Genomic DNA, 104246 nt, shown 5'->3' with positions numbered 1-104246 from the left:
GGAGTCAAAAAGTCATGAGAAACATGAGAAGAAGGGATCACAAAGTCAAGTGATAAACAGAGGGTAAAGAGGAAATGGTGTGAAGTGATGGGGGTGGACAGGGTGGTGGGGGGTCAGGAAGAGCACAAGAAGGAAGGAGCAAGGAAACAATGCAGGATCGAGACAATGGGGTGCAAGGAAGAAATGAAAAGATGGTCATCACCTCTCATTTATGGGGGCAATCCTGGTTTACAGTTGAACGCTTGAATTCACCCAAGTTCCTTGTAAATAATGTGCTGTTGATACAACGTTTCTGATAAAGCCATCTTAAAGGGACAGGTTATGAATTAATAATGACATAATTTTCATTATTACCTTTCATTTGTTTCGTAGCATGCAAAATATGACTGCACAGTCTGGAAATTGTAATCATGCATGAGAAATATTTTCTTCCTCCTTTGTGTCTAAACACTGAAACATCTTGCCTGAACCAGAAACGTTTTCTGTTCACAAGTGGGTGTATAAAAATAAAAAAACCACCACACAAGATTTGGGGTTCACACACACTCGCTCTGTTTAAATACACATCTCTTCAGCCAAGCATTCACATAATGAATCTCAGTCCCACCCTTGTTAGATCAGATAAAAGTCACAAACATATTTTGAATTAAATGTTATGAACAGCAGTTATGCTAATTATTTTCCATTTGTCTTTCTGTTCCTACCCTGGGATCCCATCTCGAGGTATCTACACCAGCTCCAGTGTGGATCCAGCCTCATAGAAAGACTTCAGATGACCCAAAACTAGGGTGACCTGTGACCATATTTTAGTTTTCAAAAAAGAGGACAGTGGGGGCAGGATGCAGACCAGATGTGGTCCAGAAGTGTGGATGACGCTCAACCACACTCATGCATTTGTACGATGGTGTGAATGCACTCTGTGCATGCATGCATGCTTCTGCTCTTCCTGTAGCAGATGTTCTCACATTGTGTCACATTATTCCACATACCCATGACATTTAAGTCGGCTACCCAAAGTGATCAAAACACAGGCTCATACTGTGAAAACAGTAGTCCTCAGGTGTGAGCTAGCGAGAAACCTGATTCTGCTCAAAACACTCTTAGAGGACAACAGGAAACTCATCATGCTCCGATCACATTAAGATGAACAGAAACAGCAGAACACATGACATTATGGAAACAATGTGGTTTCATCACTTGCTATATTCTTGTGATAATATGGTTTGTTTTGTTTTTTTAAGCTATAACTTTTCAAATCATTATAGTTGATAATATTGCTTTGGTTGTTGTTGTTTTTTCTTTCTCTGAATGATTTCTGGTTGGATGAGGGTTGATAAAGAATCTCAGAAGCCCCTGCATGAGGTCAGAAGAAAATGTAATGTAAGGTTATTGATTTGTCACCTACGTAAGGCAACATCTGGTTTTATATCAGAGGCAGATCACGTGACAGAAAGGAAACTCGTCTGTTATTGTGGTTAATTTATACCTATTGAGAGTCCAGGGAATTCCGTGGGCTGTCTTTTGCTTTCTGATAATACTTCCTCTCAAATTCCCCTGTAATGCGAAAATAAAACGCCACACTTACCAGAGCACACCCCGCCCCGTTCCAAACACGGGCAAAAGGAACAGTGCGGAGATCTACGTCATCGGCGTGGGCATCCAATGAGGATTTGTCGTTTAGAATAACGTAACGTTACCCTGAAAGGTGTGACGCGGACTCTGCGTCATTAACCATCGTTAAAATGGGCAGAAACGGAAAATACGACAAAATCCCGTATTCCGGCCCGATTTAACCTATCACAGCGGAGGGATCATTAAGACAGACACTCAGGGAAATAATCTTTTAAGGTTTCGACCACAAGTTTGGGCATCTTTACGAACTGTTTGACAATACAGAGCAACACTGTCGGTCGCTGGATCATTTTTTTTTTGACGTAACGTTAACTGTGAAGTATTCAAACTTTCACAGCCCAGATTTAAATAATTACAGGAAGCAGATAACGTAAACTTCACTTCAGCGATCAGAAAACCTGGTGTGATCGATTGACCAAACCAAGCTTTTAAATCCACTTCGGGGATGGGGCTGCTATTCGCCAAACTGATGACTGTGTTCGGAGACAGAGGTAAGCTTTTTAAGCGAATTTACAAAAATATGTTTTGTTTTTTTATTATTCTCCTTATTTTGCAAGCTACGTATTTTATCAACGTTTAATATGATATAAAATGGGCTTGTTAGAATAACTGTATGGTTTTACTTGTTTCAACATTAACCGAGTAACGTTAACATTGTCCTACTGAGAAACTTGACATGTAACGTTAAGTTACTCTAATATGGCTTTTACAATACGACTTCTTAATAGTTTACGTGTTTTCAAACTCTGGATGGCCATTGGGAACTCTGATTTAATATTTCAGTTTAACAATTATAAAACAGTCGACACTTTAAGCCCTGGATTACGATTACGAAACTGTGTTGGTGTCAAAGGTATTCAGAAGCGATTTGAATAACGCGAGCTGTTTATAACAGCCTTTAACCAATCACGAACGGCCTCAGCTCGATATAATTAAATATTCATTAGCTCTGTTTGTTTTCTGAAACTTTCACGCGTTGGTTAAACTATCAAAAATCGCACTTCTGTTTGTACTGCATGTTTCAAAATAATTAAGATTTGACATTCACTTAAAACATCCACAGATGGATATACACAGTTCAAAATAGATTAATAAGTGTTAATATTGATCCAGGTTTTAAATGTGAAAGGCCCATTTAAGTGGCAATAATAACAAGTCTTTGACAAATACATGTTTGTGCAAGTCTGTGTTAGGATGTTCTGTTCTGTCTGTACGCATGTCAGATAAGATTGTACAAGCCAGTGAGGTTCAAAGATCGTAGGAGTTTTGCTTACTTATAGTTATTCTGCACCAATTTACCCAACTTTTCTGAACTTTGTTAAACCTGAACAGAGGTAGATCACTGAATGCCGTATTCTTAGAAATGCATTACAGGGATGTCTATCAGGTTGATGTTATCAGATGACATTGTCATACAGAACAGGTTAAACAAAGTCAAATTAAAACATGTTTGTGTATGTGTACTGTGTTCATGTTTTTCTATCCTGGTGGGGACTTAAAAGCTTAATGCACACTAACTCAAACAAGCTTATAAAGCATACAGAATAAGGGGTTTTTGCCTGTGAGGTGTAGGTTTAGGTGTAGGGTTGGTGTAGGGCAAGATAAAATACAGTTTGTACAGTATAAAAACCATTACGCCTATGGAGAGTCCCCAAAAGGAACAGTAAACCAGATGTTTGTGTGTGTCCACTGACATTCTGCTTTTTCTCTTTTTAGAACACAAAGTAATTATTGTTGGTTTGGACAATGCCGGGAAGACCACCATCCTCTACCAGTTGTACGTGTTTATCTGTTTGTTGTTACATGTTACGTGTTTCCTCTCAGCTTTTGAACCTTGTGTACATTATTCTTTCCAGTTTAACAAAAGAAGCGGTGCAGACTTCTCCCACAATTGGCAGCAATGTAGAGGAAATTGCAGTAAAGAAAACACGCTTTCTCGTCTGGGACATTGGTGGTCAGGAGAGTCTCAGAGCTACCTGGAACTCGTATTTCTGTAATACAGAGGTGTGTGTCATTAACCTGCATGCCTTGCTAGTGTGACAACTGTAATGATGTCTTTCCCCACTGCTTAAAGTCAGATACAATATATTATTGTCAATGTTATAGACTTATAAAATGCATATTTTGCCTCTCTAATTGTAACAGATTGTCGTCCTGGTTGTTGATAGCACTGATCGAGAACGCCTGACTGTAACTAAAGAGGAACTTCATCACATGCTTGCACATGAGGTTAGTTTGCATTCAGCTGCTTCATGACACAGTTGTTATGAATATTTCATGATTGGTATTTCATGCTCTTTGCATGTCTAGTATCGTGGTCTGAGTTTAATAAAAATCTTCATTTGGTTTGCTTTTTCCATTTTATTTTATATCAGTTAAAAAAACTATATATATATTTTTTTTCTTTTTACTAGTTTTAGTTAACAATTATATAACCCTGGTTTAAAAAGCTATTTTTTCCATGTGAAACCATAACCTATTTGATAGGAAAAATAATAAAAAATAAGGCATGTTTCCAACTAAATTTACACACTTTTATTTTATTAAAATTTTTCATTTATATTCACCAATATAACAAGAAACAGCAATGTTAAGCTACATATATTTGATTGAAAATATTTTAACGTTATTAACATTTAATCTAGGGACATTTTAAATGAGCAAACAAATGATTGAATCAGGCTTTTAGGGTCAGGTTAGACCAGCCCAAGTGAGTCTAGCCCTAGTCTTAACTGTTTTGAACATTATTCTTTATTGTCGAAAGTTAAATTTCATTCCTTCTCCTTCTCGTGTGTCCACACAGGATCTGCAGAACGCATCCGTGCTGGTTTTGGCGAATAAGCAGGACATGAAGAACAGCATGTCTGCTGCAGAGATCTCTCAGAGTCTGACTCTCGGCTCGCTCAGCGATCACTCCTGGCATGTCCAGGCCTGCTGCGCACTCACTGGAGAAGGGTATGTGTGTTTTCTAGGCCGTGTATGTTTATCTGTGTGTTTTGCACGTTTAAGATGTTTTCAAGTCCTGATCTGAGTGAAAGCCTATTTATTTAGTGTGTAACCACTTCTTTCTCTTCCCCTACAGTTTACCAGCCAGTCTAGATTGGATGCGCTCCCGTGTTGTGGCGAATTAGTCCAGCAACAGAGCTTCTCAAACCTCTGAAACTGCTGAAAGAGAGATAAGGCCCACTTAAGACTTTGATCCAGCTATCAGTGCCTCTGAGTAATCTTCAAATCCTGAGTCCTGGAGGAATGCACTTCATCCACTTACTCTGGATACCAGAACAAGCCTGGAGACTCTTTCTGTGTGTGTGTGTGTGTGTATAAACATTTGTGTGTGTACATGATGTGACTCCGTTCTAGAGGTCCATGTGTTTACATTACAGACCTCTGAAATGATCTGACCTGATCATGATGTGTCAGTGCCACTGTATTGACCTCTGGATGTGCTGACAGCTCCACTTCTCATGTGGAGTTGTTGTCTACAGTCATCCATCTGAAAGGGGTGGGGTGATGGTTCACATACCCGTACTGATTCACTATGAGCCGCTAAGCTATTGAACAAGCATTACTTGAAGTATTTAAAGGGAATTGATTTGTGTATGTTGTACAGATGTGTGCATGCAAAATGGAACATGTTCGAGTATTTTTTTTATTTTATTTTTTTAAGTTAACTGGATGTTCATAGTATGCTTTCTTATATAATTTTGTACAAAAACGTTTTGTACAAATAAAAAAGCTACTAAAACACACCTTTGTCTTTGATAAATATATTTAGCTGTATATGTATAACTGTTGAGTAGGTAAAATAAAGGTGCAGACCAAGCGAAATAAAGACAAGAAAGATCAAGCAGAAGCTTACTACAGCTCAATTTGCATTTATCTTTCAGATGATAATCTGTCCCCTCTTTTTGTAGATCCATATGCTAATGCATTTGTTCTTAATGATTACTTTAAGACTTAAAGCTAACAAAAGACCTGAATATGTATTTATAAGGCATGTTGAGCGCATTTTGATTTGCTAATGCATTAAGGAAGATGTAACTGTCAGTGGACAATCTGTCACCAATGTTTTATTTTAATATAGGTTTCTAAATAACTTGTTTTTTACTCCTTACAAAGGTGAGATCTAATCCGCACCCTTTTATGGGTGATGTGCTAAACTCAAATCTTTATAAGAGCTCACATAGATTTTCTAGGTTTTAGAATGGTGCAAAAGTCAAAATACATTTTCTTATGTATTAGTATACATTAGTCTAAGAAAATAAGTATAATAATTATATTCTATTTGGATCAGAACAATATTTTCATGCCTAGAAATGTAGATTCTAATATTACTGTAGCTAAAAATTTAACTCTTCATGGCTACCTCTGCTACAGTGAGGAAATCAATAGTAAAATGGTGGAGTGAAAAATTCAATACAATAACATATAACTTTGAATGAGTTTTATCAGTGCAGCTTGAAGAAATACCTTGGAGTATTCGTGTAGCAATCCATTGTTCAGAATATCAGATCTGCAGGCTCAGGATCATCTACTGATATTTAATGGTGCCATGCTTTTAATAAACTCCTTTATTGGGATGAGCTAATGTGAACATGACTACATGAGTAGCTAGCACATCTTGTCAAGGACCAAAAAAAATAATAATATCAGGATATACTTGTTCCTTACAGATATGCGAGTGACACACCTTGCTAAATATCAACGTGGACAATTTCTATTGGGAAGCGCAAATAAATTAATTATATAATTTGTTTTATTTTTATTCAAATGATAATTTCTAAAGTCACAATTTAGCAAAAGTAAAATTGAAAAAATAAGAGAAAATGTCAATTATTCATTTATGAAGTGGGGACCATGCAGGCCTGTCAATCACGCGTTTCCAATGTAGTTTACAGTTGTAGGAATTTGGATGGTGCTAGAACGAGTTAATCACACTAAGCATGAGGAAACCAACTTCCATTAAAACATTCTTTTGTGATTACATTTTACAAGATTGATACCGTGAAAGCTGGACTATATAAACAGATATATAAACAGATATTTACAGTACCTTGACTTCAGTCCGGATCCCCGAGGAGTCGACGTATTGATGGTTAATAGATTTAACAGAAAATCTCAGAACGTGATGATGACTCCAACTTTTTAGGTTGTTAATATATAAAACATCATATCAAACGTATGGGAAGCCAATATATACTTGAGCCAGTTGGCAACCCTGCCTAAACCAATATAGTTGACAAAACCAATATATGTCAACCCAGGGCCGGCCCGCGGCATAGGCGGTATAGGCAAATGCTAAGGGCGCCACTCATCCATAGGGGCGCCAGAATGAGTGAACGAGTGAATTTTTTTTATAATAGGCTACTATTTAAAAACCATTAATTCGAAATACTACCAAATAAAGCAAAAAAAAAAAAAAAAGTCCGGCTCTTCAATCTTCCCCCGCCCATCGAGAGCTTGAAGTGCGTCAGAAACAGAGCGCGCGCACGATCAGTTGTTGGTAATTTGTTGTGTAGCGTGCCCGACGCCGCATCCAATGTAGACAGCACTGCTTTTGTTAACACACAGCTCGTAGAAACGGGCCTGGCAGCTCGCGCCAGTTCTAGACACGGTGAAAGTTTCCTGATTGTGTCTGAAGGCCGAATTTACATGACACATTATAAATGAGCATAGTCTGCGATAGATACAGTGCCAAAAAGAAGAGAAGAGGATAAAGACAGAGGTAAAAAGATGTAGTAAAAGAACAATTTATTGCATAGGAGTAAGATACTATAATTTCATGGCAGTTATTTTTACCTTAAACTTAATGTTAGCAGTTGTTCTGAGTTCTGAGTCCCCAGACTGTGATTTTGTACAATCATGTCAGTTTTAAGACGCATTTTTTATTATCACTTTTTTATTAATGTTTTACTCTACAGTTGTGCAGTTTTGGGGGGATACAGTACAGGCCAAAAGTTTCTTCTGCTCATCAAGCCTGCATTTATTTGATCAAAAATACAGAAAAAATGTAATATTGTGATATATTATTACAATTTAAAATAATTTGTTTTTAATTTATTATACTTTAAATGATCATTTATTTCTGTGATGCAAAGCTGAATTTTCAGCATCATTACTCAATTCTTCAGTGTCACATGTGACATGCGGTCTATCACATGATCCTTTAGAAATCATTCTAATATGTTGATTTATTATGAGTGTTGGAAACAGTTCTGCTGTAATGTGTGTGTGTGTGTGTGTGTGTGTGTGTGTGTGTGTGTGTGTGTATATATATGTATATATATATATATATATATATGCTAAATCATGAACACAATGACAGGGTGAAATGGGCTGTGATGCATGGGGCGCCAGGTAAAATCTTGCCTAGGGCAGCAAATTGGTCAGGGCCGGCACTGTGTCAACCAATACTTTTGTCATTTATGCATTATTTCCTTAAATGGCTTCCCATAAACAAGGTTTTGGAACCGGTTTTATTTTTGGAACAATGTTTTCGTATGTCACCTACATTCTATGTTTGTCACACGCGTGTCTCTTAGCATCCAGGCGCGTGTTTCTACGTGAGTGTGTGTGATCAGATCAATTTGGTGGTGTGTGGTCCTCGTCCAGTTTTTACAAAGTCGACAAGTGTGTAGTGCATGTTTTCTGATCTTTTATTATCTATTTTGAAGTCGATTTTAAGTCGTGCACTGTATTCCAGCATTTAAGTTTATAAACAAAAACCTCTAGATATATAGATTATTACTGAGCTGTAGTCTGTACTGTCCTCAATAACGAACATAGCCAAATGACTGCAATATTCCGATTACTGTGGTATGGCCACACCTATAGCTCATGCTAAAGAAAAAAAAAACCGTGAGTTAAAGAGAGATTAGTGACCATGTTACAAAATGTCTATTTGTGTTCACACACCTTCCATTAGATGCCTGATGATTAATTCTCTGATGTGTTTCACCTTTGTTTGGGGCGACATCTAGTGGCAAAGTACACAACTACATGCAGTCCACTTCAAATACAGTAGACATTTTGATTTCATGAGACTTTCATCATTTTAAGTTGGGCGTCAATCTTAATAACTGTATGTAGCTCAGTGAGTTTTCTCAGTTATCCTGTTTACAAAGCAGTTGATCCCGGGTTCGATCAGGTGCAACCCTTCATATACTTTCATTGTAATCTTACTGTTGTACTTGTTGGCCTAGACAAGCAACAGTTAAGAGTTTCAAAAATCTTTACGTAAATTCTAAGAGAGAGAGGGAAATAGATAAACAGCTTCATATAGCCACGAATTAACTACAGATCTGTTTGTATCCTAATCAAGTCCTGTCTTTGTTATTGCAAGGTGAAATTCGTGGCAGGTTTCACATGTCTGGCCTATGCTATCACCAAACTTTATTGGAAAACCCACTACTAGAGGGTTCTATTCATTTTTACATGGTCTGGAAAAAACAGGGGGCACCCGGATTTGAACCGGGGACCTCTTGATCTGCAGTCAAATGCTCTACCACTGAGCTATACCCCCACCTGCTAATTGAAGTTACAGGTGATGTTTTCTCAGTTTATTTGCTCAAGTGCGTTGTGTATATAATGGGCGTGTCAACAAGTGTGAGAGTTTGTTTTGTACAATAATGGCCAAAGTTTCGGCAATGACATAAATGTTGTGTGTTGCAAAGTTCGTTGCTTAAGCTGTTGTGGTATTCATTCACAATGTTTTTAGATTATTGTGTAGAGGGATCAGATGCATCGTAAATAATTGCTAAAAGCTTCATTGGCCAAATAATTTACTTTTAAAAATCAATGTTTTTTGATCATGACACAAAATGAGTAGATAAAATTAATTTTCTTATCATATCAGCAGCGCATGTGAAAGTGTGAATGAGTACTAGTCATGTTAGTCACTATCATACTAATTAGATTGTAAGAGCAGAATGATTGCTATAAAAGGAGGGAAGAAACACTTGTTAGCAATGGTTACCTCCAAATAAACACGTGCAGGTGCAGCCATCATTGCTTTGCATCAAAATGGCCTCACATGCAAGGAAATTGCTACAAAGAATATTGCACCTTAAAGATGCATTTACCGGATCATCAAGATCTTCAAGGAGAGAGGTTCAACTGCAGTGAGGTCTTCAGAATGTCCCAGAGTGTCCAGCAAGCACCAGTACCATCTCGTCCTGAGGAGTCAGCTACAGAATCATGTCTCCAGTGGTGCAGAGCTTGCTCAAGAACGGCAGCAGGTTTGTGTGAGAGCATCTGCACACAGCGTGAGCACAAGACTTTTGGACAACGGACTGATGTCAAGAAAGACCGCAAAAAAGCCACTTCTCTCTAAGAAAAACATCAAGGATCGACTGAAATTCTGCAAATAGTTCAAAGATTGGACAGCAGAAGACTGGTGCAAATTTATTTCCTCTGAAACTCCCTTCTGACTGCTCCCTTCTGACTGTTTGGGACATCTGGAAAATCGTTTGTTGGGAGAAGAAAAGGTGAATGCTGCCATGAGTTCTGTGGCATGCCAACAGTGAAGCGTCCTGAGATCATCCATGTGTGGGGTTGTTCTTCAACTAAGGGAGTGGGCTCTCTCATAATTCTGCCCAAAACAGAATGGTATAAATGGAATGGAATAAAGAATGGTATCAAAACGTCCCCCCAGAGTGACTTCTTCCAACGATCCATGAGCAGTTTGGAGATCCATGCGTTTTCCAGCATGATGGAACACCATGTCCAACGTGAGAGTGATAAAGAAGTGGCTTGAAGATCAATACATTGAAGTCGTTTCCGTGGCCAGGCAACTCGCCGGATCTCAATCCCACAGAGAACCTGTGGTCAGTCCTCAAATGGAGAGTGGACAAGCAGAAGCCCACAAATTGTGATTAACTCTGAGGAGTAAAAATGCAAGAATGGATCTCCATCAGTCAGGATTTGGCCCACAAGCTAATATCCAGCATGCCAGAGCGAACTGCAGAGATTATGAAGAACCATGGTCAACACTGTAAATGTATATATTTTTTTTGCCAATAAAAGCCTTTAAAATGTATGATATGCTCATCATTGTTTTTCAGTATACCATAGAAACGTGGAAAAATAATCGACAAATATAAAAGCAGCAAGCTTGAAAAAACACAAAATTTGTCACTGCCAAAACATTTGGCCATCACTGTATGTTCTGAGCCTATAGCGGTGTGCTCTCCCCCCACATGTGTTGAGGCCATAAATTAATAGAAAATCTGATATACAACGATATTATGCAATATCATTTCCATATGTAAATTCAGTCTATTTGTGACAGTAATTTATTTTTTATTTTTTAAGTAGAGGGTCTGGGGCTAGTGGTCATACATTATCCTCCAGAATATATCAGCATTGGTCACTAAATCTTTGCAAAAATAATTAATAAATTCACAAAAACTACCAAAAACAAAATTCCACCAATATTGCCTAAGACAAATGTAAATGTAAGGCATGTTTTTTTTAATAACCTTTATAAATTTAGAACATTTAAATCTTATGGCAACTTGTCCATATAAAATTGTGACATTTATGAAACACACCCATGTCCAGAAATAAATATCTGTACACAGTTAATATCTACCTTCATTACACAGTTGACATTTTTATCAATGAATCTATGTCAGCATGGTGTTATTGAGTTCACGTGTTTAGCCAACAGCTTTAACAAAAATATAGTGCAATTTAAATTTTAGTTTGGAGACAACACAAGTTTGTCTAATAGACAATAAACATATTGTGACAACTTCCCTGTGTGACAGCTAGCCCCAGCCTCCCCTACAACAGGATTATACGAATGAAAATATGTATGTGTTATAGTGAAGCTAATTAGCTTTGCAGACATCTGAGCAATACGTTTACTAAACATTGAGCTATACAATTTACTGAATCTTGATTATGACAACAACAAAACAGATGTCAATAGGATGAGATGAAACGCTCATGTGGGCCTATTTTCGCTGAAATATATGTAGTTGCACATTTAGCCACCATGTGTCGCTCGAACAAAGGGCTACAAAACTGAAAACGTTTCGCTGAAGTATTTTTGGCGCATCCGATTCGAAACTCAATGGTGTTTCGTTGCTTTGGATAGAATGTGAACGGCTTGTGTGAAAACTGATTTACATAAACAGCAGCAAAGACGCCACTAGGTTAAAAGTGCTCAGTCGTTTTAGTATCACTCAAAGTTTGAATATGCTGAATGCACCTCATTTTAAAACTCTGTTATTAGTGTTTATTCTAAAAGGTGATATTTTGAATGAATAGGCGTTGTGAGGGCAGGTACACTCCCAATATGTCTATCTGTAACTCTCGGTTGATGATTTTGGGTTTAAAGCAAACTGAAGATAAACGCAATTTAAGATCATCTATAGTCATTAAACTCATGAGCAAGAGGCTTCAAATGATAAAGAATTCGAGAACTATTCGAGAGTGAAAGAAAGTCTTCCGCCCGAGGGCCCTTGCTTACCTCAGCACGGGGGCGCGCAGCAGGATACAGCGGCAGTGCCGTGAGCGCGCCTTCCGTGTCTGATTCGTTCGCTGACAGCCAGCGGCTCGAGCTGGTCTTATTAACGGCTAGTGATCCACACTTCAAGCGTTATCAACCCTATTGTGCTCTGCGGATCGTTTCCTCATCTCATTCCGAAGCCGTACAATTCCTCCGAGATGAATCCACTGTGTAGCAGATGTGACCGAGTGGTGTATCCCACGGAAAAAGTGAATTGCCTTGACAAGGTAAGGCTAAGCGAAACTTAGCATACGCTAGCACACCTTACACCTATGACTGAGAGAACGGGGTAACGTTATATATGGCTCTGGCTGTGTATAATATAGATTTTTTTTTAATGTGTGTTTCAAAGAGACCATTTCCGATGTGGTGATTAACGCTATCAGGAATGTGGGCATAGCGGAAACGTGTCAGCGAACGACCTAGTAATGGAAAACCTTTGATTGTGCTAACTTCACTTCACGCTACAAGTTGTCTACCGTTTGTTCAGTTTTCTCAGTGTGAATATCGTGTGATATCGACAGAAATTTGCGGCGGAGTCGTTATTTTTCAAACCAACGGCTGCTCGGTCGCGAGGAGGAGGAGGTTTGTTTATGACGTGTCAGTCTGTCCTGAGGGCGACATGGACGGACCGTAGGGGACGGACCCGAGAATACCCCAAAACAGCCCAAGTCGTGTCCAAAAGCTAACATTTCTTGGCGCGAATATTGCACCCTTTACAGTAACCGGTTTGGCTATGCACGATCTCGTTTTTGTTATCCGGCCAGGTTTGCAGATGTGCAACTTCGCGGGTGTATAACGTTAAGGCCTATATATATATATATATATATATATATACATGCGATTTAAGGGAAAATGTTGCATGCATTGCAGGGCCTTGCATTTACTCGATGTGCACATCTATACAACATGTTTACCAATTGGTCAGAGGAAGTGTTTGGTGCTCGACACGCTTGTGAAATGTTTTATATTCAGACCCAACCCCCTCTTAACCCATATCCTTATCGCTCTCGTTTTGAGTGTGGCGAAATCTTGAGTTTTTGAATTGCTTTAGATGCTCCAAAGGGTGGGGTCGTCGTCTTTTATTTTCATGCAGCGCAAGTATTTGAGAAACTGGGGCGCCTGTAATGGACGTTAAAAGCGCATTAATCGATTGGCCTTGAACGAGGCAGCTTGAGGAATGACTATACAGACCTAAAGTGCGTGCATGAGACGTGCAGTTTATGTGCAAGTAAACGTGTGGGGCGTTTGGTGGCACACCTCCCACAAATGTTGTCAAAAACAGCACTGACCCCACACACATACACAAGTTGGTTCCCATTCATTGCCTGAAGGAAAGGCCTCGCATAAGTTGCTTCTTACTGTTGTTTTGTTGAGGCATGTCGACGCTTTCCTCGGCTTGAAGAGAGGCCAGCTCTCGCTTGTCATTGTGCTTCAGCATCAACTGTCACTCTGGAGAACACCTCTGAAGAACCGCACCCAGGAAAGGTGGTCTAGTACTTATGTGGCAAAAAGAATATTTACTCTTTCTTATATTGTTCAAAAAGCATTGGAATTATGTATTTATTTTTTTGGCGTGACACACAGAAAGAGAAGTTTAGTAAAATGTTCAGACAGCCCTTTTCCAGACAATAGCAGTGGATAGTGACTGTCAAGCTTGACAAACTGTTAGATTGATTTCTGAAAGATCATGTGACCCTGAAGACTGGAGTAATGGTCAGCTCTACCATCACAGGAATAAATTACATGTTAAAATATATTAAACTAGAAAACAGTTATTTTAAATTGTAATAACATTTCACAGTATTATTGATTTACAATGTTTTTGAATAAATGCAGCCTTAGTGAGCGTAAGATAGATGAGATCATTTCATAATGCTTTATATTTATCCATTAGTAAAATACTGTGCACTAAACTATTGTAAGCTATTTTTAATATATAGTCTATAATAATGATTCCATTGTAAGGCACAAGGACTCTTTTGTACCTCTCTACAGATCCTCCCTCGTGTGTTTCTTCTTTTCTGTTTTTTTTTTTTTAATATTATCCCTATTTCTTCTTTTCTAAACCCTTAGCAACAGACTAAATACCTTAAAAGCATTGCGAGGTAAGTGTGTGGGTTTTTTTGTTTTAGGTATATTTTTGGTTCTGAACGGAATCTCTGCTCAAGTGTTTGCTAGCAGCTTCCTCTCCCTGGTAGTGCAGAACAGATGCATGATTTTGTTGCTCACATGCACATGTAATCAGCTACTACATTCCAGCTGACTGGTAAGAAAGTGTTGGATTTAGAAAAACAAAAATACCATCTAAATTATACGCATTGCAGTTAGCACGCTTGACGGGCTGCATAGATGGAATGTAGGGTAGCGGGTCAGGTCAGTCCCCCCAGTCCGTTTTCTGTGTGTGTGTGTGTGTGTGTGTGTGTGTGTGGTCTCTTATCACTGAAACACTCCCATGGTCAACATTAACTAAGGAAGCTGGTAATCAAAGTCTGCCATAAATTACAGCTAAATACTTTAGTATATAGCTATTATTTCTCGTCATTTGTTTTTTGATTATGGACAATTCTTTCTGTTTTTTCCTTATGTTGCTAGATGCTGGGAAAATGGTGATGTAACTCATTTAGTAACCACTTGACAACCAGTGTGAACCAGATGGGTGTATATAAAATGTCTGTGCCAGAAAGTCTTTAAAATTTATGCATTCACACAGAAAACAAAAACATGTCTTTACTTCAAATGGATGTGACCTCAAGTTGGGTTTCTTTTGTGTCACACGTGGTGCTGGTTCCTCTACTTCTTTCCAAATGCTTTCAAAGAACAAGCACTCCATTGTTTTTTGCATTTAATCCTCAGAGTGAATTGCATAGATGGTGTAACGACCATAGTGACTGAATTGGTAACACTAATGCCGCGTTTCCACAGAAATTACCCAGAACAATTGTACCAGGAACTTTTTTCCCCAGTAACTATTTCCCCCCGGGGACCTGTTGCTTACTGCGTTTCCACCGCGGTCTAAAGTACCAAGAAGATTAGGCAAATAGTCTGGTGACGTGGGTCCGCGTGCGTTTCTCAATACAAATAATGCAAATTTCAGACTTGCATCCTCGGTAGTTGGACTTCGCAAGTTCGACTCGGGAGTGTGAACTCCCTCCGATGGGACGGTGCAAATCCGGTGATTCTGCAAACAGCAGCATACTTGATATTCCTCACTGTAAATTTACAATAAGATGAAATATGATATCAATTGCCTGTTTTTATATTCATTTTAACATATAGATAAATTCAGTAAAGACCAAAAATTACCTGTAAGATTTATCCAAAAAGAAATTTATATTGTCTCTGAAATATTTTTAAATAGGCGCTATCTTTATAAATAAACTGCAGACTTTTAAACAACTTCATTCTCCCCTGAAATAGTTTTAAAACTACATTTCATGACATAATATCAGTAATGTTTTTACAATTATCCAAATAAATGGTGGTTGAAATCACAATGCTGCGTGAACTCAACCAGTCAGCATGTTTAGCGCCCAAGTCCCGCCCCCGAAAGCAGGGACTTTCTGAGAGGCAATTTTTTTACCCGGAACTTTATTTAGATCTTGGTTCCCGCGGTGGAAACACACCGAGTACCAGCCCAAAGTCCCTAGTTCCTGGGTAACGTTCCAGCAGTGGAAACATGGCTTATGGGATCTGAAGGAATTCTTGTCATTTGTCATCCGAATTTATCTAGCTTTCTTTCCCAATCCATTGCAGACAGTTTCCCCATTTCTTTTGCATACACCTCCCAATACAAGCCCATTTTAAAGCTTTAATCCTTCATTCCTCTGTCTCTCTCTCTTTCAGTACTGGCATAAAGGATGCTTTAGCTGTGAAGTCTGTAAGATGACTCTAAACATGAAGAACTACAAAGGCTTTGAGAAGAGACCATACTGTAATGCGTAAGTATCTCTGCTCTCTGTGAGTTTTGTGCATATCATATGTCTGCTTTCATTGTGTCAGCTTTTTTTTTTTTGCTACATATTCCCAAAGTTACCACGCAACAAATTAATTTTATTATGGTTCACTGTTACTGATCTGTCTATAGGGTTAGTTCACCCAAAAATGAAAATTCTCTCATTAATTACTCAACCTCATGTCATTCCATAAGACCTCGGTTCATTGTTGGAACACAAATTAAGATATTTTTGATGCATTCTGACTAGTGGTCGACCAATATATTGCCAGGGCTGAAATATCGGCCGATATTTTTTCAAATATCGGCAGACTTTTATTTTGAGTGCACTGAGAAAGGCAGTCACATTCTCTCTCTTGTTCGCTGTCATCGCTAACAGTTCTGTCTAATATGGATAGAAGTCTGTCTAATAGAACAGTTAAACAAAGGAATTAATATATACAAAAACTATTGTAGTGATTGCTTTTATATTTTAAGTAATAGAAAGGCAAACATTATAACATTTTCTTGTTTGCCATCAGCATTAAGCAAATAGGCATTTATATCATTTAAACAAATCTTTGAATGACTAATGAACATTTAATTTCACAAAATTTGCAAACTTAATCAAATCCAGCTGTGAGATCTTGTGAAGTGTGCATTTTTATCTGTGTGATGGTCGATCCGTGTGAATTGCATGCTTTAAACTTCGTGATTTCAAATTGTGCTGCGCTTTATGCATTTGCCCACCGTCATATTCATGTCATTTTCACTGTGTGTTGTGTGTAAAATGAGTGTTACCCTGGCTTTATTTGAAAAATCTAGCATACTTTTTGATAAATGCCTTTATTCAACACTTTGTCTCCTTCATGTCACCCTAGCGCCATTTTGGAGATTATCCACGGAACAGTTTGCGTTCAGTGGCAGTAGCAAACCGTCAGTGCCATTTGCAGCCATATTTTAGTAAACCAAGATATTTAACAAGAATAAACATATACAGAGATCTTGGTATATTAAGAATTAATTGAAGAGTGAAAATTGGGTTAAATATTAAAGTGGAACCAGATACAATGCAAGGTTTCTAAAACAATGTCTGTTTGACAACTGGCTGACAGTCTCCAGTAGCTTGCTTGGCCTAAATGAAGATAGCGGAAAAAGAGTGGCTCAGAAGAAAAGGAAGTTAGTACATTTTGAAGATACAAAATCAGACACATGACTCTTTTAAATGGCGTGCACTGATGAATCTTTCAAAATAGACCGATGCATTAAGGAAGGAAACAGACAAGGCTTAAGCCAAGTCCTAGACTAAAATGCATGTCTGGGCTTTTTTACCTGAAAGAAATTTCTCTTAAAATATGTGCCATTGTTTTGTCTCCAGATGCACACAAGCAATGTTATTTTCTAAGGCACATTTATAAAAGATACTTAAATGTCCTAATTGAACTATGGCCTAATCCTGGCTTAACCCTAGCCCTGTCTGTGAAACCAGACCATAACGATGTATTTAATTGTTTCTGATTGTCATTTGTCTCAGTAAGTGTTAGTTGATCATGGAAAGGTCACATCCGCGGACACAGTAGTTGACTTGTGCATTCATTAGTGGAGGGAAATTCCTATTTTCACAACAATGACCCATACATGCATACAGAAATGAGTTCACTTCTCTGGAATGAACTTCTGATCACTAAACGTCTTGTGAGTCGGATACCTCAGTTATAGCATTCCTGTTTTTAGAAGGTTACTATTCATACTTCAAGTTGCAGTGGTAATGCAGACCACCGGGCCTAGCATGCTGCTTTGACATGTCTAGAGTACATCCAGGAAGTCATGAAGACCAGCTGACATACAAAATATGCAAACGCTTCCCTTCTGTGAGAACTGATGTATCTGAAGGTCCTTGTTTCTCATTCTCACATACTTCTGTAATTCACCAGGGGTTTAGTCTTTATTTAGCAAATTATTTATTTCTGTCGTTCTGTGTAGATTTGCTTCTTTCTACTGTTTACTCAGTCCTTATTACAAGGATAATCTAGACTGATAGTATTGGCTTAAAATGGTAATTAGCAGATCTCATCACTCAATACATTTTTCACGGCTGGTGCAGTCAGGTCAGGAGTTTATATTTGTACTTTCCTGGACAGTTTATTTTTTCCTCCATCATTGGGCCCATCACAAGAAGTGTAAAAGTATTGTTTTGTTGTTGTCACAGTGTCTAAAAACTTGACAGTGGGCAAACTGACAGTCCTAATATTTTCACATACACTTTATTTAATTAGGATGTTATGCAGTTATCACTAATACTTCATTTGAGTGGCTATTAAATAAAAGTTACAGAGCTGAATTGTAACCCTATCTAATTCGACCGGTGTTAGCTAGCTAGATAGCTTTACATTGATCATTTTTAATCAGCAGAAATTGCAGCAGTAGTGTTTAACGCGTCACGCCAAACCAAAATTTCTAGTTATTTACAACATGAAACATGATCAATAAATGTAAAGACAACGCAGCACTGGCCCAACAAGGCAAGTGACCGTTCCATCTACTGGACCATCAGCCCATCAGTGTTGTTATTTTTTGTTATATTAAATAAAACTGAAATAAAACTAAATATTTGATGAAAAAAAGATGTCCTTGAAAACTAGAAATGTTGTCCCAGCAACTAACTGCAATAAAATAATGTTAAGTTGAAGTACTAAAATTGACTTCGTGCTGGGTCAGTCTGTATTTATTTACATTGGTTTACAAAGTGTGTGTTGTATTATGTGGTGGTTGTCAGCAGCAACACTGCGTCTGTGTATTATACAGAGGTTTACGAAGCACTTAGGTTACCTTTGGTAACCAGGAACAGACTAGGTTTTGATGGGCTCAGTTGTTAATATGATTCATCTCCATTCTGAATCAGCCCTGTTAAATGCTTGTGGCATGCTGTATGTTGTTATATGGTTACACGATTAACAAACTATAGTTAAATGATTAAGACTGTGTATTTAAAAATTATTACGACTTTTTTGCCAAATATATCAGTTAATGTTGTAATAGTAATGTGTATTCTGTGTTCTACAGTTCTGTTATTTCTGGCTCTCTAATTGTGTGTTGCGTCGGATGATTGTGGTTGGGTTTGTCACTGTCATGCTAATTTTGTGTTGCGTTGGTCTGTGAAACAAGAACAAATAAACTGCCTTGTTTACACCAGGCTTAAATTACACTCTTGTCTATCCCCATACAAATCAGCTATAAGCAAATTCAGCCATTAGCCTTCACGGTCACTAATTTATGATCTTTGTCTTTAGCAGCATCACAGTTAAAGCATCCCAGTAGCCTTGAAGTCATTGACTAAACTTGACCATTATAGTTTCTATATTATTATTCAGTTTCTATTAAAGGTTTTGCTTAACATTTAGAGACCAGCAATAATCATAATAATAAAAAATACTGAAGATGTTCACAAAAATGCTGATATTCACTAAAATGGTTCTGTGTGTGTATTTCAGACACTATCCGAAGACGTCATTCACCAGTGTTGCAGACACTCCGGAGAACCTGCGCCTGAAACAGCAAAGCAAGATGCAGAGCCAGGTATAACCCGCCAGCATTCGCATACTCTCTCATCACTCTAATCATGTTTCTGTGCATGAGTCAGTGCACTCCTAAGCGTGAAATAATACTAAAAGTATGCATAAATCAAGTTATGATCATCTCCCAGGCCAGAATTCCACCTGCCCCCCCCCAAAGAGGGCTTTCACACTGAGCATGTTTGATGTGGTCCGAGTCTAAGTGCGATTGTTCCTGTCGCACCTTGCAGTGCCCTGCAGCGTTGGTCTAGTTTCATACTAACCACTTGATTCTTTCAAACCTTGGTGCATTTGCATTCATCTTACGTCATCACAAACATAGAACACATAAAAAACAGAACGTATAGGCACATATAGAAAACAGAAATCCAAATCCACAAACCCCTTGAGAACTATTATATATATTAGATAAACTATTATCTAAGCAACCATTATAATCAAAACATCATGACATTTTATTCAATTTTCTCCATTTTTACAAATGTTGTTGTATTGACTGCATTAGTAAAGATATACCATTATTGCTATCTCTCTATTACTGTCAGGAAAAACGAACAAGCTAATAATTTAATTTATGGGAAATCAAGTTTATCAGTAGATATCAACCAACTTTTGTTCCCAAAGTAGCTTTTACTGTGCAACAGCTTCATTGAGACTAATTTGGAAAAGAAAGGAGGTGACTTGTGACCAAGTATAGTGATCCATACTCCGAATCAGTGCTCTGGATTTTGGATTTCACCCATCCAAGTGCAAACACAGCAGTGAATTAATGAAACACACACAAACACACACACACCGTGAACACATCTGAAGCAGTGGGTAGCCAATGCTGCAGCGCCCGGGGAGCAGCTGGGGGTTCGGTGCCTTGCTCAAGGGTCTCACCTCAGTCATGAAAGAGAGTGCTGGACATTCACTCCCCCCCCCACCTACAATTCCTGCTGGACCTGAGACTCGAACCCGCAACCTTTGGTTACAAGCCCAACTCTATACCATTATGCCATGACTGCCCTTTTTACATGTTTGCAACCCTTGTTTGTAACATTACTCATTTTATTGTATGATTGTTTTCTTTGTATATATTATTTACTATTAATTTACTGCTAGCTAATTACAAATTCAAAATAAAATGGTTCATAATATTAAGTTTGATCTTCTGAGGTTCAAAATTAAAACCATTTCAATGGTATGCACCTGCTTTAACTGACCATTCATTGTTTGAAGGACTACTTACCCTGTGGAATGTGGAAAATGCCAAATGTTGTTTTTAGGATTATCCATTAACTAAGCTACATATATGCTGATGTAATTTAAAGGAGGGTAGTATTCTTGTGAACCTGTTACACGCGAAATGAACCGTTACAATAACTTGGATATTTGCTGCTAATGTCTGTGTGTTTTTGTTGCAGGTGCTCTACAAGGAGGAATTTGAGAAGAACAAAGGAAAGGGCTTCAGCGCTGTGGCCGACACACCGGAGCAGCAGAGAATCAAGAAAACACAAGACCAAATCAGCAATGTAGGTCCAATACCGGTGTATTTCTCTCTTTTCACATATTACTCACTTTTCTGTGCTTCATATCTTTTTTTTTTTCTTTTTTCTTTTTGGCTGTTAAATTTGCTTTTTGTCTTGTGCTTCCCAACCTCTATCTTTTACTCTCCAACAAACAGAAACATACACCGTTTATCTATCTTAATGTCATATATTTTTTATGAATTAATTGTCAACAAGAAGTAATAATTATTTGACCTTGATGGAGCATTTAGTCCCATCCTTCCTCTTCTTCTTTCACACCACACCTTTTTGCTGAAGTGTCTTTTCTGGTTGCCTGGTTACATTTGTCACCTAACTTCCTTTTTGCAATGTCATTTCCTGTGGGTTTGAAAGCAAGATACCAATCCATTTTCTGGCTAAGGAGACACCTTGGGGATGGTGCAGGAATTACTATGAATTGTCACCCTGGCTCAGAATGAATTTTAATTAAATTAAAACCTCTTGCTGAAACCACCACTTTACAAAATGAAGGACTGTTTTCTGAGTAGTTTAATTATGAGATAGGACTGCATCAGTATTTCTCATGCACTCTGTTTTTTTTGTTCCTCACCACAATTTCCTATAGTTAATTTAGTCTGAAGTGCTTACACACAGAGCCCACTGCTGTGGAAGCCATTCACTCAGTTTGAGGGTGTGTCTGTAAAATGGACAGCAGTGTGGTTGTCTTCATTGTGCTCTATGATTGATTCAGTGAAGTCATCATACACTACTGTTCAAAGGTTTGTGTCAGAATTTAAAGACTGGAGTATTGACTGCTGAAAATTCAGCTTTGCATCACAGGAATAATTTACATTTTAGAATATATTAAAATAGAAAACTGGTATTTTAATTTGGAATACATTTTGGACATTTTTTTTACTGTATTATTAATCAAATAAATGCAGCTTTGTTGAGCATAAGATTGAAAAACGTAAATTCTTACAGACTCTAAACTTGCACAGTCACCTTTGGGGGGAAAAAAATTCTACATTTATGCTACATTTATTTGTGCTTGTAATTGTCCTATAATCAGGGCTCAACAGTCAATTTTTTTTCTGATGGCCAGATTGGAAACTTTTGTCCTACCAACATTATAACTAGCTTTGCTACATTACAAATTATAATCCATTAAGAAAATGTAAAATATTTAAAAATATTTTTTTTACATTATAAAAATGTATAATTTAATGTCAAAAAAATACAATTAAAATATTCAACTTTTTCTTTACAACAAATACTTTGCAGCTGTTATCTTCATGCTTCATATGCACAAATTTTTGTTGGAAATTGATGTCATATGTTTATCATTTTCAACCTGTCTAACAGCTCCAAGACATCTGCTTTTTATAACAAATATTTCTCACAATTTTGACTGTCATCCAGCTAAATAATCACCCACTTTGGTGACACATTTCACAGAATTCACAACATTAAGTACATCACAGAAAACTAAATGTTAATGTTTGCATGTATATTCATGCATGTCTGTTCTGACGCACTGTCTGTGTGTTTTAGATTAAGTACCATGAGGAATTTGAGAAGACCCGAATGGGAGGGGAAGGCCCGCCTCAGCACCCACACTCACCTCAACAAAACACAACTCCAGGTACAACTCCCTACTTGTCTGTGCTTCTGGATGATCATCATTAAAATCTCAATTTCCCATAAAATAAACCCATTTTTCATTTTTCAGCATATCAACCCCCGGCAGCATCTCAGAACTATCGCTCTGAGCCTGCGCCTGCCCCTGTGCGTCAGGCCGCTGCCGCCCCTCCTCCCAGCTCTGGGGTAATGAACTCTCTTACACGCACTGTCCTTTACACTCCTTCTTTTCAAGTCCTTACTGTCCTCTGTTTGCGTAGCAGAAGCGCTACAGAGCGGTGTATGACTACACCGCAGCTGATGAGGACGAGGTGTCGTTCATGGATGGCGACATGATTCTGGATGTGCAGCAGATCGATGAGGGGTGGATGTACGGAAGAGTGGAGCGCACCGGCCAGCAGGGGATGCTGCCGGCTAACTATGTAGAGGCCATGTGAACATAAGTCAGGAAAGGGTGGAAATGAAAAAGTGGGGGTTGCGGCGGAGAGATGCAGATGATTAGCCGAGTGCCATCTCACCTTTCAAGATCTCATCTTTTTCCTCTTCTCTTTTCCTGCACTAACTGTCCTGTCAGAGGTCAGCCTCTATGACCCGCTCATGATCCAAAACAAACATAGTTCAGTACGTAATCATACACCGCAACAGCGCATACACGCACTCGCTTAAATAGTGAATGATTTACGACTTTCGCCCATGTCTTTCTCTCTGTCTTTTGCTTTTGCTGTTTGTCTTATTAGTAATTGTTTCTTCAGTCCTGGAAAGGTGCTGTCACAAGTGGCACTTAAGTCTTAACAAGACTCGCACACACCGACCTTCAAAATATATTTGGTGCCTGCTTTAGAGTACTTGGCAGACATCTCAACACACTTATCTTCTCAGTTGCTATGACAATTTGTGAAACAACCTGGTCCAAACTTATATATATATATATATATATATATATATATATATATATATAATTCATTTTTTCATATCTTGTTTGCAGCTTGTAATTGTAATGTATTCAGTACAGTTTCACATCTCATTGGATGTGGGTCAATGGGTAACGATGCTTAATCATGAGAATTCTGGTCATTCCAATTATCATTCCATGCGTCTGACCATTTGCATCATGTGTGGAAACTGAAATCTAGAAAAGGCTCCTCTTTTTCAACTGGACATTCCTAAAACTGTATGAAAAGGACGGAGTCTTTTGATACTTACAGTAAATATTCACTTCACATTCCTCTAGCCCTTTACAGAATTAATTAGTATATATGAGTGTAATTTTGTTCTGCTGCTCTTGCTTTTAAAAATGCGAGGACATAGTGATGTATTTTGTTCTTCATAAAGGGAAAAAAAGGAATGATATAGTCACTCAGCAAGCGAGGAGCAGAACAGCATTGTAGATTAGTGAGAGAAGAGAGGAGTCCAAGCACAATTCTATGGACCATTTTAGCTTTGGATTTTAATCATTCCATTTTGGTTCTGGAACAATCCATGTGCATTGTATCCAACTGTATCTCAGAGCTGTTCTGTAAGACGTTGTTTTTGTTTGTTTTTTCCTCATCATTGCTTATTCTCATTGCCTTGCTGGTATTGTATGAGACAGAATTTTAATGTCAATTTATCAATATCAGTGAAATAAAAAATTCTATTTGTATACCAAGGCAAGCGGGTTTGTCAAGCGGATGGAATTGTTAGCAGTGGTATTAGAATGTATTAGAGCCTAGCATGTATTTCTCTCTAACTGGAAACCATGTTACTGTGCAAAGACTCTAAACAGATTCTACTGATCATTGTTCTGTCAAATGCCAAAATATAGATGCAGAGAATGATCAAAGTGTTTTGCTTTCTCAAGGTACTATTTCCACTATTGCTACTTCAAAGGTTGATATCTGGATTACTCACTTGATTTTTACTCTTCTGTGAAACTCATTCTGCAGAATTCAGAAATCAGTCTAAAAAGCTGATTTGGTGCTCAAGGTATATTTCTTATTATCATGTCTAAGCAGTTGTGCTGCTTAATATTATAACGTTTTAAATGTCTTTACTGACGCTTTTGATTGATTTAATGGAGAAAATTTTTTTATTTCTTTTTATTCCAATGCATAAATCTAACAAGATCGAGCTCAAGTAGATTGTTCTTCTTTTACACATTTTGGTGGAAAATCTATGACAGTATGAGTATGTAGTATGACGTCTAACTATTAGTAATGGTCATTTATTGAACGACGAATCATCCAAAAATAAACAGGAAGGTCGTTGAAAAGGAACTCAAATGTGGAAAATAGGGGGGAAATATGACTCTCATGTCTAAAAATCTTGTACGTGTTGTGTAAACTCAATGCTTGCCCTCATGCAAGTCTAAACATGCATTTGAAGTCAAAACTCCTGAGAATCAAATCAAAATCATGTCCCTCTCAACTTTCAAACGTAACGCAATTGTCTGCGGAGCTAATTTAATCTTCTTGCCCTGATAAGCGCTCAAATTCTAAAGCTCCCATATAAAACATGACTGTTTTTATTATTATGTCTTCATTTAAACGTATTGCACAGCCTGGTTTGCTCATAATAAGCCAATTTTGCACCCTACAAAAGAGGATGCACTTTAAGAATCCAGTTATTGCTCGCTGAATCTTTCTAGAAGGAGGAGAGTAGTGCGCCAGTCCAGTCCAGCGGACACAGTCGTTATCTCTGCTACAGGGTGACCGAGCATCTTTTGGACCCGCTGCTCTGCCAACATCATGCTGGACGTCCTGATGTTGATGTTTTTCGCCATCATCGGTCTTATGTTCCTGTCCTACATCATCTACATGCTGTGATCACGGCAGCATCGATGGACCGTCGTGAGAGCGGATGCGTGATTGATTCACGTCCTCGGGAGGGGTTTGAGCGGAAAGGTTGGCGATGGATTTTTAGCTAATTGTATTTTTTCGAGGAAAAAAATAGCATTCGTTGTGCAGTTAATTCTACCTATCCTTGATGATTACGGAATTTCAGATCGTTTTTATATAGTACGGTTTTGATTATGGTTAAATAATAATAATAATAATTAAGCCTGTTATTTCAAAATGTAGCTTGATGCAGGCCTGATATATAACCCAATATATTAAGTTTAGAATATAACTAGGCCTCTTTCTGCGTGACTACAGATGAAAGTGCACGCGATCTCGTTCTTGTGCTCATATCTGCACTGTCTGTTGTTACACCTTACAGGATGAAACTGTTTGTGGGATCATGAGAGGAGGAGCACTGGAGGAGGACGCAGGACACACTTACAAGATCCACCTACACCACACTTGATTTTCTTCCCTTTTATTCAGAAGACACTATGATTCAAATATATATTTTTCTTAAATGTACAGGCCCTGGCTGATGCAGTACCACAGAACCATAAGATCTAATGGCTGTCTGGCTATTACTATTTTTATTTTCTATTCTTCTGTGCAGAATTTCAGCAGATACCTACTTACAAACCCCCAGTATAATTGACACTGTAATCAAATGCATGTAGTTTTTGTCATAAATGACTGATTTAAAAAAAATAAAGAGCATTTGTGAAGATGAAACTGCCTTTTGTGTAGAATCATTCATGTGTCATGAATGTATTTTAAACAGATGGTCAAACAGTTATTATTTTTACATTATGACTAATTGTAACATTATGATATGTATTCATATATTGCATATATAAATAAGATGCCAATAAGCTTTCTTTCAGCATGGATAGGGGGTATAGCTCAGTGGTAGAGCATTTGACTGCAGATCAAGAGGTCCCCGGTTCAAATCCGGGTGCCCCCTACAGTTGTTTTGAGGAAATAAAAATGCGCTATTTAATTGCATGTTCAAATATGCATCACTATTAAACAAGCCGCCCGCGCTCTTAACGTAACCGGACGAGACTGACAAACGAAAATTCAATTCAATTCAAGTTTATTTTTGAAAATGAAGACACATTACACTGCGATCAAGTGATTTGGTCGGTTTTGAGCGGTGCTGGACACAGATAAACCAATAGGGAGCAGTACCGGACACCAGATGAGAGACTGCCACGTGGACAACGAAAAGAAATATGAAGAATTACAGCGACATCCAATGGCAGCTATTGCATTAACCCTCCGTGATCATTCACACCCATCCGGGTCATCCTAAAAAACTCCTCAGTCACATACTGGAATAGTACAGGCTATTCATCTAGGTTTATTATAAATGCTATTGTAATGATGTGTGTTTAAGCTTATTCATAGTTCTTTTCATGTCAAGTTACATGTTGATGTTACAATTAACATTATATTATATTACACTCAGATAAATTCAGCTATTTATATCATTTAAACATTATATATTTTAATATTTAAGAAACTGGTGTGTTATTGTTTATAGATATAATAATGTATTACGGACAGAAAACAGTTCCTGAAAACATTTAGCATCTGTCTGGTCTGGTGTGTATATAAATATATAAAGTATACACTGAATTTGCACTCTTTTGTTAATCAGTAGAAGAAAAGAATGTGTTTTCCTTTCCATGATTCACTTACTATTCACTCTCCTTTATCTGTTTCATAGTAACTAGCCCTGTGTAAAATCAAGGCAGTATAATCTCAGGTGACTGTCATCAGCATCCAAAATGCAGAGGAAGGAATAAGCTACATGGAGTGCAACTTTCACTATTTAGGTTCACATCAAACATCACACAACTAAAAAGGAAGTTCACACACACATTACAGAACAATTAACAGGTTTCAATATTACAGTAGTCTGTGCCCAAGAGTGAGTAATATAAAGTTACTTCCCCTCTGGACTCTCCAGCTCCAAGCCTAGGAGTCATGAGACTAAGCACATGACAATGTACAAATGCACGGTTAAAATAACGGTCTTTCAAAATTTTATTGGTATTTCAGTGCTTCAGATAACCTTTGTTTTTACAATTTTATAAATGAAGGTCTACAAATAGCTGTATTAAATGCACTGAGAAAACTGGTAAAAAAAAAAAAAAAAAACTCACAACCTTATTTTATAAAATGGATAATGCCATAAAAGATTTAAAAGCATTCATATAATATGTGGCCACCATCTGGTGGTTATAAAAGAATGAAACAAGTTCTACCAGATGAACAACTGGTAAGTCTTTATTCCTTTGATTCACAGATCGTAGAGGAAGCCTGCAATGGAACATACCAAAAACGCCTAAAAATAGGGATGTCCTTCGAGTGACAAAACCACCCAATGCTCACTCAAATCTAATAATGCATTTAATTATACTAACACGTCTAAAATGATCTCCGCGACCCCGTGACAGTCCGTCATTACAAAATCTTAGAAAGAAATATGTTGCGTATTCATAAGTCATCCCTGAAGAAGCGGAAATGGGCCCTGCAACTCACGATTCGTCATGTGACACTCTCCGTTTCGCCATTTTCTTCCTCTCTGCCGGCGATCAAGCTCCTGTCGGATTCGTGACCATCTCTTGCGCTCCGATCCAGAGCTTCTCTAGAGCCCGAGCCTCCCCAGACTGAAGCCTTCCTCCCTCTCCGTCTGTAGTTGTAGGTGTCTGAACGCGCGAGGAGAATGTCCGCCCAGAGCCCCCAGTACGCTCCCTTCTTCGCAGTGATGGGTGCCTCGGCAGCAATGGTGTTCAGTGGTAAGAGACGCCTCATTTCAACCTAAAACTGAGTCCCCATCACTTTGAATGCTTCACTGAATGCATAGTCTGAGTAAAGCGACGCGAGAGGCTGTGAACGGCGTGGTGTCGCGGAACCGTGCACGTTAACGTTACCTGTAGTAAGAGAAGAGATGCGAGGGTTTCCATCACGGCGCGTGCCGTCTCAATTCAGCTAGTGTCTATAAATTATGTATTTAGTTTCTTTAAATCCTTCATTGTCACTGCTCACTGAACCCTACGTGGTAAACTTAAGACGTGTGTCACCCTTTTTAATGTTTGCGTGTGGACGTCGTTTATTTAATGTCTTCGAAGCATATGGCTGAAAAAACGACCAATTGTATTATTATTATTATTATTATTGTTATTCTCCATTTTACATTCTCATATCCTCCATATATATTGGTCTAGATTGTAACCGTAGCGTCGTCTGACTGATTAAGTGTCACTGATTTTTTTTCTTTTCTTTTTCACATCGACACGAAATGCATTACTTAACACAAACAGGTTTGCGCTTATGTAATGCTACAGCCTCTTTTTAAAAGACACGCTTATCTCAGAGCCACACTTATTGTCTGTACTCAAACGAGAGCCATTACTCTTAGCATTTATCACATTTTGAAGTGCCATGTAGCTACAAACGGAAGACACTCGCGTCTGTAATGTTAGTCATGTGACAGAGCGAAAGACATGACCACTGCCTCAATGCTTTGCTGACCTTGTCTTTTATAGTAATTAAAGCAACACACCACAGGTGAATATGGTACAGCAAATTTTCTCAAATTGTTAAGTTTAAATATTTAAATTATCCATTATCTATTAAAGGGACAGTTCACTCCAAAATTAAAGTCCTGTCATCGTTTACTCCTCCTCAAAGTGTTCCTGATCTGTCTGAGTTTTTCTTATGTTGAAAACAAAAGAATAAACTTTGAAGAATACTGTATCCAAAAATCGACTTCCATAATAGGTAAAAAAAAAAAAAATACAATAAAAAAGTCACTGGTTTGATTGGCTGGATGTGAATACATTTCCAGAACAAAAATATGAATATTGGATAGAGACAGATTCAAAATTATTAAAGGTTTTTACAGAAGGGATTGTGAAAGTCCCTTTATATATATATATACATATATATAAACACTGACAACAGTCTGGAAAATAAAATTAGGAAATTATCTATATAAATCATGCGAACAACCTATGAACACACCCTTCTGTAAAAACCGTCAGAATATAGATGGGAATAAAACTAGTGTATGGTGTGAGTTTTGGTGTATGTTAGTGCTACTGAAGTGGGGATTTCTGTCTCAGTGCAGGAGCGAAAAAACTCATCTTAAAGCTGAAATTTAAAGATACAAAATGTAATAAAATAAGCACGTGCATGTGTACTTTGGATGTTTTCTTGGCACTAGTCTGAAATAAAACAAGTTATAGAAGCTAAATTGCTCATAATTGACCAGTGCATGAAAAAAAACGATGGTTTTGGCTATACTGTCTCAGCTTAAAATGGTTACAGAGTATTCCTGGAACAGTTGGTTTGTATTTGGAGGGTTGATATTTAAGACCTGTGTGTTAGAATGATGTTCATTAGTTGGGTATTTGCTTAAACCTACAACGTGAGCCCTGTCCTGTATTCATTAAACTCTAACCCATCATAAGTGCTTGTTTTCACTCTCTTGGTCTCTTTGCACATGTTAATTGTCATTTTCTCTCTGTTTAGCATTGGGCGCTGCGTATGGGACGGCCAAGAGTGGCACAGGCATTGCTGCCATGTCTGTGATGCGGCCGGAGCTGATCATGAAGTCCATCATTCCCGTGGTCATGGCGGGTATCATCGCCATCTACGGCCTGGTGGTGGCTGTACTTATTGCCAACAACATGTCTGCCGATATCACGCTCTTCAAGTGAGTCACGCTCTTCCCTTGTGTCTTGTCTGCTTAGGATTTTCCTACAAGTCACTCTCAGCTTCCTCAGAAATAAAAAATAGCACACACTTTATTGTTGGCTGAGTAATGTTATTCAAACAACTGTCTTTAATATCTGTTTGATATAAGAATAATTGGAAAAATCTTAATGACTCAACATTTTCACCTAGTCAGTAAAGCTACGCAATATCACGTTCATTATCGAAGATGAATCGCTTTCGATAATGAATGCGATATTGCGTAGCTTGTCAGTGATTTACGGCTCTGTCTATTAAATGCAGCTCCATTTGAAAGCAGGTGATGGCGATTTTAGCAGTAATCACGGAACCGGATTTACTGACTAGGTGCGCATCGTTAGATATATCACCCAGCTCTACATGGCCCACGACGGGACACCTTATCTCGAAAAACCATGTGAACCAGTGCAAGCAGAGTCCGTCTACCTTGGGTTGTTAATGTGTGGGGCACGAGAGCAGGTCAGGGGAGGTGTGCAGAGTAGGAAAATAATAATTTATTATGGATTACTAATTTGAATCAGTACATTATAACGAAAACAACAACTTAAAAATGAAAAGAAGCAGGTTTTTACTAATACCTAATTTTAAACCGGTAAACTCCTGAAAAGTCCAAGGTTCCAGGAAGCGAATTCGGTCAGTAAGTTCAAAACGGCGCTAATGCAGAGAAAATGTGAACGCAGGGTTCGTACAAGGTGCTTAAAGTACTTGACTTTTTTTAATTTAAGTCCTGGAAAACCCTTGAAAACTGGCATATTTTTGAGAAGGGCAGATTATCTGAAATAAGTGTTATTTCTTTTCCTCGATAAAACAATATTTTTATGCAAAATTAACGATGCAGCACGTCTGATATAAATACAGAACTGCTTCGCCTGGCTTTTAGCAGCGCATGAAATCTTGCGATATTACTTCTTGAGATGAAAAGCGGTCTCAAGATATTAGTAAGTTGTGATATGAGTACCAGCAACATGTCAGAAGCAATGACTTTCACTTTCATGTAGGCCTATTTTATCAGGGTTGTTCAACAAAACAATGTAATTACTTTGTTTTGATACTTTGTTTGAACCAATTATTATAGTCTCATAATAATATAGTGTGTGTGTGTGTGTGTATATATATATATATATATATATATATATATATATATACACACACACGCATACATACATACATACATACATACACTAAACACACACACACACACTAAAGCCTGTTTTCCTCTAAGGTCTATTTGTATTACAAAAAAATATCAGATTACCAATAAATTAGATAAGATTATCTAGTAAGTAGATTACTTGATTACCAAAATAATTAGTTACAGCCCTAGATTAGTTAAAATATTTCAAAATACAACTGCATTGTTTTGGTTTGTGTGATTTAAAAAAACATCTTAAAATGTCTCATTCTATTGAACCAAGTATCTGTATATCTCTTGAGCTTAGTGTATCATCACACACACTAGTGTTGATAAGTGGTGATAAGGCTCATCATTTCCCAAGTGTATTCTGATTCAGCTTTCATTCTTCAGGTCAATCATATTCATGAAAAAAAAAAAGTTTGAATAAGGAAAGCGAAAATTTTGCCATAATATCCTTAAAAATGTTGAAGTTGCCACAGTCATTGCATGGTTTTGTGCTGCACTTTATTTGTTCACCTTCTTTTGTGTGAGGGAGTGACAGAACATGAAGTTTTTAACCTGTGAACTTTTGTTTTATTAGAATTTGAACGATAATAACAATATTGTTTGATAAGTGAGATCTAATAATAATAATAATAATAACATTGTTTGATAAGTGAGATCTCAGATTTTAGTCCTTGAAAACCAAAAAAAGTAGTCCTTAAAGTCCTTGAAAGTCCTGGAATTTCATTTCTGTATGAACCCTGTGGACGATATGGGCAAAATTTATATCACTATATATTTATTAATTTCTGTCGATACAATATAATTCCGATATCGATATGAACACTGTTTAAAAAAGCCTTGAATGTCCACAACAGATGTCTGTGCATACAAACTTATGAAAAATGAATTTGCCAGGTCAGTGACACCTCATATAAAACAAAAAACGAACAAATGTTCACCTTTTGTTTTCAGCCTTCACACAAACAATAAATGTGAAATCACTGTCAAATAATCAACTCAGACTCACCTTATTAATATCTTAAACCTCAAACTATAGGCTAACATACATTACCAGTCCATATTTTTTGAACAGTGTATTTTGATGTTTTTAAAGGTTTCTCTTTTGCTCACCAAGCCTGCATTTGTGTGATCCAAAATACAGCAAAAACAGTAACATTTTGAAATATTTTTACTATTTAAAATAACTGTTTTCTATTTGAAAATATTTTAAAATGTAATTTATTCCTGTGATTTCAAAGCTATATTTTTAGCATCATTACTCCAGTCACATGATCCTTCAGAAATCATTCTAATATTCTGATTTGCTGTTCAAAAATCATTTAATATTATGTTGAAAACAGTGTCGAATTTGTTCAGGTTTCTTTGATGAATAGAAAGTTCAGAAGAACAGCATTTATCTGAGATGGAAATCTTTTGGAACATTATAAATGTCTTTATCATCACTTTTGATCAATTTAAAGCATCCTTGCTAAAAGTATTAATTTCTAAAAGTTGTTTAAAAATAATACTGACTGCAAGCTTTTGAATGGAATGTTACAAAAGCTTTTTATTTCAGATAAATGCTGATCTTTGGATCTTTCTATACATCAAAGAATCCTGAAAAAATTCAGCAAATCGGCATATTAAAATGATGTCTGGATCATGTGACACTGAAGACTGGAGTTATGATGCTGAAAATTCAGCTTTGATCACAGGAATAAATTACATTTTAATATATATTTAAATAGCAAGCTGTTATTTAAAATATAAACTAATATTTCAAAATTACTGTATTCTTAAAAAAACTCTTGCTGTTTAAAAACTTTTGACTGGTAGTGTAGGCTGATTATTCTAATAGATCGAAGCAAATCTGCTTTAGCCAGTATAAAGAGAATGAAAAGTGCTCTAAGTTGTTGCAGAAAAAAAAAAGAGCATCAACAAAAACATGTTGCTGGAGACAGGCTTATTATTGAAAATGCTAACTGACTCTCCGCCAGCAGGAGGCGCTATGAGAGCGGCAGAAACACTGGTTATGTATATCCAAATATCGGAAATGTTTTAAAAATCATATCACCTTTATTAAAAAATATATATATTGTGATACATATTTATATTGAATTATTGTCCAGCCCTAGCGAAGAGAATAGTGACTTATGTCCAGACGTCAGTAAATTATTGTTTTTAGTGCGTATTTGGCTTAAAAGCAGAGTGTTTTATACTGGATGCTGGCTGAAAGTGTTGTAGATTATGCGGTGGTCAGTGGCTTAGCGATTCTGAATGGGTTCAAATAGTTAAATACTTAGTTGTTTACTGACAAGCTGTGCCAAACCATGATCATATTTTGCGCATGTTTTCCGCAGCTTGTTAGTGAACAACAGCTCTGTGTAGTTAATGCTGCTCCATGTGAAATCACACACGTGTAGAGACTTAACGCTGATTACAGAACCGGCTTTACTGACAAGATGCGCATTAAATATCGCATGCGATTTTTATCGTGCAGCCCTAATGTACTTGTTTATATATTTTATTAGATAGTAATGAAAAACTGTCTACGTTATGTTGTCTTCATAATGTAAAATGTTGTTCTGTGTCTCTCTCTGTGTTTAGGAGTTTCTTGCACCTGGGTGCCGGGCTGAGCGTGGGTCTGAGTGGTCTCGCAGCGGGCTTCGCCATTGGTATCGTGGGAGATGCAGGAGTGAGGGGCACAGCCCAGCAGCCTCGCCTGTTCGTGGGGATGATCCTTATCCTCATTTTCGCTGAGGTTCTGGGGCTCTACGGGCTAATTGTCGCTCTTATCCTGTCCACCAAGGGTTAATCACTCTTATCATCTCTTACACATGAACAACCATCAACCACACACACACACACACAAGCACCAACGCAAACATCCTCCAAATGATACACATTGAGTAACTTCACCACCCGAAACGATGAGAGGGGAATTTTTGCGTGCATGCGTGTATCGTGAGTGTGCTGTTTGCAGGTGAACGTGTGATTGAACTTCCTCTCTGTGTGTAGTAGCCTGGTGTGCGTTCCCCTGTAAATGCGCTGTGTAGCTGTTGCTCTCGTCCTGTGTGTGTGTGTGTGTGTTTAAATAGATGCCCTCTTTTTCCTTTGCTACTCTTGTCCTCTTTTTATTTTGTCAATTTTACTCTCCTTCGAAGAACAAATCAACCATCGTTTTGTTTTGTTACTTTTGGGACCATTCAAATTGAAACTCAGTTGAGGGCCTAAATGTAAAAAAAAGATAGATTACTTACTTTTTTTTTTCTGTTTTTGCTGATTATTTATGAAGATTGTTCATTAAACTGTTAAATGGATCGAAGTCTTTATTAAAATTTATGATTATCTAAGTACATTACATGAGTGTGTGTGTATCAGAAATATATACATATATATCTGTATAGGTAGGTGAATTGCACTGTGGGAAATTTGTGGAGTTACTTTGGGTATGTAATCATTGATTACCATTCAAACCGTTGTCTTAATCAAGGTATTGATGTGCAAGTTTACTAAGTGTGTGTGAAACGAATCGATGCACGTGTGTGTCTGTGAGCGAGTCTGTGTTTTAACTCCTAACGTGACGTTCTTCTGACGTGTTGCGTTTTACCTGTAGTTGATACTGTTTCTGGTTCCATTCATGGCTCAACACCAGCGCAGCTTGTCCGGTTTCCGAATAAAACTTCCTCACCCTAATTTTAGTTTCCATTTTATTCAAACACACACGTGATGTGATGGAAACACACTGCAGATGTTCTAAGTACAGGCCAATCATTGGACTGTAACATATCCTGTCTTTCAACTTAATCTTCACAAATTGCAGCCTCTTATGAATTCGAAATATAAGAATTCATCCATCACTGGTGAACAAATTACATCTGAAGATGGTCTTATTAAAATATATTGAGAAACTGCAACTATACATTTAATAATCATGAGAGTCGAATAGACAGATGGATTAATCCACAGGTTGCCATCTGGTTGTCTGAATCACTGCACTGCAGCCTCAACCAAACTTGATCACGCTCTGCCTCCCTGTTCTTATACAGTCTTTGGTCGTCACGCTTCCGGAGGAAAGGAGGAGCTGCACTGCTTCATTGTGCAGACCTCTTACCGCACATCGGTGACTGTACTAGTTTTATTACACATCAGCAATAGGGAAAGACAATTTTTTAAATCTAATTCTTTTTACAAATGAGGACATTTGATTATAGCAGCAAAATGTCATAGCCTACTGTGATTAGGAGTAAATGTCGAAGCCTGTCAAGAAAGTTTTACAATTATATTTTGCTTAAATTACTTCTATAAGGTATTTTATTCTATAAAGTCTAAGGTCTGAGAAACAAAATGTGATTTTTGCTTGATATATGTGTATGTATATACATACACACACACTATAAGGTATATTTTAGAATAATTTTTGCACATTGACATTTTGATGACAATTAAGCACAAAAAAGTAGTTCTGGCCACAGAATTTTTATTTTACATTTTTACATTACATTCCTTTTCATTTATAAAATTCCATTATTTGTTTTGTCCATACAGATATAAATTGTTTTATTTTTTTATTACAGCAATGAACGTGTACTTTCCTTTTGAGAAAATGGTCATATACATATAATAATGAGAAAAAGACTAAGTTTGATGGCCCAAAAATAGATTTAATATTCTTACACAGAGAAAACAACTGAATAAATTCTTATTTCTTTCGTTTGACTGTCAGCTGAACCTGGACAGACATCAACGAAATACCTAATCAAGATTTATGAGCAAGATTAGGGTCCAACTTTTATAAGCATGAACAAAACTGATAGACTTGAAAATAACCTTGTTCTGAAACGTGTAGCAAGATATTCTGAAATAGTCTGTTAAATTGTTCGGTTGAAGATTACTATACCTGAACATTAAGAATACAGCAAAAAGCTGTAAATTTGTCTAACTGAAACAGACAAGTCTTAATTAATCCAGTTCATTAATAATGACAAATGAACATCTGCCTCAAGTGTCCTGTCTCTGCACTTGTCTGGATGGGGAAGCGTGAGCGTGGAGGCGTTTAGCCTTCAGTCTTGGAACGCGTTTGACATTTAAATGACAGCCGTTTAGACCTGTAGTTACGCGAGCTAGTATATAAACCCCGCCTATTTAGAATTTCTGACCAATGGCGTTTGGGCTGAGGAGGCGGGACATCTTTAAGCATTGTTTACGTCTGTCGTGAAAGTAGGTCACAGGACAGTGTGACAGTTAGCTGGTGGACGAAATCCGCTTGCTTTTACAGATACATACATTGCAGTGTCATACTAACATCTTTAGGTTTACGAGATTCTAACGATCGTAGTGGTATCCCTAAAAGACAGGTAAGTTTGCTTGTGCTTATGCTAGTGAATGCAGCAGGCAGGATGTACTGTTAGCGCATGCTAAATCCGCGATCCTCCGTTAGCGCCAAGATCATGTAACGTTACGTCTTATATGGCGAAGCCTGTTGCACTTTCTTAAAATTATTATTATACGGGCTGGGATAATATTTAAATCCAAATAATATTCGGTAGCATTAGCATGGTTGCAGGCGATCTGTTCTCGTTTAAGCGAATACGCCTTCGATTCTACAGACTTGCAAGGTGCCTGGCTCTCTTGCTGACCAGTTTCTGCGAGGCCTAGCAATGAGAACATGTTTTGTTATTTTTTATTTAATTAATTAAATAAAATAAATTATTAAATGACTGAATGCATATGTAACTGGCAGTTAAACTGAGCGTGTTGCCAGCTAACTTAGTGTTTACATCTCGCGCGAGAAATGCTGCAGTGGAAGTTTAGCTTCACGAGCGCACCTCACGCGCAACGGGATTACAATAAAACGCGCGTGAAATAATCCGTTTGTCATTTTAGAAATTACTTGAAGCTTTAGTGGGGAACACGTGGTAGGGACACAAAAAGTTTCTGGCTTCTGACAAACTAATAATTTGGTACTTTATATGTATAACACACAGTTCCTTGAACGTCATTTTTTATGGTTATTTATTACTGGAAGATCTCTGAAGTAACAGAGTTATCATATGTCTGTCTGTTTATCATATTTCTTTTTATGCTGCTTTGAAACAATGTGTATTGTGGAATGAGCAGTACAAATAAATCTGACTTGACTGTGTGTTTCCAGTATAACTGTCTGTTGTCACTCTGTTCATGCTTTATAACAAGCCTCTGTTCTTTCTGTGATTGACAGGTGCGGAGGCTCCTGGTTGGCATGTCAAGGCGGAGCAGAAACAGCAGGGCATGGAGGTACGTGTGGAGTGGAATCCGACGGGATGCAGACGCAAGAGCGTTGGTGCTTGCCTCTGAGAATGACGAGTGGGGTTTTGATCGTCAACAGGTGCGTGTGGATGATACAGAAAGGCCTTTAGATGAGGCATAAATCCAAATATGAAAATTTGTTGTAAATTTCAGTAACTCCTCACTGCAGAACACAAGATCTGGGGGCATGGTTGGATCTTGTGTTCTGCAGTGAGGACCATCTCGAAAATTTACTCACCCTCATGCCATCCAAAATGTGGATGATTTAGTTCTTTTCAACAGAACAGATTTGGAGAAACTTAGCATTACATCACTTGCTCTCCACTGGGTGCTCTGCAGTGAATGGGTGCCGTCAGAATGAGAGTCCAAACAGCTGATAAAAACTTCACAAATAATCCACACAAAAAACCCCAGACTACTTATTCTAAGATTTTAGCAGAGGTGTTTGTGTTGCACATCATAGAAGACAATGTTAGCATCCGCTAATTTTAACTGTTGGAGAAAAAAATTGGTTAATTTTAAGCTTTTTTGCTCCATTTTCATCTTCCGGATTTAGAATCTACATTGTGTTGACGTCACGATTTTTGACGTGGCAATGGACTATAGTACATTGATGACGCACCGGTGTCTATTCAATTATTCATGAGATTGCGTGTTTATCCTATGAGAAGACGCTTCACTTAATTATTCACAACAGCATGTGTTGATTTGCTATAAAAGACTCATCAGACTGTGAAATGACATCGCACACATTAACAGAGAAACATTCATGGATTGCAGAAGAGTGTTTGTTTTTTTCTTTGTAATAAGAGTTGGGCACAAACGCGATTCATTCACTTGGTGAGTGTAACCGTTTTTATAGCTCTGTGACACAACCTGTCAGAAGGCTTATATAAATACCACAGAATAATATATATGTCTCATTTGTGAGTCGCTTTGAATAAAAGCGTCTGCTAAATGACTGAATGTGTAATATGTTTTCAATGCAGAGTGCAAATGGCTGTGCATTTATTTGTTCTTTTAGCTCGATGGGAGCGAAATGAAACTTTCTGAACGCAAAGCTTTGTGTGATGTCTGTCTCCCCTCTTTCTTCTCCCTCCCCCGGTCCGCTGCACACCACACCCACTTTTTTAGCATTTTTTAAAACCGTGGTGGGAACTAACCTGTGCTGAAATGGGGGGTTTCATGACCCTTTAATGTCTTGTGAAGTGAAAAGCTGCATGTTTATCAGAGTGAATCAGAATCAGAATGTTTATAAGAAGCAAATCCATTATTAAGAAGTTATCATTTTAAACTATTTCCTCTTGCCACAAATTTCCATAATAATGGTTCCTCCAGGGGAAATATTCATCCCCCATTGTCTTCTCACATCAAAATCCACTAGCACATTTGTTTAGAACTGCTTTGGACTGTTTTCTCTTGTAAACAGTATTTGATCTGTGCATATTTACTTACTGATACAGTTAAGATGACTTTTTTACTGGAGAAAGTATTATTACAGTATTATGAATAGAGTACTCATATTTGAGCAAGAAGCAAGAGTTTGAAGTGAAAAATGTCTTGATGATTTTGTTTCTTATAAACATGAAGTCATCTCATCCATCACATGAATAACTGTGATGTTTTTATCAGCTGATTAGACTCTCATTCTGTCAGCACCCGTTTCATTCCAGAGGAGCAAGTGATGTAATGCTGAATTTCTCCAAATCTGTTCGGGTAAAGAAACTAATTTGTCTACATCTTAGACGCCTGCGGGCAAGTAAGGTCTCTGCAGATTTAAATTTTTAGACAAACTATTCCTTAATTTTTTTTGTGTGACAAGGACTTTTGTCTGAAGTGCTGAACATCATATGTAAGAGTTGTTTCTAGTCAAAAAAGCATAAATGCCAGACAAAAAAGACTGAAACTGTGTCAGATCTGAATTTGCACGCATATGTCTTGCAGTACAGTGACTCTGATTCTGAAGCCGAGTATCCAGCCATCGTTCCGGCGGTTCCGAGCGCGGTGCCTGTAACCGGAGAGTCATACTGCAGCTGTGATTCACAGATGGAGCTCAGCTGTACCCCACGGCTCCGGGGTTACACACACATGCGAGACTGCCACTGTGGAGAAGATGACCAAGGTGCTGCCACATGCAACATTAATACATTTGTTTTACCTTGATCATGCTTATTGTGACTAAATGTATTCTCTTATTGGCTGTTAACTTGTTTGTCAGATTTTGACTGGGTGTGGGATGAGGGCAGCCGGTCGTCTGCTACGCTGCTGAGCAGTGAGAACAGGAAAGTGAGCTTCCACTCGGAGTATAGCTGTGGAACGGCAGCCATTCGCGGCTCCAAAGAACTCTCAGAGGGACAGCACTTCTGGGAGATTAAAATGACTTCCCCTGTCTACGGCACAGACATGGTGAGGAACAAAAGTGCAGATGAGTGTCTTTATGCATGTTTTGTGTGGTAGTGATAATCAGTATGGTTTTTGTGAATAGGGGGCAGCCTGCATATGTTGGACATTTTATCTGAAAAGGCCTGATGTTAAACTTAAAGCTGATTCAGCAGACTGAAGCATAACTGTCAGCATACAGCTAGAAAGAATGAAACTTGCTGAATCAGTTGAGTTTTCCAAGATGTGAACCACATTGCAATGAGAGTAGTTTTGCATACTTCTTGAAAATGTACACAGCAGTTCAAAAGCAGCATTGATAATGACAACAAATGTTTCTTGAGCAGCAAAGCAGCATATTAGAATGATTTCTGAAGGATCATGTGACACTGAAGACTGTGGGCTTGTTTAAACCTTACGGTTGGATTCTCTGTGTGTGTGTGTTCATGTAGATGGTTGGTATTGGCACATCAGACGTGAATCTGGACAAATATAGACACACGTTCTGCAGCCTGCTGGGAAAAGATGAAGACAGCTGGGGTTTATCATATACAGGTAAAACAGGTTCGGTGCACAGTGTTCACAAACACCTATACTTTACATGAAAGCATGATGCATAAGGTCTCTTTTGTAATATAATGTCTGTTTGTGTTTTCTCAGGTCTGTTACATCATAACGGTGATAAAGTGAGCTTTTCGTCACGTTTTGGACAGGGTTCCATTATTGGTGTTCACTTGGACACTTGGCACGGCACCCTCACCTTCTACAAAAACCGCAAGTGCATCGGTAAGATGACAAACTCCTTTCAGCTGCGATCTTATCAGTCTTGTCTTTTAAATATCCTACACATTTTAAAGCGTCAGTTTCTTTCTAGGAAGTGAACGATGACATATGGACAGTTACATTCTTCTAAAAGAAATGTTTTGAAGAAATATGTCAACAGAAAATTGTCAAAGCTGTTTTCAGTAACTAGACAAACATGTTTTTAACATTACATTTTAGTTATTATTAACAGTAACAAACTGTGTTGTTGTTATTGTATTATTTTTTTTATTGTTGAACATTTTTGTTTGTGTGTGTGTACATAAAAGTTTAATTATTGTTAGAATTATATTTAGGATAGTTACATTGAAAGTCTCTTCACATCTTAATAGCAATCTAAGTTAAGTGCTCTAAATGTATTTATATGTGTATCATCTTTATGATAATGATTCATTACTCTATTGCAGACTGAGTGAGAATGGAAGGTGTTGTTATTGTACAGTAGTATTGTGTTTTTTTACTGTAATATTTTCTCACTGGTAAATGAGACCTGAGGTAATCTGACAGCTTTGTATCAACACTCGACCGACGCTGTCTTTCGCCGTGTCGCTGGGTAGCCTCTGGTCTGTCTGTGGTTAGCTCTGGTTAGCAGTTTTATCGCTGTTCAAACACTCATTTGATAACATTTGACCTGTATGTTGTGTGTGTGGCAGGTGTAGCAGCTACAGAGATGAAGAATAAGCGCGTTTTTCCGATGGCGTGTTCCACTGCTGCCAAAAGCAGCATGAAAGTGATTCGCTCGGTCTCCGCTGCCACCTCTCTACAGTACCTGTGTTGCTCACGCCTCCGCAGGCTGCTCCCGTCTGGAGTCGATGCCCTGCGGGTCCTGCCCCTGCCGCCCGGCCTCAGACACCTTCTTCACTCCAAACTGGGATGGGTGTTAAGCTTGGATCATACGCACATGCACTCGAACACACACATCCCACCAGGACCCTCCTCGGGCAGTGACTCTGAGGGCTGCTCCTCAGACCCCGAGGCCTGCCAGCGGAAACGTTGCCGCTGGACCTGAGGCTGCGAGTGCACATCCATTATGCATCATTATGCACACATCAGAAAATGACTCCGCAAATAAAAAAAGAACCAACATATATAAACACTGGATGTGTGCTGTCAATCACAACGGTGGATGACAGGGCTTGCTGCAAGTTCAAGGTCAGTCAAGCCGGTTTTACTAGTTGCATCACTGGTAAATCTTCATCTTTCAAGGCTCTAAAGGTAGTTTGCTCCATCAGGTGACATTTGGATATATATTGCAGTATTCAATCATAATCAGTTTTTATTATGTTGTGAACTCCGAGTGGAAAGAAGCCCCTCAGCTCTTCAGAAACAAGATGTGAACCTCATGAACCTGTTCTGACGTGGGGAACAATAACATGGCGTCATCTGAAACGCAGGCAAACACTTCACAAAAAACAAAACAAAAACACCTTGAGTGAACTGTAAATGTCTCCATTACTGCAGTGACTTGGGGGCAAAAACAGTTACCTGATCTCCTTCGAAGTCTTGCATATTTCATGTCTTTCTCCATTACAGGCCAGTCAAACATCTCAGCACTTCAGAGTGTCAAGGTCTGTTCCCTCTTGATGTTTAAACAATCATTATCATGTTTTTACTCGGACTAACCAATAGACAGTAAGTAACAACAGTGACGTCATGATGAATGTCTGCATAAATGTGTTTTAAATACCATTATGTTGAAATGGTGAGGAAAATGCCTGTGTATTTTGACAGTTTTTGTCTCTAGGTATTACTTTGGACCCTAGTTCTTACTCAAAGTGTGTTTATGTGTGTCTGAACAGTATTTCCATAGAAATCCTGTTTCTCTGGAAATACCTCAAAGCAGTTGTCGAACTGACTGATGCTAACTGAAGTGGAGGTTGATTCAGTTTTCAGTCTGTGCAACATCTCTACATGAGGTTCATATTGAATTCAGATTTATATGGTTTTTATGGCAGATTTTGTATTTCGTTGTTTTAAAAAAAAAATTGTTATGCATAAAGCACTTTTTTGCGCTTATTGTATGTATGTAGAAATATATACAGGTCCCTATACTGTGTTCTAAGCGAAATTGTATGTCATGAGCGCTCTCTCTTTCTCTCATTCATTCTCTTCCTTCTCTCTTCCTTCTCTCGCTTCTACACCATACATTAAGCATGGCCTTTTATATGAGTCAAGAAAAAAATTATATATGCATAAAAAAAGGGGCTGAATATCTTTTTGTTTGTTTGTTCTTTTTTGAGATCTTAATAAAGGTTTCCAAAAATCAATCATATAGTTGCTCTTATTACACAAAACTAAAACTACACTTTGCATCATATTGCATCTTTTGGAGAATGAATTTCTAATTAATTTTGTACAGAATATTTCTGACAAAATATTGCATGATGAAGATGCTACAGTAAAGATGATTTATGTTGGTCTGACTAACAAATAAGAAAGTTCATGTTATTAATTATATGTATGTATATGTAATATAACAGACTGCTAGACTGAGGTTAAATGCTCGCTATAAGCATAACAGGAAATGAATACGCACTCGCGGTTCGCACTGACCAATTTCCCTGTTGAAAAGTTTAGGGTCAGTAGCATCATGAACAGCACTGTGGCTGCAGTGGAGTCATTCATTTGACTTGACCTCCTCCTGTACATGCATTACAAGTTTAGGGTAAGTAAGGTATTTTTTTTGGGAAGTTAAGCGAGAATGCACTAAAAAGTGACAAAGACATTTATAATGTTACAAAAGAGTTCGATTTCAAATAAATGCTATTCTATTGAACTTTATTAATCAAAGAATCATGAAAAAAAATTATCACAGATACTACAAAAATATTAGGTTGCACAGCTGTTTTTAATAATAATTAGAAGAAATGTATCTTGAGCACCTAATCAGCATATTAGAATGATTTCTTAAGAATCATGTGACACTGAAGACTGGAGTAATGATGCTGAAAATTCAGCTCTACCATCATAGGAATACATTAAAGTAAACTGTCATTTAAAATTGTACTGATGTTTTACAATATTACTGTTTTAATGTATTTTTGATTAAATAAACGCAGCTTTGGAGAGACCACAAACTTTACCGACCATACACTTGAACAGTTGAAAACATGAACAGTAATGAATGAGAGACAACATTACATATTTTGAGTAAATGCATATTTTGAGCAAATAAAGACAACATTACATATTTTGAGTAAATGCATATTTTGAGCAAATAAATACAGCAAGCTGACTGTGACACATTGTTTGGATTGGGGAAGTTGTGGCCTAGTGGTTAGAGAGTTTGACTCCTAACCCTAGGGTTGTGGGTTTGAATCTCGGGCCGACAATACAATGACTGAGGTGCCCTTGAGCAAGGCACCGAACCCCCAACTGTCCCCCGGGCATCACAGCATACATGGCTGCCCACTGCTCCGGGTGTGTGTTCACGGTTTGTGTGTGTTCGCTGCTGTGTGTGTGCACTTTGGATGGGTTAAATGCAGAACACGAATTCTGAGTATGGGTCACCACACTGAATGTCATGTCACTTTATTAAAGAGCAACCCGAAGAGCATGAGGTGGATAAGGTGATGTACCATGACTGGCGACTGCCCAAACATGAAGAAGAGGTCTTCAGATGCTATGAACGTGTCCCTGAGCCTCCTGTGCGTTATGTGAGATACCAGTCTCTCCTGCGAGCGATTATCCTCGTCCAGCAAGCCAAGCAGCTGGGTGTGGATGCCAGCACTATCCTAGAGCCCACTCTTCCATTGAAACGGGATGCCCTGCTCAATCATGAGTACCTCAGGAGTCAGGATGAGAAGATGTTACTGGAGGGTACACCTGTCTGATGCTCGGGTCCAGGTCTTGGTGAGGAGATCTGAGTTGCAGTGATCTTGATGAACCATTGAAAACATGCTTCTTTTGTTCCTAATTTGATAAGCACTGCTTGATGGTCAAAGAGTTTGTGTGGAAATGCAAAATATAGCCTTAAGTTTTCTTCTATCTTGCTGGGATCATGTGACTAATGACAGTGGGGGAAAAATAACCCTCTGTGTAAAGACTCTCTTTTTGTCGTCAAGTTTAATACCTATATTCTACATCACATATACATTTGCATTATGTGAGCTAAATATGAGGTTGTATGCAGGGGCGTGTCTAGAGCATTTTCATTGGGGGGGCCATGCTGGGGCACTGCCTCCAAATGGGGTGGCCGCCAGTGACCAAAAAAAAAAACAAAAAAAAAAATAAGCTAAATTCTACAGTATATTATGTAAATCCTATTGATTTTTTTTTTTTTTTACTTGAATAAAGTTACTTGTAAACAAATGCAGTAATAAAGCACATTTTTAATTTAGTTTTGTGTCATCCCTGTATATATCCATTATGTTAAATTTGAGAATAAATAAATTCTTTATTTTTTTCTTTGAAATAAACTCCCTATATCTTTACTTCTTTTCATGGCTTGGCACTTCTCTCTTCCCTGCCTTCAAAGGAAACACTTATGTGTGTCTGTTATTCTCAATCTCAAAAAAAAAAAAAAAAAAATTAAAATTGTGAATGAAATGCACAGAATGCATCCATGTCATTTCATGTGTAAATGACTAAGTTAGGCCTGACAATTTAACTGACTATCTAACTGACTTACTCTCATGCATTAATAAGTAACGTGTCACCAGACAATTATTATTATGGAACATTCTGTGCATATTTTCATTTGGTGCAATCTTGCTATGTGGTCACTGTCACAAATTAAACTGATACAAAATATGAAAATCACCATGACTGTTTATTTATTGATAGCGTCCAGCGTATTTTACTTTTATTGTGTTTTATTAAACGTTGACTGAACATTCGATTGAAATCAACCACGACCAACGCGAGCAGAGCCTGACAGGGTAAAAACATTGATCCGAGAAAACCATACAAACATATTAAACCATACATAAAGGTTAACTACCAGCTCTTTTTTGTCTTGTGATGTGTTTGATGTGTTATGTGATGTGTTACCAGTTTGGTGTCTTATGATGTGTCGTTCTTCAACGAACGAATCTTTAATGTGACTAGGGAAGAACGAGTCGTCTCTATTACGGCGACATCACTTTGATTGTTTTTTTTTTTTTTTTTTTTTTACAGTGGATTCTAATCTTTAAAAATGACCTTGTTGTATGATTTATGTCTTTTGAGTTCACCCTTCAGATTAGACTATAGAACTGTAGTGTTACTTGTTTAGGATTCAAAATGTTTTTGCTTTTAATTTATGTCATTATGTCCTTTTTGAGCAAGCATCTTATACATATATTAGACCAATATGTCAAGTCTGCCTAGGAAAAGCAATTATTATACCAGCAAACTCAAAATTGGATAAAAAAAATTAAACTAGGCTATAAACACTTGGATTATTATATTATTATATAGCCTAGTGTTTATTTACTGATAGACAGTCAAAAAGACAAATTAATCAATATTTTATTTAAAATAAGGTTTTATTTATAAAATAATAACACACCACAGATCCTCAAGAAACAGTAACAGAAAGGTCAGAAATAGCGCATGGATCTGTCACGTGATTAAGAAATGATTTGAACCCGAAGACTTGTCTGACAAGAGGTGAGTTAATCACAGACTGAAGACCCAGGTAAATAATTAATTAATCTTTTCTGTATCTTTATAGCATTTTAGTTTTGTATTGTTTGTAGTGTGATCAACGTTTGCGTAAGTACTAGATATGTTGGGGAAGTAACACGTAACATTTTAATTACATTTAGCTAAAATGAACGAAATGACTCGAAAAAGGATTCGTTCATTTTGCTGAACGCGACTCAAAGCCCGAGTCGGTATAATGATCCGAGCTTCCCATCACTAGTGTCTCGACTTCCCACACTGGATAAAGTAAAAGTCCAAGTCCGCGACGAGCCTTGCTTCTCTGACGACGCTGCACTTCTTTGAATCGCGAACTTCAGTAGAGTCTATAAAACGATTGGCCATAAAATGAACCGATCACAAGACATTTTATAGGGGGGGTGGGGGGGGCACTTGGGGTGGCCAATCGAATTTCAGAGGGGGCCGGTGGCATATGTCTATGGGTGGCCCCCTGGCCACCACGTAGACCCGCCCCTGGTTGTATGCATTATTTGCAGATATAGAATAAAAATGGGTTAACCGAATTTGGTCTAAATCTGAATATGAATTGTCCCACAATTATCTATAATAATATCAAAATAATTTGTCATGAAAATTACATGAAAATCACAATTGAGAAAACCTGTTTTGTTTGTTTTTTTATTTTATTTACCACGTATACGTTACTTGCAAACTGCCCAGGGATCCCATCTATATTAAACTTTACAATATAAGTTTCCAACTTTTTATTTTTCTATACTACAGTTTATGTTGTCCTTTGGTCATTTTTTTTTCCTTGTGTGTATTGATCTGTTTTTATACAGTCTATGGTATTGATGCTGAGACACCACGCACGCGCATGTCACCTAGCGACACTCGTTAGCGCGCGCACGCGACTCCTCCCTCTCTCTTCCGAAAACTCCTGCGCCTTTGACTGCTAAGATGATCATACTTTGCTTAACGATATTTGCGAACATTTTCAAGACTGGTAACTGTAAGTAGTGCCAATTAGGGGAATTTTAGCCGTTTATCTGCTGATTGCCGTTTCAAGTGAAGGAACGACTCGGGCAGTCCTCATGTCTGCGTCTCATTTTACTTAATCTCGTGAGTTATTGTTTGCTAGCCAGACTATCCAGTTGTAACGTATAAGTGGCGCTGCGTACGTACACCCAAGCTGCTGTGTTTTAGGCGAGACTGTACTGTGTTTCCGAGTTTAAACATACTACAGCAACATGCATTGTAAGTCACAGCAACATGCATTTGTAATGCAAACATTTCCCTTTAACACATGCGGCCCATTCACGTCATTCATCTGCCTAAGAAGGATAACTTTACCACCGTGTAGGTGTCTTGGGTCCAGTCTGCTCTGCTAGCGAATAACATTTGTGATTATTCCCAAACTCGAACATTCATAACCTGTGATTAGTAAAAAGGTAATAAAACGCGTTTTCTGTAGGTTCTCAGCCTGGTCCTATTAATAGTGCAGTTTGCGTTCCTGTGATTGGTTCTGGAGTATTGGCCTGCGCAGTGCTCGCCCGTGATTGGTCAGTCGGAGTGCTGAATTCGTACGTGATTGGTCAGTCGGAGTGCTGAACCCGCGAGACTGCTGCGCGAATAATGGGTTCTAACGCCGCCTTCACACTGGCAGTTGAAATCAGCTCCGTAATACGCAATACGCCCCCAGTGGACGTCGTACACAACGGTGAAAAGTGTCGGAAGCCTCGGAACCGAGTAGAACAAAAATGGCGGAAAGGTTGGAAAGGCTGACAGCGCGACACCCTGAAATACTCCCTGAAATCCTCACCGTTGTTCAGACGCAGCTCACCCGCCAGGCGGTGAAACTCCCCGTACTGATACCTCTCTGCCAGGTAGTATTTTACCCACATGGATCTCTTTTTTTTTTGCTTGCTTCTCCAGTATAGGAGAGCAACAGCAAGAGCATTGACAAGTCTACGATTAGCCATAATATAATTTTTCTGGCTATATGTGAATGAGCGGGAAAATGGCCACAACATTGAATTGTACAATATTTAAATATTTAATTATTTAATTGTATTAACTGCATAAATTACGTTATAAAATCATTAAAATGAAAAAATGACATGACAACTTGTCGGTATAAAATCATTATTTATTTTATTAAAAGTTAAGAATTCAGGTTTGTTTATCAGTACCATAGCAACGCCAACTTCCGCTGGAATTGTCGGATAGGAACCGTCCGTAGCCTTTCGCAAGAGTTCAATTTTTTGAACGCATCCGGATGGCCAACGGACACGATTTTTTTCGCACCGCACTCGTTCGCACCTGGTTCGGACCCATTCGCATGCGGTCTGCGAATCTCCATAGAAAATGAATGACTTCCGGTCGTTTCGCTGCCGTATCGGAGCTGATTTCAACTGCCAGTGTGAAGGCGGCGTAAAAGGTCGTTGTCTGACACAGAAGAGCTCGCGGATTTGGCGGCAAAACCCCGAAAACACGACAGGATTACTGAATCAGGTATGGGGTATGCAGCAGAACACCTGCTCAAGCCATTTCAGTGTGCGCTATATTACAGGGACCACAAAAACAACGAGTCGCGCTAGTATTATATCGAGTGCTTATACATTGGTTTTATAAAATAATAATTATATTTAACACTATGTAAATAGAAATGATGCGTTTGATTTGGGAAATGAATGCGTTCTGAGTGCGTCGGTTCTTTTTGTGACAGCTAGCTGGCGAGCACTAAGAGGTTTATTGCTTTGTTATTAATAGTGCATATGCGGCTTTCAAAATGGGTTGCTGTTTTCGAATGAGTGGATTTATTTAAAAAAAAAAAAAAAACACTGTGTCAATGTTAAGCTTTTATATACCGTATTATAATATATCAGTAATGATATGTTTCGTTTTGTAAATGTGTACAGTACAATTATCCCAAACAATACAGTACAAATATATATATATATATATATATATATAGAGAGAGAGAGAGAGAGAGAGAGAGAGAGATGAAGTATTAATTTCAGTTTAAATTGTTGTTTATATAGATCTTGGAGTCTATATATTATCCATTAAATTTAAAGGCAATATGCAAGATTTTTTTATTTTTTAATATTAAAATATCACAAAATCACTATAACAGTATTATATATTTTGCTGACTAGTGTACTTACATTGTCCCAAATGTTTCGAAGAATGTTTAAATCCAGAGAAATAAGCAATTTTAACTAGTGATCTTACCTGATGCTGATAGTAGCCAGTATTAACACTTTACGTGATCTGGCTCTTGATTTTATAATTATTATTATTATTTCTTTACCTGGAAGCAAATATATCAAACATGTGCTACAGCGAAAACATACATATTGTGCCTTTAAATGGCATGACTGACCAATCAGAATCAGAAAGTGTGTAATAAATTAGAATACCACGCATTCTAGATTCGACTAATCAAATCTGTTTTTATGTAAGACGTGTAATAAATTTGAATAGCACACATAATAACTTCTACCAGTCACATCTGTTTTGATTTCTGTGTAATGAACTTCAGTACACAAACAAGCAATAGCTTTGAGAGTCCAGAGGAACGAGTTTAACTTCAGATGTTTATTGCAGGATGGACTGGCACAAACGAGCGCACATTCATCGCAGTGAAGCCAGATGGAGTTCAGCGCAGACTGGTGGGTGAGATCATCCTCCGCTTTGAGCGCAAGGGTTTCAAACTGGTCGGCATGAAGCTCCTGCAGGTGAGAGCACCACTGGAGCATCTTTCACATAATATTTACCTGGAGAATATATCATCTGTATTACTATGCCTGTAGGCATCAGAGGAGCAGCTCAGACAGCACTATAGGGACCTGAGGGAGAAGCCGTTCTACGGTGGCTTGGTCAAATACATGAGCTCTGGACCCATTGTTGCAATGGCAAGGAACACAGTGCCTCCATATTGATCCCAAATATGAGTTCTTTAATTATGCCTCATCTAAAGACTTACGTGTGTCTGTCTATTTGCATGTTTTTAATTAGGTCTGGCAAGGGCTGGATGTGGTAAAAACTTGCAGAAAGATGCTTGGAGAGACAAACCCAGCAGACTCTCTCCCTGGCACTATCAAAGGAGACTATTGCATTGAAGTGGGCAGGTTAGTTTGTGTTTTAAACATTGTTTATATAGATAGATGGACAGTTAAAATAGTTTTTGAAGTTAAAAATGAAACAAACAAAAAAGACTAAAGAAAGACTGACTTTTTACTGAAGAAAATACTTAAGACTTTCTACTTGAAAAATGCATGTAAAATTCAATGTTACTTTCTTTGTGAAATTTGTTAATTATTAGCACTAGAAAAAAGTTTCAAAGTAAACAGTTTTCCCATATTTTTCATTTGAATAGAAGGGAAGTCGTGGCCTAATGGTTAGAGAGTCGGACTCCCAATCGAAAGGTTGTGAGTTCGAGTCCCGGGCCGGCAGGAATTGTGGGTGGGGGGAGTGCATGTACAGTTCTCTCTCCACCTCAATACCATGACTTAGGTGCCCTTGAGCAAGGCATCGAACCCCCAACTGCTCCCCGGGCGCCGCAGCATAAAAGGCTGCCCACTGCTCCGGGTGTGTGCTCACAGTGTGTGTGTGTTCACTGCTCTGTGTGTGTGCACTTCGGATGGGTTAAATGCAGAGCACAAATTCTGAGTATGGGTCACCATACTTGGCTGAATGTCACTTCACTTTCACTCACTTCACTTTTTTTGACTCGTCTGTGTTGCATGAATTCATCTATGGTCGTATTAACATGAATGCTTGTTAAATGTGTTTTTCTTGTTGCCAGGAATGTGATTCACGGCAGTGATTCAGTTGAAAGTGCTCAGAGAGAGATCTCAATGTGGTTCGAGCATCATGAGTTGTTCTGCTGGGAAGAATGCAATGAGCACTGGATCTATGCTTGAAACCCATCATGTAACACTCACACACTTATCATAACATACAGCTTCATCTGCTCCTCTCAAGAGAAAACTCTGCTCAAGCCATAAATTGACAAAAAAAAAAAAAAACAGGAAAAGCTAGCTTGTGTTCTCAAGGTAACCTGCCTTTGTCCCTGATATCCAGTTATTGGTCATGCTATATTGAATGTTTTGGTTTTCTTACTGCTTTCTTTGCAAATGTTTAATCTTCACAGATATTCACTGCATTACTAATCTTTGGTTGGTTGGTAAATCATGCATTACTCTAAGATATTTTACTCAAGGTATTTACATCCAATCGAAAGATGTTGTTTACATTTTTACCTCCAGCTTTTGATATGGATATGCTTCTTGCCATCTTGATGCACTCTGTAAAAAAAAATACTTGTATTAATCATGTCTCAAAAGGAAAGCAATAATGAATGACAAAGGGACAAAGGGTTCTGAATAACTGACCTGAATATCCCAGTAATACTTTGTCTTACTCTAGTGCTTGGAAATCATTTCACCAAAGGGCGCCTTACTTTACAAATAAATTATTCCTTTGTTCATTGACTATTATAGAAATTTGGGTTTGCTAAGTTTTTGAATTGTTAGCAAAAAGTATGTCTCATGCTTAAGTCTGAATTTATTTGGTCAAATATTTAGTAAAAATAGTAACATTGTGAAATATTACAATTGAAAGTCTTTTCTATTTTAATATATTATAAAAAAGTTAATAGTTTGTTATTATTTAGAATTATGTGTAATTGATTTGCTGCTCAAGAAACATTTCTTATGTTGAAAACTTTTTTTGCTGCTTAATGTTTTGTGAGAAAACCGGATTATTTGATAATTATAAAGTTCAAAAGAACAGCATTTATTTGAAATATAAATCTTTTATAACAAATGTCTTTCACTTTAGCTCATTATTGATCAATGCATCCTTGAATAACGTTATTATTTTCCTTCAAGAACAAAAAAATATATATTGGTAGTGTATTTTCCATTAAATATTTTGTGCAAATGTGTATAAAGTATTGCTCTGCCTAATAATTGAAGGAAAATACCATTAAGTTATGATAGCGTTTCAACAAACGATGGCACTGAAGACAGAAGTATTCAGCACATAAACATCTTTATTTCTTAATACTTAACCACACAGAGAACACAGAGTGATGATTTACACACAAGGCGTCTGGGACGACCATCTCTTCCAAACCTCGTCCAATCAAAGGCTTCAGTTTAGCTGTTCACCTCATTCTTAATCCCAGAGGGAAGTTAGCAGTGCTAGTCAGCACACATCTCACTGAGCTTGAAAAATGATAGCTGCAAATGTTTGAAGTGATTTTTAGCTTGGTTCAATATTCTTTTACATATTCACTTTATAACGAGCTGAAATGCCATTGGGACATGTTTGGGTTGTGCCAGATAGCCAACAAATCCTGACCACTTATTTGTTTTTCCTAAAGTATTCACTCTATACTATTTCTCTCTGCAGTCCCTGGTGCTTTCCAGTATTTACATATTGAGGTCTTGTTTGTATTTTCCCCTCTTGTATTTCATTACACATCTAGCTGGTTCTTCCAAAATTAATCCTCTCATCTCTGAAGTCTCTTGAGTTCAGGATGAGTTCCTGTCATTCAGTGAGCTGCGTGCTGACAGACTGTAAAAACAAAGGTCGGGGTATTTGGCAAAAACTGGGTAGTTCTGTCAGGAACGTAGTTTGGTACTGATTTAAGCTGTTTATATTTCATTTAAAATTGCCATTCAGTCATAGGATGCAGCAAGTTCTTGAACTTCGTGTGTTTTTGTTGGGAAGGGAATGTTACAAGGTGGATGGAAGGATCGTACAGGTCGTTATAATAGAGGGTAGGAAAATACAGGCTAATGGGGTGAATATAAGACTTTCAAGGGGTAGTTACAAGGCTTGTGAGAGTGACATAGCTTAGGTACAGAATTCGGGGCATAGTTACAGAAAGGATTCATTAATCATCTATGGGGGCGGAATTATAGTGCGGAAAGGGGGGCAGGCAGGAGCTGTCTGTTCATATCACTCCGGACCATAAGACACCTGCCAAACAATGATATGACTCCTCTCTGCTTTAGACAACGCTGGCTTCATCTGAGGAGTTTCACCATTTGCTTCCTCTGTCTCGTCTTCGCCATCACCTGAGAAAAGAGAATGAGTAAATGCCATTAATAGTTATATGACCAAACAAACATGTTAATGTAGTGTATTAATTGTTTCTCACCGATACGGAAGTCGATATAACCCTCTCCTCCACTTAGTACTAGCACGTTCTGAAGGCTCTGTGCTTCTGTGTCCGTCGGGGCTGAGGAGCCCTGAGACTCTGATGGACTGTCCAACACGCTACCGTTCAGGCTGGCCAACACATCGCCTGAAAACAACATGAGATGCATGCATGTCCATAGTTATATAAAAATATCCTTATATAAATATATTTTAATAAATATGTCTAAAAATACATGTAAAATTTATATATATACAATTATATATTTAAAATTGACACTAACCTGGCACTGACACAAAGAATTTGACAGCATCTCTGTGTCCATGGAAACAGAGTTGAGCCTGTGCCATAGAGCAGTATGGTATGAAGCTACTCTTCTCAGAGTTACTGTCATCTGCATAAACGTGGATCACGCCCCCCGATGATGTGGGTGACACCTTATTGGCTGCAAGAGAACACAAAGCACCAATCAGAAAGTTTAACGACCAATGCAGAAACTCACAAGGACTGCCAGTGCTTAAATAAATAAAACTGCTGCAGAGAAGAACAGTGTAATAAAGAGATCAAAGCATGCAAAAAATAGCCGCAGATATTCAAAAAGACAAAAAGCATGGGGAAAAAATTAAGCATAGTTAACATAATGAAGGTAGAGGAAATTCATTCGTAATTAAAACAAGCTGAAACCATTGAAAAAAATAATCTATTGAACGATGGAGTGAATGAAATAAGACGTGGGTTTTTTTTTTGTTTGTTGAAAAATATATTTTTTTCTGATAAATATGTATATGTAGATTTATATGACTCTTCAAAAAAATGAACAGAATAATGGGGATAGTAGGACAGAGGTAATTCATCCATGACCAAACATGCTAAAACCACTTAAAAAACAAGTTTATCAAACAAAGAAATATAAATTAAAGAATCCCATTGAGTACCGAAAATAAGTGTGATGTGACATGATAAGAATGACAGTTCTAACTCTCCACACTTACCCCTCAGTCCGAGGAGTTGTCCTCGATGAAGCACTACGGCTACAGGAAAAGGAAGTGGGACGGGAAACAAGGCAGGACAAGAGAGCAACATTCATGAGACGAAGAGAAAGAGGGTAATGGTACAGTAAGGGAAAAAAGAAGAGGAGAAAGAAGCTGACAAGAGGAGGCACAGGGTTTATTGGATAATTAAGGGATTACGGAAGTTGACTTAATGGTTAATGATCTGGGATAATGACATTAAAGTTCCAGGGTGGTGGCTACCCAATGAACTCGAAAGATGGTGAGATTTAAGCCTCTTAACTAGTTTAACCAGCAAGACATCCTTGGTCAGCCAGCTTCAGAATGAGCAAGAGCAAGAACAAGCTGATTGACCACCAAAAGTATCACTAACCAGCTTAAACCAGTGACAGAGAAATATTTTGGTTGATCAGTGAAGGGTAAGGGAAATGGTTCAGATGATCAAGGACCTTGTTAACAATAAAGTGTATATGCATACAAATACCCCTTAGACTTACTTTCAGTCAGAGGGATTGAGATGATGACACCATTTCCAGTCCCCACCCACAATCGGTTTCCTCCAATCAGCAGCGCAGTTATCCTGACAAAAGAAAAGCCCAACTTTCCTGTACCTGTCAATCACAGACAACATAGAACAATGTAAAACATTTATATTGCGACTTCTGATCTTTGATAAATTTAAGGCAAAATTAATATCTTTCAATAAATGGAATAAAGGACCAATAAATATAAACAACATATTTAAATGTAAAAAATCTTATTTTATGACACTGACATTTTTTTTTTACATTTTATGTTAAATTGCTTTTATAAATATGGTAAAATAAAACAAAATATTAAATAAAATCAAAGTAAAAAACTGCATGAAGAGGAAATCTCAATTCTAAACTAATCTCTACACAGAACTCTATAAATCAGAAGTGTTGAAGTCACAGCAACAAAGTGAGAAGTGTTACCCAGCATTTTGCTGACATAAGGCTCGATATCCACATCTTGCAGATGCTGATGTGTGAGTGCGTGGTACAAGCGGAGCGTAGAATCCAACCGGATTGAAACCCAGACACCATCACCAATCCATGCCAGCTGTCTCACCTGGCTCTCCTTGCGTGGATGAGCGTCAAATGATTTCTATATGAAAGAGAGAGAAAGATAAAAAAAATGTCCCAAGTCCAAGATTATGATGAAGACATAACATTCACTATCTGAGACTCACTTCAATCTGCATGCTCTTGGGCTGGATCACGTGGATCTTGTTCTTGTTACCACACCAGACTTTGTCATGAACCACAGCCATGCATCGGATGGAGTGGTGGGGTCTTCCCAGATCCATAAGATGATAGTTCGATAGATCCCATTGTCCATCTGTGTTTATATTTCACATTTGTTATTGTAATATGCATGCATGAAAAATATTTACAAAATTGTTTTAACAAATAACTGTTTTCCATTTTATCACAACAAGTTTAACATTAGAAAAATGAAGCAAACCTTCAGCTCTGTGAAAGATTGCAAGAGTTCCATCAGCTAACGCAACCAAAACTCTCCCCTTCACATGTCTGAAACACAATGAGACAAAGTAAGAAATATTAGTATTTTTTCATAGAGTTGGTGTTATTCTTTTTATATACACTACTATTCAAAGGTTTATTCCCCAAGGATGCATCGAATTGGTCAAATGTAACAGTAAAGACTTTTATATTGTTACAAAACATTTGTCAAAAACGCTTTTGAACTTTCTATTTATTAAAGTATCCTGACAAAATATCATGGTTTACACAAAAAAATATTAAGCAGTAAAACTGTTCCCTTTCAGTTGGTCACTCTAGACGTCACGTCATGGACCAACGAATTGGGCCTCACTTTGAGCAACCAATCTACTTCGAGTGTAAACTAAACTCTTGGAAGCTTCTGGTGTTGGCAGCATGGCGATTCAGCGGTGGTTGAGTGGGTTGCACACTCCGCCCCCCTGTTGTGCTGCAAGCAGCCATTTACCCTGTGCGCCTCAGCACTAAAAGAGAATTTCCCTGAATGAGCAATTTTCTCTAAAAGAATTTCACAGGAGCATCTTTGTAAAGATGACAAACCATCTTTTTAAAGATGCCATTTCACACTGTGTGTTTCTGGATGCAGTCATTACCTGGCGCTGGATGATGGTCACGATCGCTGCCTCAAGTGTCTGTGCAATAAACACGCTGAGGTGGCATTTGTGGATGACTCATGGAACATGATTTTCATGCGTGAAAATCACCATCTCGGAGCTGTGGACCAGCCTTCGCTACCTCCAGTGGGGAGGAGTTCCGTTGCTTGTGCCGTGATCTACTTCCGGCAGTAGCACAGGTGAGTTGAGGGTCACAGTGGTGGCAAACCCCTCAGGAAACCAACCCTCAGGGGACCACCAATCCTCTAGCACCTTCGATCTAGTTGAACAGCCAATGGAATGTGCTGGTTCCTCAAACTAATGCTCCTTGCTACAGCCCCTCTCTGGCAGATTCCTCTGAGGAAGGATCTATTGACTCAGAGATGGGGCACCCTGTGCCACCCACGTCCAGACCTCTGGAAACTTCATGTCTGGTGCCTGGAGGTAGTGGAAACCATCACTTCGATGAGAGCACTCTCTACGAGACACGTTTAAGCCTTGAAGTGGAACCTGTTTGTTGAGTGGTGGTCTTTTCGTCGTGAAGACTCCTGAAGATGCCCGATCAGAGTTGTGCTTTCCTTTTTGCAGTAAGGGCTGGAGCGAAGGCTGTCTCCCTCCACCCTGAGTCTATGTCGCTGCGATCACTGCAAAGCCTTTCCACTCATTCGAGCTGAAGTTTCTTTCAATGAAAACTCTGTTCTTGCTTGCACTGGCCTCCATCAAGAGGGTAGGGGACCTGCACACATTCTTTGTAAAATATTTGTGCCTAGAGTTTTGGCTGGATGACTGCCAAGAAATCTGGTGGCCCAGGCCCGGCTATGTGCCCAAGGTTCTCACTACTCCCTTCAGAGATCAGGTGGTGAACCTGCAAGTGCTGCCCTTGTAGGAGGCAGACCCAGCCCTATCTTTGTTCTGTCCCATCCGAGCATAGACCGGATACAAAGTTTAGGACCTCAGACCAGCTCTTTGTCTGTTACGGAGGCCAGGAGAAGGGGAAGGCCATCTCTAAGCAGAGGACAGCCCACTGGATTGTGGAAGCCATCACCCTGGCTTATCAAGCAGAGGATGTGACCTGCCCGCTCAAGTTGAGTGCTCACTTTACTAGGACTGTTGCATCCTCCTGGGCCCTGGCTCGTGGCACCTCGCTGACAGATATTTGTAGAACTGCAGGCTGGGCAACCCCCAACATGTTCACTAGATTCTATAGCCCTTGTGTGGAGCCAGTATCCTCCTTTGATCTCACCTGAAATTGGTAGTAGCACTGAGAGGCCCCGGTTAGTGTCGGCTTGCTAAAACTACTCCAGAGTGTCCATACTTTAGACCCTGTCGAACTGCTCCATCTCTTTTGGCAGCCAGTTGGCTGGGTTCCATATGTGAGATCTATGTGGATCCCATATCTGTAAAGACCACAGTATAGCCTCAGAGCCTGTGTATCCCTGGCAGACTTCTGCCATTTCCAAGAGGGTTATAATCCCCTCCAATTGTCAATATGCACCTAAATGGATATTCTTATGCGTATTTGGTCCCGAGACCTCTTTCTGGAAAGATGGGACCTCCACAGCATCCCTGTTCCAAGTGGAACAGGTACGTTTTCCTAGTGTTATCCAATTCACACTGAGTGGGTAGTGCTACGACAACGGTGAGTGGTTTTCTTTTTGCGAGCTCGGGCCTACACCAAAAAGCGGTGTGGGTGGCTCAGGGCACTGGAAGGGGCAACATCTATGGCGCTTTAGTAGAGGATCCCAATTTGTTGGTCACCGACATGATGTCGATACTGATTGACTGAAACGGAACATCTTGGTTACATATGTGTTTCTTGAGCAGCAAACTGATGATTCTGAAAGATCATGTGACACTGAAGACTGGAGTAATGATGCTGGAAATTCAGCTTTGCCAACACAGAAGTACATTTTCAAACGTATTAAAAACAATTATTTAAAAAAAATACAATAATAGCTGTTTTTTACAGCGCAAATAAAAACAATATCGCTAATGAATTCAGCCTTGGTGAGCGTAAGAGACCTCTTTCAAAAACATTAAAAACAGTCCCCAAACTTTTGAATAGTACTGTACATACTTCAGTAGGATTCTACTTACACCAAACTCAGTACAGAGTCTTTGAGTTTGATTGAATGGAGGCATTTCTTCCAGTTGGCCACTGCAGAGTGGACATAAAGCCTGTGGAGAGAGTTTACAGAGACTTTACAGAGTATTTTACATGGTGCATTTAATATTTGAGATGGAATTTTGACTTAAGAATGTGAAAATGCAACTGAAGATGTGATGCCAACCAGCCATTTTGGGCTCCTAGCCACATGGTCGGGGCAGCACTTGTTCCTGCCTGGTCGTCTCCTGCCTCTTCTGAGTCTGTGGGGGCTGAAGTCACTTGCTCCTTCGGCACACCTGCTTCACTGATGGCACAACGTGCAGAGCAGACCATTTAAATTCAACACATATACCTAAATAATTTCTTAACGTATTCAGCAAATAGTAAACCGCCCTTTTGCAGTGAGAAAAACAGGACTGGTTTAAAAAAACTGTATAATATTTGTGAATAAACATTTATGAAAGCATTTGTCAAGTCAAGTCACCTTTATTTATATAGCGCTTTTAACAATATAGATTTTAACAAAGCAACTGAACAGCATAAAAAATTTGGTAGGCACTTTCATCTAAAGGTTTTGTGGATTAGTAGGCTAAAGGTGAGGTACCTGTGTGTGTTGTCAGTAAAGACATGCTCGGTGAAAGTACCGAGTGTGCTGTCCACATTCTCACTAGGCCCTGCCTCCTCAGACACCTCAATGGCTTCTGTCGCTTCCTCCGCAGACTGTGACACTGCTAAGCTTCTGCACAATGGAGCTGTAGGAGCTAAACACAAAGCATATAATGAACACTATGTAGTCTCAAAGATTCCTAACATACCTTTTCAGTCAGTTTGCTCACCGTGGCTTCGGTCCTGCACAGGTGTGTCAGTGCGAGAGGAGCAGTTGCTGCGTACTACGCTGCAGTTAGTGGCACAGCCCACGATGGTGATTCCCGCCAGCATGCCCTCCACTCCACCCTTCTCCCCTGAAGGCCCATCTCCAGCCTGCTGCTCCAGAAATATATCACCTGCTGGGTAATCACTCTCACTGGCCGCTACACACACACACACACATGAAAAATACAAGTGACAGTTAACACATCTTCTACAGTTCTATAATTGAGAATGTAGTTATTTGTATACAGCACTACACAGACCTGGTACACTGGAGATACAGAGCACATGGGCATTACACACATTAAACTGGTCGACCAGTGAGCAGGGCTGGTTTGCATCGATAATCACCACTTTACTGGCTGAATGAGTGCTTGTCAGAATCCACACACGGCTGCTCATCGAGTCAGTCTCATACAGTTCTTTAGGCTAAAAGAGGGAGAAATATCAAGACTCACTTCCAGCATTCATTAACTTAAAAAAAGAAAGGGATGCAGCGGCAGTAATACCTTCTGATCTAGTGACTAGTGAATTTAAAGAATAATCATATTAAATGATTTAAGTTGTAATAAAAATGACTAAAATGTTATTATAAGCATAACAAATTGGGTCAAAAGTTTACCTAAAAAAATAAGCAAAACATTTGAAAACATCTTAGTATAAGACGTATATGTGGTTTGTCTCCCTTCTGCTTCAATCAATGTCACAAATTTGCTTATTTGAATTTCTTTACATTCTTCACTTTTACATTCTGCTTTTTCCAGGTTTAAATTTAATTGCAATTAAAATGTTTGATGTGGTCTCAGACTTTCTTATGCTAACCAAGGCTGCATTTATTTCATAATAAAAAAAAACAAAAATAAAAAAACAGTAAAATTGTGAAATATTATTACACTTTTGTGTAAAATTTGTTATCTATTCTAATATATTTTAAAATATAATTTCTTACTGTGAAGGCAGAGCTGAATTTTTTAGCAGTAGCTATTTATTATTAAATTTATTATTATTATCAGTGTTAAAATGTTGCTGTTTGTGTACATTTTTTCAAGATTCCTCAATTAATAGAAAGGTCAAAATAAAATATATGTAACTTTATAAATCTTTTTACTGTCACTTTTGTTCAACTGAATGCATCCTTGAGTGAAAAGTTTTTTTTGTTTTTTTTTTTGTTTTTTTTTTTACATTTCTTCCAAAAGTGTTGGTTTATTTTCTTGTAATTTCATGTGTTTTATTCTTGTTTTTTTAAAAGGCCCTTCACCTTCTTTTTCTCTGGTGAGCTCTCGCTCTTGCTGTCTCCACCTTGGTCTTCAGCAGTCAAAGGATCTGAGCCATTGGACGGCTTCACAGCTGCAGTCTCCTGATTGGGTGTCTTCCAGCCAGTGAGATCCACACCAGCAGCACACCACAGCTGAAGAACAAGAGTCTGAGTTCATAACTTCAAACTCTCAAAACAAACAGTCTGCAAGCCTGCGTGTATCTTTTACCTTTCTTTTGGGATCTTTCTCCACCAGAGGGCGGCAGTAAACTGGCACAGGGACGTATTTCATGCGATTATCCTCTTTCTCGTTGGCCTGTGAGGACACAGGAAGACAGTGATGTTCACAAGGCCTTTGTAAATCAGATCACTGCCACACACTACAAGCTGTAAATGCCAAACTCAGAGCTCCCATCATGCCCTGGTTAAGATTGTCTTGATCCAGGGCACACAGAGAAAGGGGAAACCAAGAACAGTAGTTCAAAGTCTGTTAGAGGGTTACAAGGCAGACGCATGCGCAATGACAGTCAGTCTACTGTATAGTCAGCAAATGCCATTGAGAGACAGAGAGAGCAGCAAATCATGATTCAAGTGTTTCTAAGATGGAGGAAAGTTTGATTGGGACGAGCATATCATGTTACATAAGACTGACAGAATAGACTTTCTCACCATCTGAATTAATTTACTTTCATCTAAGACTGTGTTCTCTTTATAGAATTAAATATTGGAATCTGATTATAATAAAACAAGCTTTCGTTTAAAATGAAAAAGATTCTTAAAATGATTTAAAATGTGCTTTAAAGTATGTATTTTTATACACATTTAAAAGAGTACTTAAGTGTCCTAAGAAACAGTCCTGAGAGTGTTCTCTCTTTATTAAGTACACCTAAATGACCTTTTATTTTCTGAATATTATGTATTCTGTAAGTAGTTTCCTTTTTTACAAATATATATACTTTTTCCCAAGGGACCACACTATTTAAATCAAATTGCATTAATGATTTCATAAATATAAAACATGTTGAACAAAAAGAAATCTATGTATTAAACTTATTTCATATTACATTAAATCATAACATGATATATTTGAGCTTTTTAAATTGTAGTTACGTAGTTAACATATAGTTCGTTAATTTTGTAACATAATTTAATGTCACATTATTAAAAAGCTAAATGAAAGTGAAATTTAGCAGAAAGGTGGCCTTTTCACACAACATATTAATATTATAATTTAGTCTTATTTAGTCAAAATCCAAAGGTACTCTTACAAAACAGTACTTTGGTGATAGCAATGTACAACAGTGGTATCAGATGGTAATACTATGGTATTTACTACTCCAATATACTATTGCATATCAAATGTTGAATGATTTTCACGGACCACTGTATTTGAATTACTTTTAAATTGATACATGGTACTACATTTACATTTAAGGTTGTCTTGCAATAACGCTGACTAATAAATTATGATGATTGGCACAGTTATATCAGTAAAGTTTGTATGTTACTGTAAAATCAGCAAAATGTCTAAAATGCAGAAAATACTACGGTATAAATACCAGAGGTTTCATTTCTAAAGATATATTCAACTTAGCAAAGACATAATTTTCTGCTGCGTCTACGCAGTGATTTGCTGACTGAGACTGAGTCAGGTTAGGGCTGGGAGTTAAAGGGACAGGGTGGGAGAGGTGCATGCTGGTCCTCTGCCGCTCAGACTTGCCTGCGTCCTCTTCGCTGTGGGATCTTGAGCACTGTCCGCCTGCGAGACGTTCTGTGGAAGATCACAGTTAGAGCCACGGCGACACTGTCACCACGGCAAGCCTGACAATCACACTGTCACCATGCAAACCTAGCACTGTTGCCACTCCAGAAACCGGCACAACGTGAACTAGTTAAGTAGTCCCATGAAACAACAACAACAAAAAAACTACTTCCAGACTAATAAGTGCCATTATTAAGACAATGGCAATCAGCACACAGTCATAGCTTGCTGCTGTGTCACACACGAGCGAGAGTTCAGATGGATGATGTGGCACCGAACATTTTAAACCATTTATAATAGTTAAAAGAGGTGCCAAGTTATTAACAGGACAAAAAGCTAAATGCATTGTATTCTTCTTCACATTTTACTGTCTGCAGCTTTACAGCAAAATGAGCAAAGACAGTAAGCATGTCTGTCTCTCTTATGTAGTATTGGGAAGCTTAAATTATTTTAGCAAAACAGTTTATTTGCACGGTTCATGTAAACAAACAATTCACTGATAAAATTAACAAATCACAGTGCAAACGCAAATGCAACAATGAATTATTTTTTTTATACACATTGTTAGGGTATTTATTAATATTTGTTTTACTTTCAGTTTTTTTTTCTTTTAATTTTAGCTTAAATGTAAAAAAAAGTCATATTTACCATTATTTTTTGTTTAATCTTTTATTTTTTTTAAATTCATTTTAGTGTTTCATCTTATTTATTTAAACATTGTATTTCAGTTAGTTGCCAAGGTTACATTTCTTTTGTAATAATTTATAAATGTTTATACTGTGTGTGTGTGTGTATATATATATATATATATATATATATATAATGTAATATATGAAATATATATAAAAATAAAACACCTACAATTTATTTAAATTAAAAACAATTTTAATAGTTTTTTATTTACCATTTTTTTAAACAATTCTAGCATTTTATTATCAAATATTCAAGTAAAATTCTATTCTTCATCACAATAGTTTTTTTTTTTTTTTTTTTTTTACTTTTTCTTGAATTATAAATTCCAGATAAATTCACTTTAATGATTTCACCATAATATACAGTATTTGTTTTGAATGAAAGCTCTAAATGCTGAATTAAAGTCATCTGATACATTTTTCATACCCATTTTTTTTCCCCCACTAAATTACTCTTGCACATCTTCAACAAACCATTAATCACCTCACATAAACTCAGACGCCCATTCCCTATCTTGGGAGGAGCTAAACTAGAAAATGCCCCTTTTGGTGCATTTGGCTCCATATTTTTTTCTCTTCTATTTGACTTCCTGACAAAACAGAGGCACTTCAGTCTCCAGGTGGAGATAAATTTAATAGAGATCAAGGGTCAAGGTTCAACATAGGGGCAGATACCTGTTTCAGTCGGGACGGGACACTCCAGCCACAGGTCTGCATGGGGCCGTCCTTCCGGCGCATGTGCTCGCGCACCTGCCGGTACTGCTCTCGACGCTGCTCTCTGCGTGTACAGAGCGCAGAATCGCTAAGGAGAGACGCAACACCATTACTGGGCAGTCTACAGGGCGAAAAGAAAGAGAGAGAGCGAGCAGTCAGCGAAAGAGCGAGAGAACCAGCCAGCCGAGGCCAAAAACAAATGCCAGACACACTGCGGGATGTGATACATTTCATTTATATTTCTGTATTTGACATTTGGCAAATATTATGTTATTTAATGCTAATGGAGTGCGAGGGAAGCAGACTTAAAAAAAAAAAATTGATATGTATATGTTGATATTATCTAATGGTTTGAAATGTAAATGTGTAAAAATGCTATGATGAATTAAGCAATGAATGAATAAAAAAATGAATTTTTTTCATTATTTATAAGTGATTAGATAATAATGAACTAATAATTTCAAAACATTCATCGACAGTGTAAACTAATATATTAACTAGTAACTTAACCATTTACTAAGGATCTGTTTGATTATTTCATGATGCTACTTTTTAAGATGACTTATGACAGATTTGTAAATCGTTAGCATATTACTTAATCATTTGTGAATGTTTAATCAGGTTTTGTAAATGATTAGATAATCATCATCTAATCACTTGTACATGATTTATAACTTTATCCACAAAATAAATTATTATAAAATATTAACATACCACTTATTAATTTATGAACACATAATTATGTGTTGTAAATGATTAGTTCATCAATAACAAAACATTTATAAATGCCTTAAAACTGAACGTTATTATAAATTGTTACCAAAACCGTTTATGAATACTAAAATAATTTTTTAATGGTTTTATCCCAAACAAATAATACACAGTTATATGCATGTTCCCTGAGAACTAGACCTCACAACCTAAATTAAGTATTAAATAAATGCTAAAAAATGTAAAAAATGCAGGTTTTCTTAATGTTAATGTTAGAATTAGTCCGTAGTTTTTATTATTAGTTTTATTTTAAGCTTTAAAAGTCTATGCTATTTCCTTGGATAACTTAAGTAAAGGTCTGAGTGAGTCAAATGCAGCATTAGCACACAGCATTTAGCAGGAGTCAGCTTGCCTGAGCAGAAGAAAGAGAGAGAGCAGACACGGGGGACAGAGGAAGAGGGAGGACAAACAGACAGGTACAGTGTGTGGATGAGGATGTGAGGACAGATGGGACAAAGAATCGGTCAAGAATGCATGTTTCTTCTCACTCTTCAGGCATGAACTCCAGTGTGCCGCTGGAGGTGGAGATCTGGCACATGGTTTGGGAGCGTCTCTGGTTGTAGCCAGCAGGAGAGGGAGACTTGTAGTGAATGTTGACACTGGTGTACGGCCGTTTCACTGGAGGAGGGCTCGCAGATGAACTAAAAAGACGGGCAAAGCTGGAGAAAGACACAGCAAAGTGAGCAGGTAAAGGAACAGATCAAATGTAAATGATTAAATTAGTAATAAAACTACTGCTGTGTGAAATCATTCCCCTTTCTTAAATACTGAGTTAAAGGGATCATTAGATGCCCATTTTCCACAAGTTTATATTATTCTTTTGGGTCTTATTAAAAAGTCTGTAAGATAGTTTGGATAAAATTTCTCAATGGTAGTGTAAAAAACACCCTTTTTACCCTGTCAAAAACAGCTCTTTTCAGAGCAAGCAGTTTTGTAGTATTTTCTTTTAAATGTTAATGAGCTCTGCTGACCCCGCCCCTCTCTTCCAGCTACTCTCTGAGGGACTGTTTACTTTAGCCACATTCATCGTGAAACTTGCTTTTTAGCACATTATTAGGAAAAGCGATTTGCAAAGATTCAATTGAAAAAAAAACACTTTTTCTGTTGGTGAAGCTGGATCACGAATGAGTTGCGTGAAAATAAACATATTTAGGTAGATCGGGGATGCATTCCCTTGAGAAACAAACACAATCCACTGTGTCTTCAGCGGCTCAGATGTTGGGAGTAAATGACGACTGCTATGTTAATAATAATTGTAAGTCTACATCTGCTCTGGTGGTGAAACTAATGGACTGATTACAGCTCACTAAGATAAGACACCAGTCCAGTCTGTACTGAAGCACCACTGTCAATCAAACTATCGTGGGAGGGGCCTGTCTGTGTGATATCACAAAGACCAGCTTCTGAGATCGGCTCAATTTGACAAAGGGGAAAACATTTAACAAGAAAAAAAAAAACACTGGGTGGATTTTCATCATTACAGGATGGTTGTGTGCACACACTGCCAACACACGTCAGTTCAAACAACTTGTAAAAGTGCATGTAGCATCTGATGACCCCTTTAAGAGTTAAAAACAAAATGTCTAAATCTGCTGTAATACTCACAACTGCCAGATTATGGACTTCTTTTTCTCTGGTAGAGCAGGACTCTCTCGAGATGCCCTATGGAAGTGAAATAGACAAAGTGGAAATTAAGTTTTTACATGAAACTGTAAACATACTAAAGTAAAAATATGTTTATTAGTTAACCGTACATTACCTAAATATATAGCATTGAAAATGTTTTATCTTTTAACATTGCATTATATAATTTTACTGTAAAAAGTATAAATAAACATAACTTACTGCTACAATTCATGTAGTACTCAACAAGAAAATACTTGTACTTTGAAAGTAAATTACTGTTAAAAAGTTAATTTTTAAAAAATAAAAAACAGGGCCACCTTATAATTTAAAATGGTAAACAGTAAAAGTACATTCCCAGAAGTCCCTTTATGATACAAACAGTCACTAGTGATTACAGATAGTGATTATTCTTAATAATAGTGGGGGGGGGTTTTCTGTAAGATTTTTAAAATAAGTATCTTATGCTCACCAAAGCTGCATTAAGCTGCAAAGCTGTATTTATAGTAATATTGTGGAATATTATTACAGTAGAAAATAACTTATTGCCATGATGTCAAAGCTGTATTTTCATCGTCATTACTCCAGTCTTGAGTGTCACATGATCCGTCAGAAATCACTCTAATATGCTGACTTGGCATTCGGGAAACATTATTATCAGTTGTGCTGTGAATGTTATCATTTATGTACATGTACATGAGTGTTTTGTAACATTTTATGTTACATTACATTGCATGAGTGCATTTGTCCTCCCCTATCGACCAGGTTTTATGAGTAGTATATTGATGAAGTAAGTGTCTGAATCAGAGTTGATGTGAGATTTGATGTATATGGCTGCCTCTTGCTCACCTGATCATCTCGGTCCAGCGCACAGCCTCCTGAAGCTCCATCAGTCTCTCCTTGTACTGGTTGCGCTCCATCAGCACACGGGCCATCTCTACACGTGTGAAGCGTCGTCTCTGCGTCATGGCCACATCGTCCTGCAGTGGAGATGAGTACTGCACCACAGAGCCACACAGAACAGAGCAGCACCACAAAACACGGCAGCAGTGAAGCAGATGTTAGTGCATCAGGCCTTCAGCATTTCACAGCATTAAATATACAGTTACTAAAACATTGTGAGAAGGTTAAACTGGTTAGGTTCACTGCGCATAGCATTTTAATTAAAAACTGTTAGAGCATAACAAAGCAAGGCCTTTTATTGGTAATAAAAATTTCTCATATCCAACCACTGACTGTGTTTACAACTTGATTTAATGTTAAAATCTTACTTTAAAGGGACAGTTTACCCCAAAATGAAAATTACCACATTATTTACTCTCATTTACCCTCAAGCCATCCTAGGTGTATATGACCATAATATCCATATTAAAAGTTTTTATAAAGGTAATAAATGATTTTAATATTATTAATACTATGAGAAAAATCATTATTTGGTTACTTAATTGAGATTTTAGAGCTTTGTTCCAAAACCTAGTGAGCATGATTTTTTCATCACAGTGCATTCTGGGATTTCCTTCTCCGTGGAGGATACTGGATACCCCATGCTGCCACTGTACTGAGCTAACACAAGGTGTTTTGGGAGAAAACTACTTAAGTAACTACCTGTTCACATCAGTGAGGCAGCTCACTACTTTCTGGAGCAGAGAAATGAGTGTTTGGAATGAGACTAAAGTGTTTGACTTACATCCTCTCCGCCCTCGTCTTTAGAGTCCTGAGATACTCCTAAAGCTTCAGCTCTCAACCTTTAATCAAAGGGAGACATTCAGACTTTAATTAGATTGGAGGCACAGAGATTCTTAAAAAAACCATGAGCCATTTTCGGACATACAGAATGCATTCTTGCATTCCACTGTGCTGCTTCTTTTATTGTCTGTGTCAGTGGTCTCAAACTCAATTCCTGGAGGGCCACAGCTCTGCACAGTTTTGCTCTAACCCTAATCAAACACACCTGATCCAGCTAATCAAGGTCTTTGGGACTACTAGAAACTAGAAAAGCAGGTTTGAGTTGGAGCTGGTCAGAACTAAACTCTGCAGAGCTGTGGCCCTCCAGGAATTGAGTTGGACACCACTAGTCTGTGTCATTGGTTCCCTACCTGGGGGGTCTCGACTCGCAACCCCCACTAGGAATCGCTAAATACTGGGGGTCGAGAGTTAAAGATAATGGGTCACCAAGCTCACTCTAGTTTGAGGGTTACAAAGAGAGATCAAACAGTAAATTTTAACTGGCTGATGGAAAATAATTCAGATTCTAAGGTATCTAGAATTATTAAGAGAGCAGATAAAATACATATAATCATACATTAAAAAGGTCTTTCAAAAAGAGTAGAGGTTTGACCTCGGTCAAATTTGCCCATTGGCCTCTGACCATAATGGCCTCCTAACAATCCCCATATCTACTAAATGGCTTCATTACTCTGTCTCCTCTCCAGAAATAAACTGGTGTGGGGAGGGTGTTCTGTCATAAAAATTTGAAGCTTGGGAGCACAGAGTTAAGTTTGGTCTCATTTTTAAAGAAGACCCATGGCAGATTATTGTTGAAGTAAAAATAATTTAAAAAGTGAAACCACAATAAGGTTTCAGTTTTAAATGTAAATGCAATTTTTTATATAAAATATATATTTTATGAAACATGTTGAACTCTATACCTGCTAGAATATCAAAGCCATAAATCTAAACAAGTTGTGTTCCAAATTTGAGGTTGATATTGCAACAAAGAAAAATTTTTAATGACATACACACAAACCACACTCTGTGACATCCATACCAACACACCCACACAACTATAGCTGCATTATTTATCCAATTGGCACTATAATATGCAGAAGCAAAAAAAAAAAACAGGAATAAAGCGAGTATTTGCTTTATAAGTCATTCTTGAAAAAAATGGTACAAAAAAAGAAAAGTAAAAAATGTCATTTTACACCTTGCCAAAAGAATGAAAGGCTATTGACACAATTGCATTATTTATTTTATAGTTAAATTACACTGCGATTAAAACATTTTTTTTTTTGCAGTTTTAATGCGTTTCAATGCGGACATTTTTGTCCTTGAGGTCCTGAGAGGAAAACAAAAATTGCACATAGTGCAAACCAGATTTATTAAAGGAAATGGAAGTGAAATAGTAAAATTTCAATAAAATAACACACCTGTGCCAAAATTAATGCAGTTGGCAATAACATAGGCAAAATTATCAATAAATAAATAAAAAATTAATATTTTTCCAAAGGTTAAAAGGTTAAAATCTTTCAATGTTGTGACAGAAGAAATCAGTGGAAACAAACAGGCAAATGATACAGACCTCTTTAGCTCCTCCTCCAGTTCTTTCACTCTCTGGTCCACTTTGCTCTTGGACTGTTTCACTGTTTCCAGCTCTTCCCGGAGAACTTCCTGTTCACTTGACAGCTCATCTAATTTAGCAATCAGGTCATTCTTCACAATGTTTAGGGCATTCCTACAGATAGCAAATGATTCCATTATAACTTGTAGACGCATACATACATGGACAAATACACACACATTCTGTCTTTCTATCCCGCTTACTTGGTCTCCAGTAGTATTTTGTTCTCTGTAAGCAGATTTTCCACCTCTTTCCCCATACCTGTGGGATAAACAGTGTTAGCAAGAGTAAAGATCACCATGAACACTTTCCGATTATCAGATAAACAGACTAAGGGACGGCTGATTCAAAACTACATCACGATTGTTTGAAATTACATCACAATCACAATTACATTACATTTAGCTACTATTTTAAAATAATTCAGTCAGATCTCCTCTTTATTGTGACATTAAACAATAACCTTTAAGGGTTTTATATACAAGACATCTAAAGGGGTATAATCACAGTCTAACTTGATAAGTGGAGTAGAAAACATCCAAACTGAACTGATAATATGATTCATATGAGCCGCAAAGCCATGCATTGGAAAGCACATCACTGAGCAGCTGAAGTTAACAGGATTAGAAGAGCAGAAGCACAGGACAACATCTCACCAAAGCATAGCCACAAACAAGAAAAGCATCACAATGTCCTACTGAAATTAACATGAGGGAGAAAATGAGGCTATGAGCCTTACCAAAGAAATCATCCTGGACTGAAAAAGAGAGCCAAGGAGGGAACAGAAGGAAAGTGGCGAGGAAGGAGGAGGCAGCCAAATGACAGAAGAAGTAAAAGTATGAATGTGAAGACAGAAGAGAAGATCCAAAGATAATGATACAAGTAAAAAATTTAAAAAAGATACAATAAAATAAAAATAAGATTAAGGGAAGAGAGAAAAACAAATGGACAAGTTCATGTTAGATATTCATAATCACACACATACAAATGCGCACGCACACGCACACACACATAGTTTTTACTGCTTATAATGTTTGTGGAAATTATGGTACACTTTTTTCCGGATTCTTTGATGAATAGAAGGTTCAAAAGAGCAGCTTTTATTTAAAATACACATTTTGTAACAATATAAATGTATTCACTGTAACTGTTGATCAATTAAAAGCCCTTGAAAAAAATGAATCATTTTTTTTACAAAAAAATTTAACTCTTTCTGACCCCAGACTTTTGAAAAGTGGTTTATTTTCAAGTCTATTGATGTGTGTGTTTTTTTTTTTTTATGTGATTCTGAGTTACAGTTTAATGTGGTCTGTAAAGTAATATGACTAATTGTGGATGTTAAATCCATGCAAAGGACATGACGAGCAAAACAGAATGAGAACTAAAAATACCAATCTATCAGTGATCAGATACACACCTGAGAACTCCCCTAGGGGCGTGGCCGAGTGAAGCGCACACAGGAAGGAAGCACAGAGAGGGGTCAAGGGTCAGTGAGTGAGACGGCCAATCAAAAGAAAGATCCACCTTCACACTGAGATAAACAAATCAAGAGCTCTACCTTGATGAAACAAAACAAATCAGAAAACTGCCAACATAACGGGAATTACTCATATGAAACAATTCAGGATAACGTCATCAGACCAAAATGTGCTTAGGGGCAGGAGATACAGCCATGAAGCAAGCATGATATCCCAAGAGACTTTGCTTTGGGCATACATCCAGCACCAGCAGTGTGGCTTCCTGACAAAAGGCATGCAGTTAAAAAGGCCCTCAGCCACCATATGCTTAGCAATGGTACTTCAAATATAATCAGAAAATGAAAAATCACTGATCTTAAATGCAGGTTACATATAAACCAAGGTAACCTGCATTTATGAGAAACTGTCCATCAACTGCAGAGGTAAAATGTTCAATAAATGAACTATAAAGCTTACCGAGAAGTTCGGCTCCTGCGTCCACATCACCGATGATGTCAGACTTGGCGTCTTTGATCTCATGATACAGAGAGTCTGTGTTGATGCCGAATGCCTCATTCACTATGCCCTGAGAAGGACTGTAAAGGAACAAGAATCATTTATAACTTTAACTTCGATGGTCCGTTTGTATTGATCAGGTATTTTGTTCTTTTTACTCAGCATTTAATTGTGTGAAGGATGTGCATCTGTCTACCTGTTTCCTCCTCCGAAGACTCGAGGGTCCAAGCACATATCTAGCTCTGGCGTTGAGTCTATAATTTCCTGAAACTCTGACCATTCATCACTACTGCCCATACCTACAGACAAACACACATGCAAATGAAATTAAGACAATCATTTTCCGGTAATGAAAAATCTGTAGAATGCACACAGATGCCTTATGCCTTAATTTGACATTGTGAAATCATGTTAGTATGGATTTAATCGATGCCCATCAAATATCAGGAACAAATTGTTTCTTAACTAGAATGCAAGTGACCGGGGCGGTTTCCAGTTGTGGGCAACCAATATATCAGCAAGCCTAATAAATCACCTGATATCTGACATTTTTAATTACTAGCATCAGCTATATACTAGGATTACAGAACAAATATTATTCATCAAGATCAAATTATTATTATTATTATTATTATTATTATATAATTAAAATATTATTATATGATTAATTTTCAAAATAACAATTTAAAATGAATTAAATCATAAATATTATCTAAAAAATTTTTTTTATTAAATTTACTGAAACAATGTTGTTAATGTGCTATTTACAATCTTTCACTTTTATTTTCTTAAAAAAAAAATATATATATATATATATATATATATATATATATATATAGAGTACTGTTCAAAAGTATGGAGTCAGTAAGATGTAAAACACTTCTGTTCAGTAAGGATGCATTAAATTGTGTAAAAGTGTATGTAAATACTTTATTTTACTACAAAAAATCTATTAAAAAGAAAATAGAAAATACCATATTTACTGTATTTTTGATCAAATAAATGCATCCATGGTGACCATAAGAGACTTCCTTTAAAAACATACAAAAATCTTGCTGACCCCAAACCTTTCAATGGCAATATGTTAACATATATTGATGAACATCAGCATTGGCATCAGTCTTTAAAAAAAACTTTGTATCGCTTTTTCTTTGTTCTTTTCTTCAGTGTTTATTTAATATCGTCTCAATTCTTCCTCTCTCTCACCAATGCTGACGTTCCTGGTTTCCTGAGAGACCTGCACCTCCATGTTTTTACTAAGACGCTTTTCATTCTTGCAGTCCCGCCTCCGGTGCCTGTCGAGCTCTCCCACCGATGCCAGCCCATCATTCAGAGGGGTAACTGTTGCCGAGGGAACAGACGAGGTGGGGGTGTTTGATTTGCTCCCTGTGCTGCTGGGTGTGGCTGCGACGGAGTCTGAATCTGAGCCATCCTCCTTAAAACAGAGAGAACAACATTATCATCCACACTTTTTTAATAACTAACATGCTCTGCTAAACGTATAAACTAGTGAATCTGGTATTGCTTTGACAAGACTGGATTAACAAATAATTATACTTACTAGCCAGCCTTACATGGTGCAAAATATATATTGTTGTAAAAATTAAAACATGTAAATAAACATTTTTTTTTTTAAATAATAAAATGTCTGTGCAATACCACTACATCATTTAAATATCAAGACATTTATCTTCAAAACAAAACAAAAATCTAGAAAGCTGAAAAGGCAACATAAGAAGTCCACAGATTAAAAAGCTTTGTCAGACAGCATTGAAACTCAAGCTGCATTATACTCATGTGACTTGAGTCATCTGGAAAACAGGAAGTGAAGAATCATGCTTTTTTTTCTTTTCCTTTAAAGAATGGATGTATAGTTATGCGTGCACAGCTGACAGATGCTTCATATAGCAGAGATTCTTTTTTTTTTTATAACATATCTGTTTATTTCAGATGGCTAAAATAAGACAAAGATGTCACAGGACAAGGCAGAGGATGGACGGCCAAACTAAAATCATGGACCCTTGGAGGCCTGCTGGAGTCCATCAAAAAACCACAGACAAACCTGATCTTGACACAAGCAGGCATAAGGGGGAGTGGCTGATAAAAAGATGATTATCATGACTCCTCCCATGACGCTTTGGGGTGGAGTCATATCTGTCACACCTGGTAGCCAGGGGCGTAGACAGGTCTGCTGAGATCACTGGAATGCCAGACATCTGACGAAACATTTCTAGCCCCCCCAGGACCCCCACGTACCATGCCATCTCCACCAGGAAACAAACTCAATGATGGGGGGCGCTCTGTTTTACTGCAGAAAAAGAAAGACAGACAAGAAAGGTTATTAGTTATTTCCCACACTAAACCAACACCGCCACAACATAAAAATTAGCAGAAAACTCATCAGACAGGGTAAAAACATAAAGACACAAAACCACATAGGAGAAAGAGGTACAGGTTTCTCAGTCTCTGACTACAACACTGCTAAACTGAGTATCTGGGTGGATGGCGGGTTCGTTTTTTATTGTAAAGGAGTAAAATGGGAGACAACTGTCAGAGATTGTTGGACATTTTTACCTTTTCCTCCTGTTGTGTCGTGGACTGCAGAGACACACAGCAGCACACGCACAGAAAGAAAGAAAGAAAGAAAGAAAGAAAGAAAGAAAGAAAGAAAGAAAGAAAGAGAAAGAAGGTGAACACATGCAGATTCACAAACAATAGTCACACAATACTGACACAGGACATAACGTCACATTACATACAGTATGTAAAAACAGATGGAACTGACTGTTTTCTGCAGGTATCATCAAATGTAATTTATTGCTTTTTAAAAAACAATTATGACATACACGACCTGTATATATATATATATATCTCACACAAATCAAACACACTACCGCTCAAAGGTTTTTAATGTTTTGAAACAATTCTGCTCACCAAGGCTGCAGTAATAGTAATATTGAGAAATATTATTTCAATTTAGAATAACTGTTTTCTATGTCAGTATATTTTAAATATATTTTATTGCTGTGACGCAAATTTGTATAAATGTAATTGGTGACTTAAATGTACTTTATTCTGAAGCAATATGTTCAGTCTTCGATATCCATTCTTGCTGAAATCAGCCTATTTGTGCTATTTACCCCTTAAATTGATTTCCAAGGGTTTCTTATAAAGAAAAGGCAATTTTTCCCTAATATTATAAAATGTTCATGTTATCTTTCATATCAAATTCTTACATTTCACTAATAAATTTATTTACTATAATAAGACACTATCAGGCTGTTACCAATACAATAAAATCAGTATCAACAAAATTAATATTTACACTGAAGAAACAGAAGCAGCTGAATTGGCATTTAAATGCATTTACACAAACAGTTGAACGAAGCTCAAATGTACCATGAATGCATTTACATTGCAAAATTACAACTCCATTAATAATGTTATGAGCTTAGTGTTGTAAATCATTTTTAATATTTGTTGCGAATTAGCTCAAAAGGGAAATGTATATAAATAATTACAATTAATTAAAATGAATTATAATTGTTTATATCAGCTGCCAGTAGTAAATGTAGCAGAATAATCATTACAATCAACTAATCTGTTCGTCCAGCGAACATTCAGTGTAGATTTGTATTTGTAGATCAATTCGTATCAATTAATGTTATTTTCATGGCCACAGAAAATAACTTTCTTACAGTACTAACGCATTAGAGCATGTAACAAGATCATGAATCATTTAAGTGACATTGATTTGTATGCAGTGAAAGAATCAAAAACTCATGTAATTTGTGCATAAAAGCTTTATTAACTGAACACTAACACATAACTAGTCAAACACACACACACACACACACACACACAACACACTTAGAGGAATTAGAGAAACCAGAAAATGCAGCTACGGAAAATAAGTCAGTTAACCACCTCAGCGGCGTCTTACAACGTGGTCTACATCTTATACTGAACATATAAAAAAAGTGGAGCAATATCAGAATAGAGTTTCTCAGAGAAAAATTGCAAAGAGTTTGAAGTTATCATCATCTACAGTGCATAATATCATCCAAAGATTCTGAGAATCTGGAACAATCTCTGTGCGTAAGGGTCAAGGCCAGAAAACCATACTGGATGCCCGTGATCTTCAGGCCCTTAGACGGCACTGCATCACATACAGGCATGCTACTGTAATGGAATTCACAACATGGGCTCAGGAATACTTCAAGAAGACATTGTCGGTGAACACAATCCACCGTGCCATTCACCGTTGCCGGCTAAAACTCTATAGGTCAAAAAAGAAGCCATATCTAAACATGATCCAAGGCTCATTTAAAATGGACTGTGGCAAATTGGAAAACTGTTCTGTGGTCAGACGAATCAAAATTTGAAGTTCTTATTGGAAAACTGGGACGCCATGTCATCCGGACTAAAGAGGACAAGGACAACCCAAGTTATTATCAGCGCTCAGTTCAGAAGCCTGCATCTCTGATGGTATGGGGTTGCATGAGTGCGTGTGGTATGGGCAGCTTACACATCTGGAAAGGCACCATCAATGCTGAAAGGTATATCCAAGTTCTAGAACAACATATGCTCCCATCCAGACGTCGTCTCTTTCAGGGAAGATCTTGCATTTTCCAACATGACAATGCCATACCACTTACTGCATCAATTACAACATCATGGCTGCGTAGAAGAAGGATTCGGGTACTTAAATGGCCAGCCTGCAGTCCAGATTTTTCACCCATAGAAAACATTTGGCGCATCATAAAGAGGAAGATGCGACAAAGAAGACCTAAGACAGTTGAGCAACTAGAAGCCTGTATTAGACAAGAATGGGACAACATTACTATTCCTAAACTTGAGCAACTTGTCTCCTCAGTCCCCAGACGTTTGCAGACTGTTACAAACTCCAAAGATGTTATTCTGACTCTGTGGTGGTCGGGAGTTTTTTTCCCAGATGGAAAATGAAGATATGGCTGAAGTCGGGGCCTGCGAAGCATGGCTGTGCCTGCCCTGAGACTTAGCAACCAGAAGACGAAGCGGAAGACGGGAATGTGATGAGTGAAGAAACAGAGGGGTCACAGATGTGAGACCTTTTAACCTCTGTGGAGGTCACAACTCCGGGGGGTCAGAGAGCCAACAGTGACTTTAACTTTTAACTAAAATGTTTGGTTGCTGATGCAAAACCATTAAAGATTCTTAGAACACTAATATGTTGCATGAGTATCAACATTTAATATACACTGTCATTCAGATCATCAAAATTCGAATTTGTAGATAACAAACATGCTATAAGTGTGGATACATTAACTAGTGGTTCTATCATAGGCATGCAAATAATTGTGTATGATTTATCCAGACTCTACATTTTCAAATAAGAAAAGTTGGAAAACATTTGAGTCATTAGTTCAAGCGATTCATTCAGATGGCTGATTCATTCAAGAATGAAGCAAGACGTGCTGTCTTTATGAATGGATCATTGTCTCATGATTAACTAAAAAACGCTGAGTCATTCAGTAACGAAACAGCTGTGTGCTGCTCGGAGATAATTGAATGATTATTACACATTTATTGAATGATTACAATTAAAGTAAAATCTGCAATCGTGCTGATATTCGGGAAAAAGCACTCTCTTGGTAGTCTCATGTTGCTTGGCTTGGCTATATCATATGTTATACATAAAAAAACATTTTTACCACAGTATGTTTCTTTGTGTGCTGTTGCGCTCATTTGTTTTGATTTCTCCACGATATTGTCTCACACATAAACAGTTACTGTGAATACAACCCGAATTCCGGAAAAGTTGGGACGTTTTTTAAATTTTAAGAAAATGAAAACTAAAAGACTTTCAAATCACATGAGCCAATATTTTATTCACAATACAACATAGATAACATAGCAAATGATTAAACTGAGAAAGTTTACAATTTTATGCACAAAATGAGCTCATTTCAATTTTGATATCTGCTACAGGTCTCAAAATAATTGGGACGTGGCATGTTTACCAGGGTGTAGCATCTCCTTTTCTTTTCAAAACAGTTTGAAGACGTCTGGGCATTGAGGCTATGAGTTGCTGGAGTTTTGCTGTTGGAATTTGGTCCCATTCTTGCCTTATATAGATTTCCAGCTGCTGAAGAGTTCGTGGTCGTCTTTGACGTATTTTTCGTTTAATGATGCGCCAAATGTTCTCTATAGGTGAAAGATCTGGACTGCAGGCAGGCCAGGTTAGCACCCGGACTCTTCTACGACGAAGCCATGCTGTTGTTATAGCTGCAGTATGTGGTTTTGCATTGTCCTGCTGAAATAAACAAGGCCTTCCCTGAAATAGACGTTGTTTGGAGGGAAGCATATGTTGCTCTAAAACCTTTATATACCTTTCAGCATTCACAGAGCCTTCCAAAACATGCAAGCTGCCCATACCGTATGCACTTATGCACCCCCATACCATCAGAGATGCTGGCTTTTGAACTGAACGCTGATAACATGCTGGAAGGTCTCCCTCCTCTTTAGCTCGGAGGACACGGCGTCCGTGATTTCCAACAAGAATGTCAAATTTGGACTTGTCTGACCATAAAACACTATTCCACTTTGAAATAGTCCATTTTAAATGAGCCTTGGCCCACAGGACATGACGGCGCTTCTGGACCATGTTCACATATGGCTTCCTTTTTGCATGATAGAGCTTTAGTTGGCATCTGCTGATGGCACGGCGGATTGTGTTTACCGACAGTGGTTTCTGAAAGTATTCCTGGGCCCATTTAGTAATGTCATTGACACAATCATGCCGATGAGTGATGCAGTGTCGTCTGAGAGCCCGAAGACCACGGGCATCCAATAAAGGTCTCCGGCCTTGTCCCTTACGCACAGAGATTTCTCCAGTTTCTCTGAATGTTTTGATGATGTTATGCACTGTAGATGATGAGATTTGCAAAGCCTTTGCAATTTGACGTTGAGGAACATTGTTTTTAAAGTTTTCCACAATTTTTTTACGCAGTCTTTCACAGATTGGAGAGCCTCTGCCCATCTTTACTTCTGAGAGACTCTGCTTCTCTAAGACAAAGCTTTTATAGCTAATCATGTTACAGACCTGATATCAATTAACTTAATTAATCACTAGATGTTCTCCCAGCTGAATCTTTTCAAAACTGCTTGCTTTTTTAGCCATTTGTTGCCCCCGTGCCAACTTTTTTGAGACCTGTAGCAGGCATTACATTTTAAATGAGCTAATTAAGTGGATAAAAGTGTAAAATTTCTCAGTTTAAACATTTGCTACGTTATCTATGTTCTATTGTGAATAAAATATTGGCTCATGTGATTTGAAATTCCTTTAGTTTTCATTTTATTAAAATTTAAAAAACGTCCCAACTTTTCCGGAATTCGGGTTGTACATTATTCATGGTCAATCGTCATTTACAACGAATGTAATAAAATCACAATCATTCTCGCCAAAATTGCTCAATTGCACTACTCAATTTCTTACGGAATATACATAAGTTTAATTCTCTGCTCTTAGTTTTATCCCTCCATGTCCCCGCTAGAGGTGAAACGGTAAAAATATATTATCACGGTTATAGTGACCAAAATTATCACGGCTATCAGTATTATCAGGGTATTGATAAAATGTCCTGGAAATTTTCCAAAATTACTGACATAAATCTATATTTCAACAAACAACAAATGAAATAAATTGTTGCTTGCATAAACACTAAAACAATAATGATGTCTGGATTTTAAATAAAATGCCTGATGACAGTTTTTTTAATAACATGTACGAAATGTTCTCATTCAATGCTTAATCTGTTGACATCAACCGACTAAATGAAAAAGAAATGTGTGAAATGTGTGTATAATCGAGTATAACTAAAAGCTAGACACAACTCTAGCTCTGACTAAGCAAGACATGACAGACTGTCACTGAGCATCATCACCCAGCGCCTAGCAACGCTGTCTCCAAGACAACTGTTTCAATAATGGGCCATTTTGCTTCATCAAAATCCAAAGCATCTGATACATACGTACAAACTGCAATACACAGTCATAGCTGATGTTCCAAACTTAGAGAATATGAGTCTGCGGTTCAAAATTCGAAGTATTTCATTCTGTTTAAAACTAATCAGAGGAATTCATCCAACAAAACCTGTCATTTACTAGAACAAAAGAAACATGCAAAACACAAATGAATTCCAAATGCACAAACTCAAATACAAGTTACTCACGCCCGTCCGCAGCCTGTAGATTCAGACTGGTTGCTGCCTGTCTGTTGCATCTTTGAACGCTCAAAGTGTCCCACATATGTCTGTATCATCTGAAGAAAAGAAAAACCTATGTGAGTGTATATGCTGAATTCTCTAGAAGTGGAGCTTTGTATTTGTAACTTTTGAGTTATGGCTAATAGTGTCCCCAGAACTTTAGATGAATACATTTCCATTATGTTTGCATTCATTTCCCATGCCAAAAATCAATTATTCAAGATCACAATCACAAAAAGCTATTTTATTAAAAAAAAAAATTTAATAACTAGTAAAAAGTATATCCACTATGGAAATTTCCATGAACTTTCATATTATTTCATACATTTTCATAACTTTTCCTACATTCTGTGCCATCCTTTTCCTCTTGGTTTTCCATTGTCTTGGGAACCCTGTGTTAATTTGAGTTATAAATCTGTGCTGACCTCTGTATGGCGCTGGTGAAGGGCGTTATACTCTTTCTTCATGTCTGATTCTCGATCTTCCAGACGAGAGACTGCAAGATAGGAACATCACAAATGCATATTGCAAGAAACTCAAATCTCTGTTTGTGTCAACATGTGTGTATGAACAAATGTAATTAAGTGCACAGACTCACTCTGGTCAGCATAGTTCTTGGCCTTCAGCTCGAGTTGTTTTGTTTGTAGCTCCAAAGTCTCCAACATGGACTGCAACTCCTTCTTGTCTGCCTCCAAGACATCTTCATATTCAATGAACTTCTGTTAACATGCAAACAAACGCATTCACACAAGATCAGATCCAGAACCTGAACTGGATGGATGAATTAATAGACAGACAAAGAAGATAGATTATAAATATACTTTATTATTAGAAAAAATACCAGAGATGGCTTGAAGAACACAAATAAACAATATATTGTCATGTTGTGTGTTCATTGTCTTCATGTTTCATCATTCAAAACATTTCTATCTTCTTTTTATTCAGTTACTGCGATAGGTGAATGTTTTTGTCCATATTTCCTGAAATGTTGTGAGTTATATTATTTCTGTGATGCATATGTAGGGTTTCTGTGCGAGGCGTGTACATGTGTGTAACACTCAATAATGCACACTCAGTCATGTTTTGGGCATGTATAGGAAAAAATAAAATTTCTCTCTAAAGAAATTTGTGAGTAATATTTGCTGAAGACTGATTTGAGAATGAACATTCTTGGTTTGTTTAATACTCTGTTTTTTTTTTTTTTTTTGCATTTATAGAGAGAAACAAAGTGTTTATCCACTTTTTTGTTCCACATTTTTGTAATGTTTTATTTTCATGTTCAATATTATTTTAAATAGGACAAGTAAAAGCAAGAGTTACATATGTAATAAACTGCATTTCTAAATCAGTAATACTGCAAATATTGTATTAAATTCTTATGATGCAAACTGTAAATTTCACATTTTACATGGTTCAAATGTGGCCCCCTTGGCCACTGAACTTGAGTACCCCTGCTAGAGTGTGTATATACAAATTAACTGACTTTCAGTGCAAAATGATCCATAACCACGGTATGAAGCAGAACATCACAAGGTCAAAAAGCATTTTGGAGAAGGAATTGTTCTTCAAATACAATACAGTCACACATTACACACACACTCCAAGTGCAGTGTGTGGTGACTTTGAGCTGCAAGGATTTTAACAGGAACACAATAGGCTCTTTCTGCAGTGCGACCCAGCCACAAACAGCCTCCTGGAATTCAGTAATCCTAGCACTGCAAAGAGAGGGAAAAACCAAACACACTCGAACACTATAACATTTTAAATCTGTCTTCGTTGAACAAATCACACCAGGCTGATCATGTCATTCTAATGAGTGTTTTAACTTATAAAGTCAGTGTACTATATACAACCCATATCAGAAGAATGTCTACATATGGGATAATAGAGGCATTACATATTATTTCATGCATACTTTTCATAATGAAATTCCAGACTGCAAATTTGAGTTCTTTCCTGCTATACCTTGACATAACAATATTTCTTATCCTGCAGTTTAATCATGAACGGCCAGTAAAGGTGAAGTGTGTATTTTCTATATCACTAGCTACACTGAATGAAATACATAAAAATAATTAGTGTTTCAAAATAGATCTGTCTGTCTGAAACTGTTGGGCCAATAGTCCCCCAAACCCCTCAACATTGAATGAGATTATATTACAGTGTCAGGCTGGTTGGGATCCCCCCGAAATAATGAATAATGTGCAGAGACATGGTTTACACTTTCAGTTTTCATTTAAATCTTGCTTGCACTTGTTTTTTTTGTTTTATTACTACTATGGAAGTCAATGGCAACCACCAACTGTTTGATTCCCAGCAATCTTCAAAATGTATAATTTTATGTTCAAAAAAAGAAAGCAACTCATAGAGGTTTGGAACGACATGAGGTGAGTAAATGATCACAACATTTTTATTTCTGGGTGAACAATCCCTTTAAGCAGGGATATAAGATTTTAATATTGAATAAAATTACATGTGACAAGTTGGAGTAGAGCCAAGTGCACCTGTTATGCCACCATACATGAGAAAGATGTGAATGCCTCATGCATGTCACAAATAATTTGTATCAATTAAGCTTTTATACTGTTATATGTCATACTGTTATACTGTTAGATGTCATGTAACTGAAATTACAACTAAAATTCTAATATGCAAATTCATTGTAATGATGTTCAATTAATCACCGATTTCTCCCCTGGGGATCGCTAATTGTATTTTATCAAGCTGTTTGACGTTCAGAATGTGTTCATGCATGGATGAGTCTATATGAGAGGAAGACAGTGAGAAATAGTGAGGTGGATGTTCTTACTGTGGCCATTATACTCTACTGTACTCTACTGCCATAATCCCACAGGATGCGAAACTGGAGAGTGCTGTTTACTTCCCCTCTCTCTCTCTCCCTCCATTCCTCACTAGCTCACTCGCTCTGTGCTCTCTGTCGGTCTCACAACATGAGAATCGGGTTACAGCGTCAGCCAGCCTCCTTCTATGAGAAAATTGATTACCCATAATCACCCTCCCTGCCCATCATCCTCCCACTTTTGTCCTCTGCACCCCAAGCACATATGTCTTTGCATTGCTGCAATAAAACACTAAATACCTATCCTTAACACTTAACCATTTTATTGTATTAATTATATTGTTTTAAACCATGGCCTATTTCTTTCTGCGGTAGATACAAACCTGCTACACACAAAATTCTCTACTGGCATCTATTATTTTTGGAGAGGTGGTTGCAACTGAGAAAATGCACAATAGATTTAATTGAAATTATTATTATATAGTTTTTAGTATCAACATATTTTCTGAGAGCATGATAAATACGGTCTAGAAATAAAAAAAAATAAAAAATAGTGAATTATTTAAAAATGCAGCTTCTTTGGCATAAAAACTGCAAAATAAAATAAAATAAAGAAATTTCTTATGAAAAAAATAATAAAGAAAAATATATTTAAAATAAAGAAATGGATATCGAAGAATAAATAAGTGTGGCCGGCTTTAATGTTTAAATTCCAAGACAAAACGAAAGTAATCAAGTGAAGGGTGAGAAGCGTCACTGCATTTACTGCATTTCATAATCACATTCTTTTCTGCAACATCTGTGATACTGAAAAACAGTCTGTATTTTCTCTTTTTTTTCCTTTCTTTCTGTCTTTTGATACAATAATATCATTGCTCAGTTATGATAGATCTATCATCACTCATTCTCCATTATATATTCACACACTAAATCTTTACAACTGCAGCCATGACTTGCGCTCACAGAGGAAACACTCTCACATGCCATTTACGCTGTCTAAACTCTGCTATAATAAAGAGGAACACAACAAGAATCCCAATCATGCTCCAGCTGTGCAATCAATAATATAGTTGTGTTTGGAAAATGCTTTGGGAATGTTAGCATGTAGTGACGATGCATGTGAAGAGATATTAAGGGCATCTGTTCCCTGTGGCTGTCTAGTCATAGTAGCAGCGCCGGTGCTGATGTCCAAAAATGAGGAGTGTTTGTCTGCGTATTATTTATGTGCAAACGTGTATGACATAATCTTTTGTAGGAGATTTAGAGATTTATGTCCTGCAAGGCAGAGCAACAAATACAATTGTCATTATGGAACAAAGCAGAAGGGTTGCTGGAAGAACTGTAATGCATATGACAGGACTATATTTCATACTAATGTGTACAGATAGAGGCACAGCCTACAGTACCATATTTTCTACATTAATTTCTAAGGCCTCAAAATGATCAGCAAGCATGATCACCACTTTGCTGGAATATCTGTTGCACACAACTTCTACATCTCATCTGATTGACAGTTTATACCTTATTGTAAAAAGCCTTTTAGCATTATTCTCAAATCGTTCCCCTTCAGGTTGTGGTACAGGCGTTATTGCAGAATTTCATTTTTGTTTTGTTTTAGCTGGGCCTTTGGATAAAATTGAGGTGTTTACTTAAGAGTGAGCTTCATATCCTCACTAATAAATAGGCTATAAAAGCCTGCATAAAAGACAAAAATACAAAACATAAAACACATATGCAAATTTTTGTTAACATTTTAAGGTTATATTTCAACAAAAATAGATTTTTCTGAATATTATTTCATGTGCCAGACTTAACAGGGTTAAAGGGTGTTTGCAAGGCTCTTTTAATTGTTTGCAGACCCAGTTACGATCAACTAATACACACAATCTGGTTTGAACAGGACATTGTATGAAGGGCATGATGGGATGTCTGTGTGATGAGATGATAATATAGTGTACCTCCTCCGCCTGTTTGCGCAGCGCTTTCTCCCGTTCATACTGCGTGATGAGCTGCTCGTTGTCCTCTCTGAGGAGCTCCAGCTCCACCTCGTGCTCCTGGTTCTCCGTTGACACCGAGTCGAGGTTCTCCAGGACGTTCACCACCAGCGGCATCAGCTCCTTCACCACCTCCTCGTCGTAGCTCTGGATGAGGCGCTCGAACTCCCGGTAGATGCTGCTGGCCAGGCCCGACACCCGATCTGACATGACCGACACGGCCCCATAATCGTCCTGGTACACCACCTCGTCCAGCTCCATCATCTTGGCGTGGTCTGATCGAAGCTCGTTATTAGAGAAATAATAATTTGTACACCGGAGACACGAATCGAAATGGCGAAACGGCTTCTATAAATGCATGATAAAGTCATCAGGTGCACATGATGCCACTTCGGTCCACGACCCGATTCCACCGGCAGCAGCCGGGTTTCGGGATGTACGGCCGTTTAATGTTCAGTATGTGTTGATGAGACGGAGCGCTCGCGAGTGGACGAGTTCTGTTCCCCGCCCGTGCTCCGCGCCCGAGTGTCGCCCGCTCGATCACACGCGTCTCGCGGATTCTCGGTGATTCTCCGGTTGCGTCCGTCTCATCATCGCTGCACTGGAGCGAAATCCATCTCATCACACATCACGCCCAACGAGCGTCTGTCGGACGATGCACCTGCCTCTCAACAGCCACAGCCCGCGAGCCCAGCCATTACTGAAAAATCAATGGAGGGGGATAAAAACGATTCCTAAATACGGGAATAAATATAGCTACCGTGCGATAGGCCCGCGGGCTCCCGTTGTCCTTGACAATCGGATATTGCTTTTCTAGCGTTATGTCAGACTGGTCATTTTTGGCATTACAAATGAATCCGGTGGTTGACAGGGCGGCGGGGGCTCGTGATGCTGTTTCCGTCGGTGACTCTCTCTCTCTCTCTCGCTGGAGGGGCCCGCTGACGTCACAGTGCCTGCACGGAGCAGACCGGGAGAGTGATGTCTGACCGCCGCTGTGCTCCTGCAGCGGAACACCATGAATTATGTTTTTGTTATATTTAATGTATCTTATTCCGTAAACGAGTATTAAAAGCAAACATTGGCGGATTGATTGATACATCGAGTTTTTTAACGAGATTTCAACACTCCGATAAATTAATCAGGGGTCCAGGCAACCACACATATAAGATCACTTTTCCAGTAGGAGATAATCGGAACCGTTTAAGGTATCACTGAGGCAATTATGTTAGAGCCGTCCGCAAAAGTTCTCGCCAAACCCCTCAGATTGCATCATGCTGCTCTCTAGCCCCCACGCGTCTTCACATGGGATTGCAATACCGCAGTATGGCACTGTCTGCAGCAGTTTATTCACAAAGAAACAAAAATGTACATTTGAATTAAATTCATGTGCCATTTTTATTTTATTTTTTGCTAAACTTTTTTAATTTGCATTTCTGTAACACTGTATTGACCTGACCACTGATTCTTGAACAAAACTCATAAAACTATCACAATCATGAAAAATGTAATGGTAAAAAACCTGGTGACTTTTGTAGCACTTTGTAACTACTACAAATACACAAAAAAAAAATTCTATATTTTTCTAATATTTGTTATTTGATATAGAAATAAATGGTGCATAATAAGAGGTGAATATTGCCTAGTACCATGAAATCCACCAAAAATACATTTAAAAAAATTAATAATATTCATATTAAACATAGTACTTTCATTTGTTTAAGAATATTCTTCGGGTCTCATTTGACTACAGAGAATCACAAGTGTTACCCCTAAATGAGATATACCAGAGGGTAACAAATAGGGCTGCAACTAACGATTATTTTGATAATCGATTAATCTGTCGATTATTTTTACGATTAATCGATTAATCGGTTTATGTACTTATATTTTAGTTTTTTCCATTTTCCCCCCAAAGTAAATTATTAATAAAGGGTCTTTATAATTCAGCATAGATTTTTAAGAGATTTTAATAATTTTGCATTGTCATATCCTCATCACAAATATACCTGGAGTTGTTTTATTATGTGTTAGTAATCCTTTGTCGAACTCTTCTGCAATCAGAACACTGACCCATACTCTAGCAAATTTCACAAGGAGATTTCAAATAATGTTTTCACCATGGCAGTCCTTAGAGCTCCTAAAGTAGTTTAACATCCCGAACAAAGCTTATTAAGGAATCTTTCAGAACATATTTTCACGAAGAATAAGGATAAAACAGAATAAGATTGCAGTGCGTTGTATTTTATTATTTACTGGGAAACAGCTTTATAGCTTATGCTGTGAAATTGTAAACAATCCTTCGAATAAAGTGCCAATGGCATGAAACCTGAATGGAACTCACAATTTAAAGTAAAATCCATCAGAAGGTTGTCCAGAAAAAACGGACACACAAAAAACCTGCTGTGTGAAAAAGAGCAGTGAATACTTAGAAAAAAAGTGCATTTCAAATATCTTTAAACATTTACCTCTCTCATTCAGTCATAATTAGGCTGCACGACTGAATTATGAACTGGTAAACGACAAACTGATCACAGAACATGTTTGTAAAGCTTTAAATGTTAACTGTTAAAAAGCAATGTTATCAGCTTTTACGACTAAACATTTGCAAACAACATTGTACTGGAGAATCTGCACAAATAAAAGGCTTAGGGGCCGTTCACATATCGCGCCTAAAAACGCGTGGAAAACGCTAGGCGCACCGCTTTCTCCTTCTTTCCAAAACGCTCGGGCAGAAGCGCCCCTGAGGCGTCTGCCTTTGCTAAGCAACCATGACGTGCTCTCTCCTTAAAGACGCGGAAATTTCAGCAAAGGATAAATGGATTTGCAGCTCAAAAAATCGATTGCAGTAGCTCTGCTACTAAATTTATTTCAAAATGGGAATCCATATACAGCTATGATCAGCTGTTCCTTCATCTTGGCTGAGCTTTTAACGTTGTTACGGGAAAGTATGAAGCTGATTATTTAGTTCTTGTCACATGACCCGCGGTGCGCTTGCTGCATTCTGAAAAGTTGAAATGTTTTTAACTCGATGCGGTGCGCACGCGCCTGGAAAAACGGGTGCGTCGCGACCGCGTCGCTTCCATTATGAGCGCGCATACTGCGCGCCTACATTGGAAATAACGAACATGAGCGCGCAAAAGACGCGATATGTGAACGGTCCCTTAAACAGTTCAGTAGTGCAGAGTTTACAGGTTAATCTTCTTTTTTGAAGGCTCAAAATAAAGTACTCCCACATCCTGCTGAATGCTGCAGACGCAGTTCGGGAAGCACGTGACATAAAACGAGGCCAGCTATTGGCTATTCGCTACTTCTCCTGTTGTACTGGCTGAGTAAATCCTCCGGTGGCTCATTACTGCCACACTTTGGTCACCGCAGATTTGAAATATGCACGAAATAAGCCGCTTACGGCAAATAAATTATTTAGCAACGAATCGATGACTAAATTAGTTGACAACTATTTTAATAATCGATTTTAATCGATTAAATCGATTCGTTGTTTCAGCTCTAGTAACAAAAAACTAAAAAAAAATAATAATAATGTATTATTACATTACATTACATATGCCGGGGCGGCAGTGGCTCAGTGGTTCATGTAGGTTGTCTACAAACCGGAAGGTTGGTGGTTCAATCCCTGGGTCCACCTGACCAAGTGTCGAGGTGTCCTTGAGCAAGACACCTAACCCCAGCTGCTCCCTACGAGCTGGATGGCGCCTTGAATGGCTGACACCGCAGTCGGTGTATGAATGAGTGTGTGAATGGGTGAATGTGAGGCAACTTGTAAAGCGCTTTGGATGGCCATGTGGTCTGTTGAAAGCGCTATATAAATGCAGTCCATTTACCATTTACCATTTAATGTATACCTTTTAAGGCTACACAAACCAAAAATTTCTGGCAATATCAAATTCTGCCTCCATCCTAAAGGTCCTCTTTCCATATTTCACTGGTTATGAAATAAGTAGGGCTGAATAGATCGTTATATTTATACATATTTTACATGGCAAGTATAAATTTATTTTGTATCTGACGATGACATTCTGTGAAAAATGAGACCAAGACCTTGCACAAAAACATGAAACCAAATTAATTCAGTGTTAAATAAACCATTTAAGTTGTCTTTCTGTAGTCGGTTTTGTACTTGAGAATCACTGATACCTCCTACTTTAAACAACACAAACCTGACTCAGTAACCTAAAAATTCAGCAAGCACATGCACATCAGTTTCTAAGTGGAGATTTCAGTTTATTTCAAGCAACATGGTAAAACAACCTTTTATTGTCATGGGAAAAAAAAAGCAATACAAAATTGCATACAAATGAACAATAAAGAGGTGCATTGTATGAAACAGTCCTCTGTGACATCATAGTATCCCGTCACATTGCCAAGCAACCACTGAAGTATTATTTTGGGCAGGGACGGCACTAGTCATGTGGGAAATACCCACACACACACACACACACTCACTCACTCACAGACTCATATTTTACCTTTCACCTGACATGCAAAGAATAAAGTAGATGGCTAATGGGAGGAAAGGCCCAAATTCACACAAGTATTAAAGAATCAATGGCGCAGCAACTCTTTTCAAGTACAGCATCAGGCATATCAGATTATTCTCTTAGTTTAACAGTCTCTGGTTACATTCAAATGCATATATGGACATTTTATTAGTGTGATATTGTCAAAGATGCGTGATTGTACGTGTTTAATCATTGTCATATGTGCTTTGGCAATTATCAGTTACAAAAACTGTGTAACCATCATTTGGTTAACCATCTAAACTACTACTTTTACATTTGGCTTTGTGTCTTGCTCAAAAAAAAAAAAAAAAAAATGCAAGAGCACAGTAAAAAAAAAAAAAAAAATTGAGAAGGGAAGTCATCTTATTGCACAAAAGAATTTGCCATCAGAACACATTCACAGGGTTTCAAAGGGAGACCTGAATATGCCGATACTGAAGAGCTTGCTTTGGCGACCAACAGTGGTACCAGTTGAACACTGCATAGACTGCTCAGATTCATGAGGCAAACTTGCATTTAATACATTAGCAAATTAACAAAACATTATCACATAAAAATACAACAGTCAATGCAAACCATTTGAAAGGAAACAACCATTTAGTTTTAGGAGCAAGAGTAACAGTGATTCGAATTCGATGAAAAGGAAAAGGGAAAGTGAGGAATGAATCAGAAAGTGCAGAATCAAAAAAGGAATGAAGAGTGACAGACTTAAAGCAAAAAAAAAAAAAAAAAGCAAAAAAAAAGTTACAGAGAAAGTAAATGAGAAAGATAAGTTTTAGTACAGGTTAAAAGCAGATGGAAGAAAAGAAGAGACTGATGGCTAGGGCTAATAGAAAACCACACTAGACTTTCCTCCCGGTGGGTTGATCACTTTGTTGTGAGAGCGAGGGCGGGGTCCAAGGCGTGGCTCGTGGTCCTTTTCTGTTGGTTGCCACGTTGCTGCCTCAGAATTCTGATTGGCTGCAGGTGCAGGGGCTGCTGGCTCTTTTTCAGGCATTGGTTGAGGGGTCACTGGCTCCACCTTCTCAACTTTCTTAGGCACTGGGGCTGGACCTGAGAGAAAAACAGTGGGAAAGGGAACTGCCTGCCAACAATAAAGACTGTGGAGAACAGATGACTTATGTGAGGTAAATCACTGGTTTTCTTTACCTGGTGGATCTGGAGTAGCAGGTACACCCACACTTAAATTGTCCTACAGAGAATAAAAGGGCATTAGAGCAGAAATGGGTGGACATTTTCAGATTTTAAAAACTTTGTGGAAAACAAACAATTATGAATTTGTGAGTCACATACACTCCTTTTCAAAAGTACTTTTTTTTTTTAAACTGTAGTAGTCTACTGGGTTTGGACTACCTTTGGTTTGTTGGGATGTTGACTTTTCACAGAAGGTGGGGTCGACTCCGCACCCCCAAAAATGTAACTGGAGGCTCCACCAGGGGGAACATGCCTGCCGTGAGTCAAAGAAGCCTCTGGGTCCCCAAATATCCCACTGCTTTTTCCACCTGAGACCGTAAGAGACACATAAATCAGTTTGTTGAGATACATTAATGATAGTTATACAAGATCACATGATGCACATTCCCAAAAATGTACATATAAATACATTCTCAGACCTTTTTAAATAGGTGTCAATTCATCAACTGACCAAAGGTTCCTTTTGTAGGTGCTTAAATGTTTTAAGAACCGGGGGTGGGTGGGGACGCGACCCACTAGGGGGCTCAGTGATCCTCCATTGTTTCTCATCACACTGTGTGAAATTCAGACTGAACTGCTGCTCTGCTACATGAGCATATGATACACATACTACAGCTCTTGACTGGATAAAGTTAGCCAGTGTCGCACTAGTTACATTTTGATGGATGACGAATAAATAAGGTAAAGATGATTATAGTGATATACAGGAGTCGTACATTAAGTAATATGTTCAGATTGCTGAGTTCCCACACAATCAGAAGTTTTTTCCCCCATTTCATCAGAACCACTGCTCCGGGTGTGCGTGTTCACAGTGTGTGTGTGCACTTTGAATGGGATAAATGCGAGCACTAATTCCAAGTATGGGTCACCATAGTCATTTCCATAGAAAAAGTCATTTCACGTCAGAATGTAAAAAATTTTCAAATGTATTTTGGTGTGTTTAGCGATTCTGAATTGATCCTTATTGTAGTTTATATGCAGTTCTTTGGCAACTCCCTGTGGTCTTGGTTGATATGGCAGGTTGACTTGTGCTTATTTATTAAAGTTACTGTATAATTGTGCTTATATGCTCTATGCCCTACGCTCTTTGGTATCAGCCGCACCACAAGGATGCACTGTTTCTATGTGTATTTAGCTTTGATCTGAAAGAAAACCGTGCATCCTTGTGGCACAGCTGACACAGAAGAGCATAGGCAGCATATGTGATTTGGAGAGACACAGAGGAGACGGTTGACAAATGAATTGTTGAATAAAAGTCGTTATTTTTGTTTTCTTTGCTTACAGAAAATATTCTCATCGCTTCATAACGTTACGGTTAAATCACTGATGGCAGATGGACTTTTCTGACGATGTCTTTCATACTTTTCTGGACCTTGACAGTAGAGCTGGACGATTATGGCCTAAAATCAAAACCTTGATTAATTGAACATTTTACCTCGATTACGATTAATGAATGATTATTTTGTTTCTGTTTTGTTTTTTTGCCCTCATAGTTCACTGACAAGGTTTGTACTGTAAATATGATTGACTATCAGCTAGTGTTGTCACGGTACCAAAATTTCAGTATTCGGTACCGATACCAGTGAAAATCCACGGTTCTCGGTACCAATTTCGGTACCAAAACAAAACACAAAAATATGCTAATTAAAAAAAAAAAACTTTTTATCACTAAAAATAAAACCAATGCCATTCTTTATACTTATTTACAATTGTGTTTAAAGTTCTTCTACAAGTAATATAATTATGAAAAACAGTAAACAAGTTTCACCCAAATTTAATTTGTCTTTTAATTTATGAAATTTAAACACATTTTATTTTTTGGTAAAATTTATTAAAATTAAAACATGGAAGACATATTGTGTGATTAATTTTTAATTAACAGTAGTAGCAGTATCACATACATTTTACAAAATAATAGTAATATTTTTAGCACAATGCCTTTATGTAAAAATGAATTTGTAATGAATGCATATTTGTCATTTATCTGAACTTAAGACTGGGGGTGATGCTTAAGACATTTTTGTTCATTGAGGGTTTCTGTAAAAAAAAAAAATAGTAATATATCATAATAATTATTATTAAAAGATAATGATACTACTAATTCTACTACCATACTAACAATATACAATGCACTATGGATTGATGAGCTGCTGGGTTCATGAATATTAATCAAGTTGTCTGCGTTCGGTCGAACTGATTTGCTGAAATCAAAACAGGGACGGTAAAAGATGAGTGCCAGCCAATGAAATTGCCATTTGCGCATTAGCTCCGCCCACTACCGGAGAAACCGGCATATCTTCTGCTTGTTCTAAAACATGAATAATTCTAAATGAACTACATTATTTTGACAGGAGAAGACAACAAAGAATATAGTTTACATGTAGCATGTCGATTCAGCGTGGTAAGACTCTCGCTCTCTCTCTTTGCATGTGTGAGAAACAGAGCTATCAGCAAAGCGACGGCGAGTCGTGCTCCTTCACACAGAGTTTACAGTTCGGCAAATACCATAGACAGTAAAAGAGGCAAATACAGGTGTACTGTGCGTCCATTGAGATGATTTGAAAAGTACAGATCGCTTGATGGAGAGAGAACTCTGAAGCGCTCAGTCAGTGTTCAGCGAGTGAAAATATATCTGCGCCAATCTTATAATAGCCTCGAACACACAGACACTGGCGAGTAAAATCTAAGAATTTATTAGACAATGGCTAACAATAGACATAATTTACTCGCCCTTAGTCAAATTTATTCACATATGCGAGTGATTTACTCGCAATGTAGAGGCTGTTTTGACGGTTTTCCGTGAATACCTTTAAATTGACACTGGTTTTACTCAAATGAAACGGTAAAATGCTTGTGAAGTGACTCAGAACAGTTCTGGTGATGTTGTATGTCCTCATTACTGCAAGCGTCATGGGCTTCAGTCTATGTAGTAAACAAACCATTCATTCATTCACACAGAGACGCGCAGATCATGCAGGATGCAGATTTCAACCAACTTTTGCGACTTAACATTTACAGATACTGGTCCATATGGAGATTTGATTTGATTAATTTATGCTAACCTTGACAAATTCCGTGATTGTCCATATTAAAATGTAAGTTTCATTTTCATAACTGGATTTTGAGATTACGTCCGCGTGTTCTGCTTCTCGGGAATCATAGCGCTGCATGCATCCAGAACCGGGTTTGAATGGGTCCTCGGTACTACCGGTACTTAAAGAAACCTTGTACCGTCACATTTAAAATTTTTTAGTACCGACTTGGTACCGAAGTACCGGGTCTTTTGACAACACTACTATCAGCAGTTATTTTATCTATGTTCATAACATTTCTTACTAGGGTTGGGTATCGTTTGAATTTTATCAATTCCGATTCTACTTATCGATTCCTAGTTTTGATTCCAATAAGATAAAAAATCCAATATAAAAAAAAATTAAGTCAAACATTTAGATGTCAAACATTTTTACAAAGCATTCTGTTGCAGCTGAATAGCATGAGCAAAACACTGCAGGAGGAATTTTGCCTGCGCTTTAAAAAAATTCCAGAGCAAACAACTAAATTAGTATAAATTTCAAATATTAAAGTGTTAAAGACAAGTAACCAGTCAGTAATAAGATAGGAACAAACAAATAAATTAGCAATATCATAAATAAATACAACTAAACAAAATTTCAGGTACAGAAGCTGTAATTGAAAGTTTAAAAACACATAGTAGTGCATAGTTTTCTTTTTACAAATTAGGGTTACTAAATATTAAATATATATTATTAAATATATTCAGTCAAGATCAGTGAATGATTTTCTTTTGTTCTTTGATGAACATTAATGACAGGCAGCGCGTTTATTAGGCCGTTGTCTCTTCAAGCAAAAATACTGCACATGTGTGTTTTCTTTCTCATCTGTTTATGTTCACGTAAGACAAAAACGGCTGCGTTTATGATGATATACTGATGTAGTTTTCTGTATCGAAGTTTCGACTCGGAACAACCTTTTCTACAGTTAAAATACACAGAACAGTCCGACAACGGACACAAACCGGGAACCCGCAGCGCAACCGCTGCACACACACATGCTATAATAAGTTTTGAGATTCTAAGCTACTTTAGTGATAAATCACAGGACAGCGCTGACAACTAGTTTATTTGTTCCTCTGTGCGCGCGATCTTCACATCTACTGTTTATATGAGTGTTTGTGCCACAATGCAGCTGCGCAAACATGGTAGCTCGATATGACAATACACATCCAATCATCGAATCGCTTGAATGTCCAAACCATAAAACAAATACAACTGACAAAGTTTAGTGAAGACTCAAGGCTCACCGCTCGTGCGCCATCACTGTGTGTTTAACCGGCATTCACCTCCGTGTTTTGATTTTATAACACTGACTAGATGGGGCAGAGTCATGTGGCTACACACGCGCTAGTATGTTTTTAAGGGGGAAGTATTAACAGGATTAAAAAACCGAAATAACCGACATGGGAAAATTACGTCGGTTAGAGGTTATGAATTTCGGTTTTGATTACTTTTCGATTAATCGTCCAGCCCTACTTGACAGTGTATTTCACTAGGCAGTCAATGGGACAGTCACAAGCCTCCTGGTTTTCAACCTAAATATCTTAATTTGTGTTCTGAAGATGAACAGAGCTTTTACGGGTTTGGAATGACATGGGGGTAAGCGATTAATGACAAAATTTTCATTTTGGAGTATTCATTTTAAGTACTTTTTAGTAGTAAAAATACCTGCAATTACATTTTTGCGAAGTATTTTTGCAAAAAAAGAACATTGAATGTTTAAATATATACTGGATTAGTTTTGTTTTAAATTTCTCCCACTGTGAAATTTGGTGGAGGATCAGTGATCTAAGGGGTGCTTCAGCAAAGCTGGAACCACACACATTTGTCTTTGTGAAGGGCGCATGAATCAAGGCACATACAAGGCAAGTACAACTATTCCAACCAAATATTGATTTCTGAACTCTTACTATGTTAAAACATAAGTAGTGTGTCATTTAAAAATGAGGCAAAACTTTATAATAACTTTCATTAATAAACTATAAACAATGAGATCATTATTGAATATATATTTTCACAGCTATAAATAAGAGAATGTGCTTAATACACTTATTAAATAGTACCTAATGATTAACAGATTAATAAACAGATTTAATTTCTTGTAAACTGAAGTGCTTACAAATGTCATTAAATGTTCAACTTTTTTCAAATCTTCAAATAATTTTGACAGTTTACAATGATTAAAAGCTTAATAAATCATAAACATATAATGCTTAACGGATCATTAATTGATGCTTACAAATGTCATTAAATGTTCAATTCATACACTCGTTCACTTCTTAATCTACAAATGATTTTAACAAATTATAAATTAGACATTTGCCGTTATTCGGTCATGCGATAAACCACAGTAATGTATATGCACGATATTGTTGCCTGAAGATTGACCGTGCCCATCGCACGGGCCCGATTGGAAATGCACATTCTCGTCCTCGGACCATGGTGGCCAGATTGCATCACTATCCGGATAAGGAGAAGATTCTGCGTCTTGCACGGCTGTCGTCGCCTCTGATGTACAACGGAGCGCGCATACTCATCTTCCCGGACTTCACCTCCGAGGTTCTGAAGCAGCGTCAGGCTTTCAATGCCGTGAGGAAAAGTCTCAAGGAGGCGAATGTTCGACATGGGTTGCTCTTCCCTGCTCGACTTTGACTCACAACTCATCCAAACATGTGTTTGACTCTGCTGAAAAGGCTCAAGACTTTGCTGACTCTATCACTGATGAGGTCAGGGCGGTGCAGTCTTCATAACTATGTTCTATAATTAGTCAGTAAGTTAGAGCTGCATGCTTGTTGATTTTCTTTTCTTTATTCAGGTAAGAGCACAAAAGTGTGACAGTACTTTTTAAGTGTTTATTTCTCTGATGTCCAATTATTCTTTCTGTTATTGTTTTAATGTTTAATGGGATTTGAGGTGTAGTTTAACCTCAGTTACTATAGCCTACTCTTTTTCGTTTTCTTTTTTGCAACGCTGCTACTCTTTGTGTTGCCTTTCGGCTCTACAGTAAATATGGGTTTGTTAAACTGCTTGGTTTGGGGAAGCGGTTGGGACGGGGTGGGGGGTTGTACTCAGTGTTTACGGTTGTTTGTCTATGTTCACCCTTCATTTCATCTGTGCTATTCAATTTTTTCATTTGAATTAATATTGTTTGCTGTAAAATGGCATCTAGTATGATTTCATCACAGGGAGGCGATATTACACTAGCCAGCTGGAATGTGCGCGGCTTGAATAGTCAGGTCAAGCGAGCTAAAATGTTTTCATATTTACGTTCCATTTCGGCTGACAATTTTTTTACAAGAGACGAACATTAAAAATGGTGAACAGAATCGCTTGAAGTGTAACTGGACTTCCCAGGTATTTCAATCCACTTTTCGTGCAGAGTCAGAGGGGTTTCAATATTATTTCGTAACTCAGTTTCGTTTAAACATATATCTACGTTAACAGACCCTAACGGCCGCTATGTTCTTATCACTGGCATAATTGCTTCTCAACATTTTACTTTTTTAAATCTCTATGCCCCTAATTATGACGATCCGTCTACCTCAGTCATTAAAAATCTTTCCGAGTCACTGGATATTGTTGATATCTGGAGGGTTCAACATCCGGCCGATAAGGAGTACTCATTCTTTTCCAATGTTCACAAGTCATATTCAAGAATAGATTTTTTTTTTTATAGACTCTAAATTATTATCGAATGTCTCTTCATCAAAGTAGCATAATATACTGATCTCTGATCATTCTGCTGTTACGGTATCTTCGGTAATATCGATTTCGGCTGGGCAAAGCCAAGTTATAACTGGAGATTTAATACTTGCCTCCTTTCTGATGAAAAATTTAGTCAGCATATTTTGGATTCTTTGACAGAGTTTATAGACATCAACGATAAAGGAGATGTTTCTGATTCGGTGTTATGGGAAACTTTTAAAGTTGTGATGAGGGGACACATAATTTCTTATGAGTCAGCAGTAAAGAAACACAGACAGAAACGCTTGGTAGAGATAGATGCTCGTCTTGCCCAGTTGGAAAAATTATATAGGGATACCACTGACTCCTGTGTTCTAAATGACATTAGGTCACTTAAATATGAATATAATAAGATCATGTCAGACCAGGTGAATAAGATGTTATTAAAAATTAAGCAGAAACATTTTGAGATTGGGGATAAATCAGATAAATTATTAGCTCGTCAGTTGAGGGGTTCTTATGCCAGTAGATCAATTCATAGTATAGCTGACAAGGATGGTAAAATATTGACTAATCCAAAGGATATCAATAAATGCTTTATGGAATTTTTTGCGGACTTGTACGAATCTAAGACGTCTGTATCATCTGAGGTTATTTATGACTTTCTTCGTTCACTTTCCCTCCCAAAATTAAGTGAAGCAGACCAGGAAATCTTGAATGCTGATATTACAATTCAAGAGTTAATGGACGCAATTAATGCCTTTCCTAATGGGAAGGCTCCTGGCCCTGATGGCTTCAGTTTCGAATTTTATATGAAATATGCAGATAAAATTGTACCCCTTATGTTACGGATGTTCAATCACTCCTTCATTAAGCAGGAATATCCCTCTTCTCTATACTCCGCCAATATTTCTTTACTCCTTAAGAAAGGCAAAGATGAGACTGATGTGTCTTCTTTTCGTCCAATTTCTCTTCTCAATTCGGATTTAAAAGTGTTCATTTTGGCAACAAGATTAAACAAATGTATTTCAACTATTATTCATCCTGACCAAGTTGGCTTTATCCCAAAAAGTACTACAATGAAACACTTGACTCAAAACCAAATGTATCTTATCAGGTAAATAATATATCCACGATTACATATACTCCGGCTGAAATGTTTTGAAATCACTTGAACCCTACCTGTTCGAAAAAATCCAGTCACTGCCCGTGTCAGTTTGAGCCTTGGTAAAGTTTTAAATCCCTGCCGCCAAGATGCTCCTCTGTTGGTCACGGATTATGGAAAGTGAAACATAAATCTATATGGGTGGTTGGATTTATTCACGCACTTTAAAATATTAATTTGAAGCTTCTTTCTTTTCAAATTCTTACAGCTTTATCATAATAGGCTCAATATTAACTTATTGGGAAAAAAACACATGTTCTATGTGAAATCAGACATTGAGCGCTCACATATGGTCAGAATGGCATAATCAATAACACCCCGCGAATATTCGACTGTTAGATTGGTAGTCGAATCAGGCTCCTCGAATCGAAGCATCGAATCGTCGACTATTTGGGGTCACCCCACGTACTAATTAGTTTCTCTGGTTTTACTATTAATAATTATGCAGTGGTATCTTTAGAGCTATATATTAATTAGAGTTCTAATAATTTAAACATGCTTGTCTTATATACAGTGGGTACAGAAAATAATCACCCCCCACCTTTAAAATAATCACATTTTGTTGCTTTGAAATGAAGATGGACAAAGTTTTTGTTTTATGTAGCTGTATTTACTTAACATCCAAGCCTAATATATAACACCAACATGTCTTAAAAAAAAATTAAAAGCATAACCCCCTCCTAAAAAAATACTTGTAAGCTCAATCATATTTACTTAAGCACCTTATCAATGGCGCACAAAGCAATAGACTTTCAACTGTGATCAGCTGTGACATTTTGATCAGCTCAGCATGAAAAGATCTTTCCTGGAGCATTTCAGTCCTTGGTAGTGCAACTGAAGCAAACAGTCAACTATGGGTGACGAAGCACTGTTAAAAGATGGATACAAAAAATAAAAAATCTCAAAGGCTTTATCAATGCCTAGAAGCAGAGTGAAGTCTATTATTAAGAAGTGGGAGGTATTTGGTAGGCTACAACACAGACCCTCCCTGGATCAGGACGTCACTCCAAATTGGATGAAAGATCCATGAGAAAACTGTTCAGAGAGGCGACCAAAAGACCTACAGCAACTCTGAAGCAGCTGCAGAAATTTATGACAAAGAGTGGTGATTATGTGCAAGTGACAACAATATCACAGATTCTGCACAAATGTGGCTTGTATGGGAGGGTTGTAAGAAAAAAAAAGCCACTCCTCAAGAAAGGCCTCATGCAGACACGACTGAGCTTTGACAAAACACACCTCAAAGATTCAGAGCCAGATGAGACGAAAACTGAATTATTTGTCCACAGCAGCAAACAATATGTCCTGTGGAAATCTAATACAGCTCACAGTCCCCAGATAACAGCGTTCCTCCAGTAAAGCATGGAGGTGGTAGGATCCTTTTCTGGGGGTTTCTCGGAAGCAGGGACTGGAGCTCTTGTCAGGATTGAAGAAAAAAATAGATGGGGCAAAATACTGTCAAATTCTTGTAGAAAACCTTCTCCCCTCTGCCAGAAAGATGTCAATGGGAAGAAGTTTCACCTTCCAACATGACAATGACCCAAAGCACACAGCAGAACTGAGCACACAGAGGTTGAAGGAGAATAAGGTAAATGTCCTTGCATGGCCCAGTCAGAGTTCAGACTTAAACCCCACTGAAAATCTGTGCAACGACTTGAAGACTGCAGTCCAAAACGCTCACCATCAAATTTACCTAAGCATTCCTGCAAAGGAGAGTGTCTAGATGTGCAAAGTTGGTAGAGACAGAGACATCTCCCAACAGACTACAGGCTGTAATAAAAGCAAAAGATGGTCAAAGAAAATACTGACACAAGATGGTGATGCTTCTCCAACTTAGTGATTCTGGTTTTTTATTTTTTTCTGATATGTTGGTATTACACTCACTTAAAGGATTATTAGGAACACCATACTTTACAGATTGTGAAATACTCAAACCGGCCTGTCTGGCACCAACAACCATGCCACGCTCAAAATTGCTAAAATCACCTTTCTTTCCCATTCTGACATTCAGTTTGGAGTTCAGGAGATTGTCTTGACCAGGACCACACCTCTAAATGCATTGAAGCAACTGCCATGTGATTGGTTGATTAGATAATTGCATTAATGAGAAATTGAACAGGTGTTCCTAATAATCCTTTAGGTGAGTGTATATCTCTCACTTGGATCTCATAAATTGCCCTGAGTAAATAAAGCTGGATTTAAAAAAAAGAAAAAGATAAAAAACAGTGTCCATCTTCATTTTAGGCTGCAAAGCAACAAAATGCTATTATTATAGGGGGGAGGGGGTATTTTCTATACCCACTTTAAGAGCATTTGTGTCTGTCTGTAAAGCTGTATTATTTCAGCTCAGCTTTATTTTAGTACATCAAGTTAATTTAATTTCAGTTAACATAAGATCTTTAAGAAGAACATAAGAAGGGAAGTCATGGCCTAATGGTTAGAGAGTCGGACTCGCAATCGAGGGGTTGTGAGTTCGAGTCTTGGGCCGGCAGGAATTGTGGGTGGGGGGAGTGAATGAACAGTTCTCTCTCCACCTTCAATACCATGACTAAAGATAAATACCACGACAAGATAAAAAACAAAAACAAATTAAAAACAAACAAAATGAATATTACAGCAGTAAAGATTAAGACACAAGATGTTTTACATTTGCATGAGAGAAAAATTCTGAAACCTTTTCTTTCAAAATCTTTTTAAACAAGTCCATAGGTGAGCTTGGTTTTAGTTTTAATTAAGGATAATAACCCTGCTTTGCGTGGCTATTTGGTCTTTTCTAAAACCGTAGTAATGATACCAGTGACATAATCAGTATCGTAACGACCAATAATAAAACACAGCATTAACCCAGAACTTAAGGCCTCAAAGTTAAACAACGTTTAACAGCACTTTAAACTTCAGATCAGGCCTGTTTTAACACTATGACCTTTAAACCCTCTCTAGACGTCTTATTTCATCAGTTCAGTCTGTGTATGATCTCTCACAGTTAACTGACTGGTTAGTCTGCTAGACTGAGGTAGAGGTTCTGATTTTGCTTCTGGTGACATGATAACAAACGCAAAGTGCCCTGGTTTGCATAGAGGAAGAGCGAGAGAGTCTCGAACACATAAAACTAAATAACAGTGTGGTGATGATTTTCACTCAGAGAGTGCAAGAGGCCCAAGACAGAAACACGGTGTCTCCTGAAAGCTCACCTGGGGGATTGGAGCGTCTGGGACCCCCTCGGGTCTCTTCTGGAGGTGCAAAAATAGAAGAGGACATTTTGTTTGGCCTTCTGGAGGCAGCGGTGTCTTCTTCAAAACCACCAAAGAGATTGCTTGACCCTCCTCCTGGGGGTCTTAGTACTCTACAGACAACATACAGATATTTGCATGAATACTATACATTTTGTCTCATTACTGAAATGTGTAGATTAATAAAGAGCTAAATGTACAGCGTCACCCCATCTGTGAGGCGGAACAGCGCAATTGCAGCAAGAAGTTCAGGCGGTCAGGCTTTTATGGGCCATCAAAGTTGTAGATAAATTGTGATAACTAGTGTATTTCTTTAAAAAAAGTTAAAGCCCTGCACACTAACCAAAACCTGCGGCGTAGTTTAGTCCACGATCAACAACACTTTAAGCAAATGCGCCAACTTCGCAGTCTGTAATTGTGCATAACTTCATATTTATTCATAAATTCATGTTTATATTTAAGGTTGACATCATTTTAATTTTCTAATACATTTCCGATTAAGAGTAAAATGCGTCTATGTAGCTCACAAACCTTCTTTTTGAGCCTCGGCGCATACGCCGCTAACGACTAACACATAATATTGACCGCATCACAAGATGTAATATCATATTTAACAGCACACACAACAGTGCACATTGTTAGTGCAGTTACATCCAGTAATCTGAACACACGTTGTAAATCCAATACAAGCTTTTTCGGGTCACTAATAAGAGTTAGCATGCTGCGCTTAGCCATGCTAAAATTTGTGTTTGACTCTCCTAAAGAATCAAAATTATTATTCAGATTAACACAGGCAAGTGTCAACACCAAAACCACATACACCGGCTTGTTCCAGATAAACTGTCAGCATACCTTGAACTTGGTTTGCCACTACTATCAAGTCCCTGAAACATGTTTGTTGAAGTCATGGTTGCTTGTCTTGGTCTACTGCGACGTGAGTGACCCAGAAACTTCAGCACCAGCCCTTCTCCTCCTACTCCTCCTACTCCTCCTCCCTGCAGAAAGAGCCCGCTGCACAGAATGATCACTGTATGATATCAAAGTACCGCGAGAGCAATAAGAGAGCACACGGATCCAATGCATTCGAATCGCTCTCGCGGTACTTTGATGTCATACAGTGATCATTCTGTGCAGCGCTGCTTGAAGTCGAAAGCGCCTAAACAACTCGTCAAATCTGGCCGAACACGCCCCAAAAGCAGCAGCAGTTTTAACATTATGTGACATGACATCTGACGCACAGATGCCATTGGCATGTGTCATTGGACAGTGGCATGTGTCACTAAAAACCTGACACATGTCGGTTTTCAATGGCATGTGTCATTGGACAGTGGCATGTGTCACTAAAAGCTGTGACACATGTCAATAGACTGCGTCATGTGTCAGTTGCTGCGGTGCGTGTCGCGCCTTCGGTAGTGACTGACACCTGCTGCTGGGTGTCTCTGCATAATGTAAGTTTATTTCCAGTAGCCTGCTTTGTGCTATGCATTCAAATACGTAAATACGTAAAAAAAATATATATATTTTTTTGCATAGATTTGACAGTTGTATCATTTGTAATTATAAAATAATATAGAGACTACACAGAAGACATAAATTTTTTTTTTACAGTTATAAACTGAATTAGATTTAATTTATATATAATGAATATATTACTATGTAAAATATTAAAGGAATCTGGCACTTGCCAATGTTAAATTTATACTGACACCTAACGACGTGCACGTAGCGTCAAACACAAAAAAAGGATAACAGTAACGGATACAAGTGTTATGGTATTCGTTTGTATCGAATAATTGGTAGTCTGCGTGATCACCCAAGCACTGGTAGGCTATTGCACAACATGCAGTGTCATCTGCCACTCATATACAGTGTCACATCTTGACATCATGTTTGAAAAACAAATAATAACTTGTAAATAATGTGTCAGTGGAGAGTGGCATGAGTCACTTAAAGCATCACTAAAACTTGTGACACATGCCACTCTCCACTGACACATGCCAATGAAAATTGGACAGTTCAGTTGTTTTCAAGTGGCATGTGTCAGTGAAGAGTGGTTTGTGTGAATAAAACTTGTGACATGTGCCAATTGCTTATTACTAAATATATAATTTGCAGTGATAGTGGCCTACTCTGTCCATTGTAGTGTTAGTATAATATACAGTAGGCCTCCAGTGCTGACGTGTTTGCATTTTTAAAATGGTATGATTGTGTATACCAATGCAATAAATTATAGATTATATAAACTGTAAATATGATGTATAATTGCAACTATGTAAACATAATTATATACTCACTTCCAGCTTTTTTTGCCAGTTATGCATTATTTAGGTGCATTGTTGTAT

At 37.8% G+C, this 104246-nt stretch overlaps 7 protein-coding genes, 1 long non-coding RNA gene and 2 other non-coding genes across 29 annotated transcripts; 7 read left to right on the top strand and 3 right to left on the bottom strand.

The window, feature by feature from the left end:
• The first annotated feature begins 1712 nt into the window (after positions 1-1712).
• On the top strand, positions 1713-5381 carry LOC132149020 (ADP-ribosylation factor-like protein 5B). The gene is made up of 6 exons (XM_059557905.1): positions 1713-2123; positions 3349-3409; positions 3489-3636; positions 3778-3861; positions 4436-4587; positions 4715-5381. Exons 1-6 carry the CDS (start codon positions 2078-2080, stop codon positions 4761-4763), a joined length of 540 nt encoding a protein of 179 aa, XP_059413888.1. The 5' UTR covers positions 1713-2077; the 3' UTR covers positions 4764-5381.
• A 3701-nt stretch (positions 5382-9082) lies between these two features.
• On the bottom strand, positions 9083-9154 carry trnac-gca (transfer RNA cysteine (anticodon GCA)). The gene has a single exon. It is a non-coding gene; the product is annotated as a tRNA-Cys (tRNA).
• Positions 9155-12129: 2975 nt separating this feature from the next.
• On the top strand, positions 12130-24607 carry LOC132149019 (LIM and SH3 domain protein 1-like). The gene is made up of 7 exons (XM_059557904.1): positions 12130-12375; positions 15995-16089; positions 19574-19658; positions 21061-21168; positions 22699-22789; positions 22877-22971; positions 23049-24607. The coding sequence occupies exons 1-7, from the start codon at positions 12307-12309 to the stop codon at positions 23220-23222; spliced, it is 717 nt and encodes a 238-aa protein (XP_059413887.1). The 5' UTR covers positions 12130-12306; the 3' UTR covers positions 23223-24607.
• A 124-nt stretch (positions 24608-24731) lies between these two features.
• On the top strand, positions 24732-26330 carry LOC132148577 (uncharacterized). Its single transcript, XR_009434937.1, has 3 exons — positions 24732-24750; positions 25415-25667; positions 25984-26330. It is a non-coding gene; the product is annotated as an uncharacterized LOC132148577 (long non-coding RNA).
• A 166-nt stretch (positions 26331-26496) lies between these two features.
• Positions 26497-26568, top strand: trnac-gca (transfer RNA cysteine (anticodon GCA)). Its single transcript has one exon. It is a non-coding gene; the product is annotated as a tRNA-Cys (tRNA).
• Positions 26569-28158: 1590 nt separating this feature from the next.
• On the top strand, positions 28159-35187 carry LOC132149018 (V-type proton ATPase 16 kDa proteolipid subunit c-like). The gene is made up of 3 exons (XM_059557903.1): positions 28159-28411; positions 30150-30333; positions 34099-35187. Exons 1-3 carry the CDS (start codon positions 28339-28341, stop codon positions 34304-34306), a joined length of 465 nt encoding a protein of 154 aa, XP_059413886.1. The 5' UTR covers positions 28159-28338; the 3' UTR covers positions 34307-35187.
• A 1495-nt stretch (positions 35188-36682) lies between these two features.
• LOC132149017 (SPRY domain-containing SOCS box protein 3-like) lies at positions 36683-42374 on the top strand. The gene is made up of 7 exons (XM_059557902.1): positions 36683-36848; positions 37712-37858; positions 39724-39901; positions 39998-40185; positions 40611-40713; positions 40819-40944; positions 41634-42374. The coding sequence occupies exons 2-7, from the start codon at positions 37733-37735 to the stop codon at positions 41987-41989; spliced, it is 1077 nt and encodes a 358-aa protein (XP_059413885.1). The 5' UTR covers positions 36683-36848; positions 37712-37732; the 3' UTR covers positions 41990-42374.
• Positions 42375-47440: 5066 nt separating this feature from the next.
• Positions 47441-52068, top strand: nme3 (NME/NM23 nucleoside diphosphate kinase 3). The gene is made up of 5 exons (XM_059557269.1): positions 47441-47572; positions 50179-50309; positions 50385-50486; positions 50590-50702; positions 51380-52068. The coding sequence occupies exons 1-5, from the start codon at positions 47527-47529 to the stop codon at positions 51495-51497; spliced, it is 510 nt and encodes a 169-aa protein (XP_059413252.1). The 5' UTR covers positions 47441-47526; the 3' UTR covers positions 51498-52068.
• Positions 52069-52610: 542 nt separating this feature from the next.
• On the bottom strand, positions 52611-85965 carry mapk8ip3 (mitogen-activated protein kinase 8 interacting protein 3). 20 transcript variants are annotated; one of them, XM_059557881.1, is made up of 34 exons: positions 85005-85964; positions 80845-80965; positions 80672-80742; positions 80214-80302; positions 74575-74598; positions 74164-74308; positions 73207-73435; positions 72197-72299; positions 71962-72080; positions 71445-71456; positions 70767-70784; positions 70231-70288; positions 69989-70141; positions 68375-68432; positions 67537-67685; positions 66670-66726; positions 65553-65723; positions 64255-64414; positions 62840-62896; positions 61355-61435; positions 61129-61278; positions 60134-60299; positions 59837-60031; positions 59605-59761; positions 59185-59304; positions 58991-59071; positions 56245-56312; positions 55970-56118; positions 55713-55884; positions 55254-55367; positions 54739-54777; positions 54030-54191; positions 53747-53893; positions 52611-53663 (listed from the first exon to the last, which is right to left on the bottom strand). In XM_059557881.1, the coding sequence occupies exons 1-34, from the start codon at positions 85302-85304 to the stop codon at positions 53545-53547; spliced, it is 4014 nt and encodes a 1337-aa protein (XP_059413864.1). In that variant the 5' UTR covers positions 85305-85964; the 3' UTR covers positions 52611-53544. The 20 variants fall into 20 exon arrangements, with proteins under 20 accessions (XP_059413864.1, XP_059413877.1, XP_059413874.1 ...); XM_059557894.1 differs by having other exon boundaries at positions 64255-64381; positions 74257-74308; XM_059557891.1 differs by having other exon boundaries at positions 74257-74308; positions 85005-85963.
• A 3293-nt stretch (positions 85966-89258) lies between these two features.
• Positions 89259-102915, bottom strand: LOC132149013 (jupiter microtubule associated homolog 2-like). The gene is made up of 5 exons (XM_059557879.1): positions 102757-102915; positions 101866-102017; positions 90911-91059; positions 90707-90749; positions 89259-90604 (listed from the first exon to the last, which is right to left on the bottom strand). Exons 1-5 carry the CDS (start codon positions 102810-102812, stop codon positions 90384-90386), a joined length of 621 nt encoding a protein of 206 aa, XP_059413862.1. The 5' UTR covers positions 102813-102915; the 3' UTR covers positions 89259-90383.
• Positions 102916-104246: the final 1331 nt, after the last annotated feature.

The sequence above is a fragment of the Carassius carassius genome, chromosome 9 (genome assembly GCF_963082965.1).
Source record: "Carassius carassius chromosome 9, fCarCar2.1, whole genome shotgun sequence".
NCBI classification, from domain to species: Eukaryota; Metazoa; Chordata; class Actinopteri; order Cypriniformes; family Cyprinidae; genus Carassius; species Carassius carassius.
This window is presented reverse-complemented; position numbering and strand designations above follow the sequence as displayed.

Excerpts from the sequence above, each read along its gene's own strand:
- LOC132149013 (XM_059557879.1), bottom strand. The coding sequence starts at position 102,812 with ATGACTTCAACAAACATGTTTCAGGGACTTGATAGTAGTGGCAAACCA. Across the intron at positions 102,018-102,756 it reads AGTGGCAAACCAAGTTCAAG|AGTACTAAGACCCCCAGGAG; the intron begins GTATGCTGACAG and ends TGTTGTCTGTAG. Across the intron at positions 90,605-90,706 it reads TGCTACTCCAGATCCACCAG|CCCCAGTGCCTAAGAAAGTT; the intron begins GTAAAGAAAACC and ends TCTCAGGTCCAG.
- LOC132149020 (XM_059557905.1), top strand. The coding sequence starts at position 2,078 with ATGGGGCTGCTATTCGCCAAACTGATGACTGTGTTCGGAGACAGAG. Across the intron at positions 3,410-3,488 it reads ACCACCATCCTCTACCAGTT|TTTAACAAAAGAAGCGGTGC; the intron begins GTACGTGTTTAT and ends TATTCTTTCCAG. Across the intron at positions 3,637-3,777 it reads CGTATTTCTGTAATACAGAG|ATTGTCGTCCTGGTTGTTGA; the intron begins GTGTGTGTCATT and ends TAATTGTAACAG.
- LOC132149017 (XM_059557902.1), top strand. The coding sequence starts at position 37,733 with ATGTCAAGGCGGAGCAGAAACAGCAGGGCATGGAGGTACGTGTGGAGT. Across the intron at positions 37,859-39,723 it reads GGGGTTTTGATCGTCAACAG|TACAGTGACTCTGATTCTGA; the intron begins GTGCGTGTGGAT and ends TATGTCTTGCAG. Across the intron at positions 39,902-39,997 it reads CTGTGGAGAAGATGACCAAG|ATTTTGACTGGGTGTGGGAT; the intron begins GTGCTGCCACAT and ends CTTGTTTGTCAG.
- LOC132149019 (XM_059557904.1), top strand. The coding sequence starts at position 12,307 with ATGAATCCACTGTGTAGCAGATGTGACCGAGTGGTGTATCCCACGGAA. Across the intron at positions 19,659-21,060 it reads AAAGCAAGATGCAGAGCCAG|GTGCTCTACAAGGAGGAATT; the intron begins GTATAACCCGCC and ends TTTTTGTTGCAG. Across the intron at positions 22,790-22,876 it reads TCAACAAAACACAACTCCAG|CATATCAACCCCCGGCAGCA; the intron begins GTACAACTCCCT and ends TTCATTTTTCAG.
- LOC132149018 (XM_059557903.1), top strand. The coding sequence starts at position 28,339 with ATGTCCGCCCAGAGCCCCCAGTACGCTCCCTTCTTCGCAGTGATGGGT. Across the intron at positions 28,412-30,149 it reads GGCAGCAATGGTGTTCAGTG|CATTGGGCGCTGCGTATGGG; the intron begins GTAAGAGACGCC and ends CTCTCTGTTTAG. Across the intron at positions 30,334-34,098 it reads GCCGATATCACGCTCTTCAA|GAGTTTCTTGCACCTGGGTG; the intron begins GTGAGTCACGCT and ends CTCTGTGTTTAG.
- mapk8ip3 (XM_059557881.1), bottom strand. The coding sequence starts at position 85,304 with ATGATGGAGCTGGACGAGGTGGTGTACCAGGACGATTATGGGGCCGTG. Across the intron at positions 61,436-62,839 it reads CGAAGAGGACGCAGGCAAGT|GAGAAAGAGGATAATCGCAT; the intron begins CTGAGCGGCAGA and ends TCACAGGCCAAC. Across the intron at positions 55,368-55,712 it reads TTATGTCAGCAAAATGCTGG|GTACAGGAAAGTTGGGCTTT; the intron begins GTAACACTTCTC and ends TGTGATTGACAG.
- nme3 (XM_059557269.1), top strand. The coding sequence starts at position 47,527 with ATGATCATACTTTGCTTAACGATATTTGCGAACATTTTCAAGACTG. Across the intron at positions 50,487-50,589 it reads CTGGACCCATTGTTGCAATG|GTCTGGCAAGGGCTGGATGT; the intron begins GCAAGGAACACA and ends GTTTTTAATTAG. Across the intron at positions 50,703-51,379 it reads TATTGCATTGAAGTGGGCAG|GAATGTGATTCACGGCAGTG; the intron begins GTTAGTTTGTGT and ends TCTTGTTGCCAG.